General features: G+C 34.0%; 7 protein-coding genes across 22 annotated transcripts; 3 read left to right on the forward strand and 4 right to left on the reverse strand.

Annotated features, from left to right (window-relative positions):
- The first annotated feature begins 55,820 nt into the window (after positions 1 to 55,820).
- Positions 55,821 to 59,772, forward strand: LOC112748167 (uncharacterized). 2 transcript variants are annotated; one of them, XM_025796368.3, is made up of 11 exons: positions 55,821 to 56,231; positions 56,331 to 56,421; positions 56,529 to 56,624; positions 57,006 to 57,494; positions 57,598 to 57,894; positions 57,978 to 58,075; positions 58,182 to 58,266; positions 58,374 to 58,547; positions 58,641 to 58,778; positions 58,884 to 59,008; positions 59,121 to 59,772. In XM_025796368.3, exons 1-11 carry the CDS (start codon positions 56,164 to 56,166, stop codon positions 59,320 to 59,322), a joined length of 1,863 nt encoding a protein of 620 aa, XP_025652153.1. In that variant the 5' UTR covers positions 55,821 to 56,163; the 3' UTR covers positions 59,323 to 59,772. The 2 variants fall into 2 exon arrangements, with proteins under 2 accessions (XP_025652153.1, XP_025652155.1); XM_025796370.3 differs by having other exon boundaries at positions 57,607 to 57,894.
- Positions 59,773 to 60,187: 415 nt separating this feature from the next.
- LOC112748169 (protein FAR1-RELATED SEQUENCE 5) lies at positions 60,188 to 69,484 on the reverse strand. 5 transcript variants are annotated; one of them, XR_011872764.1, is made up of 7 exons: positions 68,902 to 69,364; positions 68,525 to 68,757; positions 68,313 to 68,416; positions 61,921 to 64,128; positions 61,697 to 61,789; positions 60,786 to 60,866; positions 60,188 to 60,686 (listed from the first exon to the last, which is right to left on the reverse strand). XR_011872764.1 is itself a non-coding variant. In XM_072217571.1 (6 exons), exons 3-6 carry the CDS (start codon positions 68,409 to 68,411, stop codon positions 61,730 to 61,732), a joined length of 2,292 nt encoding a protein of 763 aa, XP_072073672.1. In that variant the 5' UTR covers positions 68,412 to 68,416; positions 68,525 to 68,757; positions 68,902 to 69,364; the 3' UTR covers positions 61,468 to 61,729. The 5 variants fall into 5 exon arrangements, 4 of the variants coding, with proteins under 4 accessions (XP_025652158.1, XP_072073672.1, XP_025652159.1 ...); XM_072217571.1 differs by lacking the exons at positions 60,188 to 60,686; positions 60,786 to 60,866 and having other exon boundaries at positions 61,468 to 61,789; positions 61,921 to 62,527; positions 62,603 to 64,128; XM_025796373.3 differs by having other exon boundaries at positions 60,188 to 60,866; positions 68,525 to 69,484.
- LOC140179062 (uncharacterized) lies at positions 65,274 to 67,146 on the forward strand. Its single transcript, XM_072217577.1, has 3 exons — positions 65,274 to 65,522; positions 66,697 to 66,826; positions 66,915 to 67,146. Exons 1-3 carry the CDS (start codon positions 65,355 to 65,357, stop codon positions 67,019 to 67,021), a joined length of 405 nt encoding a protein of 134 aa, XP_072073678.1. The 5' UTR covers positions 65,274 to 65,354; the 3' UTR covers positions 67,022 to 67,146.
- A 767-nt stretch (positions 69,485 to 70,251) lies between the features above and the next one.
- On the reverse strand, positions 70,252 to 72,320 carry LOC112748170 (receptor-like protein 44). Of its 2 annotated transcripts, XR_003174998.3 has the most exons (3): positions 70,958 to 72,320; positions 70,714 to 70,761; positions 70,252 to 70,589 (listed from the first exon to the last, which is right to left on the reverse strand). XR_003174998.3 is itself a non-coding variant. In XM_025796375.3 (2 exons), the coding sequence occupies exon 1, from the start codon at positions 71,817 to 71,819 to the stop codon at positions 71,004 to 71,006; it is 816 nt and encodes a 271-aa protein (XP_025652160.1). In that variant the 5' UTR covers positions 71,820 to 72,320; the 3' UTR covers positions 70,252 to 70,761; positions 70,958 to 71,003. The 2 variants fall into 2 exon arrangements, 1 of the variants encoding a protein (XP_025652160.1); XM_025796375.3 differs by having other exon boundaries at positions 70,252 to 70,761.
- A 27,810-nt stretch (positions 72,321 to 100,130) lies between these two features.
- On the reverse strand, positions 100,131 to 105,784 carry LOC112748179 (uncharacterized). Of its 7 annotated transcripts, none has more exons than XM_072217576.1 (9): positions 105,284 to 105,490; positions 104,650 to 104,844; positions 104,226 to 104,550; positions 102,772 to 102,961; positions 102,513 to 102,628; positions 101,905 to 101,970; positions 101,460 to 101,627; positions 100,584 to 100,913; positions 100,131 to 100,435 (listed from the first exon to the last, which is right to left on the reverse strand). In XM_072217576.1, the coding sequence occupies exons 5-9, from the start codon at positions 102,609 to 102,611 to the stop codon at positions 100,400 to 100,402; spliced, it is 699 nt and encodes a 232-aa protein (XP_072073677.1). In that variant the 5' UTR covers positions 102,612 to 102,628; positions 102,772 to 102,961; positions 104,226 to 104,550; positions 104,650 to 104,844; positions 105,284 to 105,490; the 3' UTR covers positions 100,131 to 100,399. The 7 variants fall into 7 exon arrangements, 6 of the variants coding, with proteins under 6 accessions (XP_072073677.1, XP_072073676.1, XP_025652171.1 ...); XM_072217575.1 differs by having other exon boundaries at positions 102,772 to 102,964; XM_025796386.3 differs by having other exon boundaries at positions 104,650 to 104,847.
- On the forward strand, positions 105,638 to 109,843 carry LOC112748178 (probable ribose-5-phosphate isomerase 2). 4 transcript variants are annotated; one of them, XM_072217572.1, is made up of 5 exons: positions 105,638 to 106,610; positions 107,176 to 107,328; positions 108,662 to 108,981; positions 109,170 to 109,293; positions 109,387 to 109,843. In XM_072217572.1, exons 1-2 carry the CDS (start codon positions 105,638 to 105,640, stop codon positions 107,214 to 107,216), a joined length of 1,014 nt encoding a protein of 337 aa, XP_072073673.1. In that variant the 3' UTR covers positions 107,217 to 107,328; positions 108,662 to 108,981; positions 109,170 to 109,293; positions 109,387 to 109,843. The 4 variants fall into 4 exon arrangements, with proteins under 4 accessions (XP_072073673.1, XP_072073674.1, XP_072073675.1 ...); XM_072217573.1 differs by having other exon boundaries at positions 108,659 to 108,981; positions 109,170 to 109,843; XM_072217574.1 differs by having other exon boundaries at positions 108,662 to 109,014; positions 109,170 to 109,843.
- LOC140179073 (tubby-like F-box protein 3) lies at positions 108,528 to 108,975 on the reverse strand. Its single transcript, XM_072217671.1, has 2 exons — positions 108,739 to 108,975; positions 108,528 to 108,686 (listed from the first exon to the last, which is right to left on the reverse strand). Exons 1-2 carry the CDS (start codon positions 108,973 to 108,975, stop codon positions 108,528 to 108,530), a joined length of 396 nt encoding a protein of 131 aa, XP_072073772.1.
- Positions 109,844 to 144,179: the final 34,336 nt, after the last annotated feature.

Genomic DNA, 144,179 nt, shown 5'->3' on the forward strand with positions numbered 1-144,179 from the left:
TAATTTTTTATTAAAAAATATTTTTTTTAAATAGTATTTTTAAAATTTTTTATTTTTGTTATCAAATTTTTTAACAAATTTTAGATCAGACCAAGTTCAATAATAGAATATGTTTGATACTTGAAGAAAAATTTATAAAAGAATTATAGATCAAATCAATTAATTATACGACAAGTCAATTTAAAGATGAAATTTGATCTAATTTGACCTATTTCTGCTACTATGTAAAAAGTTAAAAAGAGAACTAAAAGAAATAAGGAAAAAAAACTTTAAACAGCTCCGAACAATTACTTCAAAAGACAACGAGGTCTTTGACAAAAAAAAAATTAATTTGGTCTTTGACAATTACTTCAAAAGAACAACAAAGTTTCTATACCAGAAAAAGTTAATTTTTTTTTTAATAGAGACTAATTAGTCCAAAAAAAAATCAGTGATTAGATTAGGTATTTTTTTTAGGTCTCGTTGTTCTTTCGAAATAATTATCAAGAGTCGGGTGGGTATTTACTCCAAAAATAATGGGCAACAAAAAATGAAAGAAGGTTCGTGGCCAAACTCGATGAATAATTGTATTGATTTGGACTAGGCTAAATAATAATAATAATAATAATAATAATAATAATAATAATAATAATAATAATAATAATAATAATAATAATAATAACGTTGGCAATCTGATAAGGTGCATGCTAATTAATGTCCTAATAGAAATAATAATAATAATAATAATAATAATAATAATAATAATAATAATAACAACGTTGGCAATCTGATAAGGTGCATGCTAATTAATGTCCTAATAGAAATGCTTGGTTGATGGTTATTGTTTTCTCCTTGAGTAATACTATTCCTTTCATTTTGTTCGTCGTCTCAATATATTAAACGTTATGATTGTGGGATAGGAAAACATGATGAAAAAATCATAGGGAACGTGATAAAAATCAAATGATCGATTTTCTTCCGCATATTATTAAATATGTTTTTGCGTATGAATTCGATATCATAACAAAGATTCTGAAGTAGGTGGATTCGGGTCAAAAGAATTATATAAAAAATAGTTCCTAATTGTGAGGCCCACAAAATGGAGTTGATAGGCGGTCTTCATTATTTCTTCATGACATCTATCACATGGAAGTTGATTATTAGTTTGTTTAATTTGCTCGTGTAAATTTTATTACAAGGTGAAAAAATTGAAAAAAGTGATACCTCAATTCATCTAATGAGTATAGGCACTAAAGTTATAAACAAGAAGAGAAATTATTAATGAGAGAGGAGAGATAGGGGGTATCCCCTCCCTCCTCATCAAAATAAAGTTTGGTATTTGACGGGTTGGTCCCTTTCGTTCTATTTAGTGATATAATTTTAAATTTTTCTTCCTTTTCATTTAATGGCAGATTGATGGGGCTCTTTTATTATTTTTATTAATAAATTATTAAATATCAAACATTATATATACTTTTAGAATTGTTTTAATAAATTTTATAATTTTTAAATATAAAAAATTATAATTTTTAAATTTACATATATTAAAATTATAATTATCAACCAAGCTTTTTAAAACAAAATAATAAAACTAACATTATAAAAAATAAAATAAATATTATCCAAAATATATGATTAAATATTTTTAAATCTCTAATCAATTAAACATAGAACATAATCCAAATTATAACTTAAAACATTTTCAATTATCATCTTCAATTACCTAAAAAAAAAAAAACGACGAACCCATCAGGGAAAGTCACTCCACCCTGTCCAAATCCGCCAAAATTTGTGGGTTGAGTAATATGAATTAGGCGGACTTTTTAATTATGACGATTTTAAATTTTTAACCTGCCAGTCTTTTTTGTGAATTATAGAATCGATTCTAATCTCTTCTCTCAAAAAATTTTGGCCACCAATTTAAAAACACCGTTGTAGTACATATACTCAAATTTTAGTCAAATTGAACTAATTTGACAATGTCATCAGTGTGAGAGTAAAATTTAAAAAAGGAGTGAACGGTTTTGATTATGAAAGATCTATAAACAATAAAGTAGAGATACCGAATTGTCTGATCTAAAGTGAAAGAAGAAAGACAATGATATAAAAAGGAGAAAGGAAAACAACAAAACTAATGAGGTAGACATAACTGATAATATGCTAATAATTCTGTCTCAGAAAAAAATTATGAAAAATGATAAAGGTAATTTTTTTAAAATATGTAAGATATAGAATTTAGAAATTATAGAAGATGACATGTATACAAATAAAATGATACAAAAATAATTCAATTAGACTTAGTTGATGGTCCAAACTAATGACGGATTTAAAATAAAGTGACACAAGTTATTGTAATTTATAAAATGGACGATGATGAATTAGTATATACTCTCTCATATCTATCAGAACAAGATCAAGAAAGAAAAGAATGGCAAATCGAAGTCGTAAAGGTGACATCAATTAAAGACTTTACTCACATGAAAAGAGGAGAGATCTTTTAAAGTAATTTTTTTTTTTAAGGTGATATTAGATTATTCGTTTGTTGTATTTGTTAAGTGTTATTGCCTAAGTATTGCGACTAGTTAGGGTATTATGAATCTTTTTAGCGTTTGTGCTTTGTTTTGTTTTTCTATTTGAGTTGATGTGAATTTTTGTTTGTTGCCTTGTAAGCACGGAATATTAACCTTTTTTTCTCTTTTTGGGTCGAAAATTTTACTAATAATCGAAAAAAAATCAATCTAAAACATATTTTAATTCATTAATTATCGTTGAAATAAATATGTATTTTTATAAATATTAGTTTCATTTTTCGTGCTTAGAATGCGAATTTAAATTATAATCTTAAATAAATATTATTCAATAAGAATTTAAATTAAATTTTTTAAAAATGATTGATATATATATGGTTTGTAAATAATAATATTTGATATGTAATTTATTAAGAGTTGATTTATTATTTAATTTTTTTGTAAAGTTGTAGTATGAGAAAATAATGAGTTTATTTTTTATTAGTTAAAAAATTATTTATATTTTTTTATTATGTAATTAACTTAGTTAATAATTTTTATTATTGCTTTCTTATCTAAAAAAAATATCAGCTTATATTATTTTTAATATTAATAAGTGAAAAGATATTGGTATTATTATATTTATTATCTTAAATAATATTTAAGCTGTTTATTTCTTATGCAAAATAATATAAAATGTTTTTGTGGCTATTAAAAATATTTTCATTAATAATTATATAATTGTCACTAAAATTTTTTCACAGTAAAATATAAGATAAATTAATATTTAACTATCAGTAAATATATTAGCGACTATTTTATTGTTGTTCAAAATAAAATAAATGATCGTTAAAAATATTTTAGTACATGTACATATTTGTATAAAAAAAAGTGTTATCTCAGTCTATAACTTTTCTTGTTTGATGATTTGCTTAACTCAAATTTAAAATGAATAAATTGGTTAAAAATGCGTTATTTGATATACAACAAAAAAAATTCTATCTGATTTTATTTCTAATTACAATAAGTCGACTGTATTTATATGAAGAAAATATATAGAAGATAATTATACAACATATAATAATTTTTATGACGAAGAGCTGGTAATTAGTAGTAAAGGTAAATGTGGCAATGAAATAAGTAAGAGCGAATTTTTGTTCTATTCGATTTTATTTTTCTTTTTAATGGTCTATATAAAATTTGTTTTGCTCTTATTTGAGAATAATAAAAACTTATATCCTAATAATTTGTCTTTGTAGATATCTGCCTTTATTCTTTTCTATTGATTATTAAAATTTAACAAACAGAGATAACTTTTAAAATTTATATAATTATGATTATATATATAATGTAAATTAAATTAAAAATCTAAAAATAATACAATATCAAACAATATTATTAATAATTTTATTAATTATATATATATATATGCTAGAATAGGTAGAGACGAATAATTTCTATTCGTCTCACCAAAATCTATTTTGTCTTAGATCGAGTAATTACTCATTTTGATTGGATATCGACGAAGTAAATATTTACAAATTTAAATAATATTATCAACACTCCTATTCGATAGTGAAAATATATAAATAAATAATTATTTATAAAAAAAAATAAAGATGGTTATTTTTTTAAAGTATCCTTAATATAAAAATAATATTATAAATTATTAAATAATTTATTTTTATATAAAAATATTTTTATAAAGATAAAAAAATAAACTAAATTTAATTATTCTAAAAAAGATAAATATTAAAAATATATTTTGTTGATGATCTTAATTTAAAAATATAATTTATTTATTTTATTATATTTTAAATAAAAATAATATTTTTATAATATATAAAATTAAGTTCTAAAATTTATTATTTAATAGTTAAAATAAAATATTTTTATACGATAATAATGATAAATTTTTTTTGTTGAAATATCCACTTAAAAAAAATTCTACTGTAACCTATCCGCCCTTGGTTTTTTGTTCCCTGGTTTGTGAAAATTAAATTCCAAAGGTCCTAGTCAGATAGGTCAGGTAAGTATGTAAGGAAATTTCTAATGTTCTTAAATATATTAGTATAGTATGTATTTTATAATATATTTATTGGAAACATTTCAAGTGCACCAGGAAATACCGGTGCACCAATTGTTTTAACCGTTGGTTTTAATTAATATATATTATATATATTTTTTATAATTCAAATCAACGATTAAAATAATTGGTGCACCGATACTCCCGGTGCACTTGAAATGCTTCCATATTTATTAAAAGCTCTTATCCTTGAATTAGGGATTATCAATCACGGATATAATTACAATGACATGGCACACGATAAGTGTGACACATAAATAATTAAATTTAATTTTTTTTAGAAAATATAAAAAATGTAATATTTTAATATTTTTAATTAAATAAAATATTTAAATTATTTTTAATTAAATAACAATATATTATTTATAAACTTATTTTAAAATTATATATTAAAATAAATTTGCACATATTGATATATAACAATATTTAAATGTATTAAATTAAATATAAAAAAATATATGTTAAACAAATCTCAGATAAATATTATGTATAGACACGGTAACGCAAAAAATATCCGATTTATATATTAGAAGTATCAAAATACATTCAAATAGTAATGCTTAATCTTTTTTATGGTTAAAAAATTCTTTAAACAGTATTTATATTTTAATTATTTAAATATATTCTATATATAAATAAAATTTTTTATAATTTTATTAAAAAAATTTATTCATAGGATATTCTTAATAAATAATAAGAACCTTAAAATAATAATAAGAATCTTGTTGACCAATAACCAAGCATTTGCTAAAAAAATTTCGGATAGAAATATTTTAATTTAATTATTTCTCTATAATATAATATTTTTAGGATATTGGTTATAACTAAATAAAAATAAAGAACGGTGTGCAATGTGGAAGTTGACGAGTTTTATTCGCAATGTCAAATTGTCAATATTCTTTTTATATAATAAACTATATTATTTTGATATTAATATTTTTTAACAACGAATACACGTTTTTTTTATTTAAATACACTAATTAACAATAATCTTATATTTTATACAAATAAAAAATATTGATATATAAAATAACATTATCGATTCAAAGAAGCAGACAACCGGCATCGGTAACTGTTAATTTCGGATCGGATATAAGGGCATTTTTTTTTTTTCAAAACAGTTTGTTATCTTCTTTTTTTTTTTTTAACCAAAGTTAAGGAGATTCAAATCTACAACTTCTTAAATGAGTATAAGAATTTTTTTGAAAATAGAAAACCCGAATCCGCAACCTCTAGATGAGTATAGAAGACTATGTCATTTGAGTTATAATTCATTAGTACAATAATTTGTTATTTTAATGTGAAGTTAATAATTAAAAATAATTAAATTATTTAATAATTTTTAATTAATTTCATACAAAAATATTTATATACAAGTCTTTACCATTTTTTGATATATTGATTTAGTATTGGTAAATCAGTCAAATATAAAGTAATTTGGTATTTAATAAATTTATGAAGACATTTGTTACACAATTAATTCGCTGAGGACGTATTGTAGCAAAAAATATTTTTTTATTCATAAAAATATAATTCACAGAGAGCATATTGTGAATCCACATAGAATTTATAATAAAAAAATATTTTTTATTCGTAAAAATATAATCCACAAAAAAGATATTGTCAATTTGTAACTTTCTATTAAACACCATTTTATTAAATTTATGTCCCGTTTTACAATATCAAAATAAAAAATTGCTGATACTATAGCTAGTACTAGTGCTCACTTATTTTCTCTTATTTTCTTTCAATAATATTTATAAAATAATAAAAAGTTATTCTAAATAATATAAAATTAGTTTATTTAATATTTATTAATTATTATTAAAATAATTATATAATTTTAAACATAATAAATATATAATTATAAATATTATTATTATTATGCATTCTAACGCAACACAAATACAAAGGTTGTTAAGTAGTATTAATAGGTAACGATGCTTTAAGTTTTCTAGTTTAAAACGGTAAGGTTTTTTAATAAATTTTTTTTTTGGGAATGCTTTTATTTATCATCGTTATGAGAGTGAAAGACAGCTAATAACATGCATATATAGCTTTCTGGCGTTCCGAGAGGTTTAAGTGGGTCGTTCGAAAGAAACAATTATTTATGAAGTAAACCTAGCTAGCTAGCTAGCAGTAGTTCAATGCAGCAGTGAAAAGTGAAAATTATAAAATATATTTAGTGTTTGTTTTTACGTTATTAAATTAATAATTTTTTTTAATTATTTAATGTATTTGATAAATTTTTAATAATAAAAGTTAAAATATTTAAAAAATAAAAAATATTTTTTTAAGAAGTTATAATTTATATATTTTTTAAAAAATCATTTTTAAAAAAAAATATTTTTTATGTAATAAATAAAAAAATATTTTTATTTTATTTTATTTAAATATTATTGATAAATAAAAATATTTTTTTATATAAGATATTTAAATATAAAATTATTTTTATTTTTATAAAAACTTTTAAAAAAATATTATTTAAAAAAAAATTTCGAGAATACCCAAACAAACTCTTATCATGTGATTATATATATATATATATATATATATATATATATATATATATATATATATAAAGGGACCATGTTCTATTATTTTCTTGGTTTAAATTTTTTTTTATCATTATAAAATAATTTTGTTAGTTTTATAAACTTTTTATTTTAGTAATAAAATTTAAAATATCTCTATTTAGTTATTGAATTGATTTATTAAATGATAACATGAAAAATTAAATACTAATGACAGAGTAAACTAACTGTATAAATTAAAAATATTTTATAGAGATTAAAAATTTATTTAAACTTACATTCCTTTTGAATATTATTACGGGAAAGCTCTTGCCTAATGCCCACTAAAAATGCTCTTTCCTTTGTGCTGCCGCACAACGTATTCGTAATCAAGGTTTGAAATTCGGAACAATTCCCCATGCACCCCGGCCCCACCGTCCTTCTTTTGTATGGGAATTTTCCGGCCGATTAAATGATAATATAAATCATTTAAAATTTTAGTTTCCATATATTGTTAGTATAATATTTGTTTAAAAAATTAATTATTTTATTAGTCTCTGAAATTTTATTAAATTTGTAATTAATTTAAATTCATATATATTTTTAATTGAAGTTTTATATTATTTTTAACTTTGAAATTAAATTATTTTTGTATTAAAAATATTAAAATTAATAAAATATATTTTATAAAAAATATATAATAAGAGATTTAATTAGATTTTTATTTGTGAATATTTTTAATTTATAAAAAAATATTCTGTTAATTTTAATATATATACTTTATATTAATAAAAATTTAATTATAAAATTAAAAATATTATAAGAACTCATTAAAAATTATAAAAAATTAATTACAAATTTAATAAAACCATAAAAATTAATATAATAATTAAACTTTTTAGAAACCATAAAAGACACCAACTTATGTATTATTACGTAAATATAAATATATTTGATCTGACTTTTTCAAAAAGAAAATCATACAAATTAAATACAAGCATCTGGCCGCTTAATTATAATATAAATTCAATATCTTTTATATATAAATACAATTAATTTCATTCTTAGGTCAGAATGAAAAATGAAAAGTTTGCATTATTTATTTTTCTTTTCAATATTATTATCATTGTTATTTTGTTTATAAAGCACCGAAAACGGAGAATATATGGAAATAAGAACAACGTTAAATTAGTTCTAAAACATTTTTTTCAATTCTAAATTTAATAAATAAAAAAAATTTAATTTTAATACACTGATAATTTTGTGTGTATATTTAATTATATATTACTATATCTGTAAAAACAATTACTTCTTAACCTTGATCACTTTTTGTTCTCATTAGGCTTTGTTGGCTTGTTTTGTGTGGTTTGCTCTTGTGTTGTTAAGACTTAGCAGTGGATTGTGTAGGTGGTATTGTTTTGTTCTCTTTTGCTGGTTTTGTAATTTGGTTTCTTGTTTCCCTCATACTCTTAAAGGGGTTTAGGCGAGATTCTGTACTATTAAACAAACAACTTCTTAATATTCATTATATAAATAATTATTTAAAAAAATAAATATAATTAAATAATTATATAAAATATTTTAGACCGAATCAAAATTAAACACTACGTAAAAATCATTGAAAATTTTAAAATTTTTCAACTTTTATTTTTTTGTTTTTAGTAAATACCATAAGAGCAACTCTAATAATAGAATTAATTTTGGATATCATTTTTTACTTTTATAGTAACTAAAAAATGATTTAAAATTGACAATAAACTATAGCTCAAATAGTATTGTCTTCTCTAAATATATTACGTAACTTATTTTCTCAATTATTTACAAAATTTTATTTTTTCTTCCAATTTAAATACATAAAATTCTAATTTTTTATTATAAATTTGTTTAGATATAATATATTTTAAATATGATATATAAATTTAATTTTATAATTTTATATTTTTTGTGTTAGTTAAATTTACAATTTAACTAAAATTATTTAAAATAATTAAAAATAATTTAAGTATAAATTAAAATAAGATTAAACATTAGAATAATAAATTTTATATTAAATTTTAAATTAAATTTTATGATATATAATTCTATAAATATTTATATAATATTTTATAGAACTCAAAATAAAATAAAATTAATGATAGATGTTATGATGAGAGTGTTACAGGTAGTTCTATTATGAGTCAACACAAGTCACACCTTTAGTACAAGTCACACCTTTGGCACAAGTCACACTTTTAGCACTAGTTACACCTTTAGCACAAGTCACACCTTTCCACACCCTTAGGCAATTTTCCAAAAGCTCCCATCACTCTCTATAATTAGACGCATGTTATTGTACTGAATTGATTTTTTCATTCATTCTGCTGAGTAATCAATTAAGTTCATTTTTCTCTGTTCTCTTTCTCAATCTTCAGTCTCCTTTCTTCTTCAATCTTCACCCTCTAAGATCTGGTACCTTTATGGTATCAGAGCTTAGCTTCTGCGAAATCACAAATTCAGAAGAGTTCAAGCTAATTCAAGCTGAGTCACGATAGCTCAAGGATTTGTAGCAACACCGATCTCAATGAAGTTGGATGAGAAAAATTTTCTACAATGAAAAGACCAGGCATTCTCAACAATTGAAGGAAATGATATGCTAACTCATGTTACAGGAAAAGGAATCCCTCAGCAATACCTAGCAACCGAAGACGAGACCGATGTAGCGTTGAATCCGCAGTATCAACAATGGAAAAGACAATATGCTTTGCTCAAGTCATGGCTCTTGGCTTCGATGAGTAAACCGTTTACCACACGGATGGTTGGATGCACTTACACGCATCAAGTTTGGAAGAGGCTTGAAGATCATTTCGCATCTCAGATCAAAGCAAAGGTAATGCAGTTAAAACACAAGCTCAGTACTCTTCAAATTGGAGCATCTGTAACTGAGTATGTCCTTTCAATTAAGAGCACAATTGATGCACTAGTCTCAGTAGGTGAAGCAATAACTGAAAGTGATCATGTAAATGCAATATTGCATGGTTTAACCGAGGAGTATTCTTCGGTCTACACCTCTATGCTAGCAAGATCTCAGTGCATAACAGTTGCCGAATTGGAAGCCCTACTGTTGACTCATGAGAGCATGCTCACAAGGTTCAAGAAACCAGAGACATTTGTGCAAGCTAATATCACTCAATTTGGCAGAGGAGGTTTTAGAGGTGGATTTTGAGGACGAGGAGGACGCACGTTTAGAGGAGGTAGAGGCTACTTCAATGGAGGCAGATCTCTGCAAGATTCCTCAGTTCAAGAATATACAAATGGTGAATTTAGTGGCCAGACTACAGGTGGCAGAGGACAGTCTAATAGAGGTGGCAGGATGAACAATATGAGAAGTTATCAGGCTGAGAAACCACAGTGTCAAGTGTGCAATAAAATAGGTCACACAGCTAGAACTTGCTGGTATAGGTATAGTGATGACTTCTATGACGGTTACTATGAAAATGAAAATGGAGGATATGGTGGATACAGCAAAGCAAGCAATCAGTCCTATGACAATGAAGGGTACAGCAGTGGAAACAATCAAGTCCCTCAGCATGTGTCTCAGCCTCGTGCCAACTTCTGTAATGTCCTGGCAACGCCTGCCACAATTCAGGATCCAAATTGGTATCCTGACTCAGGAGCTACACATCATATGACTCACACTGAGCAGAATCTATTAGAGAAGGAGGAGTATTGTGGTGATGAGCAAGTTATAGTAGGCAATGGGACAGGTTTGCCAATTTCCTTTGTTGGTAATTTGTGCATTAAATCTGATTTGAGCTCTAGATTATTACACCTTAGAAAACTGTTATGTGTGCCTAAAATAACAAAGAATTTGATGAGTGTATATCAATGTTGCTGTGACAATCAAGTCTTCTTTGAATTTCATGATGATAGGTGCTGCATAAAAACCAAAGACACTCAAGAGATTGTTCTTCAAGGCGTTGTTCACAAAGGCCTTTATAAGTTCACAACTGGTCAAAGCAAACCGGAAGCATACACTTCTGCATTAGAAAATAAGGGTGATGTTCTGATTTGGCATGCTAGATTAGGCCACTCAAACCATAGCATTGTATCACAAGTATTAAAGACTTGTCAAATTCCCTCTTCTGTAACCAAACTTAAATGCTCAGCTTGTATTGGAAAATCCCACCATTTACCTTTCTCTTCTTCTCAAACTGTGTATAACCATCCCTTGGAGCTTGTATATTCTGATATTTGGGGGCCAGCACCCATTTCAGATACTAATGGACATTGGTACTTTGTAAACTTTATCGATGCATTCTCAAAGTATACATGGCTTTATCTCATTAAATCTAGAGCTCAATTAAAATCAGTATTTAATCACTTCCAACAAATGGCTGAATTGCAATTAAATACAAAGTTAAAAATATTGCAAAGTAACAATGCTGCTGAGTATAAAAGCTTATCTAAGCTGTTGCAGGCAAAAGGAGTTGTATGCAGATTTTCATGTCCTCATGTTCATCAACAGAATAGAGCTGCTGAAAGGAAGCATCGCCATGTGGTTGAAATGAGCCTTACTTTACTTGCAGGGGCATCCATGCCTACTAGATTTTGGGGAGAAGCCTTTACTACTGCTGCCAAGCTCATAAATATGCTTCCAACACCAGTGTTAGAGGGCATGTCTCCTACTGAAAAATTGTTTGGCAAAACGCCTTCTTATGACCAGCTTCGAGTCTTTGGATGTTTATGTTTCCCTCATCAAAGATCTTACAATAAGCACAAGCTGGATTTCAGGTCCTCACCTTGCACATTCATTGGGTATGGCACATCTCACAAGGGATACAAATGTCTCACTCAGGATGGAAAAGTTATTATCACCCCTCATGTTGTATTCTTTGAAGACAAATTTCCTTTTCAGCAAGCTACACAGCAGGTTCTTAGTAAATCTGTATTAGCTTCTGAAGATGCCTTACCTCCCTCTATTCCAACCATTCCACTCATTCCTAGGCCTTTGTCAAATATAGTTGAACCAAGGCAGTCTCAGTCTCAGCAAGTCAGCTTCAGCCATCCAGTCTCAAGTCAGCAGGTCTCTCCCTGTCAAGCCAGTTTAAACCACAACTCAGCCAATTTCTCATCTTCAACTCTTCCTCAACCATCAACCTCACCCCTCATACCTCAGTTACCAATAGCAGCTTCCTCTATTCTCACTCCTATCCCTATCAATGACATTGAGATACCAATTTTAGAGGATTTTGAACCTCTACCTGCTGCTGTTAATTCTCACTCAATGATCACTAGAAGTAAGGCTGGAATTTTTAAGCCAAAAGTCTTTTCTGCCAGTGTGGAGCCAAGAACTGTGAAGCAAGCTTTGAATTCTCCAGAATGGAAAGCTGCTATGAATCTAGAATATGATGCACTAATCAGGAACAATACGTGGGAATTAGTAAGCCTTCCACCCAACAGAGAAGCCATAGGCAGCAGGTGGGTATTCAGGCTGAAATACAATGCAGATGGCTCTTTACAAAAGCACAAGGCGAGGCTGGTAGCTCAGGGGTATGCTCAGAAATATGGATCTGACTTCACAGAGACCTATAGCCCAGTGGTGAAGCCTACTTCCATTAGATTGTTGCTGTCCATCGCTGTATCCAAATCTTGGGTAATTAGACAGTTAGACGTTAATAATGCCTTCTTGCATGGTGATTTAATGGAGGAAGTTTATATGAGGCAACCTCCAGGGTATGAACAAGGAGATCCTTCCTTAGTATGCAAGCTTACAAAGGCTCTCTATGGGCTGAAGTAAGCCCCAAGAGAGTGGTATCATAAGCTGGCAAGTGGATTAAGGGAGATTGGTTTTGCAGCTACCAAGTCTGATGTCTCAGTTTTTATCAAAACTGTTGATGGACTCCAAACTTATGTGCTTGTGTATGTAGATGATATCATTGTGACTGGTGAATCTTCTGCGCTTGTAACAGATGTGATAGCTAAGCTAAACAAAAAGTTTGCTCTCAAAGATATGGGAGACCTACACTACTTCCTTGGAATTCAAGTAACCAGAACTTGTGATGGTGGTCTAGTGCTCACTCAGCAGAAATATGTTGGGGAAGTATTAAAGAAAGCTGGTATGGTTGGCTGTGCCTCCTGCCACACACCTCTGCCATCCACTGTGAAGATCTCAGCTCTTGGTGGGTCTAGCTTCTATGATCCAAAGCTATACAGATCGATCATTGGCAACCTGCAGTATCTCACAATAACAAGGCCTGAAATCTGCTACAGTGTTAACAAGCTGTCTCAATTTGTTCAAGCTCCTTTGGACTGTCATTGGAGAATGGTTAAACGGGTACTAAGATACTTGAGTGGCACAGCTAGCTACGGCTTACATATAAAACAGGATTCCTCTATGGGCGTAACTGCTTATAGTGACTCAGACTGGGTTGGGGATCCAGATGATAGGAAGTCTACCAGTGGTCATTGTGTCTTTCTTGGCTCAAATTTGATCTCTTGGGCATCAAAGAAGCAGTCGGCAGTAGCTAGATCAAGTACTGAGGCTGAATATCGAAGTATGGCAGATGCAGTAGCAGAGTTAATTTGGGTAAAAACCATGATGAGTGAATTGCTGTATCCATCACCCGAAGCACCAATGTTGTATTGTGACAATCTCAGCGCAGTTTTGCTTGCTGCCAATCCTATCCTCCACTCCAAGTCCAAGCACTTCGAGATTGATCTGCACTTTGTTAGGGATCATGTCAACAATAAAGAGATTCAAGTCAGCCATATTCCAGGGTCAGTGCAGCTAGCTGACATTCTTACAAAGGCAATACCATCAGAGAGCTTTCTCCATTTCCGTGCCAAGCTCATAGTTCATGATCAGCAACTTATTGCTGGAAGTCAGAATTGTTCATCCTCAACAGAGTAGAATGAAGTTTGCTGGAGATGATGATACGTGTATAGCTGTCAACAAAACAGAATAAAGACAAGTAGAGATGATGATAGGTGTTATGATGAGAGTGTTATAGGTAGTTCTATTATGAGTCAACACAAGTCACACCTTTGGTACAAGTCACACCTTTGGCACAAGTCACACTTTTAGCACTAGTCACACCTTTAGCACAAGTCACACCTTTCTACACCCTTAGGCAATTTTTCAAAAGCTCCCATCACTCTCTATAAGTAGACGCATGTTATTGTACTGAATTGATTTTTTCATTCATTCTGCTGAGTAATCAATAAAGTTCATTTTTCTCTGTTCTCTTTCTCAATCTTCAGTCTCCTTTCTTCTTCAATCTTCACCCTCTAAGATCTGGTACCTTCAATTAAAATCAAACATTAAAGATGCTGTATAAAGCTTAATATACATTCATACTCATTTTTAATCAATGACCTACAAACACATTCTTATGCAGTCACTATTGTTCTTAGCTTTGAGTCTTTGACTAGAGAATGCCTATATTTAGATTGAAAAAACTAGCCTCACCGTTTGCTTTGCACATAAATAGTTAGATATATAATTATTTATATATATTTTTTATTAACTTAAATTTTATAAAAAAAAAAGTAATTTTATAAGATAATATTAGAATTTTTATGATAAAAAAATAAAATTTGATCATTATTATTTCTTAAAAAAATATAAAATAAATAAAAAAAATCAACATACAAAATATTTAAATAAATCTAAAAAAAATTATTAAAAATTTTAAAAAATATAATTATTCATGTGTCACTTCTCTTATTAAATGTTTGAGAGAAATTATTTTATGATAAAAAAAAAACGTCTATCCAGGACAATATATCAAGTATCAACGTCCTAGAAATTTTTTTATTTTTGTTAAGTGCTCATTGCTTGGGTTGAGATTGTCATTATCGCTGTCACACTCTTATTCATGTTCCACTATCACTAATAAAAATTGGATATGTATCTATTTAAGTTTTTATTTTATTATTAATTTAGTATTTTTATAATTTTTAATATTTAAATTAATGAGACATGAATGAAAATTAAATATGGAAGTGGAATGATCCCAATTGTTCATTTTATTCATCATGAATTCAGATTGATTAGGGAATATATATAGGTAGCTAGCTAGCTAAGGTTGTTAGTTCTAACCATTAATTATTTTACCAACATCTTAAATCTTGAGATAAATAATTTTATTAAAAGAATAGTATGGTATTAAATTTTTTATGACAAAAAAAGTACACTTCAAATTCAAAATTGTCTTACGTAAAAACTTGTATTATTAGTGATCCGTTAGGGTAAAGCAAAACAAAAAGTAACAAACTCGAAACTGAACCAACGTATGAACTCTCCCTAAATCTCTCCTCAATTTCGAAAATGAGGCATACAACGGGCGAAGGCCCCATCCAGTCCGATATATGCGTATAACCACCCTCAACAAACTCCATTATATACGAATTGTTCACTCAAGTTGTAGGTACGCAATTCACTCTAGTTTTCTCTTGAACTCTCTCACACTCATACTTACTTGAGCATTGGAGTCCCTTTTCAGGTACCCAACACCGCCTTTCCAGAAGAAGACGACGTTCCGCCCTCATTACTCCAAGGAAAGCCAGTCTACGTATCACCAGAACGTGCTATACCTCGGAGTCTACTTCCATACCGGAACATTTGGTGCTCACCGTGGGGCCGAAGATTCTCTAACCCCACTTTTCTTTACTTTGTATATTTTTTATCTCCTCTTTTTTGTAGGACACAAAAAATGGCGGACGAACAAAGCCACGCTCCCTCCGACATCAACCAATCGGAGATGTTAGCAATCAATGAGGCCCTCAGAGCCGAGAACCAAAGGATGGCCGAGCTTCTGTGACAGATGGAGCACGATCACACCAAGGGTGAACACAAAAGCGCCAAACAAAAAGAGGACAATGATGATCATGCTTCAGAAACCAAGCAAACCATCCCCAAAACAACAAAGACAATCGTCAAAAGAACCAACCCCTTCACGAAACAAGTTATGAACTTCAAAATGCCCGAAAACCTCACCCTACCTTCAACCCTAAAACCCTACCAAGGAATAGGAGACCCAAACGTCCATGTCACTAAATTCTACACCATGATGTTCATGAATAAAGAGTCTGATCCCATCCTATGCCGAACATTTCCAACCTTCTTAGACGGGGCCTCACTCATCTGGTTCTCCAACTTACCCGAAGGTTCCATCTCAAATTTTGACGAGTTGGCCGACCAGTTCGTCAATCACTTCGCTGCCTCAAAAATCTATGTCCACAACTCAGATTATCTGAGCACCATTAAACAAGGACCAAATGAAAGCCTAAAGGACTACATGACCAGGTTTGCAGAAGCAACCAATGAGATACCTAACCTGAATCTCGAAGTTCATCTCCACGCCCTGAAAAGTGGACTCCAACCAGGGAAGTTCCAAGAATCCATTGTGATAGCAAAGCCCAAGACCCTGGCCGAGTTCCGAGAAAAAGCAACAACTCAAATCGAAGTAGAGGAGTTTCGAGCACTGCGGAGAGCAGAAAAGTCCACCCCGAACACGGAAGAGGAAAGACGAAGTAGACACACAACCAGTAAGACAGACCAGAGACCGTTCAGACTAACCCCTAAGTTCGACACGTACACTCACTTTAACAAAAAAAGGGAAGACATCGTGAAAGATATATTGCATTCCAAGCTCATCAAACCACCAAACAGAGCCAGTACTTACCAGGACCAGAGACACGTAGACAGATCCAAATATTGTACTTTTCACCAAAAGTACAGCCATACCATAGACGACTGTGGAATAGCAAAGGACGTCCTCGAAAAACTGGCGCGAGAGGGACTGCTAGACAAATATATAGACACCCGCGGGCGAAGAAAAAATGCTGAAGACCTCGGCCACCAGCAAAAAACAATTGACAGTTCCCGAGACAAGGGAAGAAAGGTAGACAATGATAACAATCCACCCCGCAGAATAATAAACTGCATTTCTGGTGGTTTTGCAGGTGGAGGGTGTACGAACTCGGCCAGAAAAAGGTCATACCGAGCTATGATGACTATGACAGAATCAACTATACCTCAGCAAACCAGCAAGGACAAACCAGGAATATCATTCATTTGTGTGTCAAGTTTCTCTCGCAGGATAACAAACTGGTGACAATCCACGGAGACCAAAAGGAACCCAGACAGTGCTATAACGCCAGCCTAAAGAGCGAACAATCGAAGCATCCTGACCAACAGTATGTCCAGGCAGTGTATAACTCGGCCCAACTACCTCCTCTGGCAGACCTAGATCCAAGGACAAACCACCAAGAGCGACCAATGCCACTTGACGACCTCACTAAGGTGCATTTGACGAATAACGAAGACAAATACACATACCTCGGAAATACCCTAAAAGGTGCAGAAAGAGAGCAAATGATGGAACTCTTAAGGCAAAATGTCGATCTGTTTTCCTGGACACCAGCAGATATGCCAGGAATAGATCCAAACATCATCTGCCAAAAACTGGCAATCAACCCGTCAATCCGCCCTATAGCTCAAAAGAAAAGACACCTCGGCACCGACAAAAGACTAGCCTCTTTGGAAGAAACCCAGAAATTGCTAACAGTTGGATTCATTAAGGAACTCCGATACTCCACATGGTTAGCCAACGTAGTGATGGTAAAGAAGAACAACGGTAAGTGGAGGATGTGCGTGGACTATACAGACCTTAACAAGGTCTGCCCAAAGGACGCATACCCCCTCCCATGCATCGACAAACTTGTTGATAACTCCTCTGGTTTCCAATGCCTAAGTTTCATGGACGCCTACTCTGGTTACAACCAAATCCTAATGAATGAGGCCGATCAAGATAAGACTGCCTTTATCACTGACAATGGTAATTTCTGTTATAAGGTTATGCCATTTGGACTTAAAAATGCAGGTGCCACCTACCAACGCCTCATGGACAAAATCTTCTCAGAACAAATCGGACGAAACATAAAAATCTATGTCGATGATATGGTGGCAAAATCAACGCATACAGCAAACCATGCCGAGGACTTAACAGAGATATTCCAACAATTCCGAAGATACAATATGAAGCTCAACCCGGAGAAATGCGCCTTTGGAGTACAAAGCGGAAAATTCCTCGGCTTTATGCTCACATGCCGAGGAATCGAGGCAAACCCCGAAAAATGCCAAGCCATCCTTAATATGCGCAGCCCGAGGACAGTCAATGAGGTGCAACAACTAACCGGCCGACTTGCAACATTGGCAAGATTCATACCTTGTATAGCGCAACGATCGCATCACTTTTTCATAAACTTGAGAAAACAAGAAAAGTTCCATTGGTCCGAAGAATGTGAAGCAGCTTTCTCGGAACTCAAAGCTATACTTACAACTCCTCCGATCCTCCAGACACCAGAAACAGGTAAACCATTACATTTATACTTATTCATCACTAATCATGCTATCAGTTCTGTATTAGTAACAGAGACACAAAAGCAACAATACCCTGTATACTTCGTCAGCAAATCACTTCAAGGCACCGAGATCCACTACCTAAAGTTAGAGAAGTTAGCTCTAGCTCTTGTCATGACGGCCAGACGTCTGCGGCACGATTTCCAAAGTCATACCATCATAGTCAAAACAGAACAGCCTTTAAGATAGGTACTGACGAAACCCGAACTAGCAGGACGGCTAATCAAGTGGTCAATCGAACTGTCAGAATACGACATCCAGTACCAATCCAGAGGTGCCATCAAATCACAGGCACTGGCCAATTTCATTGCAGAACTCATCCCATAAGACCAAGCTCCTAAAGATAACCTATGGACACTATACGTCGATGGAGCCTCAAACAGCAAAGGCTCCGGAGCAGGGATACTACTTGAAAGCGATCAGGGAATACAACTCAAACAATCACTACAATTCGCCTTCCCTGCAAGTAACAACCAGGCAGAGTACGAAGCCCTAATAGCAGGACTACAGCTAGCACACACCATGGGAATAAGACAGATAAACGTCAAATGCGACTCCCTCTTGATGGTACAACAGGTAACGGGTAACTTTAAGGTAAAAGACCCCCTACTTGAAAAGTACAATACAATGGTCAGTAACCTTATAAAAACTTTTCATAAATTTAGTATTTTCCATATATCTTGGGAACAAAACAACAAAGCCGATCTACTTTCAAAATTAGCAACCACAAGGAGTCAAAACAAAACTCCTATATTATCACAACTAACACTGGATGAGCCCAGTGTTACGCTAACAACAGTTGCAAGTGTTTCGCAGGAAGATGACTGGAGAACACCACTCATAAACTATCTAAAAACAGGACGGGTTCCAAACAACACCCAAGATCCAAAGAAATTCAAAAGACGAGCAAGCTTCTACACCATACTTGGAGCCGAGCTATACAAGAGAGGATTTACAAGACCCCTCCTTCGATGCCTAAACACAACCGAAGCAAACCTAGCCATGGATGAGGTCCACGAAGGAGTCTGCGAGACACACATTGGCGGCCGAAGCTTAGCCACCAAAATCCTCCGAGCTGGTTATTATTGGCCGACAATAAAGCAAGATTGCATACACAAAGTCAGCCACTGCGATCAATGTCAACGTCACGCGCCAATCATCCACAACCCAGCCAAGCAGTTACACACATCCGAGGTATGCTGGCCGTTCAACAAATGGGGGCTAGACATTCTCGGACCATTTCCTCCCGCTCCAGGCCAGGTTAAGTTCTTAATCGTTGCTATAGATTACTTTATCAAATGGATAGAGGCTATACCATTGGCAAAAATCACTTCTAAAAAAATGATCTCTTTTGTATGGAAAAACATACTATGCCATTTTGGTATCCCTCAATTCATTATCACTGATAACGGCAGACAATTTATAGATCAACGATTCACAAACTTTTTACAAAATTTCAAAATAATCCAACAATTCTCCTCAGTTAAACATCCACAAACTAACGGCCTAGCAGAGGCCGCCAATAAGATAATTTTGCAGGGCCTTAAGAAAAAATTGGAAGACTCAAAAGGAGAGTGGGCTGAGCTCATCCCTGAAGTAATTTGGAGCTACAACACCACCGAACAATCATCAACAAGAGAAACACCCTTCAGACTGGTGTACGTGAGCAATGCTATGATACCAATTGAAGTATCCCTACAAAGTAACAGAACCACAAGTACAAACGAAAGCAACAACATAGAAAGAAGGAAGGACGAGCTCGACCTCATGGAGGAAGATCACGACAGATCAACGCTCCAGCAACTAGCAACAAAACGAGCTATAGCCCGAAAATACAATAAGAAGATCAAACCGAGGACATTCTCGGAAGGCGACCTCGTACTCAGAAAGGTCGAAGACATACGAAAGCCGTAAGGACATGGAAAACTAAGTGCAAATTGGGAAGGACCATTCAAAGTATACAAAGTCGTCGGCAAGGGGGCTTACAAAATACAAAAGCTCGATGGAGCTATCCTACCAAACACATGGAACATATCATCTTTAAAGTTATATTTTAGCTAATGTATAAGTCGGATACGGTGATGCACTCTTTTTCCTACTACCAGATTTTTTCCTAAGGAGGGTTTTGCTGGAGAGGTTTTAATGAGGCACACCACCCCGCACTTTCCAACAAAATAATACTATGAACTATAAATCTATCTCTATTGCACTACTTCATCAAATTTCCAACAAAATAGAAAAATACCACCTATTGGGTACCCAAGCAGACTTATCAAATATCAAAAAATGAAAGTGAGTATACCAACTCAACACTCTCACAAGCCTATAACTCAACCCATCAATCAGCAAACACAATCTATCCAAACCCAATACAACCAACTAATACAAAATGATAACAAACACTTGTTCAAATATATTAAACGAGCAAATAAACAAACCCCTACTCAGGGAAACAGTCTCAATCGCGTATTCACAAAAAGTACTAACATCGGCCTTCAAAAGGCACCACAAACAAAACATAACTAGTACAAAAAACTAACATACGTAAATCAAAGTTTTTCAAATAACTAGGAATCCGGATTCTCGCCCTGACCCTCAACATCGTCATCATCCTCAACCAATTCACCACCAACGATAACTTTACAAGAATCCATCCTTGACAGATCGCCATCTGGCACCAGGAACTTCGCCTGCTCAACGGTCCTATCAAACCCAGCTGCAAACATTTTGAGGCCATGATTTTCCTTCTCATCTTTAGCTTGTTTCTTTTCAACTCCAAGCACAATAATCCTAGCTTCAAGAGAGGCCTTTTCCTCACCAGATTTCTTCAACGATGCCTCAGCCTCTTTTAGTTTCTCCCCCAGTTGGTTCACCAAATCCAATGCATCACGAAGCTTACCACTCTTTTCCACATTCTCACGCATAAGTTGATCCATTGCAGCTTTGTCAAATACAACCCTGGAGGGCTTCAATTCCTTGGTACAACCAACACACATTAAGCGAGCCCCAATAACCTGAAGAAAAGCGCAAAAGTAAACACCAGCAAAACAATACAACACAAGAAGCAAAGCCATACAATATACCTATAAATACTGGGCCACTCCAACCTCGCCAACTTCGTGAATGAGCTTAACATCAAAAGGGTTCTGAACATGCTCGTCAGCCATCACAGTGAAAGGAAAATGCTTGCTCCACAAGGATGTCAAATCATCATTACCCCTATAACTATGCAATACCTTCTGATTCTCTGTAAACTTCGTCACTTGATCGAGGTTAACCTCACCCTCTATTTCTTCTTCGACCACATTTTTTTTCTTTACCTGCCCTCTCTTCCTCTTAAAGTTAACCTTCTTGGGGGATGGCTGATTGACCTCAGCACCCTTCTCCGCCATAACCTGACTAGTCGAGCCTTGCTTCTCGACGTCCTTAGTCCGAAAAAAAGCACGCAGACTGGACAAAGTCACTTTTGGTGCCTTCTCAACTACAAACATAACAAAAATACATCAACATTTACAAACACAGAACATATACATACAACAATAAAAAACAATTACCTATATATTCATCAAGAGCATCCCTATCACCTTCTAACTCAAGGAGCTCAACGACGGACAGCAAACTCGAAGAAGAAATATGATTAACTAAAAACTCCACAAGCATCTCATTCTTATACTCCATTCCGTCCATACCAGGTATCTGCCTAGGCCTAGGAACCCAGAACAAAGGAAATCTCTCCAAGAAACACTCGTCAACAAACCAAGGATACTCCCCTTCAACAATGCCTACCTTCAAAAACATGGATTTAAATCCCTTATACGAAGACCTATACAAACTAAATATAGCTCGGCCAGGGACACTCGCAAGATTCAACCAACAGCCCCTCCTAACCCCCTTACATTGAAACAACGCAAAGAAAAATTCTAGTGAAGGCTCAACCTCCAAGCAACCCATCAGAATTTAAAATGCCCTAACAAATGCCCATGAGTTAGGATGCAACTGTGATGGCGCACAGTTCAATTGCACCAACACACCACATTCGAACTCAGAGAATGGAAACCTAACACCCAAGTCTACAAATATACAGCTATAAATAAAAAAGAATTCAAACCCCTCCCCACGATGAAAAACACGTTCATCAGTAGCACACAGAAGAAACTTAAGCTTCACATCACTACCCTCCCTAACCCAGCAAGAAGCAGAACCCAACTGTGCAATACTACGATCATCATCAAACACAGAAACATACTCCTTCACAGAATCAGCAACCCAAGCAAAAGGATTCACCGGGTCCCAAACCCACACATCCTCAACAAGTTTAACCTCTGTCTTTACAACCGCCCCAACTTCTACTTTTTTCCCTTTCTCCATTTTTCAACAACAATACACAGAGAAGAAGAAAAGAAAAAAGACGAAGACAAACAAGGGAAGAGCAAACTAACCTTTACTCATCTTTCGCAAACAAAGGAGACAGAAAAACAAAACCCCAAAGGCACCGGGTACACCAACAATCCAAAACCAAACAGCCCACTACCCTCTCAACAAGCGTTATATCTCCCAGAACGAACCCCAGCCGTCCAACGTGCAAATGATAACAATTAATCAACGACATGATCTCCACAATTATTTCATTTCCCAACACGCATTAAATGCAGTTTCTCTTTCCCAAAATTCTCTCTCCAATAGTACTCCCGGCGAAAATTTAAAATAAAACTCATTACACCCCCCAAAATTTCAATGAACAAGTTAAGCTTAGGGGCTCCGAGTTATAACTCGGCACAAAAAACCTAAACTAAAAACCACCGCGAACTTCAGTTCCGAGTTATAACCCACGAGTAGAAGCTTAACCTGTTCATGAATCAAGAAACAGGTCAACCTTGGGGGCTATGATCCGTTAGGGTAAAGCAAAACAAAAAGCAACAAACTCGGAACTGAACCAACGCATGAACTCTCCCCAAATCTCTCCTCAATTCCGAAAATGATGCATACAACGGGCGAAGGCCCCATCCAGTCCGATATATGCGCATAACCACCCTCAACAAACCCCATTATATACGAATTGTTCACTCAAGTTGTAGGTATGCAATTCACTCTAGTTTTCTCCTGAACTCTCTCACACTCATACTTACTTGAGCGTTGGAGTCCATTTTCAGGTACCCAACGCCGCCTTTCCAGAAGAAGACGACGTTCCGCCCTCATTACTCCAAGGAAAGCCAGTCTACGTATCACCAGAACGTGCTATACCTCGGAGTCTACTTCCATACCGGAACAATTAGTGATAACCAATTCTAAACCAAAAGTTTAAACATCATCACCATAAGATAAAAAGATTTTGTGCATTATTGATGAATAGATAACTTATGAAATGGAAAAATTTTGAAAGCGACCTAAACAAATGATGTGATGAAAATAAATCGCTAAAGACAACGGATTTCCGAGTCCTATGCCCCCTCCCCTTTGTAAGTTGAGTTTCCATTAGCGAGGAGTAAACTACCATTTGTACCCACAAAAGTTGAAAATGCTGACATATCTACCCATAAAAAAAAGAAAATTACCATTTGTACCCATAAAAAATGGTTTTTACAAGCAAAATTATCCAAACCCTAAAAAATTAAATAAAATTCCTAAATTACCCTTCTCTCCACCACTACCACTATCATCTTCTCCCCTCCCCCCTCTCCTCTCTCTCTCTCTCTCAATGTTCTCATCTTTTTTTCACCACTGCCACCACCACCACTAACCCATCCTCTCTCTCTCTCTCCTTCCATTTTCTAAGCTCGTAGCCGCCGCCATAATCTGTCAACTCTGCCAACTCCTTCCTCTTTCTCTTTCTCTTGCTTTCCTTCTGTGTTTTGCTTTTCTCTTTCTCTTCTACTTCTTCGAATTCTCAACCCAGAAAAAAGGCTTCACCATCAATAACAACAGAACCATCTTCAGATTCTTTACCCCCACACTCTCTCTCTTACCTGCAAAATCCCTTATCTTCACCACCACACCACCTCCTTCACCCAATCACCTTTCTAACCCTAACCCTCTTCACCCAGCCACCACCCCTCTTTCCCTTTCTAATCTCAAATTCCACCACCACCCCGTTCACCCAGCCACCACCCCCTTTCCCTCCAAAACTCACACACGGAGACATTACACACACACTGCCACCTGAGAAAGAAGAAGAGAAGAGGAGGGGGAGCGAGACCGCACTGGCAATGTGGGAACTCGCTGCCGCTATCGCATCATCGTCGCCATTGTTGAGGGAGCCCAAAGAGGATATGCGAGCCAGAACCAAGGAAGGGGGAGCTGTCACCGCCGTCGCGCTTTGCTGTTGCCGGCTCCGTCTCATCTGTCGCCGCCATTGATTGAGTCCGTCGCTGTCGTTGTCGCTGGTCTGGAAGGAAGAGAGCGCACAAGAGATCGGAGAAGGAGGAGAGGGCGACAGTGCCGGTGGGTGTCACTGCCATCATCGTCGTCGACGTTGTTCAGTGAGGAAGAACCGTTTTTCTCTGCTTTTTCTATTGTTGTTGTTGTTGTTGTTGTTGTTGTTGCTGCATGTGAAGAAGATGATGATGGAGGTATAGTGGTGGTGGTGGTGATAGTAGTGATAAAAGAAATGAGATGGTAGTAGGATTTGATATTAGAAAGGAAAAGGGGGGTGGTGGCTGGATGAAGAGGGTTAGGGTTAGAAAGGTGATTGGGTGAAGGAGGTGGTGTGGTGGTGAAGATAAGGGTAATTTAGGGATTTTAAGTAATTTTTAGGGTTTGAATAATTTTACTTGTAAAAATCATTTTTTATTAGTACAAATGATAATTTCTTTTTTTTTATGGGTAGATATATCAGCGTTTTCAACATTCGTGGGTACAAATAGTAGTTTACTTTAAATAATATAGACATTGTTCAAATTCATGGACATAGCAAATCGGGGGTACCCCATGTCATCCTACGGGAGCAAACAACAACCAAACACGGTCTCTCAATTTGTTAGAACGATCTGATTGAATTTGGGTAGTCAAAATAGAGTAAATTCATAGGGTTAGTCTATTCACATATTTAAATGATTAGATTTTTTTTTAAATTAAGTTGGTTTAAATTTTGGATTAAACGGATTGAGTATAATTAATTCAAAATAATAACGAATTAAATAGATCAGTTTGTAGATTAATCAGATTGTTTGTTTGTTTGTTTTTTTGCATTTTTTAAAAAAATTAACATTTTTTTATTAAAATTTTTATGGAGTTAAATACGATTTTGGTCTTTATAATTTTAGGCCAAAAATTTTATTTGTCCTTAATCTCTTTTTGCATTCAAATTCATGCCTAAAGTTCAATTTGGTTTTAAAATCATCCTTTAGACGAAAATATTCTTCTTTTCTTACCTCCTCATCAATGTTTTCCACCATTATCTCACTCCAATTTAATCAAACACTTGGTGGACAGTAATAATGGCAGCAATAATATAATCATAAAAGACACAGAAAGTCTCTTACTACACCAACCAAACAATAACGTCACTCCTTTCCATTTTCATCTAATTACACATACATCAAACACTCAGAAAACGTAAAAAAAAAAAAAAAGAAAGAGAAAGAAAATAGAGGAATGAGAAAAAGAAGAAAATAGAGCACTACGACGAGACCGAAAAATAGAGTAACACGACCGAAAATGAGAAACACCACGGCAAGGACAAAAACAGTGTGTGACATCCATCAAATGGAGCAATGAGATGCGGTGTAGGACAGTTTTAAGTGTTGCCATCTTTTTTTTTTCTCTTTTTTCTCCTTCTTCTTTTTCCATGCTTCTCTCTCTTTTCTTTTAGTGAAAACTTCTTTTTCTTTTTCTCTGTTCTTTTTTTATTTTTTAATTTTTATTTTTTTTGTTAGAGATAATTTTATCCAAAATTTTAAAATTTAGGTAAAAAAGATAATTTTAAAACTAAATTAAATATTAGGGATAAATTCGAATGAAAAAAAAAGATTAAAAATGAATAAAATTTTGACCTAAACTTTAAGAATCAAAATTGTCCTTAACCATTTTTTTATCATTCTATTTAAAAATTGAACCCATAAACTAATAAAATATTTTTTATTTAAGATCTTTGACGTAATTGTAATTTTTTTTGACAAAATATTTAAAAAAATAATGAATTAACCCATTTAATCTATTGTACTTATTATAAATAATCTAAATTAAAAAATTATAACTCGTAAATAAAACATAATTGAAGAAATCGTATAACTTGCAAATTTAGGCGTGCGATTTGACAACTCTGTAAGTGATGTAATTGATACACGAATATTAATATGGACACAAGATATGATACGACATGAGATATATAGATATATGAATTTTAAATTTTTATAAGTCACAAAGATACGATAAATATATTATATAAAAAATATTTTATATATGTCGGTGAGTATCGTATTTAAAATATATTCGACATATAGACACGCCGCTAATGAATAATAGCTCAAATGGCATAGTCTTTCTATACTCATCTAAGAGATTGCGGATTCGAATCTCCTATCTTTGATAAATAAATAAAAAAAAGACACGCCAACTCAATAAAATATTCTAACTATTTTACAAAAATGCTACAACAAAGTGTTAAACCTTGGACCTTGGCAATGCATTGACATGACTCTCCCACTAGGCTAATTATCTTCTTATTACACAACATGTTTATAATTTTATATATTCAATACCTAGTGTTAAAGAATTATTTGCGTTATATATATTTGTTCATATATATGTAGGTGGAAACTCAGGTGCAGTCGATTTCACGTGAAGTTGATATTTGAGAGTAGTTAAATAATTTGACTGATTTAATTAAATTTTCATCTAACGGCTCTCAGGTATCAATTTCACATGAAGTCGACTTTACCTGAGTTTTTACCATATATATATATATAATTTAATTGTCAGTTTTAAGTTATATCAAATATTAATTTTATTTTTTATTTTATTATTAATATTTTTATTTTATTATAATTTTATATATTTATTTTATTAGAATTTATATTATTATTAAAATATTAATAAATATATGTATTTTAAATTTATATTTTTTATTATTTTATATTTTTTATTTATGTGAGAGCAATTTTATCAATTTAATTAATAATTTATCGATTAAATTAATAAATTAATAAATTAATTTGACGGATTCAATTGTGGGTTCAATTCTAACAAGTAGGATAGCACAACACCGTACTAAACACCATTATTGGTAGAAAAAAAATGCCGAGATATATTCTTCACTTTCTTTCTTATTCTTTAGACACGAAATCACGGAAGTTGTATCCCTTAATAATAATGGCCTAATGGGGAATCGCACCGATTTACACAATGGGCAATTTGCTCAGATTACCCTGTCCCATGAACAATTAATTAACAAATGTTGGCCTATACATGTTAATGAATGAATTTACCTGAGTGATGAATAGTTAAAGGGACGACAGTATCTAAAGAAAGAAGGGCGAATGATATTAGAGGCCACGTGGTTTGTAGAAAGGGAAGGGTTATTAGGGGCTAGGGCATGTGAAAGCGTCCTTTAATTGCCCCCTTCCCATACACCCCCCCATTGGAACATTACATTAGACATTAGGTCATTTAATTTAGAGATCTAGCGAGTCCATGATGACAACTAACATGATGCTCACGTTAGTCCATTCTTTCACTCTCTTACGAGGAGACACTGCCATGGACCACATTTCTTCCATTTATTCAATGTTGTAGGTCCCTCTCTTTGTCCATGCTCCTCTGTCTTTTTTCCCTTCTACTTCTTAGCTAGGTTTTAAAAGTCTACTAACTTGTATATATCTAACCGTTAGTCTAATCAGCACACCAAGGTCAACGAGAATTACTTACACTGCCTTTAATTACTTTAAGAGAAAGTCTCAAACACCAATTATTTTAATTTATATTGACTAACACTATTTGATGTATGAGCATCTATTAAGTTATTAAAAATATTAGTTCAAATAGTAAACCTTAGTTATGTTATTATGGTATGAATTAGTTTCATATCATCTAATATTTAAATGCTCTTCTTTTTCTACTATTATAAATAAGTTTATGTATCCCTTTTGTTACGTAATTTGAGAAATAAACATTTTTTATATTATAAGACCAACTCCAACAGAAAAGATTTCATTTTCTTTTTCTGACAAATTTTGGTTCCACCCGTTGGAGAAGTAGAGAAACGAGTTCTCTCATGTAGATCAAGGTAAAGAAGTCTCTGCTCAGAGGGACTCATGTACAACCAATGGTAACTTGTCATATGGCAAGTTACCTTTTAAATAAATAATTATATGAAATTATAATTAAATAAATAATTAAATAATATTCAATTTAATAATAACTATAATAATTAATTAAGTAATTAATTTATAATTAATTTATTAATAATTATAATAATTAATTAGATTAAATAATTAAATTTTTATTTAATTAATAATTTGTATTAATTATTTATATCATAATTAATATTAAATATTATTTATATTTATATTATTATATTAAATTAGATTTTGCACCATACCATCAATTTCTTTAAAGAAATGCCCAACTTCAAAATAGGCAGCATCATAGACAATTGAAAGAGGACTTGATTGAACACATATGGCAATTTCACAATGCTTGTCGTCAACTATAGAGTTTAATTATGTTTTTCTTTGTATTAAGTAATTTTACAAATTAGTGTAACCCCGAATTATATATTGTGTATTATTGTTATATATGAATTTATTTAATATTAATATCTTTTAATAGTGAATTATTTTTAAATTTAAATATTTAAATTACATTATTGAAAAAATTAATTACATTAATTTCAAGTATTTTAATTAATTAATTAAGTGGGACCACAACAGGGACTAAAATTCTAGTTCCTCCTAATGGAGAAGAGAGAGATGCTTTGAGTTCTTATTTACTGTTTATGACACAAAAGTTGATGTGGAGTTACTTTTTATGACAGATGGGCCATAAACAGGAACTGGGATGAGTTCCCTACTGGAGATGGTCTAAGCTTTGCACTTATCTTCTTTAGATTCTTTTGAGAGTAAAAGGATACATTTTTGGCTTAGCCAATTAAAGTAAACTTTTGGCTATTTTTATCATAGTTGAGTTGTTAACCTCGTCAAGATTGGTGACCCAAATGACGTCCTAGCGTCAGTTTCATATCAGAGCAAGGTCGGTCGGTGCTCGACTTACTCCAGTAAAATGAGTTGTCAGTTCGGATAATATCGTTCTTTTTTCTTCTTTTAGTGTCTTTTCTGTTGGTGATTATCTTAGTTCATTCCCATCATTATCATCATTGGTGCATTCTCATCATCATTGTGCATCATCATCACCATCACAACATCGACACCGAAGCATTAGTCTCATTACATAGTAATAAAAGATGGCTCCAAAGCGTGGAACTACTCAAGAGATTGAAATGGAGGAATTACGCCGTCAAGTTAAGCAGTTGCAAGAGCAACTTGCAAAATATGAAGCTACTCAAAATAATCATGGCAACCAGACTGAAGACAGTTCTTCTAGCGAAGAGGATAATGCAAATCCATTTCATTATTCTTCTTCGTTTGAAAATTTGTCCACAGGAAGAGCACGACACAACAACACGAAAGCTAAAGACTTAGGAATCGAAATTGATATTCCTGAGTTTGAAGGGAGACTACAACCAGATGATTTCATCTATTGGCTTTGCATAGTGGAAAGAGTGTTCGAGTTAAAAGATATTTCGGACGACAAACGCGTAAAGCTTGTAGCAATCAAGTTAAAGAAGCATGCGTCAATATGGTGGAAAAATCTCAGGCGTCAGACATGGGATAAAATGCGCCGTGAACTAAGGAAAAAGTTCCTTCCAGAGTACTACAGGCAAGAAGTCTTCATTAAATATCACAATTTGAAACAAAAATCATTGACTGTGGAGGAATACACTATGGAGTTTGAAGAGCTTCTTATGAAGTGTGACATTCAAGAGACTGAAGAACAAATACTTGCTCGTTATCTTGGAGGACTAAATACAGAAATTTCTGATGTCGTTCAGTTACAACCATTCTGGATGTTGGATGATGTTACAAGACTAGCGTTGAAGGTTGAAAAGGAAATAACACAGAAGAAGAACAATCACTTCTCAAAAGAGAGAGGGTGGTTAAATTTTCAAAGCAAAAATGGACTCCCCAATAATCCTCTAAAGTAAGCCCTTTAAAAAGTTCACCAACCAATAAGGAGCACAACTCTTCTTGCTCCACTAAATCCAACAGAAGATATTTCAAGTGTCAAAGATTTGGACATATTGCTGCTGATTTCCCAAATCAAAGAGTTATTACTCTAATTGAAGAAGAAAACAATGAAGAGCCGAGTGAAGAATTTGAGAAGGAGAATGATATTGAGTATGATGATGAAAATGAGGTACCAGTGGATTATGGTGAAGCTTTGGTGGTTCACCATATTTTGAACACTGTCATGCTAACTGAAAACAAAGGTTGGCTCTGCCATAATATTTTTCACACAAGGTGCACTGCCCAAGAAAAGGTGTGCAAGGTCATCATTGACTCCGGAAGTTGTGAGAATGTTGTTGCAACCTATATGGTAGAGAAACTGAAGATTCCAACTAAGGAACATCCTTACCCTTATAAGTTGTAGTGACTGAGAAAAGAGAATGAGGTCACAGTGACAAGGTGATGTTGCGTTCAATTCTCAATTGGGAGTAAATATAAAGATGAAGTATGGTGTGATGTCATCCCAATGGACGCATGTCACTTGTTGCTAGGACGCCCTTGGCAATATGATCGTCGTGCTGTCCATGACGGATTCAAGAATACATATTCCTTCTTCAAGGATGGAGTGAAGATTGTGTTGACTCCATTAAGACATGATGAGTACGAGAAGCAAGTTGAGTCGTCCTTAATCACAAGGCTAGACCTTAACAAAACTCATCGAAAGTTCAACTTCATGTGTTTTTTATTGATTTGTGTGGAGAACAAGGAGGCCTTGTCTGTGCATGAGGATGTCAAGCCTTTGATTGAAGAATTTTCTGATGTGGTCCCTGAGGAGATCCCTAACGGGTTGCCACCAATGCGAGATATCTAACATGCCATTGATTTTGTCCATGGTTTGGTGATCCCAAACAAGCCAGCATATCGTATGTGTTCTAAGAAGCATGGCGAGTTACAATGCTAAGTAAAACATCTCTTAGACAAAGGCCTAGTTAGAGAAAGTGCTAGTCCTTGCACCGTTCCTACTCTGCTAGTTCCGAAGAAAGATGGTTCGTCGTGTATGTGCAATGATAGTCGTGCTGTAAATAAGATCACCATCAAGTACAGATTCCATATTCCTCGACTTGATGATCTGCTGGATCAATTACTTGGTGCTGTTATCTTCTCTAAGATCGACTTAAGGAGTGGCTATCATCAAATCCGTATGAGGCTTAGTGATGAATGGAAGACAACTTTCAAGACACGAGATAGATTGTACGAATGGATGGTTATGCCATTTGGCCTCTCTAATGCACCAAACACCTTTATGCGCTTGATGAACCAGGTATTTCGATCCTTCATTGGGAAGTTTGTTGTTGTTTACTTTGATGACATCTTAATATATAGTAAGGATCATGATGAACATCTAGTCCATCTATGTCAAGTATTTGCGGTACTTCGAGAGCAAAAATTATATGCTAATCTCAAGAAATGTGACTTCTTGACGAATAGAGTCATATTTCTAGAATATGTTGTGACAAATCAAGGCATTGAGGTGGATCAAAATTGATATAAGGAGCTTCGATTGCATGATATAAGGAGCTTCCATGGATTAGCCTCGTTCTACCGGCGATTCATCAAGAATTTTAGCTCCATTGCTGCTTTACTTACTGAATGTCTTAAGCATTATACTTTTACATGGAGTGCAAAGGCGCAACAGAGTTTCGAGGCATTGAAAGGAAGGATTTGTACGGCTCCTGTATTCGCACTTCCAAACTTTTATTCCATGTTTGAGGTCAATTGTGACGCTTCAAATGTTGGTATCGGCGTTGTACTTTGTCAAGAAGGTCGACCAATTGCTTTCTTCAGTGAAAAGCTTAACAACGTTAAAATGAAGTATTCCACTTATGACAAGGAGTTCTATGCAATCGAGCGAGCATTAAGCCACTGGAGCCATTATCTATTGCCTAAGGATTTTATCTTGTATACTGATCACAAGGCTCTTAAACATATTAACTCCCAACAAAAGTTGAATCAACACTATTCAACTTGGAGTGAGTTTCTACAATCTTTTTCATTTCTCCTTAAGCATAAATCTGGGACTTAAAATAAGGTTGCCGATGCCTTAAGCTGACGACACACTCTCATTTCCACTCTACAAATTAATGGTGTTGGCTTTGAGGTTGTAAAGGAGTTATATGAGGAAGATCAAGGTTTCGGAGAAATCTTGACGTGCTACTTGCTACAACTCTATAGACAATTCTTCATTCAAGAAGGTTATCCTTTTAAGGACAATACGTTGTGTATTTTTTACTGTTCATTATGCCAATCAATCATCTAGGAGACCCATAATGAAAAATTAGCAGGACACTTTGGAAGGGACAAATTGTTGGCTATCATAAAAGAGAAATTCTATTGGCCAAAACTTGAGCAGAATGTCATTCAACACATTTAAAGATGCCACATTTGTCACATTGCTAAAAGTGGAAATCAAAATATTGGTTTATACAAGTCGTCTTCTATTCTGAAGCCCCATGGGAAGATGTTAGCATAGACTTTGTCTTGGGATTACCTAGGACACAGAGGCAAAATGATTCTGTTATGGTGGTTGTTGATAGATTCTCGAAGATGGCTCATTTTGTACCTTATCATAAGACAGATGATGCTTCCTACATATCAGATTTGTACTTTAAAGAGGTTGTGCACTTGCATGGTATCCCTCAAGCAATCACTTCAGATCGAGACGTGAAGTTCATGAGTCACTTCTGGAGGACTTTATGGAGAAAAATGGTAACTCGCCTACAGTTTAGCTCTGCTAGTCATCTGTGAATGGATGGTCAAACAGAAGTGCTCAACAAAAGCCTGGAAAATTTACTACAAAGTTTTGTGGGCAAACACACTCGCCAATGGAATCTTGTGTTGCCACAAGTCGAGTTCTCCTACAACAATTCTATTAGTCAAACAATAAGGAGGTGTCCGTTCGAAGTGGTATATGGTAAGTGACCCATAAGTCCTTTAGACCTTCTGTCGTTACCAACTCCATGAGAGTATAGTGCAAATGCTGATAAACTTGTTGAACAAATCAAGAAGCTTCATGAGGATGTGCGACAGAAAATATTGCATCAGACTGCTCGGTATAAGGCCCAAGCCAACAAACATAGGAGACCAAATATTCTCAATTAGGAGATTTGGTATGGATTCATCTGAGAAAGGAACGATTTTCAAAGTCTCGCGGAAAATTTTCTCCTCGAGCAGATGGACCATTCAGAGTCTTGGAGCGCATTAATGACAATTCTTACAAGATTGAGCTTCCAAGAGACTATGGAGTATCTGCCACCTTTAACATTGTTGATCTATTACCTTTCTATGAAGAAGATGCAAAATCAATAGAAGATAAGACCAAGCCTTTTCCACCCCAGGAAAAATGATGCAGGAACATCTATTAAGTTATTAGAAATATTAGTTGAAGTAGTAAAGATTAGTTGTGTTTTTATAATATGCATATGAATTAGTCCCATATCGCCTAATACTCAAAGGCTCCTCCTCTTCTTACTACTATAAATAAGTCCATGTATTCCTTTTGTCATGCAACTTGAGGAATAAACACTTCTTATATTATAAGCTTTGCACTTATCTCCTCTAGACTCTTTTGAGAGTAAAAGGGTACATCCTTGCTTAGCCAATCAAGGTAGGCTTGTGGCTATTTTCACTATAGTGAGATTGTTAACCTCGCTAAGATTGGAATTCCAAATGACATCCCGTCATCACTATTAGTTAATAATTTAATATTTTTAGTCTATTAACTCAATAATATATTTTTAGTCAATATTTTTAAATACTACCAATTAACTATTAACAAAAAACATTAGATTAGGTTAATTTTATTATATTATTGTGCTTACTTTAATCATATATATATATATATATGTCAAAAAAGGTAAATCTCAAAGTGATTCTTAAATTTGTAATTGAGTCTTAAATTCGTTTTCAAACTTAAAATTATTCCTGAGATATTTTCCGACGACAGATTGATGACGTGGTTGGACAGAAGCAACGTTGGAAGCCACACGAACTTTTAAATGTCGTTGTTTTTTTTTAGTGCCCAAATACAACTAAAGGTTTCAGATCTGGTGCGAAAACTCGTAATACGCATCCTCTCCTCCCCTAACGATGATGGCTCCACCATCAACTCCCTCTGCTATTTCCAACGCATCCTTTGCAATCGCCTCACCCCTTTCGTCGTTCCTGACGTTGTTTCCATCGCTGATTCTATCAAGCGCCACCTCGCCTCCCATGGAAGATCCTCTCTCGCTTTCTCCTTCTCCAACCTCTTCGCCAAGTTCTCCTCCAAGACTGGTCCCAACAGCGTCAACAACAAATGGACCGTCATCTACCTTATCAAGGTCATCTCCAAGGATCGCAAAGACGCAAAATTCTAGTATTGTCCTTCTAGCCTCTTGGCTAATTTGTCCCTCTCGGACAATGCCGATTTCAGCAAGGGTAAGGGTTCTTCTTCTGTTAAGCCTTTAGGGATAATAACAAAAAAAAAATGTTAACGGGATTCTATTAGTTTCAAAAGATCTCGAGAATAGGCGCAAATTTACGTTTAGAGATTTTGTCAATTTGATTCGGAAAAAAAATGAGGTTGTCAAAGAGGTTTTGGTTAGGGATGTGTTGTATGCTTACCAAGGGGTTGATAGAAAGTATGTTAAATTCGATGGTAGTATAAATGGAGGTGGATATGTGTTATCAGATTCGATTAGGGTATCTAGAGCTACTAGGATTATGGTACATAAGTTTTGTGAATTGGGGAGGAAGAAGACTTCGTGAGCATAGTAACACTAATGCATTAAACCCCTCTCAATACTCAAAATGACGTTGTTTCAGTTGTATTTAAGGAACAGAAAGAAAACGACGACATTTAAATTTACAAGTCTAGCGTGGTCTCCATCCAACCACGTCATCAATCTATCATAAAAAAAAATGCCAGGAATGACCGTTCAACCAAAAGTATGTGAATTCAATACTTAATTTAATGGGTGCTTGTTTGTAGATTACTAGTCGAAGAAAATAAATTATTTTATTATTATTTTTATTTTTAACGTATTTAATATGTTAAAAAAATTAAAAACTTTTTAAGTTCTCATCTAGAAGCTAATCCACCACAATGCAAAGAGTACATTACATTTTGAATATCTTAGTTCAAGTGATCATCTTCTACATTTATGAGTTTCCCAATAATGAGTATTTGAATTTATTTTTTTTTTAAATACTAATAAAATAAGTAGCAAAAAACCCGTTAAAAATGGTAATTTGAATAAGGAAGCAAGGAAGCAAGAATTAAAAATTGTTACTCTTAACACAATTGACTTGAATATAAGTACGCACTACGCAGTGTATGGGATTGGGTTACAAATCAATTTCTAGTTAGGAAGAAAAATGCGCTATCTTCTCATATGTTGAATGAAAGCACGAAGTCATCCATCCAGTTATCATTGTTGCTATTCTTTGTTCAAGTTGACAATTTGAAGTTCAAATTAAATGCTGTTTGTATAGGCTCACAATGAAATGAATAATCGATGAACCAATAAATTTTTGCCAAAATAGAAAACTACTTCTAAGTACTAATAAGGAAAACGGTCCCGCAAAGTTTAGGATAAAGGACTTTCAATCCATGCAAAAGAAGCGGGCGTCGTGATATATTGCTATTACTTTTCTTATTATTATCATTATTATTTATTACAAATGACATGTATGCTATGATTATTACTTAAATTATTGGTGATCATCAAATAGCTATTGCAATACAAGTCCTTATAATACCTTATCCTATGATTAATAAGCTAGTATAAAAATAAAGGAGCCACTTAGATAAAGATGTTAAAAATATCTTTTTTTTTTAAAGATGATTTTTAAAAATTAAAATTTAATACATATAATTAATTAAATTGTATTATTTTTATTAAAATTAGATCGGACAAATCAGTTTAGTAAAAAAATTAATAAATTAAATTTTAAATCGTTATAAATTAATATTATTTTATAAAAAATTACTATAATATTCCTATTATATATATATATATATTAATTTTAAAAACTTTAAATTCTAACCCTATAACAACAGAGAAAAAAATAATTAAAATTTAAGATTCTCAAAATTAATATATATAATAAGAGTATTTTAGTTATTTTATATAATAGGGGTATTGTAGTCAATTTTTATAAAAAATAATATTAATTTAGACCGATTCAAAATTTAATTCACTATTTTTCGGTCAAATTAATTTGTTTAACCTAATTTTGACAAAAATAACACAATTTAAGTAATTATATATGTTAAATTTTAATTATTAAAAAATATCTTTAAAAAAAGACGTTTTATACGTCTTTATGGGAGTATCCCCTAAAAATAATTATGCCAAACACGCGGTTTTTTAGCTAGATTAAAAAAAAAATAAAAATACTATTCGTATATTAAAATTAACTATTAAAATTAGCCATCAATATATTTTTAATTTATTTTATTTTTAACGTGTAATTATATATTAATATATATTTTATACTGATAACTAATTTTGATAGTTGATTTTAGTCAATACATAATATAATCGTAAAAAAAAAAATTCCTACTCCATTCTTTTGAAGAAGTTATATGTAATAGGTATATAATCATTATATTCCTGTATAAAAAATTCGTCGAATACATATTCACTAACACACACATAGATATAAGATAGCTAAAATATTAAAACGGAAATGAACTCTTTTTTATTATCATTGATTAGATATCTTTGCATGTCCCATTCTTTTATTGGTAATAAACTAATAATCAACAAATTGATAGTTACTTGAAACTAATAAAATCAAACATGAAAACTAGCCATTTTAGTAGATGATAATAGTAATAACTTGTTATGCATAAAATTAGCAAAGTTGATATTATTAGGAGGAGGAGGAGTAGGAGAAAAAGTCAAGTTGATATATATATATACGAAAGTCAAAACTGAGAACAATATTTATGAAGAGTGAGGACCATGAAGGAAGGTCCTAGACTCCTAGTCCGACATAGTCGCATCAATATAATTGTGAAATTGTCTTATTGGAATGGTGTCAAGACTGAAGTGGGTCATGGCGATTGGCGAGTAACAACTAATACAAAAGGACAAAGTCAGTGTGGCCTTGCAAACCAACTTCTTTCGGATAATTATTTGCATCCCCTGTCCAAATCAAACACGAGAAGTCCCAACTAGGCTTTGCTTCTTGGCCCAAACTGAAAGCGAACCAATTGACACTTCCTAGGCCCACTTTCAACTTGATCATCATCATGATCATCATCATCTAGATTTCATACTCTTATGTCCAAAAAACAAAAAGATTTCATACTGATGGTTTGAATTCGGTCTTGTGTGTATGTAGCAATCTATTAGTCAACGACAAATTTTTAAATAGAATTTTAATCCACAATGGATTAGTTCTTGACCTGTTGGGGTCGAAGAATATCATGACAAAAAACAAAAAATTGCATATTAGATAAGAAACCAAATTAAAAATATTATTTCTTTTAGAAGACAAATAATTTAAGTTCTTAAATATTAATCACGGATCACATCAAACTTTGAAAATTATTTTTTACTTAATTTATTAACCGGTGTACTACAAATTGATTTTGGTTTGTAATTATTCCGGACTCAATTTTCGGATCCTTTATCGGAGCAGTCACCAACCCGGCTACCTGAATCTGGGCCCGATTACGCTCCAATAACAACAAATTGCTAACCAAACATTTAAATTCAAACACTTTTTTTATTTTAACCAATAAGTTAAGATAAGATAACCATCGCAAACAATATAAAAGGAGTCATGAGCTCCCTCAGTTACGTTATACATTTCTAACTCTCACTTATACCTATTAGATCCATTTTGACTTGAGTGTCGGAGTGTCTTTGCAGGTACTACCCTCCGCCGCTCCAGAGGTCTGATCACGCTATCACCAAGATCGACGAGTCCCTGATCCTCCCCTCAACCCGTACCAGCGAAGTCTTGTACATTGGGCCATCTGTAGAGACTTGCCAAGTCTTGGTGGCATGACGGAAGAATTCAAGGAGCGTTCCTTTAGCCATTACCACAAACCAAACCTAATGCCTGAACCACGGAACGACGTCCCCCCACTGACCCACAGGAGGATAACCAACGTCGTGCACCACCAGCCAATCCCTGATAGGTAGCGACCGTGAAAAGACGATCGCCATTTGGATAAGGTCAGAGCAATCGACGACCTCGGAGAAAAAGCGATCCAGATCATTTAAGAGCTCTACCAAAGGGTACAAACCCTGGAGGGCCGAGTCGCTCCCAAAGAACGATATCAGCCGGAATACGCAAATCAAGCGACCTCCAGGAGCCTATCACGGTGAGAGACCAGGAACAAAAGATCACTCGACTGGCGCCACAGAAGATGCCGAAATCGCAGCGTTTCCCAAGATCTCGAGCGCCAGTGCAACGACGATGACAAAAGGCATCAGCGGGATTCCAAACGAAGAAGAGGCGAGAACATGATAATAGGAGCCACCCCATTCACCGAGAGAATTCTGAAGGCCAAGGTATCGAAAGGTTTCGACAAGTCGACTGACATGAAGTATGATGGAACGAAGGACCCATAGGAACACCTCACGACTTTTGAGGCCAGGATGAAATTAGAAGGAACGGCCGATGCAGTTAGATGTAGTATTATAGGGCCTTTCTGGTAACCCGAGCCGGTCCCGTAATCAAGTGGTTTAACACTCTCCACAATGGCTCGATACCAATTTCGATGAAGTCTCCAGAAAGTTCATGGCGCAGTTCACTACCCATATCATAAAGGCGAAGCACTCGATCAAACTGCTCGGAGTCACTCAAAGACAAGATGAACCCACAAGAAAATACCTAGACAGGTTCAACGATGAATGCTTGACGGTCGACGGGATCCTGGACTCCGTGGCCAGTCTCTGCCTAACCAATGAGCTCTGAATGAAGATTTTCGAAAGCACTTCACCACCAAACCAGTCTGGACTATGCATGAAATCCAAAACGTTGCAAGAGAGTATATAAACGACGAAGAGGTAAGCCAAGTCGTGGCAGCCAATAAACGGCAACACGGCAACACGGCGCCTCGAAGTAACCCGCCATCCAAAGAAAACCCCAAGGAGTACTACAAATCCTTCGCCCCCAACCGGCTGCCCAAGGTGGGGAAATTCACGAACTACACCCCCTGCTGGACCCAATTACGGAGATCTATCACAAGATAGCAGAGCGATGTATCCTTCCAAAGGCTCAACAACTAAAAGAATGGACAGGCGATAATAAAAGCCTCTACTACGACCCTTTCATCATATCAGCCAGGGTTGGAACCGGTCTAGTAAAGCAAATGCTCGTGGACACCGGACCCAGCTCCAACATCCTTTTCTGAGGAGCCTTCGACCAACTAGGACTCTGAAACAAAAACCAACAAAGTCACTGCAATGGAGTAACTGGACTCGGAGACGACTTTCTTAAACCGGACGGTTTCATAGTGCTACCAGTTACCATCAGAGCTAGAAGCCAAAAAAAAGATCACACTCTCCAAGTTCGTGGTCCTGAAGGATTCCACGACATACAACATTACCCTAGGGAGAAAAACCATGAACGAACTCCGCCATATTCACCGAGTTCCTTATCATGAAGTTCTAGACTGACAATGGTACCATTGGAATGATGCACGTTTATCAAAAAGTCGTGCTAGAATGTAGCAATGCTAGCCCAACCCTTTGAAAGCGTTCTCGGGATGCGGCAGGGATCTTCCTTGCTGACCTGGATGCTCGTCATGATGATCAACCCAGATCGGAACTAGAGGGAAAAGCTATAGATAGGGCAAACCAAGAATGGATTCACATTCATCAACATGAATCTTCCCTTCAACCTAAAAAGCGAATTCGTGGAACTCCTAAAACAAAAAGGGACCTATTCGCATTCACTCTGGCCAACATGTCGGGAATAGACCCAGATCTAATGTCCCACCGGTTAGCCGTGGACCCCAAATCCAAGCCAGTAGCCCAAAGAAAAAGGAAAATGTCTGCTGATCGAACAACCTAGGTCAGGAAGCAAGTGAAAAGCTTGCTTAAAGTAGACTTCATCCGGGAACTCCTTTACACAACTTGGCTGGCCAACGTCGTGTTGGTAAAAAAGCAAATGGTAAATGGCGAATGTGCGTTGATTACACGAACTTGAACAAACTCCTTTCACCGGCGAGACCGAGCACGCTCACTCTGTCACTTCGGGGGCAACTATTCCAGACTCGATCCCCGGGTCCTTTATCAGAGCAATCACCAAACCAGCCAAGTAACTATAAATCCCTAATCAAATATTCAAATTAAAATACTTATCTTATCTTAGCTAGCAAGATAAGATAAGATAACTACTGCAAACTATATAAGAGAAGAGCTCCCTTAGGTACGTTACACATTTCTAACCCTCACTTATACTTCTTAGATTCATTATGACTTGAGCGTCGAAGTGTCTTTGCAGGTTCCATCTCCCGTCGCTCCAAAAATCTAATCATGTCAGCACCAAGACAGACGAATCCCTGATCCTGCGCTCAACTCGTACCAGCGAAGTCTTGTATAGTAATTATATCCTCAAAACTCCTTCTAAAACAATGAATAGTTTGTAAATATGCACGAAAATTCGGAAAACTAAAAAAGAATCATCTTTCTTTTATGGGTATATCTCATTTTGCCTTTCAAATTCTTAATAAAACAATATATAGTAGCTAAGTATGTATACACAATCATTTTAAGTTCGGCTCACGGATTGACTAGATAATAAGCGAGTGTAATTTTAAAATTTATATTGAATGATTACTAAAAGCTTACAAGTCATTTAAATAACATGAATATAATTTATATACATAGAAAAAAGAGAAAAATCTTATTTAAATCATCGAGGTTTGAGATTAATTATTTTTTTATTTTTAATTTTATTCTTAACATTAAAAACAAAAATAAAACTTAACTCGTAGTTAAAAATTATTCTTTTTTTATCATCTTTATTTTAGATTTATTTAATATATGAATTCAATTTATCAAATTATTATCTAATCAAATTTGAATGGACCCACGAGTCAACTTAATTCCTTTTTGTTTCATGTTCTCTTGTTTATTTAGTTTCTTTTTTTGTGTTCCTTTTCATTCTTTTTCTCCTATTTTTCAATTTCTGTTGTTTTGGTTTTCGCATCTAGATTTCTAATTTTTAATTTTTCTGTTCTAGATCAAAATAACTTTTTTTGTGGTTTATTTTTCTCTTCTGTGGCAGTCTCTTTTGTAGTGATAATGGTTTTTTTAATGGGTGTTATGATATTTGTAGTAGATTTGAAAAAAAATATCTTACAAAAAAAACTTGTTGTTTATGGAAATTTTTACAAATTTAAAAAGTATTTAAATTTATTTGAAGAAGAATAAAATGTATTTTATTATAACACAATACGTCTGTGTAGATTTATAAGTAAAAGAGACTTAAATTTGTCGTTATTTTTATTTATTAAAATACTTTAGAATTGAATATTGCGTCTTTTATTAGATAATGGTTCATCGTAAAATATATTTATCTTCTTTGTTAGATGTAAATCTTATACTTTTCTGCTATTTATAACTATCGTTTGATTTTTTTATAAATGAAAGTTTTATTTCTTCTCTCCAAAAAAAAATAATTTGTTGGTTCGTCCTTCTATAACAAGGATTAATATATTTCTATTAGAATTGGAGAATACTTGTGTATGGTTGTCAACTTACGATCGTACATACTCATATTATTTAGTGAGAAGCCCATTGGGTTTTTTCTTATTAGTTTATTGGGTTCTCTGTTTTTGGTGATGCATGTTCTTGGATACATACTCTTTTGGGCAAAAACCCATTGAGCCCAAGTTTAAGTCATTAGAAAGTCATGTGCAAATGGGCCAAATAAGAGTACAATTGAAAGATTATGATAATAGGAATGAAAATGTAGCCGTTAAAAAAAGTGAATACTTTATTGGTGCCCCTAAAATTGTGACGAGAAAAAATAGTGAGAAGAGCAAAAAAATATCTACAAAACTAAAAATTACATTCCATAGAGGTGATGAGAGTGTAAGCATTTTTTCTGTTTTCTATCTTTATGAGCATTCGCGGATTTATTCCATTTTTTATGTTTTGGTCCTTAAGAAGTTTCATGATGATTTAAACGGCCGATATCTGTCATTTTTTAAGAAAATTTTTAAAGTTGGTCCAATTTTATATTTTCAGGAAGTATTAGCAAAACCTACCATAATAAAAAGTCAGGATTCTATTCATTAACTCTTGATTTAATGGCAAAATATTCATAATTCAAAAGTTACTTGGCAGAATACTTCATATATTATGGACGCTTTTTCCGCTTTCAACCTTGAGAACAAGGTCAATCTTATGAGGAGGATAATGATATGCAAATGGGTCAAATAAAGATATAATTAAAAAATTATGATAATGGGAATAAAGATAATTCTGGTAAAAAAAATGAACAAGTGGCTAATGTCTTTAAAATTGTGACAGCAAAAAAGAATGAAAAATATACCTACAAAACTAAAGAATTATATTTTATAAAGATAACGAGTGTAAGTATTTTTTCTTCTCTTTTATAAGTCTTTATCTCTCATCTTTATTCTCTCTAATTCCTCTCCACTCTTCTCTAAGTGATACTTGCAGACTTGCTAGTTGCTATTATGTGATTTTCGTGGCTTGTCATTAAGTTTCCATCACATCAATTGTTATTGCTGCTGTAAATTGTTGTTCTTTTTTTTCCATTTCAATAGTAGAAAACCACAAAAACATTGCAATACTCCTTAGTCCTTACTTTCAATCCAATTTCGTTCAATAATTTTTTTAAACACTTGCCCTCTATCAGAAAGTTTGACAAAATTTAAGTTTTCGCAGTTATTAAAGTCTAGTTGAGATGACGTATTAGCATGCTTTTTAATATGCTGTATTTGGATTTGAATTTTGATAATGTTAAGTGATGGATAAGAACTCTTAAAAATATCGGGTGTGTGAATTTATAATTTTTTTTGTTTGCACAAGGTTATTTATCAGGTCAGAAGCCCAATAACTAATCCCTCGAATAGTCACCAGAAAAAAAAAATCCCTCGAATACTGCAGAGGTAAAGTGAGCGACCCTCCCCAACAAACAACCCTCAAATACTACAGACATAAAGTGGGCGATCCTCCCCAGCAAGCAAGCTCCATTCCCATCCTCCAGTGAGTATCGAACCCAATAAATTTATAATCTAATACTTAGAATTAAAAATTGTCTAACCTATATAAAAAAAAATATGTTCCCAATTATTCATGGATTTCCACGAAAACCATAAAACTGAGAAAAGCATTCACGGCTTCATGCTCATCTTTTTTTTTTTTTTTTGGACTTGGCATGCTCATCATGGTTCACATGTGTTCTCAAGTAGAAGTTGTTTTCTTTTCGAGCCAAGTCCATTCTGGGTTAGTATATGTGTCAAAAAGGCTTTTGCAGCATCAAGCCACCAACTGTTGACCCAAAACATATTCACAATCATGAAGTTTGTAAAAGAAAAGAAAATAGTATGAAAATTGTTTTTCTTTTTGTATCTTTTTTCTGTCTATGAAAATTGTTTAACAAACCCAACCAAACAACACACAAAAAAAATCTTTGTTTTATTATTATTATTCAGTGAGAATTTATTTTCTTTTCTTCTCATGTATCGTATCAATTTTCTCGTTACATGCTATCTTCTATCATATATTCATATCTTTCTTGTGAAGCCATAAATACACCAACAGACCGAGTCAACGTAAATGATCACGCAAACCTTTATCTTTCAACTTAATTAGTGTTAGAATGTGATCTGCTAAGAGGCTAGATGAATGTGGTGATCACAATAGGTTCAAAGCTCTAAAGATTATTAAAACCAAAAAAGTTAAAAGGGTGGTTAAGACAAAATGATGGTATTGGAAGCAGGAGGAATGATTAAACGAGGATGCACCATTCTTTTGTTAACATAGCAATAATGCTTCAAACATTTGCTATCATAAAGAGTAGCGTGGAACTTCTTTCTTTTTTTTTTCTTTCAACTATCGTGGAAAAATTATCGTAACTAAATGCTAATGTCGTTAACTAACCCAAGAGAAAACCCCACTTCACTTTAATTTTCATTTTGGGATGTCTTATCTCTTAGTACTCCATTTTCTTTCTTTTAAAAAAAAATTCAAGAATGTTTAAGAGCCTCTAGCTAAGTGCATGCTATGTATCATGATTCATATAAATAAGGAGGGTGATTAATCTCAATATAGATGTCATGCATGTTCACGTTTTGGAAAGTAATTGTGGTGGGCTAAGCCAAGTGGCAATAAGTGTGGCACCATCATTATAAGAGGGTCGAAATCAACAGTGAATTAAAAAAAAGAAGCACTTTCCTTGTGAGTTGTGAATTGTGATCGTAGCAAATATTAAGTAGTAGTGTGAAACGCATGAATAATGAGCACAGTGACAATTAAGAAAATTCCATTATCTATGAAAAAGGAAAGAGGGTCAATTCTATAATGTTTTTTAGTTTAGTGTCTAATTTATCTCATTTATATTTTAAAATAAAATTAAATATTTAAAATTTATTAAATATTATCAATTTTTTGTTTTTTTGATAAATTAAACACCATATTAAGGACAACACAGTAATCAACAAAACAAATAATCCAAAGAGGAATGCTATGGCCAGTAATTTTTGTGATTTGTAGCTATCAAATAATTATCAATAATAATTTTAATGGTGTGAGATTGGTGTGAGATTTTATCTAATAACTCATTTTTTTTACTAATTATATGCTGGCCAAAATTTAATAAAATTGTTGGACTATAGACTTTTTCTAATCGAAATCACACACATAGAAGGCCCAAAACACCATGATGTTATCCATGCCAATCATGGAGACCATTTAATGAATGGAATGAAAGCACATTTGACTTTCTCCAAAGGAAGATTTGACCACCTTACTACTTTCGGTAGAATATCGAATATTAAGCATTTAAGATCTCCTTTAAATTAAATTACTAACTATAGAACAAATGCATAATTTAGGTTTAGTTTGGTAAAATTTTTATTTTTTAAAAGTTGTAGCATCATTTTTGATAAATTAAATTAAAAATTATTTTTAATAAATATAAACAACAATAAAAATATTTAATAAAATAACTTTTAAAATTTAAAAATATTATAATAGACAATAATATAAGAATTAAATTTAAATATTAATTAATATATAAAGTTATATTAAATTTTTTAATTTTAATAAACGCAAATCAACTTTTAAATTTTTTTTAGATATTTTCAAAAGTACCCTAACTTTTAAAAATTACAAACATAAACACACAAATTTTTTATTTACCAAACACAAAATAAAATATACTTTAAAAAAATACAAACACCTCTCTACAAAATTTTGCCCAACTAAACCTTAGTTGATTTCAAAATCACGGATTATTTGCTATGAAACAAAATAATGGTCACTTCAGTCTAATCAGTGATGTGTATTATAAATTATTAATTAGGAGTGGTTCTGAATGTTTTATCCCTGGAGTTTCGGAACAGGGACGTATCATGTCTCCTTGACTCCTTCTCTTTCAGAGCTTCACCGCCATTTATGATTTGAATTCATATATATTATGAACTTGTTTAATAAGTTATGTTTTAAAAGCAACCGTGAAATTATTGATCATCACTTTCTAGTCCCTACCAAATGTAGAAAATGCGTGCTATGTTACGTTTATTCTTTTCTAGAAAAATTTAGAATGAATTAGTGTTGATAATAACAACCACCAATAAGACAAAATTTTGTAATTAGAAAATTTTTAATTGCTGTTTAAACCCGATGACCTATTAACCATGTACATTTTAACTCTATGTTTTAGACGGGCGTAAATTAAATGGACACAAGTAATATTTTCTGCATGTGTATTTTAGTAAATAAATAATCGAATAAATACTCTATATTTTATGAGTTTAAATTATGAGTAATTTTCCACATACAAGTGATTTTCAATACAAGTCATACAAGTCAAATATATTCATGCCATTTCACGTTTTTTTTGTGCCTCTTTTTTTTTCTTTTTCTTTCTCCGTGCTTCTTCTTCTTCTTCCTCTTCCTCTTCTTCTTTCTCCGTGTTTCTTTTCTTTCTTTATCAAAATCACCAGAAAAAACGAAGAAACATTATTCAAGGTACTGTTTTACTGTTCTTCTAGATTTTTTTTCTAGATTGTCTATGTCATGTGCCTAATCCTTAACCAGCAAAACATTAAAAGATTTCAAGAAAAAATATACTGTCTCTCCCTATATTGGGTGTATTTCTTAAATCCTTTGGGTGTATTTCTGTAATCCTTTGGGTGTATTTCTTTAGCTGTTTGGGTGTATTTCTGTAATCCTTTGTATGTATTTCTGTAATCGTTTGGGTGTATTTTTGTAATCGTTCGAGTGTATTTCTGAAATTCCATCATCTTCAAAACAATTTCAAATCTTGATTTTAGAAACCATGAAAATAAAAAAAAACAGAAGGAGATCGAAGGCAAAGAGAGAACGCTTTTCTATACAAATCATACAAGTCATTTATATTCACGCCGTTTTCACGTTTTTTTTGTGTTCCTCTTCTTCTTCTTCTTCGTAAAAAAAGAAACGAAGATGAAACACGCAAAGATGGTTCAGTAACGCGCGTGTTAGGGTCAACTTGTAAGACTTGTAAACAAAAATGACTTGTACGTGTAGCACTCCTCTTAAATTATATGTAAATTGTACTCCTAATTTTTTAATGAGCAATTTCCCAAGACCATTTTCTTGAGGAATAAATCTCAACAACCTCAAATGGGTGAAGCAAGTTCACTGATCACTACCCAAAACTTTGTTGAGTTGCAAGATGATTAAACAAGTTATTAAAATATTTGATAATTTGCACATTCAAAAAGTTAACGAGTTGATTTGTAGTTTTGTACCATTTTAAAAGTGTGATTTTCCAAAGCCTCCATTGTTTAAAACGGAACCAGATTTAATCTAGACTTTCTTGTACGTGAGTGAACCATGCATGTCACTTCTAAAATAGAAAATGGCAGATAATATTAATCTTTAAGAATGGATTTGCATGGCTGTTTATTCAATTTTTTTTTTCCTGTTTAATGCACAGATCATTATGTTTATGCTGAAATTCAAAATTAATGGAAGAACAAGAGATGTTCACTATCCAATAACAAGTTTTTCCCTCTAATAATAAAAATATAAAATTCGCAGATGGTAGTAGTCAGGAAATAACAAATGCAAGTTCTGTATTTCAGAAGAGGAAGCATATGATATGGGAAGATTTTCCAATGTATCAGTGTACTTTTTTGATATACTGGTATGACATGATTTCAAACCGTGAAGATATTGAATTAAATATGTTGATGGATGAGATCGTCAAGGTAGCTTATGTGGTGGCGTTAATAAATTGCAGAGCAAGGATAGACAAGAACCTGATCTCCCGTTAACCAAAGAACGATGAGTTGAGTTTCCTGGAGTTTTGCCCTTCGTGAACGGCTCATAGCGCAGTGGCTTTGTGGCTGAATTTGTTCAAAGCCAATGAATTGTTGGATGGGCTTTGTTGCTGTGAGCTTTATTTAGTGGAGTGGGTCTTCTTATTTTGTTTTTGAATAGCCAGTTGGATCGATCTATGGGCTTGTATTGTTACTTTATTAGGATAAATTTGTTTGTCCCATATCCTGATAAAAAATAAAAAGTATTATTGTAGCAGGCCAGAAAATTTTGTTTCGGTGAAAACCTGATGTGGATTTGATTGGTATAACTTGGTTTCTTATAAGCATGTGTTAGTGGTTGTAATAGTAGATCGATATAGTTATGAATAATGGAGGAGTTAGGGAATAAATAAAATACTAAATAAATAAAAAATTAACTATAAATAATAATAAAATTATAAGTAATAAAAATCTACAGTATAAAAGAATACTAAATAAAAGAATAGTAAGAGTAATAAAAAAATTATAGATAATATAATTTAATAAACTATATTTTGATATATTATTCATATATGTTTTTTGTTTTTGATATTTTGTCTGTTAGAATTTGTATTTGTTAATTTAACAAGTAAATATTAATTGTTATTATAAAGTTGGTTAATAAGATTTATTTAAAAAATTTAAATTAACATGATAAGATAAAATAAATTAATTCTTCAAATTCATGTTTTTTTAGTATTTTGTCTTGTAAAAGTAATTTTTAATAGTATAATCTTAATAATATTTAGTTTATTAGTATCTATTTTAATATAAAAATTACCAAATATAAGTCGTATTAACATGATTTTATTTTTAATCAAAATTAAATTTACAAAAAATAATTAAAATATGAGTGACGTATTATTATAACGTAAATTCAATCAAAATATCATACCAAAAAAAAATAATGTAATTCGAAATGAATGAGAGGTTAACGGTGATCTTACTAACTGCATGACCAATTAGGAGTGATAGGTGGTGGACATATTATTTAATGGATCAGTGCAATTAGCATTTTCATTGTTTTTAAAAGATGTTTGAAGGTAAAACATTACTAAAAAATAAAAATACAAAACAAATGTTAAAAAATAAGATACTATTTATTTTATTTTCACTTTTTTTTAATTAAGTTCCAAAAACTTCAATAATTTACCGTTTACATATATGGTGGTGGGATCAAGAGGCACACATGACAGGGTTCCAATACTTTTAAAAAATCTTATGATTAGAATGTATTCGTACAAACCCTTTGTTCTAACATGTAGCGTCAGGAGTAAGGATGAAAAAAATTGAAAACGTCTGGAAGTGTCTTCCACCGTTAGATTGTATAGTTAGATCGTGGCCATTCATGTGTCATGGATGGGATCAAATGAAACTTGTGTTTTAGTATTATTCTATTTGGGCCTCCTAGTCCGGGTTGTGTGTTGATACATCAACGCAGATGTAGCGGCAAATTTTACCATTGATCACTGGCTTCACGCCGAAAGTAATCTCCCTATTGTAGGGGGCAGATAACAAATCTTGTGCAGATTTTATTTTCTGCTGCAGAAATGGCGTGATGTATTCTTCTAGAATAGGATAATGATTACCAATATAAAGAAGATTTAGGTCATGTGGTGTACAAACAAACTATTGTTCAATGTACGGGAAATCGTCATGGGCGGGAATATGAATCCCGCTCTTCCATTGCAGGTGAGATATCAACGGTTTGTTTGATTGGAGGCAGCAATGGAAAGCACGTGTGGAATGAAAGTTTTGAAATGTTTATTTTTTTTATTTCTTTTTTTATTTTAACAAAAACAAATTTTATGTTTAACTTTTCAGTTTTCACAGTATATAATTTTCAAAAAATATTAAAAAAAAAAAGATAGATTTTCAGATATAAAAAATACTAAAAATATGTTTAGTTGATTTGTTTTAAAAATATATTTTAAATGATTTAGAATGACAAAATATATTTTTATTAAGCATATGATTTTTGGTATTTAAATTTTTTTAAATTAATAATTAACTTTTATACACAATTAACATGAAATAAATAACTGTATTATCATGCAAATTTAAAAAATTTGGTATCTCTATATATATATATTTTTGGTTTTTTTATCATGACATTCTATAACAATAAACAAAATAATTGAAAAAATAATAAATTCATTTTGTTGATGATTCTTTAGATTTACTTTCGAATGAATTAATCATTTAATATTATAATTTTTTTATATTAACACATTTTTTTAGAAAAAAATTTATTAACAAAATAATAAATAAACAAATGTTAAAGGTAAGGAAATAAAAGTTTAAAATAAGAATCCAAGTTTGTTGTTGATATTTTTAAATTTTTACCGTATTCTTTTAAATTTAATCACAGATATTTTCATGAATGATTATCGATTTAGAACATAATTTTCATTGCTAAATAATTTCTTTAAATGATATGGTATTACTTTAAACAAATTGCACGTCCATGTTAATTCAGAAAATAAGAAAAGTAGAACTAAATAATAGAAAAGAACCAACACATATTTAAGAATCAATTTAGATAAATGAGTTAATTAAGTTAACACGTGATTTGGTGTTCTAAAATTATACGGAGTTTTAAGGGAGTTTTATTAAGAGAAAAAGAAGAAGTTTGTTTATGTAATTTTAGTGCTCCATAATTAAGAAGAAAGCGGGAAAAAAAAATTATTTGAGCTAAATATCTTTTTTATTTTTTTATTTTTATGAGTTTACCTTACGTTTGAGTTGATGTTAAATGATTATAAGCAGAAAAAATTTTAAAAGAATTAAAAAAATAAAAATATTATTTTAAGCTTAAGCTTAAAAGGCATAATATTTTTTCGGATAAATAACATTAATAAATCAAGTAGGATTTAGTGTTATCGAAAAGTTCCAAATAAAAAAAAAAAAATTTCCGAGCACATCTCCCAGGAACAAATTTCTTACAAAAATTTATGTAAATCGAATTGACCAAATTTGATTTAGTTTCTCTAGTGCTAAATTGAATTAGTATGAATTAAATTAGTAGAAATAAAGGTAAATCGAAATGGATATCTTCGATTTATGAATGCATGAAATTCATTCATAATATATATCCTAATTAAGGATGAGTATGGCTTACGGGTAGATTCATTAATAATATAGTCTATTTTTGAAGTTGAGGTTGGAGACACCAGAAACTTACGTCTGAGTTAATTAACAGAAACATAATGTATAATTCTATATCAATAAATTATAATTTAGACATAAAAAAAAAAATTAATTTTATATATTATTTATCTATCAATTATAAATTGTTGTATTCATGTGCTGTGCTAGAATTATACAAAAAATATGACTATAAAATTCGTAATAATTAAAAATATTAAAAATATTTATCTTTGTCATTGTCTTCTGTCATAAACGAGATAAGTCTCAAAGTGGTCCATGAAGTTGCACTCGAACCTCATAGTAGTCCCTGAACTAAATAGTTACTCATATTCGTCACTGAAGTTGTACTCCGGGACTCAGATTCGTCCTTCCGGCACATTCCGTCCACCTGGCACTACCGGAAAGCTGATCTGGACTCTATCGTGACACGCTGGCCAGGTAACAGCTAACTGACGTGGATTTGTAAACTTTTATGGTGCAATTTGGTTCCTAAATCAAAATTAAAAATTTTAATCCCCAAATTTAATTATTATTCTCTTCTCTATAATAGTAACATCTCTCTTTTCTTTTCTTCTCTTATCTTCTTCATATGGATGTGAAAGAGACTACGAATTACAACTTCAATGAAAGCACGCATGCATATGTTTTGTTAATTAAGAATCACATACTATGTCTTTGTATTTAACATTTTATGCACTCATTTAACTCTAGTTTAATTAAAATGTTTGACAAAATTCAATTTTATATGATTTTACAAAAATATATCTCTTTTATTTACGGAATTAAAAAGTTACACTGTTATTATTAGATACTATATTACATTTCTTTTCGAATCATGTTCCAAAATAATCATGCATCACTCTAATTTAACTGTCATTCACATATTATTAATATAAAGTGTTATATTATGGCATTTCAAATCTTATGACATCTCCATTAAGATGACGTGTTTAAGATTTTATTATAATTAGATAGGTATTTCAAATTAATTAAGGGTAATATTAGAGAAACAAAAAATAGCAAAAATTTATCTAATTTAATATTTATTATTTTGGTCTCTAATTAATAAAAAACTAATTTATCAAAATAAATATAATTAACTAATTTAAGACACGAACTTGACATATTAAAATATTAATCATATCATCTTTTTGTTTGTAAATGTCATGCTAACATTTTAACATTTTATATTAGCATTAGAGATGAGTTTTGATTCACAATTTATGAATTTAGGAATCTATTTAATCATTTTTAGAAGTTAACAAATTTTTATGATCGTTCACAATTTTAGAAACTAAACTTTGCATTATTTCTTTAATTATATATATCACATAAGTTTTTTTATGTTATAATCTCAACATATTTATTACAGAAAAAAAATGGGATAAAAGCGGTTAAACTTGTTCTAATAATGGTTGTTAAGAAGACTCTAGTTGTTGTTATTGTTATAAGATACTTCAACTAAAAATAAACAAAAAGAAAAATCTTGTGAATTTGGGATATGAAGATCTATGCCTGTACAGAAAAGAGGGATTACTGTAGAGAATAGAATGATGATTAAATTTGGGGATTAAAATTTTTAATTTTGATTTAGGGACCAAATTGCACCATAAAAGTTTTATAATCCACGTCAGCAACGTGTCACGGGAGAGTCCAGATCAGCTTTCCGGTGGTGTCAGGTAGACGGAATGTGCCAGAAGGCCGAATCTGAGTTTTGGAGTGTAAATTCAGGGACGAATATGGGTAACTTTTAAGTTCAGGGACTATTATGAGACTCGAGTGCAATTTTAAGGACCACGTTGAGACTTATTTCGTCATAAACAATTTAAGGAGCTTTGTGCGTTGTATTTCTTCTTCCATTCAACCTACAATCAATACATTAAAATAAGATCTGTGTAATAACCGTGACGTATAAACAGAAATATTTTTTACTAATCAGGACAAAAATACACTAAAATGAATTTTTGTTGAACATTCAATATATTAATTTTTGGGCACGTTACCTAAATTATATAAGAAACTGGTAACAATTTTTAGTGTTAAATTTATGTTTAACATTGGATGTGGTATGAAATATCAGTTTTATTTATTTTTTTTTTTTTACATATGATATTATTTTTGTAGAGCTTGGAATGTTTTTTAATAATACAGCAAATTCTAGACCCCAACCAAAAAATGAATGACACATTTTGTATTTATGTAGTAAAATACTAAACACTAACTGTTCAATAATTTTTTTACCAACCATACCTTATACAATAAAATATTTTTACGTTATATTAACTTTTTTTAAGCTACCAATTTATGTGAAATGAATCCTTAATTATCATTTGATTAAGATAATTAAGTTTAAAATATAATTTTATTATTCTACAATAAGTGTACCTCAAATATAAATTAATTGTATTCTATTATAACTAAGAAATAATAAAATTAATTTATACTTTATTATATCAGACAGTTTCTTATATATAATAATATACTGATATGTTTTTTTATTTAAAGTGCAATTATTGTAGTATATCAATTCGGGAATAATGAAATTGTATTTTAAAGTTAATGATCTCATTTAAATGAGGATTGAGTAGTTGTTTCACGTATACGGGTAGTGTAAAAAAAATAACATAAAACAAAATATTTTGTTCTGTAGAATTTGGTAGGTGAAAAAATGATTGTATTGTTAGTGTTTAGTGTTTCATTGCGTATGATATGGTAGGTGAAAAAAAATAAATGTAAAATGTGTCTCATGTATATTGTGTTGGGGTCTAGCACTTTCTGTAGTATAAAAAAATATCAAACTATATAAAAACCAAAACCATGTATGAAAAAAAATAGATGAATGCTACAGTGCCTTTGAGATTGTGCCTAACTTATCAAAAAAGGCAAATAGATAATATTTAATAAGTTTTAAATATTTTACTTTTTTATTTTAAACATTTTATTTTTTACTTTTAAAAGCAAGTTAGACAATTTAGACACCATAATAAAAGGTACCATAAAACTCACCAAAAAAATAAAACTAAAACTGAAATTTCAGACCACATACAATATTAAATATAAATTTAATAATAAAAATGTTTAATTAATCTGTTGGTCCCTATAGTTTCGTAAAATTTTCAATTAGGTCTCTATACATTTTTTCCTTTTAATTGAGTTCTTGCACTAATTTTTTTTTAATTGGGTTCCTACCCTTTTTTTTTTCTCTTTTTATTTAGGTCCCTACAGCAATTCTTTTTTTTTAGTTGGGTCCCTGTATAATTAAGCCAATTACTATTAAGAGTGATTTAAATGAAAAAAGATTTAGTGTAAGGATCTAATTAAAAAGAAAAAAAGTATAAAGATCTAATTGAAAATTTTATGAAACTAAAGGGACCAACAAAATAGTTAAACAAAAAAAATAGAATGATAAAATATAAAAAAAATGTATTATAAATAGTTTTATTTTGATTAAAAAATCGTATGAATATTTTGAGGAGTCTTATTTTGATATAGCAATGAAATCAATATTTTTTTTATTTTTTATTTTGTTATATTAAGATTTAAGAAAATAGATAGTACTTGATAGGATAAAAGATGTTAATTATTTAATTTGGAGCTTATGTCGTAAGAATAGAAAACTCTCCGCTCTCTGTTGGGAAGAATGGTACTCAACCAGTTTGCGATCTGTCCTCCACCGCTACATCCCGTACCAATTTAGACAGAATTGTGAAAACGCTTATTCAGGTTAGAGTAGCAAGAAGTTGTAATTGAGTAATTTTAGTTGCATTTCAATTTATTTAGATAACTTACCCTCAATTTTTTGAAAGAGCCAAAAAAGATTTATGATATAAAGAACAAATTTAATAATTTTACTTATAATTTTTAATAATGACGTAAAACATTTAAAATAAAGCATGTAAATTACAAATCGAATAGGAAGTTAATCATTTTCAAGTAATTTCAGTGAATATCGGTAAATTATTTTAAATTTATGCTGTTAATGTTAGAAATTTAACCCCCAATTGTCTAAAAAATGAGAATATGCATAAGTAAGAGTTAGTTTCACTTATATTTAGAAAACTAAGCATAAATTTAGTACTTAACTAATGGACTAATGTTAAAAAAACAGAATGTGATAACATATTATTTATTAAGAGGAATAAAAGTATGCCTTAATATTCATCTTAAGGCATCTGTTATTATATGAATCTGTTACAATACCATATGAGGTTAAAGTTTTCCATATATTATTGTAAAATAAAGTTTAGATTTACATATAACAATCAAATAAGTTTCTTGCAACTATAACAGAGGCTTAAAAAAATATTAAATAGCTTGATTTTTTATGTAATACCCCGTTGGAAAATATTAGCGCTACTGATTTAGTTTTAACTTTCACAAATAGCCAAGGTTTTCCAAGTAAAGGGCTTGATGGTATCTATTGAATCGATGTATGGCTTGCCTTGACCACGATAAACTCATTTGTGACTTTTGAAACACAACATTCAAACTGGGGAAGGGTGGAAGAATTAACATTTGCCGGGTCTAGTGGGCACGGAGCAACCTAAAGCGGGTGCACATCGGATCAGAGTCATCACCCCCTCTCTGTGGGCCATACTCCGTCGTACACGTCTTGTCTGGAGAAGAAAAAGCTAAGGCGCACAGAGGCAAGTTTGCTTATATAGGGATCCCTCATTGCACCTCCACGTTCATCCAACTCCATATCTTCTCCTCACTCCATATTTCCAAACCTCCGCTGCTGTGTTCCTTACTATGTCGTTAGCCATGGGGGATGAGCAAGTTGTGCCGAATGATTCTCAACTATCGGAAGAAGGAAATGGGTACGTTCTCTAACGAAATAGGGATTCTTATTTTGCACTTCCACTCGTAGTTAGATGCGATTGTTAACTCTGAAGTAACCTTCTCTTTGTTCTCTGTAGGCGGGTTCTCTCGACTCAGTGCCCTACCAACGCACAATCAGCCACTGACGTTGGAATCATCAACGTCAACCCAGAGTTGCCCGTCCCCGTGGTCAGTATCCGAAACCCTTGGAAACCCGTGTTGATTTGTTGTTTTTGTAGAATATGTTGTTTGGATAATGGACCTAAGACCTATTGTGTGTGATTGGTTTAACACAGCAGCCACTTGAGGGAGTTACGAAGACAACTGAGGGTCAACAGGGCCGAGCCGACATTATCTCGGACGTTCTCCGAAGCATCCTAGATGCAGTTGAGGTTCCTGCCTGACACCATTATTTCATTACTTGTTTTAGTAAAGTCGAGGGGGTTTTGGTGAAACAAAAATAAACGGTGATAATGCATGAAGTGTACATGGGGGTGGCACAAAAGTTATAAATGTTAGCATATATTTTGGTCAACACAGGGATCCGACACATGTAGTGTACATGATGTGGGAGTCTGACTTTGTAGGGCCCCTTTTAAGCATAACCAAATTTTTTTTATCAAATGCAACCGATGAAAGTCTTCATCAAGTATGTTTTGTCGTCCGCGAAGATGCTCAATCTCAATTAAATATGTCTTGTTTTGTGGCCTTGTAGCTTTAATAATTGGTGGAACCCATTGTGAAAAGTTTTAGTTTTTTCTTTTTGTATGCAGAGGATCGATGCTAGATCAGTTACTCTGGAAGCAAACTTTGTTGAACTTCAGCGTTTGCTCAAGGTTCGGAACTCAAGCGGTGTGACCCCCTTGATTGTAACTACAGGAACTACCACTGTGACAACATATGCGAGAAACAATCACAGTGTTGGGAGAGGACACCCAGACACGGGAACCACTCCCACCACAAGATGTCAAGGGATTCAGAAGATCCACACCTACACCCACCTGATCAATGCAGCCAATAAAGGGAAGGGTCTTATAGAAAGCAATTCCGGGTACATGTGCGATGTCATAATCCCCAACTCCCCTGGTTACGATGATGACGTTGTCATCGACGAGAACCTATCTACCCCACCTCCAGTTGTTGGCAGGCGGCAGATGGAACTGCAAATTGGGTCTATGATGCATTGGGAAACTGGCACACCTAAGCTGAGCCTTGGCGGGAACACTACACGCCGCTGTCCCGATCAACGGTCAACTGATAAGGTGTACACATATAACTCCCAACATTTCTCCATGTGTTACAGCTGTGTGTCCAACTTTTTGATACAACATCTCTGGCAGTTGATTTAAGCTAATTTGTTCCCAGATCATGCAGGCCTTTAATGACCTCCCTGGTTTTCAGCAACTTGACTGCACAAGTGTCGTGTGTGAGTTATTCTCGGATGCAGCTACACCGATGCCTCTACCCAAGATACCTAAGGTGGAGCAAGCAAGTCCCATCTCAGACCATCCCAAACTGCCGATATCTACGGTTGATGATGCAAACGAGATCCTACCAGAGTTGGCGGGAAAGTCGGTAGCTCCGCCGAGGCAGGGTGGGAGCGGGGTCAGGCGTCCTGGACTGATCTCACGGCTTGACTCACCTATCTATCTCATACCAATGGTAACAAAGGAAAACTGTGGAAACCTTATTAATTCAAGTGTAAGTATGGTCTGCATACTATGCAGTTTTTCTGTTGATTGCAGAGCTATGAGATGGTTTTCGACCCAACTGCGGATATGGATCTCACCTACGACGAGTGCCGCATCGCTGCGTATCTTTACGGCAAGACAGAAGACCTTAAGTGAGTCCTTCCGTCATTTGACATTATTTTGCCTATCCTGATTGCCAGTTTATATAGCCAAACTGGTGTGGAATATCTTAATTAATTTCATTTTTCTTTGTTGCAGTGAGGTAGTCTTCAAATTTTATGAGTTGGAGGTCGCCAGGGGCATGTTCCACTCTTTGATCCCAAAATTTGTTCCCCACTCTGATGTAAGTGACTCCAACTAAACATAAATGACCTGCTGATATACGAACTTCGTCGGTGATGACTTGCATGTTGTTGTTGGTTAATGGGTTCCTCGTATTGGAAATGGCAGATTGTGAACATTGTTGTCCTGTTTGCTTCTCTAAGAGCATCAAGAGAAACTCCCATTCGTTTTTGGTTCCTCCCAAGTCCCTTCGCTGTTGATGTCCTTCAGCTGAGGCCCATCGACATGATAGTCAAAAAATACCTGTGTCGCTGGATGCCTGCCACAACTAAACTGGAGAAGGTATAATTTAAAGATCTTTGGTTTCAAATTCAGATTCCATAATGTTAGGGTGCTAGGCGAATGTGGGGAAACCATATTTTGTGATCATGGCAGGTTATTATTCCCATATGTGAACCCAGTCATTCATGGTATATTATGGTAGTCCACGTCAAACAAGGCAAGGTTTACGCTCTTGATATCACCAAGACTGAAGAAACCATGGAACGTAGAGAGCGCAACATGCGTACAATCGTAAGCTCCTTGGCCTTTCACATAGTTTTCTAACGACTTCATGACTTCCGTGTGGTGTGTAACTACTTTGCCAAGCAACTAACCGTTGTAACATGTTTCATGCAGATGATAACTTTGTCACAAATTTTCAAGCAAGAGCAGAATCTTAGCAGCTTCACAGAGATCTCTCCTGATCCTACAACTTGGGGACCCATTAATTATCCCAAAGGAGTACCCAACCAACCAAACAGGTGCTTTAACGATTTATTTAGTGATAGTCTATGTCATGTGCAACTATTATTGCCAAACCGGTATTTAGTTTGCTAATTCCGGGTTCTAACAAGTCATTTCTGTGAAAACCAGCAACGATTCCGCTGTGTGGTGCCTTTACTGGCTACTGAATGACGGGTTACTTGACCCTAGGAGGCTTGGTGTCATGATGAATGGAAAGGTGAGAATGAAAACTGCAACAACTATCATCTTGTCTGACTGGAACCAGAAGAAGCAGGCTGTGGATCAGGAGGCAGAGAAGCTGTGGGGCACCCTCATGCGCGCTCATGACTAGTTTCCATGGTCATGGACGCATGCAACATGGCCGTCTCATATGTGCATGTGTTGTGAATGGTTATAATTTGTAAAATAGCTTAGTAAGGTTTGATATGTATAAAGCCTATGACTCTAATGGATCTCAATTGGATGGTAAAGTGTGGAAACGAGTGGTCCTTCCACTATGGCAGGAGCACCCATATCAACACATTACCCTTTTGCAATCAAGGTGGAAAAGACCAAATCCTTTTGACTATAGTACTTATGTTTGGTGTCCTTGTTCATTTAGGATGGTATTTACAGTATCAAAGATGGGTGTCATTATGACAACTTTTGTGTAAGGTATGTGTATGAGTTAAGAATGATGCATCAAGCATGATAGTCATCATGACTCTGTTTATGTAAGGTATGTATCTGAGCTAAGCATGATAGTCATTATAACTTTATTTAACCAAAATCTAGATTGATACATCCTGTGTGGCTACATGTTTTCTTTCAGTCCTCTGATCCATGGAGGGGCATGGATATTTCAGCTAAAAGTGCTTAGTATATTTGGACTTTATTGTTTGAGCGCACATTAATGCACCGTGCGACTCACTCAAATAATGCTATATTTGGTGCCCAGATAGAAACAAAGTAAATGTAAGCGAATGCTAAAAAGTTTGAGTTTATTTAGATAATCAAATATTAGAATATCATCTGATCTGATCATGGGAAATTTGGTTTCACAATTATCATCACACATGAAACAATTATTATTTTGTTCGCGAGCAGTACCTTAACTTAGTAATTTAGTATAGATTTTGAGCACTAGTTTATGTACTGTAATGATTAACATGAAATTTCATATAAAGTTTAGAGTGGTAATTCCAACGAAGGCTGTATCAAAAAAATTAAATACATTGCACACGTAGTTGGTTCAGAACTGCATGGTAAAGACTATTTACAATTTCCACGTTGAAAGAATTAAGACCATTTATATACAGCGAATTAAGCAAATATGAAGGTCCCTCTACAACGGCACAGTAGGTCATATATTTTCCTTTCCATGCTTTGTGATGAACCCACATCTCCATAGGAAGTTCTGGCTTCATTGGCCGAAGTGCTTGCAGGGAACAAAACCTAATTCATCCAAGATTCACAAACTTCTAGAGCTTTCTTCCATATAGCCAAGACTACTCACTCAACAGCAAACGATTCCAAATACAATTTTGCATTGTACTGCAAGATCTGGACATCCAAAATTATTATATATTTAGAAAAGACAACAGAAAGAGCGGCAGAATACAGTATAACTATTTTCATTCTCAGGCATATTCCAAAACCAATAAAAGCCTCTTGGGGAAACTGCGGCTCAGTAGATGTCAAAATATTTTGCAAAATCTGCAATGCAAAAAAAAATGTCAGAGGAGAAAATAGGATTACAAGGAACTTTGAAGGTTTGTTTTAACGAATTAAAGCAGAAGTAGCCTCTTCGAAAACCTGCAGTTGACTATTTCCATCAAATAGTGGCTTCCCAGTGATTAGTTGGTACAATATTGCCCCTACACTCCATAAATCAGCCTGCAATTACAATACAATTTTACTTTTTCATTCTTGTTAAAAAAGAAGAAGGAGTAACAAAGATTTGCATGTACAATCCAATATTGGTTCTAACTATCATCACCATGGCATCGTATTTTTTATTTTAAATTATTTCTGGAGCCATGTAAAATGGTGAACCACACAGAGTGTCAGCCGAATCCTGGGGTGTGAGAGATCTAGTATACCAGCAAATTAGTATAAGGAGTAAACAAAGTTATAGTATTCTTGATTCCATCCTGTTGGAATTAAAAACCATTGGAGAACCAAATATAGGAAAACAGTTTGAATGCTTGCCAGGGAGAGAGAGTGACAGGGAGAGAAAGAAAACAGGAAAGCGGGGTGGGGGGTGTTCCACAAGTTAAGAAGGTGCAGCATCAAGGATCAAACAATGTCATGGTAGCATATCATAAATGATATTCATATTTAAATGTCAAACAGTGTTGTTTATGGATAGTTTCCCCACTGGAGATGGCTGAGTGTCATGTAAATCTGCCATCAATCATGTATGAAGAAGCAAGACACAGCATCCTTTTTCAGAAAAATATTATTAGGTCATTCTAGCATAACAACACGCAAGTGATAAGTATAAAATGTAAAGAGTAAAGGTAAATAAATGCCAACTTCACGGATCTGAAATGTTTGTCACCGAATTCACAGATACTTAACTATATGCACTAGTAATATGCAACTGAGCAACACCCATATATAAAGGTTTTCAACAACAAGTGCTATATAACAAAGTTACTACAACTAGTCAACGGTAAATGGAGCCGCAAGAAGCGACAACATTCCCCCTAATATACTAGTACCACTAAAATGAACATATGCCACTCCGGAGCATATCAAAGGTCGCCAAGTGACACAGCCTCCGGGTTGTTGGAAGGAACATCTTCCTGCACCACCTGCATGAGAAACATGTAGTCACATTTTAACCAAAGACGTGCACCAATTATTCATGGAATTAAATGTAATATGCTACATCAAAGAACGGGCCCATGCAGCAGAAAAGAAACGAGAACCTGATCATCTTTACCTGGATACCTCGAACTCTCTTATTCACGCCCACACACGGCTGGCCACCCTCCTGACCTGCACGATTTGGACAACGGGTCCTTCGATGACCGAGTCGGCCACAGTTGCTGCACTTGCGCCGTTTTTTCCCGGTCGATGCGGATGCCTGGCTGAGTCGACCTGTACCCTTTGTTCTCACGCTGATGGGGTCCTTCACTCGTTGTTCCTCCGCCGTTACTCCAACGTCTTCCGCGGGCCTAAGGCCATTCTTAATTTCCAAGCAGATTGTGTCAGTTAGTACCTTATGTGAGTAGTACTTGAAGTCCTCATCGCTCATGCATGCAACCCGGCCTAGTCGTGTGCATAGCTGAGCAAAAGCTCCCAGCCGGGACCTATACGTTGTTGTTTGCTCCTGTGTTTCATTTCCAGTGCAATTTAAGCCATAGTGCAACTTTGCTGTCTTCGACCATCTGCGGAGCACAAGCGTATTGGGAATGATAGTATAATCCAAGCGCACCAACACAGCTAGTATGTGGACACAGGGCAGTCCGAATGATTCCATTCTCAGGCAGGTGCAGCTGAATTTGTTACCCACATGTTGCCTCGAAACCTCCCACTTCTTTTCCGGCCTGCGATATTTTTGAACAACATATACTTCACCCTCAGCATTTTCATTGCATCCACATATGTGAATTCGAACGCACCTTTTAAGAGCTTCACGAAATCTCCAAAACATCTCCCGTGTGTACTTTATCCACCCATCCTTCTCAAGCTCAACAAACTCAGTTTGCAAGACTGGAGTTCCATACCATGAACGAAATTCAAGCTCGTCTTCATTGTCTCGCAAGAAATCAATGCATCTTTGGAAGTTTGTGACAAATTCAAGGACCCCGTATCTACTCTCCACAAACCTGCCTAACTTGGCATGTAGAGACTCACAACGGGACGTTGTCCGTATGCCGGCAAAAAATCGGCCTCTGATGTATGCAGTCGCCCATGCAGTTTTTTTGCGGTACAAATCCTTCACCCATTCGACTTCACGAACCCCACACTCATCCAGCATCGCCTCCCATTGTGCCTCGAACTCGTCAACCTCCATGTCCGCAAGCATGCAGTGTCTAAATAGCTGGGTGAATCGTGAGTCACATATATTGGAGGTCGCATTACGAAGCAAATGCCAAGCACATAGCCTGTGATGGGTTTCGGGAAATACATGACGTATAGCATTTCGCATCGAGGTATCTCCATCTGTGATGACTGCCTTAGGGGCCTTTCCTTCCATGCATTCCAAAAACTGCTGCAGAACCCAGATGTAGGACTCTTGCGTTTCACACGAGACCATTGCACATCCGAAGACACATGTTTGGTTGTGGTGGTTAACTCCCGAGAACACAACAACAGGCAAATTGTACTTGTTTCGGCCGTAAGTAGCATCGAAGGCTAGAACATCTCCGAATATTGAATAGTCGAAATGACTGCGCCCGTCACTCCAAAATAGGTCACAAAGATTGTTTTCAGACCCAACCTTGTACCTCCAAAATATTCTGTTGTCTACACGGGAAACACCTTCCAAGTATCGAATTGCAGCGCTTACATCTCCATTTTGCATTTCTCTTTGTCGCCTCACCTCATTATACATGTCTTGCTTTGTGAATGTCACAAGGTTAAAGCCCCCAAGCTGTGCCGCGAAGGACTCATATATTTTAGGAATGCTGATACCAACCTCCCTCAAGCTAGTCATTTGTGCAATCTCTACTTCAGATAGCCGCCTGTGCGACCTCAAGTAATCGACGAACTTGCCAGATGCGAGTTCATGATTATGCTCATCCACAAACCGAGACACGTACCATTTGCCACTCCCATCTTTTCTCTTTATCCTCATCTCGGCAAGGCAACCACAACGAGTCACAATCTTGTGCTCCCGTTTTCGATTAGCCATCTCTAGCCATTTCTTCTCCCGATACCCTTGCCTATTGCACACAAATGTGTATCGCACAATATCCCCTGCACTATTTGTTACCTTCCTCCCTTGCCTCATAGAAAACCCCTTTAATCGGCTATAGTTATTATAAAAGGATTTGGCTTCATCTGGACTGTTAAATTCCATTCGAAGAACATCATCTGGCCCCACTCCTTCATCCGAATCGAACCCTTCGTTACGCCCGTCATCCTTACTTTCATAGTCACCAAAGTATTCCTCCGCTTCAATTCCCATGTCATATAATGCTTCCTGTATAATTAATGAAATCCATTATTCATCATCGGGGACACGGGTGGTCAAAAAAACCAGTTTAACAAAACTGAACATAAACTGCTCTAATAAACCAGAATTTTTAAACAAAATCAGTAAACTGAAACTATACTTTTTGAATAAAAACGAGTTTGCTAAAACCAATTTTTTATGGTTCAATTAGGTTTAAACCCAACAAAACTGGTATCTAATTTCACTAAAGTAATGTCAATACTAAGCACTTTTTCGACTGTTGGTAGCGTAAAATGACTATGACGTGATGTACAGGTGCCATAGTCTGTGCTTTAATTTCATTTCTCATGTCTTAATAGTTTCTGATTGGTGTTAAAAGATTAGTTTGCCAATAAGACAGCCTCAAGAATTAATAATTATCCTATGGCATTAAAAAAATTGGTCCTATTTTATAAGCTCACTCAAAGTGAGGATTAACTTATTAATTACATACTACTTTGAAGGCTAAAATAATCATAAGTTTAATTAAAAAGTCATTTTTTTTCAGCTATTATCAACTAATCTTTTTTAAATAAATTTTGTATCTTAAATTCTGTTCTGAATTTCATATTTTAAGATTGAAATTCTAATTATAAATCCTCCGCTAAAAGTCAAGGAGCTATAACTCAAATGACATAATCTCTTCGTATCCACCTAAAGGTCTCGGATTCGAGTCTAACTCCTATTTTTGAAAAAAAAAAAATCCTCCACTAAAAAGTTTTAAAATTAAAAAAATAATTTCATAATTAAAAATTTTTTAATGTTAATTAATAAATAGTTTTTCCTTTACTTATTCTCATTTTTCCACAAACAATGCTGCCTCATTACAAGGAGCATAGTTTAGTTTGGCAATGAATGGTGCCATTTGAAGAAGTAGGTAGATATCGATCTTGCCTAATCTTAAAGAAGAGTAAAAATATTACAAACTCTTCTTGCTATAATTGAAGCAAGAAAACTTGTCTTACTTCACTCCAAAGCCAGCTTCTTGGCATTGACCATCTACTAGAGAATATGATCATGGGAATATTAGTGGAAATCTAGCTTGTGAAAACTGAAGATTAAACAAAATACAACAAGAAAAGACTCTGAATTCTGGTGGGTTAGAAATAGATTAGATTAGAGAATATGATTGAGCAACAAGTGCGAATGTGACTAATTTTGTTGGCAACAGGAATGTTCTGAAGGCCACCATCGATGTACCTGAAGCTGATGAAATGAACTTTTACTGCACCCATCTTGATCATCTTGATGAGAATTGGAGGATGAAGCAGATTAATGTAATAATCCAGTCTAATAATGATGAGCCTCACATCTTAGCTGGAGGACTTAACTCACTTGATGAATCAGATTACTCACAAGAAAGATGGACTGATATTGTTAAGGTATATTCTTATCCATAAGCTTTCAAGTTTTAACCATAGTCAAATGTAAATATGAGAAATTAAAATGGGGTTAATGTCCAAAGTGGCTTCCTAATAAGTCACACGATAGTCAAATTAGTCATTAAAACATTCCATAAAACAATTTAGTTTACATCCAAAGGGATTATCATTGATTTACGTAATTGGAAGTAACTGAAATGATTTACAGTGAAACGTAGAAACCGATCACTGATTCAATCCGAGTAACTCCAGACAGGGACGGATCCAGAAAGTTTAGTATGGAGGGGCAGAATTTTAGATAAATTTTTTTCATTTCATAAAAATAATTAACATATACTTATTAGAGTTAGTTTTTTAAAAAATTTATCAACAAAATATATATAATTATAAATTTTTTTCATAATTTTATTTTTAATATAATAGTTACATAAAAAAATATAACAATATCAATAGTACATTATAAAATTATAAAGTACCAATAATTTATAGCGTGTTTAGTTAAAAATGATTACATATCTTATTAATTAAAATTAATTCTTATAAAAATTTGAAAATAAATAATAAATTATTAATTATTTAGAAGACACAATACCTTTATAGAATACAAGATATAAGATATTTTTATAAAAATTTTTCTTTCAACAACGTAAATTTAGAAGAAAAATAAGTAATTTTTTATAAGAAAAAAATATCTAAAGTACATAATGTGATTAGCAACATATAACTACGTAAGTTATTATTAATATAATAATATAAAATTTAAATATGTTAATATAAAATAAACAAATGATTTTTTCTAAATAAATACAAGATTATTATATAAAAACTAATTTAAAAGTTACAAAAGCTTGAGGGTATGATATTAAATTAGTTAAGTGAAAAATATTAGTGAATTAAACAATTAAGACATAAATCTATCATATAATAAAAAATAATATATATAAAAATACTAAATTATATAACATTTTTTATTTTTTTAAATACATATCTCATATATAAATATAGTTTCTAAAAATTTTGGGGGGGCCGAGGCCACTACTCGCCCCCCTCTAGGTCCGTCCCTGACTCCAGAGGATATACCTCAACAGAAAACTAAGAGTAATGACACAAACTTAAGTCAAGTTAGTCCTACGTATGATTTGATATTATTTTTTCCCTTTGTTTTGTTTTTCAGTACTCTGAAGAGATTGGAAAACCAATACCAAAGGTTGAAGTGATGAAATATCTAAAGAGTAAGCACTACACGGATGCTAAGGACTATTCACGGGAATGTGAATCTGTTGTGATGATTGCCAAAGGACAAAGTAAAACAAGAATACCTTAAGCTTTTAATTATGTGACATACATTTCATCAATTTTGAAAACTCCTTAATCCTCAAAATTATAATGCAGGTGTGCAAGGGACATGTAAGTATGGAACAAGGATAGATTACATATTATCATCATCAGATTCAACATATAAGTTCGTAGCAGGGTCCTATCTTGTGCTTTCTTGCTAAGGGACTTCAGATCATCACATAGTCAAAGTTGATGTGGTTAAAGAAAATAATAGCATTCTAAACAGTAGTCCTCGTCAAGAAGAAAATAATAATGTAACAAAGAAGCAGCAGAGAATGAAAACACAGCCAAGTCCATCAACTTGTATATGGAACAAAAACACATACGGGAGAGATATAGATTGAGTTTCTTATTTTTCTTTTTCTTCTCTTTAATTTGCTTACATTAATCATTGCTGAATTTAACTATAGTTTCGAAGATGGGGCAGTTCAGTTAGTTTTAATTTGTTCATGCTTCCTAATCCTCTAATCATATGTGTTCTGTATAAATCTGTGTTTCCTAAAAGACAAAAGATTTACAAGATTATTGAGAGGCAAAATGTCATGTCTTACACATTTTTCTTTTGTTATTTCTTTTTGGAGTTGTATAGCTTTTGGTTTTTGATTTATGAACTCAAACAACCATTATTTATTTATTTCTCTCTTTTGATAATAAGGGCCCCATTGCTTTCATCACATAATACAAATGGGGAATAGTAGAAGGCTAATATTTTTAGTGTAAAAGGAAAAAAAGAAAGTTGATTAGTGTTAATTCAAATATAAGGTAAAAACAAAAAAAAATTTTATTACCAGAATAAAAATATCTAAAGAATCTTTTGATAGAACATAGGTTATAATCAAAGAAGTCACAAAAATTGGTACTTGCATTACCATGGGACATGGGTTGCTGCTGTTTTAGTTTTACTCAAAGAAGTCAACGCCTTAGTAATTGGTGCTATTGATTTAGAGAAACTTGACATTAACTCCAATATTAATGAATCAAAGTCGAAGACTATGGACCATGATCAAGGTACATATAAAGATATATATACATAGAACAGAGAGAACAAGGACTCAAACAAGATGGCAGAAGAGGAATCCATCATAGAGAAGGTGGAAGAGTATACCAAGAACGCAATGTTAAACCTGCCAATAACAACTAATTCGATTCATTAAGAACACCGCTCCCAATCCTGATTTACTATACACATCAAATTTTCAACAAATGCATCTCACACGGCTGCTGCATCATCAGAACTAATATTACCATCTAAATTGACAACTATAACAACACATTATGTTAAAAGGCATATTTTTACTAATTTTCCCTCCCGCGAACACTCCCATAAATCTGACTACAAAGTTGTTGACCCATTTTTTTCCTTCAAGGCTAACATTTAAACCACAGCATATATCACCAACCATGTTACATTCAGAGATTAAATCATACTTTCAAACACTAATAGGAACGTACCTGCTCTTGTAAACCTACACCGCTGCGTTGAACCCAATCATCCCTGCTCCTCACATTCCACTGGCACGTTCCCTCTACAACACCGCTGCAGGACCCCATCCTCTCTGAATAAATTGAAATCATTACAACAATTAGCACAATTGGGTATACTTAATGTGTCATTCACTTTTTCTCTTATTTCTCTACTTTACAGATTTTAAAGTGGAACTCACCTATTGCTCTAAATGCAACGCAATTTGTCGTACTGAGTATTTATCCCACCAACTTCTCCTGCCCAGCACTGCAACCGCCACGCCAGGAACCGTTCAATACCTGACTACATCCACTCAATGAACACATTCAAAGGACACAAACACAGAAATGGAAGACCCCAAGAGCCACCACGTCGGGAAACCCCCTCCCTCCTCTTTGTAAGCTCATCTACTATTGCTCCAACAATCATATCCTTTGGAAAACACAGTTTTCTTTTTATTAAGGCATTTGCCAGGGTCGCCTAAGACCGAGCCGACCCGGAGTCACACCCAAAAGATAAATACAATTTAAAAAGAAAACACTAACAGCAACTACACTCCCTCTTAGTGGAACTTACCTCCCCAATCCTGATGCACATAAGCCTACGTCACTCCTTGAATGAATCCAAGGCCCTACCAGATAAGAATCTTGCTGCTTCAATAGCGGAGGGAGACGGCGACGCAAGGAGTGAGCCACCGGAGAGAAGGTCGCCGGGGAGAGGAGTCGGCTGCTGGAATATCTTCAAATCGGCTCTTCTCCTTGGGAAGATGCCGGAACTCAGCATAGCATTATGCATCTCAACATTGCGTTCCTTTAACAAATATTCCAGCGACATCAAAATTACACCTTCTTCTTCCTCACACTTTCCTAACCTTCCAATCCTCCATAATTGTGGAAAATATCATCTACCCATTACAATACAAATCTGATTACTTTTTTTTTTTAATTACAAATCTTCTTTTTTTTTTTTGGGTATGAGAAACTAAGAGAGAGATGAGAGTTCTTGGAGAGAGATCGAAAAATCTAACTCTATTAATTACAAATCTGATTAGTTATATAACTTTTTTATTTCACATGTTTTTTCTTTTTCAAACCCATCATACAATTTGGGCTAAAAATTATCAACCATTAATTCAAAGAAGTAAGTTAGTCCAAAAAAAAAAGGGCATACGATAAAAGCCCATTAGCCAAGAGTCACCACCGGCTTATTTTAATTCGGCTATCTCATAATAAGCTTTCTTTGAGGATTATTTTTAGCCGTCCATTGAGTGTCATTTCATGGTGTTTTTTGTCTTTACACAATATTGTACGTAACAACTTTTTAATTGGCTACCTAATAGTACTTGTCACACCAATGTATCAGTAAAGTGATTGTAACACCTGAAAATTTTCCTATGATATGTTCCACACATAACACATAGGAACAGATACTCGAGCAGAGAGCCTAGGCCCACTTCCCTTACGAAAGAAGGGTAAAACAGTCAATACATAAAGAACCACACAGTCTCTCATTACGAGAACCACAGGATTTACCGATTCACGTTAACCCCCTTCCTTATCACTACTTTATGGATGTAAATCTGAATTTGCTAACTCATTGCCCGACATCATAATTCATTAAAATACAAGGTTGAGAGGTGATTTGGCTCACAAGATTCATGAATGAAGAGCAAAATTACCCGTAATTATCTTAATAAGCTACCTACATAGAGTCATAGATGAAGTTTTAATGTGAAATTATCTCATAATGTGCTGTTACGATCAATTCAAAAACAAAAATATATAGGCACGTGAAACTATGTTGACGTTGGGCTAATAAGTTATTATGTGGAAAACGAGTCTGAATCCACCAGCTCAACTTAGCAAAGCACTGCATCTCCAGCAATGTGAAAGAAAAAAAGAAAAAGAAAAAGAAAAAAATCGGCACTTTGAAGTTTGAATACAAATATTTAGTATAGAAAATCAGAAATTAGAGAATAGAAAATTGCAGTCTAGGTGTTTGTGTTATAGCATTCTGGCAGAGAGACAAGTTCGCAGTTAAACGGCGCTTCCTGTAGCCGTACCACTACCCTACCCTACCACCCCTGCCATAGTGCCATGTGCCAACCAAAACCAACGCACTATAATCATCATCATCATCCTTTTACTTAATGTTACAATTTACAAAGATAACGAAAATCAAGGAACTCAAAAATTAAAGCTGAGCTGCGTTGCTGGCTGCTGCACCCTGCAACTGTGTTTGATGCTGTTTCCATTTATGCACCTCTAATTATAATAATTAAGAAACAGAGTATAACAACAATTGAAGGAAGAACCGATCAAAATCGGAGTTGGGGGAAAAATGAACTAGTTAAAACTTAAAAATAGTCATGAGGAAAGAAAGATTTACCTATATGTATATGCCCCCCATGGCCCGTGATCGGTAAAAGACAACAATCTGAAACGACCCATAGGTACCAAGAAAGAGAAAATTAAGGGGTAGGCCACACCTCACCACTAAATTAGAGATTAAAAAAAAAAAGCCTACAGGGAAATCCTTTTTCCTTTCTTTTTTTTTTTTTTGGTTGGGTTGGGTTGAGGCGAAGAATAGCATCCATGATTGGAGGACAAGAATGAAGTTCAATCAAAGATACCTTGGATTTGGAACATTATGGAATTGAATTAGTATATACTGAAGAATCAATAATCAGGCATGAGCTGACTGATTTTGCCTTCATCGAGAGCCATCTTGTGCTCCGTGACTTTCAACCATATGCAAACCCCAGTGAAGCTGAGGACGAGGCTGGCAAGGCCACTCCCGAGCCCGATCCCAACAATGGCCAAAACAGACAGACCCCTGGTCTTGATGGGCGGAAGAGGGTAGCCGTAGAGATCCTTGTTCCCCAAGAAGGAGGTAGCGTTGAAGCGGGGCAGAGTGCCGGTCCGGTTGGACAAAGAAGGCGGTATGGGACCGGAAAGCCTGTTATTAGAGACATCGAAGGTGGAGAGCCTGACGAGGAGGCCCAATTGCTGGGGAATGGGACCAGTGAGGAGGTTATCATGGAGGTCAATGACGTTGAGGTAGGCGCACATTGTGAGCTGTGGCGGGATCTGGCCCTGGAGTTGGTTAGAAGAGAGGTTGAGGACGGCGAGGTTGACGAGGGACTGGATGTCGGGAGGGATGGGTCCGGTGAGGGCGTTGGAGGAGAGGTCGAGTGATTGGAGGTAGGTGCAGTTGGAGAGGAAGGGAGAGATGGTTCCTCTGAGAGAGAGGTTGTTGAGGGAGAGCCTCAAGATGCGGCCGTTGTTGCAGGTTGCCCCTTGCAGGTTGGATAGTGAGTCGTTGCAGGGTTTTTCCAGATTCTTTTCTATCCAATTCTGTAGGGACCTGTTTGGATCCTCTAACGACTTCGCTAGGTGCCTCAGGCACGCCTCGTCGTTTGGATCTGACTCGCAGCTTCTCATCATCACTGCTAGTGCCACCAACACCACCGCCGCCCCGAATGCTACATCCATCTACCCCTCCGCCACTTCCAGTCAACGGGGGCAAATTTCTTTTTAATTAAGGTGTATTTGTGAGAGTAGTAAAGCACTTGGCCAAATTTGGTTAGGGAGAGGAGAGGGAGAGGAAGAAGGGTCGCGCATGCGGAACATGAAAGTAAGTAATGAGTTGAGCGGAAGTGAAAACGAGCTGGCTGGGTGTGGGGACTCGGGACTCTCCATTTGGACTCGCCTGCAAATGTGACAGCGACATTACACCCAAGGATATTCTTGTCTTTTTACTCCCTCACGTTCAATTTCAAATTACCTTTACTTTTCATTTATTAATTCTATAGTATACTAATCACCAAGATTCATTGCTTCGGGTGTGGTTGACTTGAGAGTCGACCCGTGCATTATCTGTGTGACCGTATAATTCGCAGGATTCCTATGATTAGGCCTGCTCTGATCATCAATCAATGGCAAAAAACACCAATAATAACAATCTGCATCTGCCACTTTCCGCGCTTTCACTCCCAAATCAATCACTTCTTTACAGCCCAACAGCCAAAACGAGAGAAAAAAAAAAAGGCCAAGGAAGCTCGTTCAAAACGTAGCCTAAGAATGACTATTATTCTCTCAACAAAAGTAACTAGTGCCACGCATCATAAACAAACATTACATATACACCAAATTCACGTACATACCATTCATTTATAATTAAAAGAATATAAACAATGGCCGTTGGATATTTATTTGAAATCCGCGTAGCATCTTGATGTACTGAACAAGAATAATGATAGTCGTAGAGAGAGATGGCACATGCTCATGGTCATGGTCATGGATGCCTCAAGGACACAACTCCTACACCACCATCTATCAAAATCACAACACAACAGCTCCTCTGATTTTCAAGTTTGATATGAAAAGTTTAATAGTTATTTAAAAATTATTAGTTTATATTTTTAGAATACTAAATTTAGTTTAATATATTTTGATTTTGTTTATTCAGTTATTATATTAAATTTTATGTTTATGAAATTAAGATTTTTTTTTTATTTTAACTTGATAAAAAATTATAAATATTTTTTAAATTATTGTAATCACAATTGAGTGATTAGAGGTATACAAAAAATCTCTTTTTAAGTTTGATGATGAGATTATATACTATTGTTACGATGGGTAACCGGAGATTAGAGGACTGGACTCGTTGGGTTGGCCCAATCGTCTGATGGAGGAAGCCTTTGACCAGGTTTACGTCTAGGAGCCTCCGTCCGACTTGTGCGCGTGAAAGAATGGGGGTGGTACCTGCAAAGACACTCCTATGCCTAAGTCAGCAAGGGTCTAAGCAAGTTTTTTTTAGAGTATTGGAACTTAGAGATACTTGAGGGGTGTCAGTGTATTTATAGTGGTGAACCAATAACCACCGTTGAAGTAGTTCCACCTTTTAAGGAGGATAACCGTCCTTTTATCTTAGGAAAGTTGAGATATGGCTCCTGCAAGTGGGTTGAGAGATTTTGGGAGGTTGTTACTTATTTGAATAAGTGTTATCTGCTAGCTAATCTTTACTTCCGACTTCCTTAGAGCAAGTCGTGGTTTGAACCGACTTCTTGAGAGAAGGTCGGTGTCGCATGAGGGACAATCTTTGGATTGGGCCTTTTGTTTGGACCTGGGCCTTAACGTTGGGTCAGGGTATGAACAGTGCCCGTACTCGAGTACAATCTCTTTTCTTTAAGAGTTGGGTTCGGGTATTTTAACTCGGGCTTGTAGCCGACGTGAAATGGGAACCGACGTGATTTTTGGAGCCGACGTGATTTAAAATCCTCGACAATCGCATCAAATCAAATGTCGCGTTCGTTAGGGTTTTTTGCATTTACACGTGGGGTAGCAGTTACATTGGTAACGGTGCATTTCTTTAATGATCGCATCAATTTTACCACTATGCCCCTAGCGTGTTTATATATACTTTCCCTCTCTTTCTTTGTTTCGTTTCTGAAAACTTTTTCACTTACACTCTTCGTTCGAAAGAAAGCTTCTTCCTTCTTCGAGCGCTTGCTGTCGCGCCTGATCCTTTCTGAAATTAAAGGTCAGTTCTTTTCCTTCTCCTCTTTTATAAAATGCTCTTATTTGCATGTTTTGTTTTAGGGGAGTGTTTACGATGCGTCTGACTGTAGGCCTAGTGACTCTGTTTATTGTAGTACTTACTTTAGGCCCTTTAGAGACCCTGTTTTTGATCCTTTCCCTTTTTCTTTGTAAGTTTCGTCACCTTTTTACTAGAAAAAGATGTCTTTCCTAGAGTCTCTTTCACAGTGGGCAGATGTTACAGTCCTTAGGGAAGAGCCTTTAGTGGACACAGATTATATTACCGACCTCCGTACTCATCATAGAATATGTGGCTCTGATGAGGATGAGGCGAAGTATGAGTTGATTGCCCCGAGTCCTGAAGACCGGGTTTGCTTTGGGAAGGCTACTGAAACTGACCCTCCTTTCTTTTTTATGTACGATTGTCTGTTTACCTGTTTGGGGGTTCTTCTGTCATTTTCTGATTTTGAAATATCTGTGTTGTCTCATTGTCGCATTGCTCCCACCCAGCTTCACCCCAACTCTTGAGGTTTCATGAAAATTTACCAACTCGTTAGCCGTGGATTAGATTTTTTGACTTCTTTGAAGATTTTCTTCTTTCTTTTTCATATGACTAAGCCCTTCAGTGGGCAAAATAACAAACAAGAGTTGGTATCTTTCCAGGCCATTCAAGGTCTGAGAGTTTTTACCCTTTTTGATGAATCTTTCCATGACTTCAAAATCTTCTTTTTCAAAGTTCAAACTGTAGAGGGTCACCATCCCTTTTTCTTGGATCAAAATTCTTCTCCCCGTTTTTCCTTTTACTGGTCAGAGGCCTCTCCTGTAGAGAAATATGGCCTGGATGACTTAGACGAGGTGGAGGAGGCTGTTGTGGGGTTCTTCCGAGAAGTTTGGGGAAGAACCCCTTATCTTGATACAAAAAGATTTCTTCAGTGGTCTTCGACTTTTGTACAGACTCAATTAGGTAGCTTTACTGTTACTTTTCTATTATTTTCCGACTTGATTTAGCTACTTCCGACTTTGATCTCTTCTCGAGCTGTTATTTCCGACTTGTAGGTTGATTCTTTTATCATTTCTTTTTACAGAAATGGTGAAGAAGAGTTCCGGTTCCTCCTACCAGAAGGTCCAAGATGCTAAAAAGAGATCTCGAGCCCGAGTGGACACTGCCAGGGTTGCTGGCACTTTGCCTCCTCCTCCTCCTCCTCCTCCTCCTCCTCCACCTCCTCACAGTCTGGGGATCTCTTCTCGCCCTATATTGGTATCTTCTGCCTCTTCTCTTTCTCCCCCCGTCCAACCCCCTCCTGAACCCGAGAAGAAGAAGCGCAAGACTTCAGAGTCAGGCTCTTCTTTTTCTAGGAAAGCTAATTTTGATGGCCCCAAGTTCGTTAGGAACCACATCTATCCTCATACCCGAATTAATATGGATGATGGTTGCGTTCGAAACCATCTTAATATCTTAGTTCACGGGAGTGTTCGGGCGGCTGGGGTATGCACGAAGCTCCTCGATATTTTGGAAAAAAACTTCCCTTAGTTCTTTGGGCTCAACCCAGAAGGTTGAGGAATTGGAGGGGAGGATTTTTCTTTATCAGGAGGAAGAGAAGAAGCTTAAAGATGATGTCGCCGAGCTGAAGGAGGAAAGGGGTCGTCTCCAGGAGAGGGAGAAGAGGTTGATGGGCCAATATACCATGGCGGAGGGCCTTATAGAGAAGGCGGAGCAGAATTATGTTAGGCTTTTCGGGGAGAACCTAGACTTAAAGAAAGAGCTGGCAGGATGTCGGGAGGCTTTCTAGGAGTTGAAGGACTCGGTGGCTGAGTGTTCAGAGGAGGCGTGGAGCATCTTCAAGGAACAGGTCGGGGTTATTGTCCCTGACCTGGATCTTTCTTCTATTGACCCTGACAAGATTGTAGTTGATGGGGCCATTGTTTCTCCTCCCCGACCTGAAACTGACTCCGACTTAAAGACGAGGGGACAGAGGATAGTGGATTCCCCTCCTCGTCAAGGTGGAGACCTGCTGAGTTCACCTGGGGTTCCTTCTCAGGGTCCTGAACAATCTGCTCCTTCCTCCCCAGGTGCTGTTCCGACTTCTCTCCCTGTGGATCTTTCTTCTGGTGGTGGTAACCTTCCTTCTGGTGATACTGATCTTCCCGCTAACTAAAATTTGGCTATTTGGGGCCCGGCTTCTGGGCCCCTTGTTTTTAAACAATTTTATATTTTGTTTTGTTGTGGTGGTTGGTACTTGACATTTTCTGGCCTTTTATGGCCGTTAACAAAAAAAATGCCTTTAATTTTTTGTCCATTTTTTTGGATAAGGGGTTTAAATTATATCCAGTGTGTGCATGCTTTTGTTCTTGCTTTTAGGTTTTTTCGGAAAAAACCCTTTTTGATCTTTTTGCTGGAAGCATCTTATCTCTGGGCAGGTTGTGTTTTTTCCTAAGTTATCTTTGATTTTGAAAAGACTTGAGACAGCTTGCCCTTTTGATGGATTTCTTTTATCTCTTCTTGTATTCCTTGTGAACTCAAATTTTATTTTTTGAGTTGCGAGTAACTTAGGCTATTTTCGCGATACATTTCGTTTTTCTCGGTTTTACGACGTGTTAGTCGTTATCCTTCCGAGTTACATGATCAGCTTTTATAACCACTTTATACCGACTTGTACCTCGTCGTTTTATCCTGACGATTACTTAGGTCGGTCATGGGAATTTGATGTTTTATCGAATTTAAGTCGGCGCATTTCGTAGAAAGAACGGTAATAACGTAAAAGGAATTTATAAAGAGATGTGGAAAAAAAGATATTTATTTGTTCATTAAGATACTGTTTTGCTATTAAGGGGTTTGACAAATTATTGTTGCTCCTTAGCCCCCATTTTGATGCCTTGTTAAAAACCCCCCCTTCAGGAAAACCCTTTCTTTGGGGAAAAAACCATGAAGTCGGGAAAAGAGTACATTAGGAAATGGAGTTCGCTTTCAACTATAGTACCTTTTCATATTACAAGCATGCCACGATCTGGGTAGCTCGGTGTCGTTTAAGTCGGTCACCTTATAGTAGCCTTTTCCTAAGACCTCACTAATTTTATATGGTGCTTTCCAATTAGCAGCAAGCTTTCTGTCCCCATATTTGTTGACTTTAATGTCATTTCTAATCAAAACCAAATCGTCTGGGGTGAAACTTCTTCGAATGACTTTCCTGTTATATCTGTTCGTCATTCTTTATTTCAATGATGCTTCTCTTATCTGGGCTTGTTCTCGGATTTCAGAGAGTAGCTCAAGTTCTTTTTTGTGCCCCTGTATATTTCCAACTTCGTCGTAGAAGCTCACCTTTGGACTTTGCTCGTTGATTTCAACTGGTATCATGGCTTCTATGCTGTAAGCAAGTCGGAAAAGTGTTTCCCCTGTGGTAGACTGAGGCGTAGTCCGATAAGCCCATAGTACTTGAGGGAGTTCTTCAGCCTGGCTTTTTTTGCATCTTGCAACCTTTTCTTCAACCCTACCAGTATAACTTTGTTGGCTGCCTCGACTTGTCCATTTGCTTGTGGGTGTTCTACCAAGGTGAATTGATGCTTGATATTCATACTGGCTACCAGGTTTCTAAAGGTAGAGTCGGTGAACTGAGTGCCATTATCAGTGGTGATGGAGTGGGGTACTCCATACCTTGTGATAATGTTCTTGTAGAGGAATTTTCGACTTCTCTAGGCGGTGATGGTGGCCAATGGTTCTGCTTCGATCCACTTTGTGAAGTAATCCACTCCCACTATTAAGTATTTTACTTGTCCAGGCACTTGGGGAAAGGGTCCCAATAGGTCCAATAATCCCCATTTAGCAAAAGGCCATGGAGAAGTTATACTTATGTGTTCCTCGGGGGGAGCAACATGGAAGTTTGCATGCATTTGACATGATTGACACTTCTTCACGAACTCGGTGGCATCTTTCTGCAAAGTCGGCCAGTAGAACCCGGCTCGAATGACTTTCCTAACCAGGGACCTTGCTCCGAGATGATTTCTGCAGATACCATTGTGGACCTCTTCTAAGACTTCTGGCGTCCTTGAGATCGGGACACACTTCAATAAAGGTGTTGATATCCCCCTTTTGTAGAGGATATTTTTCACCAAAGTATAGTTTTGTGCTTCCCTTCGGATTTTTTTGGCTTCTTTTTCTTCTTTGGGTAGTGTTCCGGGGGTTACCTGAAACTGTAGGTCGATCTCGGACAAGATCTTCTGTGCTGGTCGGAGATGACGTGTCCGACTGGTGGGTGGCGGCCGGAGCTGTCGTGTCCGACTTGAGGGACTAGCTGCACTACTGATCCTTCGTCACCAGAGGGTGGGGGTACCTGCAAGGGACTCCGATGCTTAAGTTAGCAAGGGTATTAGCAGGTTTTTATGTAGAATCAAAGTATGTGTTATACCTGGGTGCTCCAGTGTATTTATAATGGTGTAGAATGACCTTTTTAGATAAGATAAGTTAGTTATCTTATCTTTATCTTATCCTTTGGGTGAGGTTAGCTTATCTTCAAGGGAACCGCCCTTATCCCTATAGGCTTAGGCCGCCTTATGGTCTGGGTCGTGTTCCTTGAGTTAGGCCCCTTTTGGGTTTTTTCTGTCGATTTGGCCGAGCTCTTTGAGAAGAGGTCGGATGATCTGACCTGAAGAGGTCGGTCGCTTTGTTGCTAATCATCCCGGGTCGGATAGCTCGACCCAGGGTATGAACAAGTTGGATGTCGAATTTTAGGTATTCGATTAAAGGGTTCATCCATCCGAGGTCTAATCCAGATACTTCAAGGACGTCTTGCTTGGCCTCTATTTTTGCCACAGAGGGTTCTTGGAGAGTTTCTTGGATCAGGCTTCTATTGTTCCCCCCTGATTTGGTACTTGCTAGCTTGGAGAGGGCGTCTGCTCTGCTGTTGAGATTCTGAGTTATATGCTTGACCTCGGTTTCTGCAAAGCGCCTAAGATACGCCAAGGTTTTGTCCAGGTACCTCTTCATATTGGGGTCTTTAGCTTGATACTCTCCATTTATTTGGGAGGTCACCACTTGGGAGTCGCTGAACACGACTACCTTGATTGCACCAACTTCTTCTGCCAGCTTTAATCCTGCAATCAAGGCTTCATACTCTGCCTGATTGTTAGAAGCTGGGAAGTCGAACTTGAGGGAGACTTCTATTTGCGTTCCCCCTTGGCTGACTAGTATTCTGCCAGCACCGCTTCCAACTTTGTTTGAGGATCCATCTACATATAGCTCCCATGTAGTGGATGTTTCCTCTTGGTCTCCTGCATATTCTGCCACGAAGTCGGTGAGGCATTGGATTTTTATTGCCGTCCGAGTTTCGTACCTTAAGTCGAACTCGAATACCTCTATAGCTCATTGAACCATTCTACCCGCAATATCCGTCTTCTAGAGGATTTGCTTCATGGGCTGGTTCGTTTGAACTCTTATTGTGTGAGCTTGAAAATAAGGCCGTAACCTCTGAGAGGCTACTATTAAGGCATACGCAAACTTCTCAAGTTTTTTGATGCTACAGCTTTGTCTGCTACGGACAAATACAGGACGAGTTCCTCTCCAACTTTAGGTCGAGTCAGAATGGGAGATTGGCTGAAAAACTTTTTGAATTTCTGGAATGCTTCTTCCCACTCACGAGTCCATTCGAACTGGCATCATTTTCTTAGTAGAGAGAAGAGTGGTAGGGATCTTAATGTTGATCCCGCCAAGAACCTGGAGAGGGCGGGAAGTCGGCCGTTCAGCTACTGGACCTCCTTTAAGCAAGTCGGGCTTTTCATTTCCAGGACTGCTTTGCACTTGTCGGGATTAGCTTCAATTCTCCTTTGTGTAAGAATGAACCCCAGAAACTTTCCTGCCTCCACTGCAAAGGTGCATTTTGCAGGATTTAGTCTTATTCAATGCATCCTTATGGTGCTGAAAACTTGCGAAAGGTCAGCGAGGAGGTCGGCCTCATCCTTGGTTTTTACTAGCATATCATCTACGTAGACTTCCATCAATCCCCCAAGTTGAGGCGCGAACACCTTGTTCATCAGCCTTTGATATGTGGCTCCAGCATTTTTCAGTCCAAAGGACATGACCACTTGCTCTTCTACAACTTGAGCTCGCTCTGGCCTGAGCTTTCGTCTTCTTTGCTGAACAGGTCGCGATTCGGGGTATACTGATAGCTTATGCGACATGAGTTCGGGATCTATCCCAGGCATGTCAGACGCTTTCCAGGTGAAGAGGTCGGAATTTTCTTGTAGGAGCTTTATAAGCTTCTTCTTCAACTCTTCTTCCAGCCTGGATCCTATATTGGTATTTTTTCCTTCCTCTTCTCCGACCTGTACCTCCTCAGTTTTTCCCTCGGGTTGTGGTCACAACTCTTCCTTATCTCTGACCCCTCCGAGCTCAATTGCATGCACCTCCTTGCCTTTTCCTCTCAGGTTCAGGCTTTCATTGTAGCATTTTCTTGCCAATTTCTGATCTCCCCTAATGGTTGTCATTCCCTCCGATGTTGGGAAGTTCATGCAAAGGTGGGGAGTGGATACCACCGCTCCGAACCTATTTAGAGTGGTTCTACCTATTAGGGCATTGTAGGATGACCCCACATCGACGACTATAAAGTCGATGCTCAGAGTTTTGGATTTTGCCACTTTTTCAAAAGTTGTGTGAAGGGGTATGAATTCCAATGGTTTTATTGGTGCATCCCCTAGCCCATATAGGGTGTCAGGGTAAGCTCTTAATTTCTTTTCATCTAACCCCAACTTATCAAATGCTGGTTTGAAAATGATGTCGGCTGAGCTTCCCTGATCTACCAGGGTTCTATGAAGATGGGCGTTGGCAAGGATCATAGTTACTACTACTGGATCATCATGTCCAGGAATGATTCCTTACCCATCTTCTTTGGTGAATGAGATGGTTGGGAGGTCGGGGGTCTCACCCCTGACCTGGTAGACTTTCTTCAAGTGCCTCTTGCGAGATGACTTTGTGAGGCCACCTCCACCGAATCCCCCGAGATCATATGTATATGTCTTTCCGAGGGTCTGTGGTGGTAGATCTCTTCGGTCCTCGTCGTCTCGCTTCCTTTTCCCATGATGGTCCGACCTTTCCATGAGATATCTATCAAGCCGACCTTCTCTGACTAGCTTTTCTATCACATTTTTAAGATCGTAACAATCATTTGTTGAGTGACCATATATCTTATGGTACTCACAGTAGTCGCCACGACTTTCCCCTTTTTTGTTTTTGATGGGTCTGGGGGGAGGTATCCTTTCAGTATGACAAATTTTCCTATAAATATCAACTAGTGAAACTCGTAGAGGAGTATAGGAGTGGTATCTCCTAGGCTTTTCAGGGCCGACTTCCTCTTTTTTCTAGGGCTCTCTTTCCTTCTTTTTTGATAAGTGAGGATGCCCAGGTCGCCAACTCGGCTCTCGAAGTCTGGCGTTTTTCTCCATATTGATGTACTTCTCAGCTCTCTCTTGTACATCACTTAAGGAGGTCGGATGCCTTTTTGAAATGGACTGGGAGAAGGGACCTTCTCGGAGTCCATTTACTAGGCCCATAATCACTGCCTCTGTGGACAAGTCTTGAATCTCTAGGCACGCTTTATTGAACCTTTCCATGTAGTCCCTTAAAGGCTCTCCAACCTCCTGTTTTACTCTCATGAGGCTAGGTGCGTGCTTTGCTTTTTCCTTCTGGATGGAGAATCGCATCAGGAACTTTCACGAGAGGTCGTCAAAGCTAGTGACCGACCTTGGGGGAAGACTGTCGAACCACTTCATCGCTGCTTTCGTCAAGGTGGTCGGAAAAGCCTTGCAGCGAGTAGCATCAGAAGCATCGGCCAGGTACATCCGACTTTTAAAGCTGCTTAAATAATGCTTTGGATCAGTGATTCCATCATAGAGGTCCATATCAGGGCTTTTGAAGTTCCTTGGAACTTTTGCCCTCATTATGTCCTCGCTGAATGGGTCTTCTCCTCCCAAGGAAGAGTCTTCTCGGTCGCTGCGAGAACTTCGACTTTTAAGGGCCGATTCCAGCCTTAAGAGCTTTTCCTCTAGCTCTTTTCGTCGCTCGATCTTGTTTCTCAGGTTTCTCTCCGCCTCTCGCTGTCGGTCAGTTCTTGTTCCAACTGCTCCAAGCGCCCTTAATGGCCGTGGAACAATCCCATGAAATCGGCTGCATGGGGTTGTCCCTCTTTTCCTGATTCACGCCCTTCAGAAGAGTTTTCCTTTGGGTCTTTCAACCCAGAGTTGCCTTCTCTATGCTGGTTGGTCACCCCTTGATGGGTGACTGTATCCGCGTCGTTGATCCCAAGGTCCTGATTTTCTTGCTCAGAGTCAGACGCTGTGTGGCCATCTTCGGGTGAATTGTTCGCCATTACTGGTTGATCTCTCGAGTCCCCGGCAACGACGCCAATGTTACGATGGGTAACCGGAGATTAGGTGGACTGGACTCGTTGGGTTGGCCCAATCGTCTGATGGAGGAAGCCTTGGATCAGGTTTGCGTCTAGGAACCTCTATCCGACTTGTGCGCGTGAAAGAATGGGGGTGGTACCTGCAAAGACACTCCTATGCCTAAGTCAGCAAGGGTCTAAGCAAGTTTTTTTAGAGTATTGGAACTTAGAGATACCTGAGGGGTGTCAGTGTATTTATAGTGGTGAACCAATAACCACCGTTGAAGTAGTTCCACCTTTTAAGGAGGATAACCATCCCTTTATCTTAGGGAAGTTGAGATATAACTCCTGGAAGTGGGTTGAGAGATTTTGGGGGACAGTTACTTATTTGAATAAGTGTTATCTGCCAACTAATCTTTACTTCTGACTTCCTTAGAGCAAGTCGTGGTTTGAATCGACTTCTTAAGAGAAGGTCGGTGTCGCATGAAGGCCAATCTTTAGATTGGACCTTTTATTTGGACCTGAGCCTTAGCGTTAGGTCAGGATATGAACAACTATAAACAAGTAAGATTAAATAAATCCTCTCTTGTTACATCTAAAAATTAGATAAAAAGATAAGTGAGCCTCTTTAATTAATTAAATTTTTAAATTATGATATAGATAAATTAAATTGAAAAGTCTCTTTTTTTATTTCATCAAAAAATTAAATAAAAAATTAAATAATTCTCTTTATATTTAATTACAATATATTTTTTTATTTTTTATTTTTAATTTTAATTCATTTTTTTATTTTAATTCTTATCTTCGTGTTAATCATTATTTTTTTTAGAATAAATTCTCCTATTTTTTTTCAATTAAAAGAATAAAATATAATTTATAATTTTTTAATACTTTTATTTTTTTATTCTACTTATAAAATATATAATAAAAAATCATATTTTATTCTTTCAGCTGAAACAAAAAAAAAAAATTGAAATGATTCCTTCCGTCTTTTTTTTTTTCTCCTACGAGGACATTTCATGTTCAAATAATGCCTCTCACATACAGTCTCACTCTTATCATTATCTGCTTCAAACTGATATATGTCATATCTAAAATATTTGTTGTAAAAGAATATATAGAAAATTATATATAAATTCACTCCAAAAAAATCATCAACGATGTTGCCTAACTCATTAGTCAATCCGTACAACCCCCCAAGATCGTATTTTTAAAATTTTCAGCGTCCCTTTGAAAATCAATTGGAAAGTGGCTATTGGCAAGATCAAATAAGAAGCGTGTGCACTGCACGTCGAAGAATGGGAACGATAGATTTTTGTTTGTGTTGCAGTTTGCAGCCTCCATGAGAGATTGCGGACCGGGAATTGGTCCCTCCTTTGTAGAAATATGATAAAAATTAGAATAAACACTTGGTCTGTAGTAAACTTTATATTGGAATAATTACTTTTGTAAGATAGATGAGTCTGTTTTTAATAAAATTTTCAATATATATGCGGTGGATAAATATAATTTTAAAATTTTTTATTATAAAAGAATTAAAAATAAATTAATTTTATAGATGAAATAATTTATCTAAAAAATTTTAAAATATTAAAAATTTATTAAAGACTAAAGTATTTGAACTAAAATTTTACTTTACTCTAAAAACTATACATGATTAAAAAAAGGTAAAAACTAAGGGTGAAATAAATGTGTGACTTTCCGTAGAATGAAGGTGAATATCCTTTTTGCAACTCTTGCTTATTCTCTATGGTCAACTAGTTCAACATTAATTTATTTTTTTTGGCGCGAAATTCGCGGCATGAATAACACCCTAGCAGTTATGTTTTTTATGAATTATTTGAACCAGTGCATTGATTTACAAGTTCCAAAAGACGTGCATCGTAAATAAATTGTTACTTACGGCACCTGATTTCCAGCATCTGAAGAAGGAGGAGGTGTTTAGGGAATAGGGACCAAGTAACTAAATTGCTTCATTTTTAACTTTTTGTTTGGATTGAGTTGGGCTTTAGTAACGAGAACAGTGGTCCCATCCCTTTTGGGCCCTTATGTATGTGCCCCAACAAGACATAGTGTTGGAGCCACGGATGACTTGTGGAAGCAGAACCGAGATGTTGTGTTTCACTCACGTCACGTGTGGTTGAGAAATACCGATTGAATACGGGCCTTATGATCAAAAGATTAGTATCTGAGGCCCTGTAATCTCATGGACCTAATATGGGTCCCACAATAATCTTATTCTTGTCATTTGAGTTTGATGGATCACATCTTGGTTTTGGTTTATGCGATAATGCGAGACAATTAGATATTTTCAACTTTGTCCGTCATATACTCATAGTGCGGGATGTGACCTCTGCTTAACTAACAAGAAACAGCATATCAATCAAATTTTAATTCTTTGTTTTTGTTTGGTAGGTAAGCTGACTGTAAACATCATTTTCCTTTCATTTTTAAAAAAAGATATATACTCATATACACGTGTATATGTCAGAATTTTCTTTTTTATATGAAAAAATAAGTGGTGTATTTATTTAATATTCACATTTGGGATGATTTCCATAAAGATGTGTATGGTCGACATGAACCAAAGATTTATAGGTCGTGTTTGTTTATAGAGACAGGACACTGAAAACAGAGATACAGACATAAAATTGTGTTTAATAAAAGAGACATAGATGGAGACAATGTGTCCAGAAACACTGAATTAATGTATTTTATGTCCATCCTGACAGGAAGGACACGGAAATACTAACAACGGACACAACTTATTTTTTATTTTTTCTTTCATTATTCTTGTTAATTTTTCATAATTATATTTTTTATTATTATATTTTTCATCTCAAATTTTTTGAATGAAAAAATGAGAATAAATTGAATTTTCATAATTTGTTCTAGTTTATCACCAAACAGAATACAAGAACACAAAATTTTGGATCTCTATCCATCAATGTCTTGTCTTGTCTCGTTCTCCGTGTCTTGTCCTGTTCTCAAAAACAAACGCAGCCATAATGTTGAAATGCTCTAATGCATGAATTAAAATTCCAGAATATCTGATGAAGTATCTTGATACTGTCTATCTCTTTAATTTCATTATATAGGAGTCATATTTCTATTTGGACAAACGAATCAAGCATCTTACGAACCATATTATCATGCACAACATTGGCAAAGTTTGGTAGGTTTCTTTTTCGATTTTTACTTTGTCAACCAAGCCTTACGGTAACTGATGGTGTAGTTGAAGCTGGACTGGACTTCCATAATTATAAATTTCACCTTCAGGGATGGGTCGGTTTCAACCAATGGCCTTATAGCATTCGCAACTGTGTTTGAGTCTAATTTGGAATGATCATCTAAAATTGTTCCCATGGTGTACGTGTGCCTCCCGTTGTATCTCCTTATCTCCAAATAATCTTTCTTTCGAATCAAGCTAGCTCGGATAAGGAAGTCGCATCCATGGCCATACGCCTTGCATTTCGCATAGAATATCTATGGTTCGAACTCATACACAGTGTCATCAACTCCTCTAAACGTCTAGAGATCATGTAACTCCTAATTGTCGCGACCATTGACTGTATAGAATTATATTCCATCTTGATCCTAAACTCATCGTCCTTAGAAATAGCAACACTTACAGAAAAAATAAATGATCACTCATCAATCTATCAAAAATATAAATTAAGAAAATATATTACTCACTCCTCACGTACCTATGTTTGCATATTTAGGAAAATTTCGGTACATGCATGGCGTCAAGATCCAAGCTACGCATAAAAGGCGAAACATCGAAGGGTTGACTGACTGCGCATGGAACCTTCCACGACTGCCTCACTTGGCCTGTCACCATCCTCATCCTTGTCACCGGCTTCGTAGTTAGCTTTGAAGTCTTCTTTGCTATCATTATTCTTTCCTTCGTATACCTCAGCTCTATCATCTTTCATATCTGAGTCATGTTGAATCTCGTCGCCAGCTATATATTCAAACTCAACATACAACTTAACCTGTGGCGGTTGCATTTAAGTTTTCTGATGAATATAAAACATGTGCTACATACTTGCTTCGTTAATGATGGACATAATATTAAATTGTATTAGGCAGCCAAATACTATAGCAGAATTTCTGTACAGAATATTGCTCACCTTCTTTAAGATTAGAGATGGCAATTTTTTCCTGCGGGGCGGGTATCCGCGGAAATTTACTCGCCGATGAGCAGATATGGGGGGCGTTTTTTTCCGTGGGTGGCGGGTACGAGTGCCCGTCTAATAAATGGGGCGGGGGCAGGGGAAGAGGTATTCGCCCCGTGGGTACCTGTATAATACCTGCAAATATAAAATTACATGTATACCCTTATATATTAAGTTAAAAACCCTAATCTTCTATCCTATATCTCAGCCTCACTTCCTCACTCAGGAGATTCACTATCTCCTTCACCCAGCTACCTCACCTAGTCACCTCCTTCTTCCTCTGCCTCCAGCTGCTGCTTCTCATCTCCAACAACAGTGTCGTCGCTGTCTTCCTCCCGCCTCGTCACCTCGCCAACCACTCCAAGGTTCTTTGCGTCTCTTCCGCTCACAAGCCTTATCGTTGGTCACTGCCACCCTCACTTATTCACAGCGCAAATCACCGCCCTCTCACTCACTGTCGCCCCTTCATCATCGTTGTGTTCTGCACCGCGTTCGTTCAACAGTGTCGCCACCTTCTGCTCCATGCTTGTTCATATTAAACGTCGCCTCCTAATCGGTCTTCCTCGTTGTTGTCGCCTTCAGGAGAATCATCACCGCCACCAGCAGCGTCGTCACTGCCTCCAACAACCTCTTTGCCGCTCATCGTCGCTGCCTCCTACATCCTCGTCGTGGCCGTTGCATTAATAAGTCCCTTTCTCTCATTAGTTTCTTTTTTGTTTTTTTTTTCAACATTTGGGGTTTAGAGTTTGTTCAATGTTTGAAATTGTTTAAAATTTTTAATCTCCTGGGTTTGCATTTTTATTTGTGCAATTGTTATTGAATTTTTATTTGAAAATTTAGGATTTGTTCGATTATTAATTTTCTGTGATTGAAATTGTTTAAAATTGTTAATTTTTTGAATTTGAATCTTTGTTTGTACAATTATTGTTAATTTTTTTGAATTTGGATCTCTGTTTGTACAATTGTTGTTGAATTTGAATCTTTGTTTATACAATTTGTAAAATCCGCGGATATCCGTGGATATCCAGGTCCCCTGTGGATATGAAGTCCCCGTTACCCGTGGTGGGGACGGAGCAGGGACGGGAGGCGGAGGGCATGTCCCCGCTTCCATGGGACCCGTTACCAGGGACGGATCCAGAAATCGAAGAGTGAAGGGGCCGAAAATTAAAATCTTGTATAATCAAATATAATACTATATATATTTAATAATAGATATAATTATAATTAATTTGTTATTAAAAAAATTAATAAATACTTGTCAAATAAAAAAATTATCTCAATTTTTATAATTTTTTATAATTTTTTTATAGTTTTACATCTAATAAAATATAAAATTATATATTTTTAAATATTTTGTTAATTAATTTACTTTATTAAGTATGTATGTGACAGTAAGTTATATTTTTATATTTTATATCATTAAAAAATATAACATAAAATAATATAAGTTAATTGTACTAACAATTTTGTTATGTGAATTTAAAATATATTAAAGTATTTCTATATAATAATAGGGATAAAAATTAATTAAAAAATAATAAAAAATAAACAACTAAATAAAATTAGAAAAAAAATATTATTATAAATAATATTAAAGTATTTTTTATATGATTATAAATGTTAAAATTAATCTTAAAAAAATATAAAAAAAACTCTAAATTAAATAAAAAATATAAATAATATAAATATATGTAGAGAAATTTAAATTCTAATACATAAAAAATAATAACTCTCTTTACTATCACTACACTATTAAATTTTTACTCTATATAATACATCTATTATAATAGTATATAAGCTTTTAAAATTTGTTGGGGGGCCAAGACCACTACTTGCCCCATTTGAGTCTGTCCCTGTCCGTTACCATCCCTATTTAAGATATCACTCTCTATGCTTTGACAGGACCGTACTGTAACTTTGCAAATGTCATAATGCATGAAATCACAGACGAAAATAGATTCTCATACACAAAACTCACACCTTCATGTATGTGCATTTCATATAATCTCACTGTTATAATACACAAGTATATTTGCAATATCCTTCATTGCACCACCAACACTAAAACAAATCTTTTCAAAATGAAGTAAAATAATAACGAACTTTGTATTTATAGGCAGAATTTTCGAATAACTCAGGAATCCTTCACACATGCAGGTCATGAATTGAAATGATATCCAATCAGCACGTACGTGTCATATGTCAACCACGCAAGCTGCGTGTTGAAGTATGCCACCTGCATGTTGTAGTATGTATCCTGTGTGCTGGCTTAACACGCTACCTGCTACCTGCATGTTAGGTCTGCTCCTCTTGTAGCGTTCACTCATCTACAATTACACATAATTAGTCCATTTTCAACGCAAAAAAAAAAAAAAAAATCCAACTTTTTCATACGTTAAAAAATGAGTCTATGGATACCAACACTTTTTTTTTCTTCATAAAAAATAACAGACTAAAAGTAGATATAAAATTAAAGAAATATATAAATAAAGTGCAATAGTCGAAATTGGAGGATTATATAAAAAAACACAATAAATCCTTTTACTATGCAATAAACAAAAGAAATTAAATGAATAGTTTTATTTTTTTACTTGATGTTAAATATAATTTTTTTTATCATATATTTTTAAGTAAGATTAAGACAAATATGTGAAAAATAATTTATATCGTAAAAAATTATATTTAACAACATTAATTTAAAAAAAAAGATTTTCACATGATGAAATTACCAAGACATTGGATAATATGTTTAGCTCATCATCATAAATCAATTTTAATTTGCATGTTAAAAGTAAGTTTAGTTTTTTTGTTAGTCTTCATAATTTTATTAAATTTGTAGTTAATTCTTTATATTTTATTTTAATTGAATTTTTATATTATTTTTAATTTTGTAATTATTGCTTTGTTAGTATAAAAAATGTTAAGAGTTAACAAAATATTTTTCTATAAATTGAAAGTACTCACAATTAAGAATTTAATTAGATCTTTGATCGTATATTTCTTTAGAGAAATATTCCATTAATTTTAATGCTTTTGACACATACAAAAGGACCTAATTACAAAATTAAAAGTAGTATAAAGATTCAAGTAAAAAAAAGAAATAAAGAGATCTAATTACAAATTTAGTAAAACTATAAAAACTAACAGAATAATTAAACCTAAAAAAATACTTTTTTGTATGTTCATATAATTTAGAAGAATGCCAAAAAGTCATAAGAATTTATTATTTTTTACCATCAATTTTAGTCATCAACCCAATTCCTTTAATTTAGTAATTCAATAAATATTTTAACTCACACTTTTAAATATGATGATTAATCAATGATAAAAAATAATAATTCTAACGACCCTCTAACATTTCTTTATATTTTATTATTGTACCAATAATATTCTAATAGCATATTCCTTGTCACAGACGATCAACTTTATTTTATTTATTCCAAAGGAGAAAGAGAGAGTTAATCATCTTCCTCCAATATAATACTGAATGTTTTAGGAAAAAAATGTGAGAATTTTGTCTCTCTATTTAGATGCTAACTTTCACATGGTTTCCTCCATGAGTGTTTCTCATAATTAAGAAGACTAAAAAGCAACATTTCACTTACGCATTCAGCAACAGACACCCAAACATTTTCCGTGTAGCACCATAATTCTATAGACATAAAGGGCATGCATAAGGAGGTTAATTAGGGTTTTGTAGTTGGAGGACAAAGTCACGTTCTGATGTACATATTTGAGAATGAAAAATTATGCATCTAATTGATTCCTGAATAGGACATTGGCAGCAAAATTTTGGACAAAATCTTTTTGGGTGATTTTACCTGAATTAGAGATGTTGATTTGTTGATAAAGTATAGACACACAATATATATAATCCCATTGATTAAAGCCATGCAGCACGGGAGAATGTCCATAGTGCGTAATATAGTTGCTAAAATCATGCCTACCAAAATAGTTTTCCTGTCATATATTCTTGTTCTATTGAACCCTAGTGTATCGCATATTTTGGAAGAATGTTATACACTATTTCTATATATATTTTTGTCTATATTTTCTATTTCTAGTATTAAAAGCGATTGAGAGAAAGTGATAAAACATAAAAAGATTTATCTTTTATACTATAAAAAAATATATATAAAAAGGTCGAAAAAAATTATACAAGTATAATTTTTTTTATTTTAATTGGCGTGCATTTTTTTATATTTTTTTTATACAATATTTTCTAATTGAGAAAGTCTAGGGGACTAGCAACTTTTGTATTTTGTGGCCAGCACTTAACCATCAAAAGAAAAATGAGTGATCTCCCACCATTGGATGTAATCTCACACTATTAAAAATACTATTGATGGCCAATTGAGGTTACAAAATACAAAAATTGCTAGCCCCTAACACTTCTCTTTATAATTATACAAAAGATAAAATTTTTATCCCTTCTAATTTTTTGATCAATTAAAATATCAATATATATAATTTCTTTTACAGATTTTACATATGTGGTTGAGAATTTAGATTTTGGTAGCTACATAGTCATGTTAATAGTCAAATTAGTCATTGAAAGATAAGACATTATTTAAATTTATCCCTGAAATTTTTTTCAATCAAATTAGTCTTTCAAAAATTACGAATTAATCATAAACGTTAATTGATAACATATATAATACCTAATACATCTAATTAGATATTGACCAAATATATATTTATGAAAATTTATTAATTTAGTTATTTTTCTCAATTACAAAAATCCTATTTCCAATATAACCTAGTGACTAAATTGATAGATTTTCATAAACATATTTAGTTAACGTCTAATTGAACATGTTATGTGTCATGTATGCCATCAATTAATATTTAACATCATTAATCGTTCACGAAAATTGTGAATGGAGTAACTGAAGGACATATATAATTAATTCGTAATCTTTAAAATATTAATTTGATTGAAAAAAATCTTTCAAAGACAAATTTAAAAAATACCTTATCTTTTAAAGACTAATTTAACTATTAACCTCTTTTTTTTTTGGGTGTAGTAAACGAGACCTAAACCTAGGAAAAAGATTACACACTAATTATACGAGGCAGTGATGCCCCTTGTTCATCATCTACTAGTAACTGGACTACTTTTTTAGGAGGAGTGTCCCAAAAATGGAGACATAATTCTAAATTTACACTTTTTCGTGCTAGACAATCGACACATCGGTTGCCTTCTCTAAAAATATTCACAAAATAGATATTTAAATTTTTGTCTTTCCATCTGTTGATGTCTCTAATTAAGCCATTTGGATGGTTATTGAGGTTTCTTTTGTTATTGAGCACTTCTATCACTGCTTTGGAGTCACATTCCATAATAATATTCTTCATTTCCATTGTCGTAGCTATTTCAAGTCCCTGTTTGATTCCCCAAATCTCAGCGTTGAAGGCTGAGCATCTTTTAATATGATAAGAAAAACCAACAACCCACTTGCCAGCCTCATTTCTTATGAGCCCTCCACACCTGCTTGTTTGATACTTCTCTTCATAGCACCATCTGTATTAAGAGTCACCCAACCTTGTAGTGGATAATTCTATTTAATATTTATCACTTCCTTTTCTCTTGAAATACTGTCTCTTCTGGCTACACTCAAAAGCCTCCCTTATGCCTCATATCATTGACACTTTTTAAAACTTCCATACGTGAGTTCGGTGGTCTTCTATAGCCCGCTTAGTTAACCTCTACCTAGCCATATTCTCATGCCGTTCATATTGGGCTGTTTAGTTAAGATTTTGGAAGATATACTTTTTCATAAACAACGAGAGATGCCCAATTGTCCACATTGCCCAAGAAAACAAAAAGAACGCAGCTTATGCAGGGTAACTTATCCAACTCAATAAGTTTATCTATTTATCAATACCAAAAAAGAAAAAAATTTATCTATTTATCAATTTATAATCTACAAAAATTGATATCAATTCATTATACAATAAATTTAACCATTTTATTTTTATTAATAATATCATATAAATATTTCTAAACACATAACAATATATGAGAATCAATCAATTATATTTAAAAAAAAGAATAAAAATAAAAAATTCTTACCTACTACTATTATTATTATTATTATTATTCAATTAAAACATAAATTATAAATTAAATTCAATAAATGTATACATTAAAAATATCATAATAATTATAAGTAAATTTTTGTTATAAATATTTAAATTTTATACTATTTGACCTACTTATAGATATTATATAATACTCTTACTACTATATATTTGATCTATTTATAAAGTATATTGCATACGACTCTTACTATTATTACTTCATCTCTTATCTCTAGTAAAAATTACTGAAAATTTTTTCAAATAAGTTTAAATTTGGCACAATATCTTGTTACTAACTACATTCAAATATTTCATCATTATAAAATTAATTCATAATTTTATATTACATTTTTTGTGTTTTTATTCTAATTCTTTTTTTCTCTGACTTTGTCCTTCAATTATTTGCAAATAACAAATAAATGTGTAAATTTTGATAACTCTAATATAATATATATATTTTTAAATAAACAAATTCAAATTTCTGAAACAATAAACTATACGATATTACTAGATGTACAAATATTTTTAGCAACTTAATTTAATAAAGTTGGCTTAAACAGAATAAAAATTATTCACACAAATTTCAGTTGAAGAATAAGAAAAAAACAAAAGAGGAGATACACAAGAAGAAGAAAGAGAACTTAATTAATTGAAAAAAATAATTTGTTCACTTATTATTTCTCTCAACTATAATTCAATTTGTATTGCATTTTAATTGAATAATTATATAGAATTATATATAAATTATAAAATAAATATTTTGTAAAATATTTTTAATATAAAAAATTTTAAATTTAACATTAGTCTATATATTATTTAAAATAATCTCTAAATAATATTAAAATATATACTATATAATATAATTAATTTATCTTTCTGCCTATGACCCGAATCTCATTCTAGTTATATATATAAAAAATATTAGGGATAATACTTTTGTTTAATATTAGTCGATATTTAGTTAATATTTTAATTTTATATTATTAAAATTTAAAATTTAATATTTAACATTTAAAATATTTGTCAAATATTAGCTAAAAATATTTTTATTGTCTAGTATTGATATGTATATAATAATCTATGAATATGATGATGATGTTAATATGAATCGCAAATCCCTCATATTAATGATTTTTTATTATCACGTTGGATTCACTATTTTATCCCTCGCTTCACAGATATTTTTTTTTTATTATATATATATTCTGTTCACGCTGATATATCTAGTTGTCTGTCTTTTTTATTGAAATAAATACAAAAAAATTATTATTTCTTTAGATACACATGGATCAAAACTTTTTTTTTTTAAATGTACAACACTAAATCATGAAAAGCACCCAAATTAAAAATAGTTGGCGTCCACGGAATGGTGGCAGGAATCCATCTTATGTATGGCACCCACAAAATGAGCTTCTTAGTATGGCGAACGTGAATTCGGCCATCCCAGCCGTGGTACCCATGAAATGGAGGCAGAGGGGAAAGTCAAGGGCCAGATGCGAATTAGACCCAATTCATTGGTACCAAACACGAAATACACTAACTAAGTTGTAATAACATAAAAGTATTAGTCCTCCACCACCATTTTCACTTAATGATAACATATTGACTTTCTACCATCATTTTAAAACAATGTTCTATCTGAACCACTTATTGTATATATTCTTTTCATTTTTTTATTATCATTTTATCACTATTTTTATTATTAAATTTGTATGTAACATTGTGTGTGATATACTGATATGAAATCTCAATTTTAATTTTATTTTTTTCACATGTGATTTTATTTTTATGTAGTTTACTATTGTTTTTATAGTTAGTTATAGTAAGTTCTTGACCCCAGTAGGAGGAGAGAGTTCTAATAGGAGTAAAAAAAACAGCAACAAAATATACATTAACACACATTTCATATTTGTTTTTTATTTTCACCTACCATATCATACATAATAAAACAGCAAACACTAACTACACAATAATTTCTTTGACATTGTCATCAAGATTACTGTGAATTAAAATTTTATTACTATTGAAAAGTATTTGTTATCATCGTTATTTTAATATCTATTTTTTTGTCTAAAAAAATTGTATTTTTTGAGTTATTTATCCAAACGCTACAACTTTAAAATAAGTAATTCTATAACTAAAAATCCAAACACAAAATAACTTATTTATAAGCTGTTATTAATAAAAGTCCTTATACTTTAAGCTCTTTTTTCAAAAGAGTTTAATTATTTAAGCTCTTAGTTGTTAATTATTAGAACTTTCTACATTCTAGATCCCAGCCACGCACTTAATTAATTAAATTATGTAATTTTTGATCCACGGGATATGCTATAGTTTAATTAAGTTAGTTAAACCACCATTTTAATAATTTGAAACGTTGGTTTGTTAAAGATTGATCGTTTCTTTGTGGTAGGATTTTTGGCTCCTTAAGAATTAATTTTGTTTGATGAGTACATCTAAAATGGGGAATCATTTTTTAACAAACTATTTTTTTCTATCTAAAGTACCGGTTTTAATTAAATTAAAACGAGAAAACCATTTCGTGTGTGCTAGAATTGAAATGGTCCAATTTGTGTGTGTTGTCATTGACATGTCCAATTGGTGGATGCCATCTATAAAATGACCCATTTCGCGTCTGTCAAGGTTGGGTTGGTAGTCAATGCTTCCTCTACCATACATGCCACCATTTCGTGAGCGCCAGCGTTAAGATGGAAGCTATTTCCAATTCGTGGGTGCTTTCCATAATTTGGTGCTGCGCATCTTAAAAAAGGTTTCGATTCACATGTATTTAAGAAAATAAAAATTTTTCTATATTTATTTCAATAAAAAAAGCCGCATGCTGCTACCCTTTCATATGTAATATACAGACATACAATTCTCTGATGATATAAAAAATGGTGCCTAGCGGTGGCCAATTGTTGACCCACCACTCAAATGTGTAACGCCTAGCGGTGGCCAATTGTTATGAAGGAAAGGTTGCTTAATTAGTATTGAGAATAATAAAAGTACGATAACTCATGGAATGTTACTGTAAAGGCAAAATGAAAAATTGGGCACCAAAAATTGGGCCTTATAGTGTGGGCTATGTACTAGGCTAACAAAAACATAGAACACATAACATTAATACAAAAAAAATTGGTAAAAATTAGAGAGAAAAAGTCTTGGGTTGTTTTGCTTTTTTTTTTTTTTTCTCCTCTTTAGACGAAGACTAAATTTACAATACATGACTTAAAAAAAAAAACCCTAATTTACAAAGTAGAGGAAAAAAAAAAAAAAAAGGAAAACACCTTCTATGACACCTTTTTTCTGTCTGAAACTCTTTTCTTTTTTAATGGTTTTCTTTTTTTTTTTTTGACAAAACTCTATTATTTCTATTAGAATTCATGAACACTAACATATCTTATAAATTATAGAGGTTTAATTTAAATGTTGTAACATTAATTCAAAACTATATAAAAATTTTAGATTTTAAAATTGTAAATTTTAATTATGTAATACATTTTTGAATAATTATAAAAAACGTCTTTAAAATTTTAATATTGAATATTTGAATCTCCTAAGTTTTAAAATATACAAAACAATTCATAATGTTTACTTTTTTTTGTTAGACAATATAATAGTCTTCCTTTAATTTGATTCTTGTAATCAAAATGACTGTTTTAAAATTTTTAAATATTTTCAAGAACTGTTTTGAGATTTTTAAATTCTTAGGGATAGTTTTATACTTTACTCTTTGAATCAAATTGGAGAGAGACTAAATTGTCTAAGAAAAATAAACGTTGGAGACTGTTTTATCTATTTTAAAATCTAAAAACTAAAGTCTCTGATTTTAAAAATCTCAATGATTGATTTGAATAATTACTCTACATTTTTGTTTATATAAAAAGAGTTTTTTTAATTATTCATGTTAATTAAATTTAATTATTTTTATTTTTAAAACCAAATTATTTTTATAAAAGGATTTTTATTTTTTTATTTATTTATTCTTATATGGGTTTAAAATTCTAGTGTTTGTAGATTTTTAGTGTTTATAAATACCAACAAAAATCTATTTTAATTTTTAAATATAATTTGAGGGTCAGTCACCCATTTAAATTGGTTTGATTTACCCAAAAGGTTGCATCTCACATTAAATCAAATTATATATGTATGTGCAGCCCTAATAAATCGTTCTTGTTTGAAATAACTTATTGTGCATCTATATTAAGTCATATCGATTTATATAAAGACATTTCTCAAATAAAAGTTATAATAAGACAAAGAAATAATATTGAAACCAAACCAATTAAAATGGGTGATTTATCCTAATTTTAAACTATTGTTACAATATTTAAATTAAAAGTGCATAATTTAAATATAATTTAGTGTTTATAGATATTAATAGCACAAATTATTTTTTATATTATTTTCGTTATGGTAATGTACATGTTAGTGAACCAAACGAGTGATAAACCAATAGGTGGTGGGCCAAAACTTTTTACTACAAGCGAGAATCTGATACTAGCAGTTTGATAAATGCGAGAAATTTGGGAGAAGCCATGCATTACAGAGACTACACGAAACTCTGCATTCTTGCAAAAAAAAAATCTTGTGAATTACAAAAACATGGAATTCTTACTGTTGAATTATATTTGTCTCGATATTAAAAAATATTTATTGAATTTGCATCAAACTATGTTTTTATCCATATCTTTTAACTTTTAGAATTAAACTTTAACTTGTAGCTAAAAGTATAGGATAAAAATATATATGACATATACGTAATAAAGAATAAAAAAAGATTATAGTTGGCATTACTTAATTAATTAAATTATTTAGTGGAAGTTTATAAGGATGAATTTTTTTCTTAACTTAATATTTACCAGTAAATTAAAAAATTTTGGTTGAAATTAAATTTTTTATTAAATAATTAAATAATTATTAAGTAATGTATAAAATATAAAATGAGCATCTGACAAATTTGGTGTAGTGTTTTTTTTTTCTAAAATATCATTTATCGTACATAATTTATCACAAAAATGTTTGATTTTATTATTGATTAAAAGATAATAAGTTAATTATATTGATTAATGTCATTTATTATTATTATAGTTATTATTATTATTATAGATTTAATATATACATAAACAATGTAAGAAACACATCATTACTTATCAATATATTAATATTGATTAAATTTTTCTTTCTTCAGCACCTTATGCCAGTCCACTTCTCTCTCTCCACATGTCTCCTTGTCATTGGCTCCATTCTCATGCACGGAATCATTTCCAGATTTTGCATGCAAATTAGTGTCATTATCCTTGCCTAAATTATTGGCCGGATCAACAGTTTTCGTTCCACCTGAATTTTGAATTTTTGGATCTGACTTGTCGTTGCCCTGCGACTCCCCCTGAACAGATTCAACACTCTTCTCTTCATGGGAACCCTTCTTAAGCATTGAGATTTATTATGACCATATCTAGTACAAAATTCACAAAGCAGAGTTAAAATCATACTAAAATTATAACTGAATTTAGGTTTTCTGTTGGGCTGAATTTGTGGGCCGCGAAACTTTATTGTTGTTATGGGCTAAGGTGAAAGAGTGGTTTAATAGGCCCCTGCAAGCTGGTGGATAGAAGATGTCAATAATCCACGGCTTGGATAAGTTCTGATGAAATGGTTGAGGAAGACGCATGTGACGTGGTGATGCAGAAACATAGAAGGAGATGCTGTGCTTGAGGGAGAAAGAGCAAGCGCGTAGAGCGCGATAAGATTGATCTTCAGAGGGCGCATATAACGCGATAAGAGAGAGGGCGCATATAGCGCAATAAAAGAGCGCGATAAGATTGATTTTACATATAGCGCGATAAGAGAGGGCGCGTATAGCACAATAAAAGAGAGGGGGCGTGATAAGAGAGGAAGGAGATGTTGTGCTTGAGGGAGAAAGAGCAAGCAGTGATCTCTTCAGAGGGCGCCTAGAGCACAATAAGACTGATCTTCAGATGGCGCATAGAGCGCGATAAGATTTATCTTCAAAGAGCACATCGAGCGCAATAAGAGTGATCTTCAGAGAGCGCGTAGAGCACGATAAAAGAGTGCGATAAGAGAGAGAGGGGATGCTGAAACATAGTGCAAACGGGACTGTTTGAAACAGAATGCAGACAGAACTGCCGGAAGGAGGCACAGACAAAACTGCAGGAAGGAGGCGCATACAGAACTGCAGAAGGAAGCGCAGACGGAACTGCAGGAAGAAAGCGTAGATGGAACTGTCGGAAAGAAGTGCAGACGGAACTGCCAGTAAGAGATCTATATTTATTTTCGAAAATTGTGGTTATAGTGAATGATCTATATCATGAATGGTAGTTGTTTCTTGTTAGAACAGGGGTACCAAGACTAAGATAAGATTTTCACTTGAATGGATGTAATAGAGATTGGTTGGATTCTGAGCTAAATTGAAAGATTGATTATTCATTGTGGGAGGAGGTTGAAAAAGAAGCATGATGATTTCTCACCGGAAAGATGATAACATATGTATCCTCTTCAATGAGGATACCATGACTCTGATACTATAATAAAATTGTGAAAGAATGAGAAAAGAAAAGATGAAAAATGTTGTACTTTGTATTTCTTGATTGATTGAATTGTAAATTATGAAAGTAAAACTAAATATTATAGAACATTGGCCTATAGAAGATAAAAGCAAATAAAGATAAGATAAGAACAAATAAAGATAAGATGAGATAAAACAATAAAAGCTAAAATTGCAACTGAATTGATGTATTCTGTTGGGCTGAATTTGTGGGTCGCGAGACTTCTTTATTGTTGTCTTGGGCTAAGGTAAAAGAGACACCATCAACTATGACATTCTTGATCACGAGCAACTCTAAATTTATTTGAACACAAGTACGGACATATCTCTCATTCTTTGCCAGTTTGGTGGCCAAATCGACTTTACAGCTGCAATACGTAGCATTGCCTGCTCCTGATAATACCATATTGGGAGACCGAAGACCCGAATCCAAACTAACGTAGAACCGAAAGATTGTTCACCAGGTCGGAAATCAACATCCCATGGTTTCACCGCTACGTAGTGACCCTCAATCAACCCAATACCGACCAAACATGACATTCTCACAATCCTCAGCAACATCGAATTTTACCAGGAAGTACCCAAATTCCACGTCTAACAAAGTGAAACTTTTTTTTATGTCATACTACCCTCACAACTAGATTTTTGGTTACCGACGAAATTACCGACAGATTTTGTCCCTCTGTAAAAGTCCCGTCAGAAAATTACAGACGGATTTTTACCAGTTACCGACGGATTTTCCCTCTGTAAATTTTTCATCCATTTCCCTGAGACGACGAACTTTCCGACGGGTTTTTCCTCTGTAATTACAGACGGATTTTCCGATGAATTTTTCGTCTGTAATTACAGACGGATTTTTAGACGAATTTTCCGTCTGTAATTACAGACAAATTTTCAGACGAATTTTCCGTCTATAATTACAGACAGATTTTTCAACAGATTTTCCGTCTGTAATTTGAACTTTGGAAAATCATCTCACACTCTGATTACAGACAAAAAATCCGTTTGTAAATCCGTCAGTAAGGTAAAATAGATTTTTTTTAATTTTTCTAATTACAAAATAAACTTGTTTTCATACAAAATAAATATAAATTTAATACAAATTTTTATCTAATTTGTATTCGAATATTTATAATATTTCAAAAAATAAACAAATTCATCATATTATCAAACTAAAAGAAAAGTACTATAAACAAACAACTCAATATAATTCAAAACATAAACAAAATGTATTGATCATCAACTATAATTCCTAGTATATCATCAACTCTATATTCTTTCTTTTTCTGCCACTCACACAGACCCAGTCATCCATTTTCGACACTTCTATGCCTTCTAAGAATAGTGAATATTTTTGTAAAAGTTCTGGACCTGCATAAGGAACAAAGGAGATGAATTTAGGAGGAGAATGTGATTCAAAGCAATTCCACCAACAAGAATATGCATTTGGCAGCAAAGAGATAGCTGCATTCCGAATAAAGAAAATCGATAATGAGAATTAATTGAACATTTAAACTACCTGTTCACTTAAGATTCCAAAGAGACCAATAATTGCTCCAGGCTTTGCAGAAAAGATAATTTGATCAGCAAGATTTAACAGAGGATTTAAAAGTATGTTTGCGATGACCACATCATATTTATCCTTGTGAGTGACTCTGTCTATCTCGAAAGCATTTTCTCCCTCGACAACTCTAGATGGCCAATCATCCCTGCAGGATGAAGAAGTTTGGCTTGCAATCAAGTGCAGTTGTAGCTTGTCTGGTCTGATGTTATTCAGAGTAGCATTTTCAGATGCTGATGCAATTGCTTGTGAATCTATATGGACTCCAACGGCAAAGGCAGCACCAAACTGCAAAAGTCTATTATTGGTGAATATGAAACTGCAGAAGGTCTAGAATTGCTTTCCTGAACTCTCATTTGATTAATTTCTCAACTGATTCTATTACATCAATAATATGCTCTTTCATACTAACTTAATAATTAAACCCTAAACCCTATATAAGGCCCAATAAGTACAGAACATATCATATCAAAATGTCTCTGAAAATTCATATCTGACATATGTTCTGTCAATTAACTCCTGAAAGTTTTCACTAATTTGATAACCCAAGTATTTTCTAATCGATGCTATGAAAAAAAAAAAATCCTTACATCGAAGCTACCACAAAAAATTAACCAAAAAAAGACAGTTAAAATATGTGAATATGATAGAGACGGTTATAATATTTAGCTTTCCACACAGAGATGTTCAAGGAAATAAAGTAAGAATGAAAATGAACTCTACTGTACAGCAAAGGCATTCTAGCTAACTGAAACCGGAGTAGGTATCCCAGTTCCAAATAGCTTTTTCATTTTACTTTAAGTTCTTAACATATGCAGATCATCAATAAAATACCTTTAGAGCTGCAATTGCTAGAATTCCAGTGCCAGTGCCATAGTCCAAGATGTATTCTCCTCCTTTTATACGGTCATGTAGGAGTAATAGACATAATTTGGTAGTCGGATGGTCTCCAATTCCAAAGGCTAGTCCAGGATTAAGAATTATATTCATTGCTTGAATATCCTGTGTAAGATTCAAGATTGCTCATTAGAATATACTAGTCTCACAAAGAATATTCAATTTAGGATGAACAAATAGTTCTCAGACAAAAAGGATGTGGGGAAAACAAGAAGAAAAATGGTCAAAGTTAAAAATGGTATTCAAACAAGATGCAAAAAATTCAATACTTAAATAGATTTGCAATGTATAATTACCAACTATAGGAAGTTTAGCAACACATTATCTGTAATGAAAAGGGAAGATAAACTCTGACAAAAAAATAAGTGTGAGATATGCGTACAGGTGGAGTAATCCACTTGGGCACCACCCATAGGCCTTCAGTAACTTCAACTGGATGAAATGATTCCTGAAAGCATTGAAAAATTTGTAAGTTTATTTCCAGTAACATTCTCGCACTGACAGTTTTCCATAATATGAATAAGTGATCATTCCCCAAATAAGAATGCTAAGTAAAGAACGCAGTAAATTTAATAGCTATTAAACAGAAACCAAACAATTAGCAGTTAGTATTTAACAGCTAGAACACAGGACTAACTCAATTTCATAAAGAGCATCATTGCCTCATTGACTCGATTTCTAGTTCATAAAAGATGAACCTGTCTGATTTTCACTCATGCCCTTCCAAAATTGATTTGAACAGAAACACTAGAAGATACACCCAAAAATTTCAGCTACTCTGCCTTCGAGTGAAAGGCATACCAAGACATTTTTCTCATGAAAAACTTTGCCAAATATCATAGAACAGAGACTAGATGGCTGAAAAAATGTGAATATAGCATAATAATGCAGAACTTCAATAGCAAGGAAGTTGCGTAGATATTGGATCAATCTTCTAAAGCAACACAAGAACAACTTCATGATATTGATCTAGAAAAGAAGCAAACTGACCTGAGCTCCTTTCATCCAGTCATCCTCCTCAATAATTTTAACTTCATATCTTGGTATCTCTTTCAAACCAATAGAATCAGCAGCATGTGAAATGCTCATAATTACACGCTAAACACCTGCTTAACATTAAATAAAGAAACACCAAAACAATAGTAATTACTTCAGTTGCTTCTTCCTGAAATTCTAATCAATAACAAATCTGATAGTTTGATGGAATTGATGGTTCAAGGCCAAAAGAAAAAAGAAAGAACGAACTTACAGTCAATTTAATATGCTAAATTTGTAGTGGGTGAAAGTTGTCAAAAGTAGAAAGACTTAAGCTTATGCATAGCTCTAGAAACCGTAGCATTAGTTTCATTGCCATTGATGCTGAGACAGTTTTCTTCATCCACTCCCTGCTCTCATTTCAAGGTGCCAACAAGAATCCCAGTGTTGTGAGCATCCTGACCCTGCTGTAAATTAAAATATTAGTCCGATCATTTAATTACCAACCAAACAGATTAAATTTTAGAGATATTATTTACTTAATTGGAGATAGATGTGAGTAATTTCTGTCATTAGTTACCACAATGTGTTAGTTTCTTGATAGTTAGTATCCTTTACATAGTGTGTATTTCTAATGTAAATCTAAATCTCACCGTTAGTAAAATTCAATTCTAGCTTTCTGTCAATTTTTCCCTCGTTTATCTGTTACCGTGGTCCATGGATAACAGTAAATGAATAGCATAATATTTTTTAAGTTGAAAATCAAAATCAGCTTATATACTAATACTTAAATTCGTGAGGAAAAATCAACAATTTCTTTAACCCATGTTGCAACACACCACTGATTTGAACCTTCCACCTAAACCTTTATAATGTGCCATTTTTATTTGGTTCCATTCTAATCTGTAACTAACAGAACAGGTCAACTGATGCAAACAACTCTGACATGACAGATTAGTTCAATTACAAGAAAGAACAATAAGTCATCTGATTCAATCAACAGAGTAGCAAACACCTAAATTTTAACTAGAGAAACTATTCCAATTTTTTAAATACTTTCTCACCTCTCCCTGGAATTAAGTTCATCACCTAAACATAATCTCAGGATAAAATAGAAAATTCATAGCACCAAAATAACAGCCAACAAATAACAGCAGCTAATTGTTTCACAGCATCTGTGAAACCAAGCAAAATGCAAGGAAAATTCTAAATTACATATCACAAATCAAGCACGATGAATTCAGAATAAATGATAAATAGTGGACAATGATTTTATCATACATTTTCAGGAAATCCAAAAAAACAGATGCACCAACATTAATCAGTTACCAATTCCTAATTATCACAGCACAAACCCCAAACCAAATAAACCACACCAAATAATTTAACCAGCGATTCCTAGATTTCTATCAAAGATACTAACAATAGTTTTCAATGGGGAGCACCTCTGTATAATAAATCTTCCAAGATAAACAACAATCAAAAAAATTTCGGAGTTTTTAAATCAAGTGGATTCGCAATCAAAGGAACCCAAAGAAAGATCAACAAACTTAGAACTCAACACGAATTCAGGTACAGGGCGGGACCACCAACGCGAATTCCATGGACACCCACAACCCAAAGCAAGAGATATTAAAAAAATAATAAAAAGTAACCACGCAAGCAACAACCAAAAGATAGAATGATCCCGATGCTTTGCTTCCTGTTTCTCACTCATGTAAAAAATACCTGAAGAAGCGATGAGAAGAGGAAACCATCAAGTGAAGGCATAAACAAATCGGTGTTAGGTTTAAAGGGAAGAAAAAGTCGCTGAAGAAGGATTAGGGTTTGCCCTCGTAAAAGAGGGGAAGAGAACGCTAAGCATGCTCATTCCAAGTACGAATTCCAAGGATTAGGGCTTGTCCTCGTAAAAGAAGTTGCCCCCATAGAGGATTTCCAGATGCTTCAGCATGCTGCTTGAGAACGCTAAGCATGTTTTGGTCATAACACTTGAGAGATGATGGTGAGATGGATAACGTAGCTCGCCATCTGGTCCTAAACCCATCGATATGCCCTGCAATATTTAAAGATATTGATTACAACCTTATCAACCATACATACTAATCTTAAATTGGATATTTGATCACATAGTTGTCGGATCCAAAAGTCTTACAGTAATTGTAGAGCCCATGAAGGGAGAGAACGAAGACTTGAAGCTCTCGCAGAAACTCTGATACACTTGAATTGGAGTCTTCCCATCAACTGCCAGCGACAGGCACTCTTTGTAATGCTGTCCTGACCGATCCTTGAAGTAAATATTGGGTTGAGACTCGCCAATCCGGGTAACCCAATTGGGCAAGGGATAGCTCTACTAATTAGCATAAAATCCAGATGAAGAGAGAATATCTTATCCACATTTAGCCCATACAAAACACTCTAGTCTTTGATTCTCATGGTTTTTTCAGTTTTCATTAATAAAAAAATCTAGGTTAATGTAAGAAAACCATACCCATACAAATAAAATAACATAAAATCCTAATTTGTGTTGACTTGTTAAGTTATTATTCATCTAGCTGAGTGGCTGATGTTGTTGAATAACTCAACACAAATATTTACATACTCTGAATTTAATTCAAAGCTAACAATATATAGAAAAATCAGGTCAAAACAAAAACAACACAGAACTATTTAATTAATTAAAAGCTTCTTCCTTGGTTAAACCCAAATAAAAATCCCATTTTTCCACACAAGATTCTCACCAACCAAAAACAGAACCCAGCATGCAAATCAAAACAGAAAAAACTTACCGATTTGGATCTTCTACCAGCACCAGAATGCTTCTCCGCTTGAATAGGTTCAGACTGAAGAGCTCTCAGAGTGAATCTAATCCCAGCTTTCTTCCACCTAATATTTTTCCCGAAACAAACCCTATCATTCGAAACCCTAAAACCATCCTTCAAATTAATAAAACCCAGCTCCCTATTTCCCAATTCGGGCATTCCCAATTTATCTTGGGAGCTCCCAAACACCGAAATCTCCATGATCAACAGCAAAAAACCCTAGTAATAATCACACCGAACGAAATATACCGTAATAAAAATGAATCAGAAAAACCCACTCGAAATTTCCGAGATAATTAACACAGGAAATGAAGTATCTGAATGAAAGAAGAGATTTTGAAAATGGATAAAGAAGAATTGGGGGTAACATCATATATAAAGGTGTGGAACTCTCGCACGCGCTTTTTCTTTGAAACCGGTAAACGTGAGACAAAAGCTTGCGTAAGACACACTTTCACTTGCATCCCCTTCCTCTGTTTTCCCCCACACATTCACATTCATTCATTTTCCCCCAAACCCAATTCAATGGCAATCCCCTGCCCCCATTTCATTGCCTCCGAGAAAGCAGCCATGGAAGCTGGCCTTCTTCTCCCCTCTTCCTCTCTCTCCCAGCTCATTCTCACCCAAGACGATTTGAAGAAAATCGCCGCCTACAAAGCCGTCGAGTACGTCGAATCCGGTATGGTTCTCGGCCTCGGAACCGGCTCCACTGCCAAACACGCCGTCGACCGAATCGGCAAGCTTCTCCGTCAGGGCAAGCTCAAGGACATCGTCGGAATCCCCACTTCCAAGAAGACGCACGAGCAAGCCCTCTCTCTCGGGATCCCCTTATCGGATCTGGACTCTCACCCCGTCGTTGATCTCGCCATTGACGGTGCCGACGAGGTTGATCCTTACCTTAACCTCGTCAAGGGCCGCGGTGGCTCCCTCTTGAGGGAGAAGATGGTTGAAGGTGCTTGCAAGAAGTTCGTTGTAATCGTCGATGAGTCCAAGCTCGTTAACTATATTGGTGGTAGCGGTTTGGCTATGCCCGTTGAAGTTATTCAATTTTGTTGGAAGTTCACTGCTTCCAGGCTTCAGAATCTCTTTCAGGAATTTGGTTGCGTTGCAAAGCTCAGAACTTTGGGCGAAAAGGCTGAGCCTTATGTCACTGATAATGGCAACTATATCATTGATTTGTATTTCAAGCAGAGTATTGGGGATTTGAAGGCTGCCAGCGATTCCATTCTGCAAATCGCCGGTGTTGTGGAGCATGGAATGTTCATTGACATGGCTACCACTGTTATTGTTGCAGGTGAACTTGGCCTAACTGTCAAGAATAAGTAGTAGCTTAATTCAAACACCATTAAATGACATGAACAATAATGTAGGCAAAATTGGAATAATCAGGGAGGTAGTTTAATTCGTCAAGGTTGATGCTTTGACATTTGGGGTGCCCTTTGGGGGCTTCTAACATACGATATCTGGTATAGTTCCATGACAATTATGTGTCTTGTAAAATAGTCAAGGTGAATGGCAAATGACCTTGCTAGTCAATATATTATTATTTGGCTTAAAAACATTTTATATGGTAGAAGTAATACTTTATCTTCACTAATGTGGTTACTTTCTCTCTCTCATTCATAATGTGTTTGATTTTGATGTGATCTTCACTCTAATACAAAATCTTCTTTTTTCACCTCAACATTTTGTTGGATGTATTTTTGGGGATTCAAATAACATTTCTCTACTGGGAAGGTGAGGAGGGAGCAATACTTTTACAAAGAAGGGAGAAGCACTTGTGATAGCCATGACATGACAATGTTATCCAATGAATTAGACTTAAATTTAAGGTCCATAACAATCTCAATCTATTACAGGGAAGCTTATAGAAGAAGAGAAGGTTGCAGATGAACACTGACTCAGAGAGTCAGAGTGAGAAGCACCAAGAGAAATTTTTCTGGCCTGTCTCTGTAGGTAGCAAATAGGAGTGTCAAATGGACAAAATGGCCAACCCAATATGGGTTAATCAGGTTAGACCCATTAAAGATTTCATTTTTACAAACCTATTTTTGAGCAAAAATCCGCCTATTTAAAGTAGTTAAAACAGGTCATCCCGATGGACTCGACTCATTTTGAAAACCAAAGTTTGTCTGTCTCCCCATGTCTGTCTTATTTGCATGTTAACTGCTTTTATTGATGTTTTGATAAGCATAATGTAATGGTTATAATCTGAACATGTTGAATAGTTGCCTTTCACAACAAAGTTCATAATATATTATTAAGTAGCCAACTACATAATGAAAAGAGCTGAATTCTTTAATGCTCTTGATAACTCATTGCTATTTCTCAGCCAAGAGTTTCTAAGGCATAACATCAAAGTAGAGGAAACAACTTTTTGAAATTGTGCTCTTGCACACTTAATATGTTCATATGAGAGGATGAAGTCAGGGCTATCCAAAGTTGCAGCAGTTACTCCTACTTACATAATAATCTCAACAGATACCACCATTGTATTGCATAAACAACCAAATGGAGGGCAAATTGTAAGGAAATAAAGAGTTAAAAAAAAAGAATTAAATTTATTTACATGGAGAACTGGATTCAACATTGGAACATTACAATTTCATCTGATGTTGTGACCTTCCCCAGAAGCTTGTGATCCCAGGAACCAAGTGAAACTCATCCATTCAAACTCAGTTTCAACACCAACCAACAATCACCTTTACCAAACGGTTTTCTAGAGATAGATTCCCACCAAGTGGGATTCAAATCTAGCTTCTCCAGCACCATAGCAATATCAATATGGCTGAGAGCTGGAAAGAACAAGAAGCAAGCACATCAATTAGCAAACTGAAAAAACCTAGACATCAAAGAAAGCAGTACCCAGAAAAAAATTTCATGCAACGATGTTCTCCTATACAGTAATTGGTGGACATGGCTAAAACCATAAATCCTAAATTATTATATTTAAGTTAACAGAAAAAAGTAAGACAATGCTCAATTGTTTTTGTTCATTAGATAAATTTGGTCACCATTATTAATACCAGAAATAGGATAATACACAACAAACCTCCCAGCCGGGAATTTCATAATATTGGCAATAAGATAGTAGTAAAACTATTAAAACTCCTTTAGCTTCTCTGTCTTTCTATTTGTTTATGTATCATCTCAGCCATATTTGAGTTTTTACATATTGGGGTTTGCTTTCAAATGTGTACCTGTTCAAATGTCATTCACATGCAATCTTGGTATCAAAGCTGCTGAGGCAGATTGCAAATGCCTGAAATGCTGAGATAGGATATCGATAACCCATTGTAAACAGATCCTTCCCAACTTTGATCTTATCATGTTCTGGTCCAGCAGGTCCATTTTCTGTGGAAGCCACCAGCTGAAAGTTTTTAACGGAAGCAATTGTCACCCGCCCATGAAAGTTCAAGCACCAACACTGCAGCTGCTCGTGCCACCTGGGCGCCTTGATCCTTTTGATCAGCCAGGGGTCCAGAAAGAGAGTTGTCAACACGATTTGACCTCGATCGAAAAAAAGGGAATGTGGGGAACATATCTGCATTGCTGAGGGAAAACTCGGTCTGTGTAGGGGCCACCCCTCCCGGTTCAATTGCAGAAGCAGGAAGGGAATCCATGATGCAGTTCATTCTCCTAGGCCCCCTGCTTGCCATATTGAGGTAGATACACAATGAGCATTACGTGGTCAGCATGTAAGCAAATAGATTTTCAGCAAAATCTTCCACTACTTGGATAAAATGTTTTAGTTTAAGAATTGAGTTAATCCAAAGAAGAACCTATTATAGTTGCATAGTACATAATGCTTTCAATTCATATGATATGTGAGCCACTGGATAATTGCCTGTAGGAACCTTGGGTGCAACTTGTTTTAAATTCACCAGCCTGGTGGAGCGACTTTTTGTAATCTTTGCTCGGGCATGGGGAGGCTGTCCATCATAGATTGTGAACTTATTAAAGGGGAAGAAAAAGGTGTAAGTATTCACACTAATAAGGAAGAAAATAATGAATTCTCATGTTTCATGATTAGAAAAATCACCTCCCTTTGACATGTCGTCTGCATGCAGAGAGATGATATAATCTGTGCAGGTGGGACGTCTGCATTTGCGTGCAGGCAAAAGGAACTTCCCATCTTCAGATAGTGCTGAATTGGAGAGAAAAAGAGTTAGAATCTTTAGATATTAAAAAGGAAAACAAAAACATAAAATAGAAAAGGTTTTTCAAGTTTTTCGACGAAAGAAACCGAAAGTTTTATCATATACTCACTATTAGATATGTTAAATAATGTATTAGGACCTGATATTTATTTATTTCTGTTTTATGCTTATGTGTATGATTCAGTTAATAGGGTCAAAGTTATTAGTGGCCTCAGAGGCAAGTTAATCTTTTTTGTTCAGATAGTTTCTATTTTTAAGGAAGTGGAGTCCTATTCTTAAGGTAGTGGAGTGAGTGGTTAGATTTTTTTTGTTATTGTATTTAACAGTTTATTGAATAGTGTCAAAGTGAAGTTTTTTGCTTCTTCAATTCTCTAGTGTTCAACTCTTTCTCTCTTTTTCTCTGAACATACAACAGTTCGAGTGTGAGTTCTGCAAATTCATTGCAGGACAGTGAGTGAGAGTGTGTGAGGATTGAGTGAAACAACAACAAATTGGTATCAGAGCCTTAAGTATCTTAAGGGCTGTGGTGATGGAAGCTTCATCAACAACTATTGGGCTAGCAGGCATTGCTCCTCCAATCCTTGATGGGAGCAATTATCATGTCTGGCAAGTGAGGATGAAAGCATTCCTTGAAGGAGCTGATCTGTGGGAGGCAGTGGAGGATGACTACGTGGTGCCTCCATTGGTTGCCAATCCAACTGCAAATCAACAAAAGCTCTACAAAGAACGTGTGACTAGAAAAGCCAAAGCAAGATCTAGTCTCTATGCTGCTGTTACTCCTATTATTTTTAATAGGATTATGAGTCTAGAATCTGCAAAAGATATTTGGAATTTTTTGAAGAAAGAATATGAGGGCAATAAGAAGATTAAAGGAATGAAAGCAATGAACCTTAAAAGGGAGCTAGAAAGAGTGCAGATGAAGGAAAATGAATCAGTTCAAGAATTTGCTGATAAACTCCTAGACTTAACCAATAAATTGGCACTGTTGGGTACTGATCTTGGAGAGAAAAGACTTGTCGAGAAGCTCCTGTGTTCTGTACCTGAAAGATTTGAAGCTACTATAGCATCTCTTGAGAACACAAGAGAAATCTCAGAGATGCCATTTGCTGAAGCAGTTAGTGCTCTTCAAGCACAAGAACAAAGGAGGGTACTGAGGAGAGGAGATGACCCAGTTGAAGGTGCAATGCAGGCTAGGGTGAAGCATGGAAGTGGTGAGAAGAAGAAGCAAGGCAAGCAGTTTGGTGCTCAACAGACCAGTTTTAGTTCAAGTGATGCACAAGTGAGGAAAGGGAGTGATGAAGCCTGCAAACACTGTGGAAAGAAAGGTCATCCTTTCTTTAGGTGTTGGAGAAGACCAAATGTAGTCTGCAGGAAGTGTGGGAAGATGGGGCACATAGAGAGAATCTGCAAAGAAAAGAGCTCTCAACAAGGAGAGGCTCAAGCAGCTGCAGGTGAAGTGGAGCAATTGTTTGCTGCTTCAGGCTTTGTGTCTCAAGTCTCATGTGATGGGTGGCTGGTGGACAGTGGCTGTTCCAATCACATGTCAGGAAATGAGGCAATTTTCACTAATATTGACAGATCAGTCAATACTAGAGTGAGAATTGGGAATGGTGATCATCTAGAGGTTGAAGGAAGAGGCAATGTGTTACTTGAAGGCCCTGGAGGAGTGAAGCTGATGTCTGATGTCTACTATGTTCCCAAGATAGATCAGAATCTTCTGAGTGTGGGACAGTTAGTTGAGAAGGGCATGAAGATTGTGTTTGATAAGAATGAATGTGCTATTGCAGATGAGGAGGGCAAACTCTTGTTTAGGATCCCTATGCAGAACAAAACATTTGCATTCGATCCTGCAAGCAAAGAGAGCAAAGCTATGGCATGTGTGCAGGGTCAGGAGGAGTTGTGGCATAGAAGGTTGGGCCACTTTCACTATAAGGGATTGCAGTTTATGCAGAGGCATGGTTTAGTTGAAGACTTGCCTCAGTTGGGAAGTGAAGTGTCTGATTGTAAAGGATGTCTGCAAGGGAAGCTAGTAAGGAAGCCATTCCAGAAAACAAGATGGAGGGCCAAGGAGAAGCTTCAACTGGTTCACTCAGATGTTTGTGGGCCTATGCCTGAGGAGTCACTGAACAAAAGCAAGTACTTTGTGACCTTCATTGATGACTGCACAAGATTTTGCTGGGTCTACTTTCTCAAACAAAAGTCAGAAGTTGATGAAGTATTTCTGAGGTTCAAACAAGAGGTGGAGAATGAAGCAAATTGTAAAATAAAGACAGTGAGGAGTGATAATGGTGGTGAGTATACCTCAAAAAGGTTCAAAGCCATCTGTGAGGACTCTGGCATAAAGCAGCAGTTTACAGTTCCTTACACTCCCCAACAAAATGGGGTGAGTGAAAGGAAAAATAGAAGCATTGTGGAGATGGGAAGATGTATGCTACAAGGCAAACAACTACCCAAGAGCTTCTAGGCAGAAGCAGTAAATACTGCTATCTTCTTGTTGAATAGGTTACCAACCAAAGCTCTCAACAAGCAGACATCATTCGAGGCATGGCATGGGTACAAACCAAAGGTTAGTGGACTAAGAACATTTGGTTGTCTATGCTATTACTTGACTCCTTCAGTCAGTAGAGACAAGCTTGATCATAGAGGTGAGGCTGGTATCTTTGTAGGGTATAGTTCTCAGTCTAAAGCCTATAGAGTGTATTGTCCTGATGCACAAAAGATTACTGTGAGTAGAGATGTGATTTTTTGTGAAGATAAAAATTGGGAGAGAGCAGTATTTGAAAAGAAAATGACTGACAATATTGTAGTTGAAGCTAATGTGCAGAATGAGGATGAGTTAAATGAGGAAGCAGATCTACAGAATGAGTGTGAGCTGATTGAAGATGAATTGATTGATAGTTTGCCTATGCGAGGTACAAGACCACTGGCAGAGGTCTATGCCAGATGTAATGTGGCTCTCCTAGAACCAGGAACAGTTGAGGAAGCAAAAGGAAGTGTGGAGTGGGCCTCAGCTATGAAAGAAGAACTGAGCATGATCAACAAGAACAACACATGGCAACTTGTGTCTAAGCCTGATCACAAGAAGACTATAGGTGTCAAATGGGTTTTTAAGACAAAATTGAACCCAAATGGCACTGTGAACAAGTATAAAGCCAGGTTGGTTGTGAAGGGATATGCTCAAGTGAGTGGGGTGGACTACTCTGAAACTTTTGCTCCGGTTGCTCGCATGGATACCATCAGATTGCTACTAGCTGTTGCTGCACAGAAAAGGTGGACCATCTATCAGCTGGATGTGAAATCAGCTTTCCTAAATGGTGACCTATTTGAGGACATCTATGTAGACCAACCAGAAGGATTTGTTGTTAAAGGCCATGAAGATAAAGTGTATAAGCTGAGAAAAGCCTTGTATGGGCTGAAACAAGCTCCCAGGGCTTGGTATAGCAAAATTGATTGTTATCTGCATCAGCTTGGGTTCCAGAAGAGTCTAAGTGAAGTCACTCTGTACTACAAACAGAGTGAGAGAGGCCTTGTGGTGGTGTCTATCTATGTCGATGATCTGCTTGTTACAGGAGAGAAGGAGAGTGAGATAGTGAAGCTGAAGGTAGGACTGATGAAGCAGTTTGAGATGACAGATTTGGGGAGAATGTCTTACTTTCTTGGCATGGAGATTCAGCAAAAAGAAGGTGAGATATTCATCTGTCAGAGAAAGTACATCAGAGAGGTCCTAAAGAGGTTTGAAATGGGAGAATGCAAGACAGTCACTACTCCTGTTAATCAGAAAGAGAAGTTAAGCAAGAGTAATGTGCAGGATTCTGAGCATGAGAATGAGTACAGAAGTCTAGTAGGCTGTCTAATGTATTTAACAGCTACTAGGCCTGACATTCAGTATGCAGTGAGTATTCTATCGAGGTTCCTTCATTGTGCAGCTAAGGAACATCTTACTGCAGCAAAAAGGGTGTTGAGATATCTAAAGGGGACTCAAAGTTATGGTGTGAAATTCAAAGCAGTTCCTGAGATGAAGCTGGTTGGTTTTGTAGATAGTGACTGGGGTGGTTCGGTGGAAGACATGAAAAGCACAACGGGTTTCTGTTTTTCACTTGGATCAGGTTGTTTTTCCTGGAGCTCAAAGAAGCAGGAAGTTGTAGCACAGTCTACAGCCGAAGTTGAATTTGTGGCTGCAACTGCAGCTGCAAAGCATGCAGTATGGCTCAAAAAGTTACTCTGTGATTTGGGGCTGCAAGAGAAAAGATCAACTGTGTTGTATGTGGACAATCAAGCTGCAATTGCAATTGCTCAGAATCCAGTCTTTCATGGCAAGACTAAACATTTCAAGCTGAGATTCTATTATCTGCGTGAAGCACAACAGGAGGAAGAGGTGGAGCTGAAGTATTGCAAGACAGATAATCAGATAGCTGATGTCTTCACCAAGCCTCTTGCTGTTAGTCGATTTAGTCAATTGATTCATGAAGTTGGAATGTGTCCAGGTCTCTAATCCAAGGAGGAGAAATGTTAAATAATGTATTAGGACCTGATATTTATTTATTTCTGTTTTATGCTTATGTGTATGATTCAGTTAATCGGGTCAAAGTCATTAGTGGCCTCAGAGGCAAGTTAATCTTTTTTGTTCAGATAGTTTCTATTTTTAAGGAAGTGGAGTCCTATTCTTAAGGTAGTGGAGTGAGTGGTTAGATTTTTTTTTGTTATTGTATTTAACAGTTTATTGAATAGTGTCAAAGTGAAGTTTTTTGCTTCTTCAGTTCTCTAGTGTTCAACTCTTTCTCTCTTTTTCTCTGAACATACAACAGTTCGAGTGTGAGTTCTGCAAATTCATTGCAGGACAGTGAATGAGAGTGTGTAAGGATTGAGTGAAACAACAACAAGATAAACTAAGATACAAATAGTATGTTTGGGTGGACCGGTTGCGCCTTATAAAGCACCGTAGGAGATGCTCCCTTGGACCAGGCTGCAAAAGTTATTGGCCAATCAGAACGAATTATCGGTTCAAATTCTATCATGTGTGCATATATATGATTATTTTATTTTAGCACTTTTTATTTTTGTTATAATTTCAATTAACAAACCTTTGAGTTCTCACCAACTCGATCATTAGCATTGTTCATCTCTTAGGTTTTCGAAAAACAGGAAGGTGCGTTTAAGAAAATTGAAATATTAAAATTATTTTTAAAGTAATAATTTATTTATCATGTAATTAATAATTATTCTAAAATATGTTAATAAATTCAATACTAAAAACCGAATTCAAACCGTATACAAAAATTCTAAGAAACTGATTTGATGATTAAATACTCTCTTAGATTTTAAAAAGAAAATATTATAAAATTGACTATATATAAGTCTAAGAGCATTATATAAGAAGAAACCATAATATATAAGACATTAAGCATCATGATGAGAATATTTTATAAAAAGAGCAACCCATATAAAAAAAGCTTGTAATATTGTAACCTCGTAATATATGCACTATTCCAAATATGTGCACTCATATATGATCTCTGTTTTAATTCCTTTTGCGACCCATGTTAACTTGAGTGTCAGAGTCCTTGCAATAGGAGAATGGTGGCAATATCGTGTCTCCAATCTACTCTCTACAATTTTGTTCAAGTAACTTTTAAACTCGAGAGAAAAAAACACTTCTGAATAATGACGACGTCTGTAGAGACACGTTGCTTATCACATTCTCCTCATTCTAAGTTCTACCCAAGATGAGTTTAGCACAACACATATTCACAAGATGAACAATATAAAAAAATGAGTAGAAAATACATGGTCACAAAAGACAAGTATTAAAACACATAATACAAAAGTTTCCACAAAAAAGATGAAAATATTTACAAATTTCAATTTGTGATTACATCACTATACGCTTCAAAGACTTATAATTGCTAGACCAATTAAATGGTCGATAATTTGGAGGCTTAATAACAACTTAAAAATTGTGAAGCAAGAAATCAAGAAAAAGGTTTTTGCAAATTTACCACAAAGAACACAACTTGACACCCAAAAATCAAAATTTACAAAGTTGGAAGACGAAAACTCATTCTCTATTAATGAAAAAAATACTAAAAATCCTTATTAAGCTCTTTGAAGGTAAACCACATTCATACTTAGACACGTAAAAGTATGGCTTATTTTAGTCAAATTTTATAAAATATTTTAGAGCATATTATTATTTACAAAATAATAATATGAAAATTTGTGGTAGAAATAAAGGAATAATCTTTGAATAATTATTTATTAAAAAAAAATCATGAGTCAATTAATCTAAATAAGAAAAATCCATCGTTCAATTGTCCAAACAATTACTTTAGATCGGAAAAAGTTTCATTTAGATAGATTGCACTTAAACGAAAAGAATTTATTATGCAATTGTTTTAAGAGAAATAATTTCTTTATTTTTAAACTCAATATTTTTACGATTGAGTTACTTTTTCAAGCATAGTAAATTTAATAATTATTGATTATGACAATTTGAATTTATTTTGATGTCTTCGTCAAAATCTCAAAAACTCAAACGCTCAAGCTTACAAGTTACGAGTTGGGGTATCCACAACGAAAAGTCCATAAAACTGAAAAATCAAAAAATAAAAAAAAATCTGACATTCAAGGAATAGAAACATTGACTCTTAATCCTAGAATCACAATATACAAACTTTGATTTAAAAAAATCTAACTTCCAAACTCATAAAGCAAGGTGGCAACCTAGGATTGATAGAAATTATGGTCAGAGATCGAATTTTATAAAAAAAGTAAGCAAAATAAAAAGCTTTACCTTAAAGGATGAGACACTTGGGCTGAGATCTGAAACTCAGAAATTTTTTTCGAAAGAAAGACATACCGAGTTTGAAGGTCTGTTCTAGAATATTTTTATAAGCCCAATACTAACAACTGAGTCCAAGAGTATAAGAAGTTCTAAAAAACCGATTTGATGATTAAGTGTGTGTTTGGATTACAGTTTGCAAACGGGAGTTTGTATAGAATTGATTTTGCAAACTTGATTTTGATTAAAAGTAAGTTTGTGTTAACGTGATTTATGTTTGACAATCTTTATATCAAAATGGATTATAGTAAAGTAAATGTTGTTTGGATTATACTACTCAAAATCACTTTTAGATAAAAAATTACTAAAAGAGACATCAATTAAAATAATTTTTTATATTATTCTAGTATTTTACTTTAGATATTTGAATAAATCTTATTAATTTATTTTATAATAAAGTTAATATTTACTTACTAAATTAAAGTTGAAAAAATATATTTTAATACATAAAAACACTAATAAATATTAAATTAAAAGATAAAACACTAATGAAATACATAAAAAATAATATCTTATACAAAATTAGTACATAAGAACACTATTATTTCTACTGCATGTGATTAATAATTTGATCCCTAATCGAATCTCGAACATGGTCCATTTCTGCAGAAGAGCTAATGGTTAGAGTTTGATCTGAGCTTTCACCAACATAACTATTATCTTCTCCATCAAGAATGTTTGCATGTTCATATTGATTAAATTCAGTATCTATTTCAGAATGTCTTCTAATAAAATTATGAATAGCTATTGTTGCACATACTATCTGCACTTGAGTTTCAATTTTGAACTTGGGCATGTGTCGCAAGATAGCAAATCTATTTTTCCACACTCCAAAAGTCCTTTCTATTGTGCATCTTAAGCTTGAGTGATAATAATTAAATACTTCATTATGATTTGTAAATCCAGAAGAACGCCTAAAATCTGTAAGATAATAGCGCTCACATTTATATGGACCAATATATCCTTTCGGTGTTGGATAACCGGCATCTACCAAATAATATTTACCTAATGAAGAAAAAAAAAATAGTTACATGATAACCAAGTAAATATAGTTTATTTGTAAGAAAATGATAAAAATTAACCTGGAGGAAGATGCGGAAAATTCATGGTAGGAGTTGTAATAGCGTTATCAAATACACGAGCATCATGTGCAGTGCCTTCCCATCCAGGTAAAGCAAAAATAAAGCACATGTCCCAATCACACACAACCATTATATTTTGTGTTGGATATCCTTTTCTTCCAATAAATTTGGGTTGATCACTTGGGCTAACCACACATGGGATATGAGTACCATCAATTGCTCCTATAGCATTTTTAAAAAATGGCCAATATCGTTGGTCATTTTTTATTTTGCTATGAACATTCTGAAACTTAGGATCCGATGGCTTAATATATTTAATAGATAATCTCAAGCAAGCAACCAATACCTCATGAAAATGTCTACTTACTGTCTCTCCAGAATGTTAAAACCTTTCTTGTATCATCCTATTACCCACTCTATGACCAACTGTATTTAAGAACATTGCAACCATTTCCTGAACTCCTATTTGTCTTGTACATTTTAATCATTGTTCAACTAGTTCATCACAAAATTGAAAAAAAAAACATGTTTTTCCATCCGAAACATTTCATAACAACGAATGCCATAGGGGTGCACATGGGTCGGGTGAAGCCGAGTTTGATGTGACCCAGACCCGACCCGAAATATACACTGGGTCTATTTATTAGACCCGAACCCGACCCTAGACCCGATGAAACCAATACACTTTCGGGCCACAATTATACCGGGTAAAAACTGGGTGAAAACCGGGCCGTTAACATTACATTACATTGATACCTTCTTGTAAGCTAGCATGTAAAAATATCCAAATTTTCAAGACTCCAACCATTATTTAACATAGTAAAATTCACTTAGAAAAATATAACAAAAACTAACCATTCTTTAAAATTAAAGCATAACCACAATCAATACTAAAGCAAAACCACAATCAATACTAATATTGTCTAATAATACCAAATATTTAAATCAATACAAATAACACAATATTATGCATTAGTCTAAAGTCTTATGCATTCTAAACATAAAACATTAACTTATAGTCTTATAATGACTAATAACACAAAATATTAAGGTTTACAATACTTAAATTCCACATAAGAATAGTCATGATCCATCACTAATAACACAAAATATTAATTATGTATGATGACCGGACCACCGGGCCGACTTTGGGTGCCCCGAGCTATGGCCCGGACCCGACCCGAAATAATGACCGGGTCTATTTTTGAGACCCTTACCCGGCTCTAAACCCAATGAAATCACACCAAATTAGCTCCTAAAGTGTTCGGGACCAGGCCGGGTCTTTGGGCCGGGCCGGCTCTGTGCACCCCTAGAATGCCATGGCCACATAAAATTTCTTGCACCCATAAATAACCTGTTTGTTTATTAGTTCTGTATAGTTTTTTGCACAAATAATTGACTGCATATTGACCAATTAATGCAGAAATATTTTCAATTTCATCTGTTTCTTCTTCTATAATGAAAAGTAATTTTGATTCTTCATGTTGTTCCTTTTCATACTATTCAAACAAATACTCCATGTTCATTCCAAATTAATTAACAAAAATTAAGTCCTACATAAGAATATAAATAAATTCTTATCAATACCAAACTAATAAATAAATTATATATAATAAGAACAATAATTAAGTACCACAAACATTATATAAAATGATAAATAACTAAATAAGCAACACACAAATTTTTCTATTGTCTTATCCTAGCATAACAAAAAATTCATGGACAAATTAAAATGGAGTACAATAATAACTTAACTAGTTTTGCATGAAAATAAAAAAAATATTAATTTTGCATGAATGGTAGTGGATTATATGCTACATGTTTGGGCCAATCCAACAATCTTTGCTTATATCCTTTTAAGGATACAAACATTTCTCTAGCCGGTTTAAACATCATTAGTTGACAACAACGACTATGAAAATCGGGATCACTAGTGATCATTTCCATCTTTTAAATCTCAGCCATTACTTTTCCAATAGATGCACCGGGTACTAGAAATGTGGACACAATAGTTGAGCGTGATTCAGATGCAGAGGCAATTCTACTTATTGCATCTGCAATTTGCTTTGAGGCAGAAACTTTAAAATTTTTCTTCTGTTTTGTTGTTTCACAAACCACATCTCTCTTTCTTTTTTCCGTATTCTTTTGACTATTATTTTCTTGAGAAGAGCTAAGATTTATGTGTTGAAATTCAGAATTAACTCCCACACTAGCGCTTATACCTTCTTCACTATCTCCGGAACCTTCCTCTATATCAACATGACCTTCCCCAAAGTATGGTCGATATCCATCACCATATTCTTTTATGCCACTAGGTAACATTGCCATCGACCATAACATCTTTAAAAGGGAGCCCTTTATTTCTGAATTTTTCATATAAGGAATTTTCCTGCATGTGTACAACTAATCAACACAAGACTTATTACCAAAATTAAAGTTGAAATTTTTGTTTTAATAATAAGTTACTATGTACCAATTGTTTTCTCTCCCACCATTCATTTGGTGCATCAACAGTATGTTTAGTATAATCCCATCCTAAATCCGTTTCTTTGCCAAAAAGCTTGTACCATGCTGACCATTCATTCTTAAGATTGTCCCACTTATTTTTTAATTGAATCTTATCATATTGTTTTCCAGTTTTTTCATTAAATTGAGACAAAGCATCCTTCCAACCTTTTTTTATAAGAGTGGTTCCATTACTGTTTAGCAACTTGAACTAAACATGCTTAGATAAATTGTTTAATAGTCTCCATGTTCCATGCTGCTTTTGTCTTTAGAGATTCATTGTTACTCATTGTTCTATTAGAAAAAAAAAAAAATATATATATATATATAAGAATATTTAGTCAAATATGTTAACTTTTTTTAAAATTTCAAGTAATAACGTGAGAATGTTAATTTAATATTATTTTTATACCGTACTCTCAATAATTTTATTTTTATAAGACTTTTTTTGGCATCCAACATTCATAATTTTATTAATATTTATGAATAATTTTTTATTTAATTTATTTTTTTAATGGGATCAATTAATCTATATTATAAAAAAAGTTACAATAAAATATAATATATGAGAATTATAATTATAAATTTTACATAGTTGAATAAAAAATAAAAAATTTCAACCGAAACAAAAATAAAGTATAATAAAATATAAAATGAGAACTCACATAAATAAAAAATAATAAAAATTTTATAAAACCAACAATATATATCATATGAATAAAAAAAATATAATAAAAGATAAAAAAATTTATATGAACTATATCAAATAAAAAAATAAAATAAACTTCGTATAAGATATAAACACAGTGCATAAAATAGAAAAAAAAATAGAATTCATATGAACAAGAAACAATAAGAATACCATAAAAAAATAATAACATACCAGAGGGATTAGAACACTAAAAAAAATATAAAAAAAGTCAATGTGAGAAATAAAATCTTATCCAAAGCAGAGAACAATGAAGAAAGAAGAAGAAAATGAATGTTAACTATTACTCCCCTTTACAGTAAATTGAAGAGTCTTATTTATACATGAATTCTAGAAGCTACTAACTCTAGTTTCAAAAGTAACTAATGTGGTTAATTATTTTTCCTTTATATATGCTATTATCCCCCCACAAACTCATGGTGGTTTGAATGCCAACCTGAGTTTGCTTTTAAACTTGTCAAAGCTGGCTAATGACAGAGGCTTTGTTAACACATCTGCCACTTGTTCAGTTGATGGAATATGTGTGACAGCAATAGAGCCTGTGATCACCTTGTCCCGAACAAAGTAGAGATCTAACTCAAAATGTTTTGTCCGATTATGTAAGATTGGATTATATGCAAGCAGCTGATGCGTATCTTGTTGGAATCTTCTGTTGGTCCAGATGATCTTGAAGTTCTTGACCTGAAATTGTAAGAATAGCTGAATGGCGCCAGGTGAGAAAATTATCATCGTTGAGTTTTTCTGGTAAAGGAACAGAAAGGGGCTTTAGAATTGACGCAGAGGGTGATGCTTGAGTAGCAGCAGCAGTAGATGATGGATTATTGTTGATAATTTCCGGCTCCATGGATCTTGGGCACTATCTGATACCATGTGAGAAATAAAATCTTATCCAAAGCAGAGAACAATGAAGAAAGAAGAAGAAAATGAATGTTAACTATTACTCCCCTTTACAGTAAATTGAAGAGTCTTATTTATACATGAATTCTAGAAGCTACTAACTCTAGTTTCAAAAGTAACTAATGTGGTTAATTATTTTTCCTTTATATATGCTATTAGTCAATGATAAAAATAAGTAAAAAATAAAAAAGAACAAAGTCAAATAAAAATAAAAAAGACACTTTACATATTAAACATAAAGAACAGTAAATAATGAAAAAAATTCATATGAACTAAAAAATAATAAGAAATAAAAATATAAAAGGGAGTACTATACATTTTATAATATTAAACAAAAAAATATTTTATAATTTATTTTAGTGTCGTTAGTACTCTTTAATTTAGTATCATTTATATAAATAAAAAATAATAAAAGTATCATAAAAATTAATAAAAATAAAAATTTATATCAACAATAGTTGTCATATAAATAAAAAAATATAATAAAAATATAACAATAGAAAATTAAAAAAATAACATCAGAATACTAAAAAAATGATATGAAAAATATTTATCATATAAATAAAAAATACAATAAAAAATATAAAAATCAAAATATGAAAAAAAGAATTAAAAATAATAAAAAAATTAAAATCTTTACCTTAGCAGTGATAAAAATAAATCTGGAAAAAAAATCTATAAGAAAGAACATACAGAGAAGAACATACAAAGAACTAATGGTGAAATGATGTGGTTATGTGCATCCTTTTTATAGAAGAAATTAAGGGTACAATTGGTAGATATGGAATAAATTTCTTACCTAATTCCTCCAACAGTAATTAATTTTTCCAACGTGAAGGCAGAAGCTTGAATTTGTAGCTTCACGTGAACGTACGTTCAGAGGTGAGAGCACTTCTGGGTTAGGGGTTCCAAAAAGTTGCCAAACATGATAATGGAACATTCAAGACGCTCAAACGGGCTTTTCTATTTTCCAACGTGATCCCCAAACACACCCTAAGTAATCTCTTGGATTCCAAAAAATATGTTACAAAGAGGATACTAACTCCTCATAACTCATTCTAATAATGTCTAATAACTCAATTTCATGAGGTTAATTGTTACATTGTAACCATCATTCTACTCTTAAAGGAGAATATTACAACATTGGCTATATATAAGCCTAAGAGTATCTTATGAGGAAAGACCGTAATAAAATATTAAGCATCTTATGATGAGAGTATTTCATGAAAAAAAACAACCTACATAAAAAAAGTTTGTAACATTGTAATCTCATAATATATACACTATCCTAAATACGTGCACTTAGGTATGATCTCTATCTTACTTCCTCTTGTATCCCATACTAACTTGAGTGTCGACGTCTTTGTAGGTACACCTCCTATTATTGAGGATGACAAATTCAGGACATTAAAAATTCGGAATAAGAGAATAGTGGTAATATCATGTCTCTAACCTACTGTCTATAATTTTATTTTAGGTAACTCTTAAATTCGAAAAAAAAAATTTAAACAATAATTATATCAAAATTGACCATCTATATTTGAATAATTTAGTTAAAAAAGCAATTTTGAAATAGTTTTGCTAGTTGGACTTTATGCAGAGAAAAAAAAGTTGTCTACTTAATCAGAGAAAAAAAAGTTGTCTACTCACTGAATTCTTTGTACTTAATCGGGCAGATGACCAACAATCTAGGCATCTTTTGTATAGAAAAATCGCAAAATATTACACTTGGCACATCAATGAAAAAGAATGGCATTGGCGCAAGTCACAAAAGAGAGCTATCAGTCGGATTTATACTGTTTCACTAACAGAAAAAGAAAAATTTTATTTGCGTATTCTGTTGTCAAATTTAAGAGGACCAACTGGTTGGGATGACTTGCTAACCATGAATGATGTCCAATATTCGTCCCTTAAGCAATCCGCTCAGCATCGAAGACTGTTAGAGAGTGACAGCAGCATAAGGGCGTGTTTGGTTGAGGCATCTATTTTAAGAATGCCATGTGCTTTAAGAAGGTTGTTTGCAACTATCTTATTATTTTGTGAGCCAACAAATGTAAGAAGGTTGTGGGACGAGTTTTTTCATATACGGTGGATGATTATCCATCAACAAATATGCCATGGGTTGACAAATCGCCTGCTCAAGGATTTAAATGACATCTTCCTTCAACATGGAAAACATATTGCACAATACGATATACCAGCTCTAACTTCGGACAACGACAATTTCAATTTGATGCCTAGAATTATCCAAAAAGAGTTGTCCATCAAAGTACCTCAAGAAGACCTGTGCTCTATAAAAAGATTGAATCATGACTAGTATGTAGCTTTCAAGTGCATTATGAATACAGTTGATCAGAGAGAAAGTGGAGTACTTTTCGTTGATGGGTCAGGGAGAGCAGGCAAAATATTTCTTTACAGAGCTATAATTACAGACTTAAGAAGTAAAGCACATATTGTCTTGGTAACTGCGTCATCAGAAATAGCTGTAATTTTATTGTCCGGGGAGTCGAACAGCTCATTCTAGATTTAAAATTTCAATTAATTTAGAGCCATCATCCATATGCAACATAAGTAAATAATGTGATCTCGCAAAACTGATTAGGCAAACAACAGTGATAATTTGGGATGAAGCACCAATGACTAATAAAGAGACAATAGAATCATTATACCGTGTTTGCGAGACATAATAGAAAATAATAATCCATTTGGAGGAAATGTGATGGTGATGGGAAGGGATATATACTTCATTTATGGTGTGCTTTTATAATTTATCATTTAAAAGATTTTTTATAGTAATTTTAATTTCAACAAAATATGATATAAATAGAGTCACGTTTAATATTAAAATAAAAAATACTTATCTAATAAATTTGAAGAATGAATGATATATTAACAAAAAAATAAAATTAATTTCTTAAAAGATAATAAAAAAGCGGCTGAAGTACCTGTTGAGTCGCTAGTATATATGTGGTAGTTTCTCTAAACATTGGAAGGAATTAATGGAAAGGCTGATATAAAATAAGTGCTTACTGCGATGGTAATTCCTTCATTTTGTGATCCAAAAACTCTTTTTTTTTTGGGGCCTTGAATTGGATGTGTAAATCTTTGGCCACTTTTTACATTTTGTGATCCAAAAATTCTTTTGTTTTTCTTCAGGGTCTTGAATTGGATGTGTAAACAACGTGGATGTTGTGCTAACATCTGTATTTTCTTTAATTTTTCTAGCAAAAAAAAAAAATCTGTTTCCTCTAATCACCGTTTCAAATTTTTACCCTCACCGTTAGTTCTTTTACCGTGTTTAATACAAAGTAACTAAAAATCAAACTCTCTTTAAAAACGTCAGATGTCTACAATCAATTGGATGGCTCTTTATAGCCACCATAGACATGGAAAACAATGGCTACAGAAGGCACCATGTATTATATGTTATCATGGTGCTTTTCCACCAAACAATATATATTTTGCTAGAACAAACACCATCAAATCCGCTCGAATAGCACAAATTATTTTTAATTAATAAACCCTTGAACCAATGTATTATATGCAAACATTTTTTTTTACCACATATATTTTTCAATCCACAAGGTGGGCATCATGTTATGTAATCCATTTTTGTTTTTATGTTTTTTTCGTCTGGTCTGTAAAAGTAAATTCATTATTAAAAACAAAATAAGTGTAATAAGTAATAACCCATGTCATGTACCTGATAAGTTTGAAATTATAATTTTAAGTTATTTTATTAAAATTAATTTAAATTATAATATTTTGATTAATAAAAAAGTAATATATTATGAATTTAAAATATTTTTTTAATTTGGTATTAACTATATCAATTCTAATGTAGTTATTAATCGTTTTATTAATTTATGTTTTTAATAAGTTAGACATATATACTCACCAACAAATATTTATACGTTGTTTTACTGTGAAGTAAAAACATATAAAAATTAGCTCAAAATGAATAACAATAAATTAGTAGAGAATTCGAATGCACAATTTTTTTTAATAAACAGTAAATAATTTAAAATCACTAAAAAACAACTCAACATTCTCCTTTGATGTCTGAAAAACATGTACTTGAAATAATATTATGATAATTTTAATATTCTCAATATGTAAATATAGAATAAAAATGTATTACCAATTAGCACCTAGAATTTTTTAATTGATAGTAATAAATTTTAATAAATTTGACTAAGAGATTTAGAAATTATCTTTTCATTATAAGCTCTCAAAAACTTCTCTATATACCACATTCATCGTACAATTATCTTCCAAGTGTCCGTGATCTTCCAACAGCACTCGCAGATCATCTTTACTCTTGATAATGCAACATACAATTGACCACTTATTTGGTTTACGGTTGTTTGTGAGCTTGGTTATAACAGGTATCAATTATTAGATTGATAGTTGAAGTAGACTCAAAAGCTCCTCTATAAATAATTACTAAGGGACCCGAAATGAAAAAGCACCCAGATAGCTTAGTTAAGTGCATAGCACAGCATAGCAGAACATATAAAATTATTTTTTGCAATATCTATTTAGTTTATTTTTTATTTGAGTAAAAGACAAATAGGTCCCTAACCTTTTAAAACGAGAACATTTTTGTCCCTCAAGATTGGAAAATACATTTCGATCCCTCACCATGTAAATTCCGTGACAATTATGTCCTTCCGTGGAATTGGTGCTCGAAACGGTAACGGAGATTGCTGAGGTGGAGGGGGTGGAGAATGATGTGTCTGTTACGGTTGCTGAAATGGACGGGGAACAAATTGTTGGAGGACAAATTGGTCCTTAATGGCCAAAACGATGCCGTATGCATCCCCCACTTTCATGCCCACCATCCCATACCTCTTCTTCTTCTTCTTCTTCTTCTTCCATGGCAGTTTCATCGCGCCCTTTCTTCCTCTCTCGTCTCACAGATCTCTCACTCCACAACCCTCTCCACCCTCCAAAACCTCCACTCCCTTCTCCTCCCATATTCCGACTGGCTCTGAGAATTCCTCGGTGGATCAGTACTAGAAGTAGCATATATCCAAAAATCTTAGTACAGCAGCTTTTAAAGGGTAAAAAAGAGGCCATTTTCATTACAAAATCAATAAAAAATCAAACTCATCCAAATCATCTTATAATAATCAGAGTGAAATGAACTATAGGCAGCTGAACAACTAAGTCGAGCATGATGAATTCAACTTGAACAGTTCAAAAAATAAAAAATAAAAAACCAAAATTTGCCTCTTTTTGTTGCAAAATTAACCTAAAGCCAAACACGCATGGATCCAAATTACAAATTAATCAAGGAAATCATAGAAAGGAAACAATTGGAGTTAGAAATTGGCGTACCCAGTGATGATTGAAGAGACAAGAAGACGGTGAAGTGGTTGCTTGGAAACGGTTACAGTAACAGAGAATTGGTCGAAAGAGAGTAACCCTAGCATGGTGGAAATGGTTTGCTTCATGGAGTCTCTGGCGGAGTCAGAAACACCTTTGGAGATGACAGAGTTATCAAGATGCTCGATTCAGCGGAGCATGTTGGTGATGACGGTGAAGCCTTGGTCGAAGGTGGACTTGCGAGTGGAAATGAGGTCGTCGGAGGAGAAGAAGCCGTCAACGCCACCGGAGACGAGGCAGCGGGTGGTTAGAAGGCGGCGGTAGAGGAATATGGGAGGAGAAGGGAGGGGAGGTTTTGGAGGGTGGAGAGGGTTGTGGAGTGAGAGATATGTGAGACGAGAGAAGAAGAAGAGGTCTGGGATGATGGGCATGAAAGTGGGGATGCATACGGCGTCGTTTTGGCCATTAAGGACCAATTTGTCCTCCAACAATTTGTTCCCCATCCACTTCAGCAACCGTAACTGACACATCATTCTCCACCCCTCCACCTCAGCAATCTCCGTTACCGTTTCGAGCACCAATTCCACGGAAGGACATAATTGTCACGGAATTTACATGGTGAGGGATCAAAATGTATTTTCCAATCTTGAAGGACGAAAATGTCCGCATTTTAAAAGGTTAGGGACCTATTTGTCTTTTATTCTTTTTATTTTTATTGTAGGTTATAGTTATTTTTAAAATATTTATTTAATATATAATGTGTTAATACTAAGAGTATTTTCTAAAAAAGATATATTTGTAAAAATAGATATAATATAATTACAAATATAACATAAATAAATTAAATAAGTAAAAGGTTAAACTAATATGCATACCAATGCCTTTGTTAAAATTTTTAAATTGGAGAATAATTATATATTTGGTTGCTTGGTAATCACGTAGATGATTGAGTAACTGGGTTGCAAATTGATCTCACAGTGTGCACCTTATTTTTTTCTCATTTCTAAATGAAAGCGAAAATTAAGAGATATAAGTATTAATATATAATGAAAAAGATAAAATAATTTGCATAAAAAAAGATAATTGTTACAAAAAAAAATCTCATTGTGAAATATTAAATTTTGGGTAAAGTATTAAATTGGTCTCTTACGTTTGGGGTGAATTCTATTTTAGTCTCCAACGTTTAAAGTGTCCTATTTACGTCCAAAATAGTTTTGATTAGCATCAATTAAGTCTTGTCGTTAAATGGGAGTGAAATTGTTAACGTCGTGTCCGACGTGGCAAACTGAAGGGGCAGAGGTTAATAGACGTGTAATGGTTCCTGCGTTGGGACAGAACGCATACGTACTCTACCACTGACTATTTTTCTTCTTCTTGTGAAGCACGAAACGATAAAAAAAACCCACGAACCCTACTGATCGTCACTCAAGGGTTGCGATTCACAGCTAGAGAGGTGACATTGTTCTTCAGTAATATTTAAGTTCCACAAAAGCAATTAATTTGAAACCTTTCCCTTCCGAAAGAAGATCGTGCCAGGTATTCCTTTATCAAATCTCCTCAACCCATTTGGTTGTCATCTTAATGCATGTTGATATGTAATGATGTTGTATGTGTGATTGTATTGTTTTATAGTTCTATATTTGTTTCTTGTTTTGTTTTGGAAGTTTTTATTTTTCCCTAGTGATTGCATTTATGCCTTTCTGTTGTTTTTTTTATCAATGTGAGGATTTTATGAAGTATATTATGTTTGTCTGACAGATTTTGGGACAATGAGTTATTTTAGTGTCAAGATACACCATGGAGGGAAGTTTGGGTTTGATGGTGAACTTTTACACTACGTGGGGGTGATACTTCGATAGTGGACTACTGTGATGAAGATAGGTGGAGTAGATTCGAGGCAACTGAGATAGTGGTCGAATAGGGATATGTGGCAGAGAACATCGCTGCAATGTGGTATAAGTCTCCAAAAGATGAAACAGAGGTAGGACTGAGGATGCTTCACACAGACAAGGATGCAATGGACATGGCCAGAATTGGAATGAGGGACAACATGGTAGAGCTTTTTGTTGTTCACAAAGATGGTGCTACTGCTAGGAAAGGTTGTACAATTGAGGAAGTTCAAGAGATAAATGGTGGTGAGGCTACTGCACCCATTGAAGGGACTGTTGGGCCTGGTCCAATTGTGCTGCATAAGGCCCAATCATCTGAACAGGCCAAGGTAGGTAAGAAGCCCAAGGTGGTGACAGAAGCCCAAACTGATATGTTGGAGGAGGATTCTATGTCTGCAGAGATGTCAAATTTTTAAGGTGATGATGAATCTGAGGATGATGACTACCAGCCAGAGAATGATGATGCCACTAATGATGCAGGGAGTGATGAACAGTGGAGTGAAAATAGCTCTGAAGATAGTGCAATGGAAGTGGCTTTTGATGACAGTAATGACGATTGAAATGGTGATGGGGGTTTGTATGATGTTGATATCACAACTATGAAGGATTCCCAAAAGATGAAACAGAATGTTCCAACTGAGAGAGTGCAAGGAGAATTCAATGCCAGTGTTAACAAGGAAAAGGAGAAAGTGGTGGCTGCTGGACTAAGAGATGAAGATTATGGGTATGAGAGTGAGGAGTTATGGGATGTCCCTGTAAGTGATGATGAAGGGGATCCCTCGTTGAGGAAGTACCCGTTGCACAAGAGTTTGAAGAATATGAAGGAGTATAAATGGGAAGTTAGGACAATGTATGTAGATAGGAATGCTTTTAAGGAATGTGTAACTAGCTATGTTGTGCACAGTGACAGAAGAATATGGTTCTCAAAGTGTGATAGCCATAGGTGTAAGGCTATTTTCCAAGAAGGATGCAAGTGGTTTGCATACTGCCATAAGATGAAGAGAGAGGATACATGGCGGTTGACCAGCTATTATAAAAAACACACATGCAGCAAGGCAACCAAGATTGGTATCATGAGTTCTCAGTGGCTGAGTAAGGATTTTATAAAGAAGATTTGTGAGAACCCAAAAATCAAGTTGAGAACCTTGATGAGGAAGGCTCAAAGCAAGTGGAATGTTGACCTCACAAAGACCACAGCTGCCAGAGTGAAGCAGCAAGCATTGGAGGAGATTAATGGTACCTATGGAGAGCAATATAGGAGGATACAAGACTATGCTGCCGAGTTACTGAGGTCGAATCCTGGAACCACTGTTCGGATACAAGTGGAGAGACCTCCTGAGTTTCAATTAGAGACACCAATCCCTAGTAAGGACATGATACCACAGTTTGAGAGGATCTATATCTGCTTGGATGCTTGCAAAATGATCTTCACAGTATGCAGACCCATGATCGGCCTTGAAGTACATGGCCAAAACACCACCTAGGGCCTGGAAAGCATTGGGATGAATTTATAGTAGATTTTAATGTTTACTTTATGTTTTGTAATGAAAGTGGTAATGACCAAAGGTTGATGTCCCTTTAATACTTTAGACAGCCTACTTTAAGACTTCTAGTTTCATGGTTATCTTTTGTGTTGTTATCTTTTAATGATTATCTTTAAGACTTGTTTGGATATTATAATGGTTAAGAGAAGCTACTTTAAGACTTCTCCATTATCAATGGTTAAAATGAATTTTCAGTAGTATAGTTATGTGAATTGGCAACTTAAGCCTTCTATTTATTGGTTGATTAAACTGATTTAAAATGTTACAATGCTCAATAATGTATGTCAAAATTCAGGAACTCATATTTTTTCATTTCACTAAATACTTGATAATGTTTACAGCACATACCTTTACACATAACTGTTACCACTATTATCACCTTACACATAACTGTTATCACCCTAAATGTATGTCAATTTTTTCATTTCACTCAACATTTGACATTCATATCAAACTAGGAACAATAGGAGCAAAACGAATAAAGATAATTGTTAACCCCCTAAACCTCAATTAATTCGATCATATAGTAGCATCTCGGCCGTTATCCATCCAAGAACTCCAACAGCAAGTACGAATGCAAATTTTCTTTCAGCTTTCTGCAGGTTTTCCTTTAACACACTTGCTTTCTTCTTTAGTCTTTGAATTTATGGGTCTTGCTCTTCAGCCTCTGCCCAAGCAAAATAATCACATTCTTCTCTGATTTGTTCTAAAAAAACCAAAAAGAGGACACCAAACAGTTCATACCCACCACACACTAGCACCCAACACGGGGCGAAGGAGGACGAGTTTGAAGAGGCACGGCATCCACAGTCCCATGATCCCGATTCAAGATTCGACAGTCAGGTTCTGACTCGGGATGACTGGCCTCAACCGAAGGAACTGAAGAAGTCGGCACCACAGAGGCTTTGGTAGCAAGCACGGAGGGAGGTTCAACATCATCGTCATCAGGGTCGTCAGGGACAATCTTGCCATCCTTTACAACATTGTCCAGACTAAAGAGAGTAAGGTCGGCCTCAGGTGCAATAACTCGAACCTGCTCCTTCAGGTTCTCATAAGCAGCATTTACACTGCCCACAAGGTGACCCTAGAGCTCGGCATAATCAACCTGGGCTGACTCCAACTCCTCCCTAAGACGCATCACTTCCCTATAGGACGTGACGTAGCTATCCTTGTGCCTTAATGCTATGTCTTCAGCCAACCTCACAGAAGCCGCCAAAGCAATAGAACTAGCTTTCTCGCCCTCCAACTCCTTCTCCAGTTTGGACACCTTCACTTCGAGCTCCTCCTTCAAACTCTTTATCTGGTCGAACTCCCGCTTAGCCTCCTCCATAAAGGCTTTAGTAGCATGCAGAGGAAGGTCTTGGGCAGTTCGGTATAGGGCAGCACCCATATGCGCCATCTTGATGCTACTCCGAGTTATAAAATCTAAATGGCGAAGGAGAGAAACATCATCCATAGAGTGGGCACCATAAGGACCAATCTGCTGGTCGACAAAGCCAATAGGATCAAAATCAGGCGCATCCAGATTAAAGGGTTCAACAGTCCGAGGTCTTTTGGAAGGAAGAATAGCCGGAGGAGAAGATGCAGCAGCAGCAGAAGACTGCGGAGGATCCATCAAACGGACTCGAGGAGTAGGAATCATTCTCCTCGGACCAGGAGAGCTCGGCACAGATGGTTTCGACGTCGTCTGAGAAGATCCTTCCCCATCCGTCTTGGTCGAGATGTTCTGAGCTGTAGTAGCCTTTCTCGCCTTCTTGAAAGCTTTCATTGCATCGTTATTCTTGGCCATCTCTGCAAAATGTAAACCAGCAGTTTTACAGACTAGGAAAGAAGAAAAAAGCAGAGTAAAAACAAGAAGCAATATATATCAAGTAATACCCAACGCAGTTCGGACGAGAGAGGGATCCCCCAAAGAATTTTTAGTATCCAGATGAGGAGGTTCCCCCAAAGGTTCTCCAAAACTGTTACAAAGGCCTGCTCAATCTCGTCGAGCATTTCTCACGTGTAGCGGGATACTACTACATTCTGCTGCCAATGCAGAGGGAAAGATGGCTCATCATTCGCTTCCAGGAAAAAGGGACGAGCTCCTTCAACAGCTCGAACCTTGAAAAAATAGTTCTTGAAGTCCCTAAAGGACTCGTCATACATGGTAAAAACCTTATGTCCTTGTACAGATCTAAAAGAAATCCACGAGGCTTTCTTTTTTGCAGAAATCCCGGGCTTAGTTAAAACAAACAAATAAAGGAAAAGAGTTTGAGAAGGGGTAACATCCAATTCTCGGCAAAGAAGCTGAAAAATCTTAATAAAGCCCCAGGAGTTCGGATGAAGCTGGGATGGGGCTACATTACACGACCACAACAAATCGGTCTCAAAGGAAGTGAAGGGAAAAGTGATGTCCAACTGGCTGAAAAAATAGTCGTAAGCATAAAAGAAAGGGCGCTCCCCCTGGGTCATGGTAGGGAAGCAAACCCTCTCCTCGGAGTCAGGTGCTACCAATTCATAATTTCTCTCTTGATCTCTACTCTTACAAAGGCGGTGATGTTTCCTAAGCTCCACACAGAATTCAGCATTGACCACAGAAACACACATCAAAATAAGGGTGTCCAACCAATCGGACATTCCCTCAGGGACTTTAGAGGACGTCTCTACAATATTTTTGCGAGAAGACATGGCCAACTAGTCCTACAAACAAGAAAAGAAGATTGGATTACTAAAAAACATCTCGGACGAAATCAAAACAACTCGGCCAACATAATCCAGCGCAGTACAAACAACAAAAGGAAACCCCAGAACCCACACCAAAAAGATCCAGGGGCATCCTTTGGAGGCAGTTAGCAGGACAGGGACTCAGGAAACCTACAAGCCTACATCTCGATACGTCCCAACAAGAAAATAATAAACCCTTTTTTCTTTTTCTTTCAACTAAAGCGACACTTTGAGAAGAAAGCTACGAGCCACAGATCATCAAAATAAACTACCTCCCAGATTCACTATCCCAGTTTTGATCAACGAACGAAGCTACTAAACAACAAAATATCATCAAAGACGTAACCTTTTCTTCAGAGAAATAAAATCCCCCTCCGAACAAACAAAGTAAATCAAAACAAAGCATCGATCATCTCTTACAAAGGTTCAGCAGCAAGGAAAGCTATCAACAGGGCAAAAATCAAGGGGCAATCTTTGTAGAAGTAAACAAATACAGTTTTCAAAGTATCAAAAAACAACTAGAAGCAACAGCAGAACATGCAAAGCCCTAGAAAGCCTCAACAGAAATACCAGGAGTATGCATAAAGATGAAAAAAAAACCAGAAAAAATACATCACAGTAACAAGCAAACACAAGACTACAAAAGGATCAAGCTTTCCCAACGTACATTCAGTCAGAATCAAAGCCTTATCAGAAAAAAGGATGAGAACAATGAAAAGAAGAACCAACCTGAACAAAGGAAGAAGTTTCGTAGAAGATCGAAGACGGAGGGACAGAATCGCCTTTCGAGCAAAAAGAGACACCAAAAAATCACTAAATGACGTCGCAGGGAAGAAATGTGAAAACCGCAAACTTCAGGAAACAGAAAGGGAGAAAGAAAAGGGAAGTTACAAGTAAAAACGAAGAAGAGAAACCGTTTCTGTGTGTAAAGTTCAAAATAAAAAGCCAAGGAAAACGGGGCAATTAAAACCAATTAATGAAGGTATTAAACCCTTGCACGTTCCCAAGAACAGAGCGCTAATATAAAAGCGCGCGCTTTCAGAAGAAAACGTTCCACATTCAAAAAAGGAAGATTCTACAAAGAAAGAAGTCGACAAATGCTCGAGTTCGGCTTCACCAGAGAAGGATCGAAGTCTTAAGAACTAGGACTCGACCTCAAAAAGAAAGACCGAGCTCGAGCAGGGGCACTGTTCACACCCTGGGTCGAGCTATCCGACCCGGGATGTTCAGTAACAAAGCGACCGACCTCTTCAGATCAGGCTATCCAACCTCTGCTTAAAGAGCTCGGCTAAATCGACAGGAAAGACCAGTAAAGGACCCAAATAGAGGAACACGACCCAAATCCAAAGGCAGTCCAAGCCTATAGAGATAAAGGTGGTTCCCTTGAAGATAAGCTGACCTCACCCAAAGATAAGATAAGATAAGATAACTAACTTATCTTATCTAAAAAGGTCACTCCACATCATTATAAATACACTGGAGCACCCAGGTATAACTCATACTCTGATTCTACTAAAAACCTACTTAATACCCATGCTAACTTAAACATCGGAGTCTCTTGCAGGTACCCCCCACCCTCCGGTGACGAAGGATCAGCAGTACAGCCAGTCCCACAAGTCGGACACGACAGCTCCGGCCGCCATCCACCAGTCGGACACGTCATCTCCGACCAGTACAGAAGATCTCGTCCGAGATCGACCTACAGTTTCAGGTAACCCTCGGAACACAAATCATGAAAATCAACCATAATGTACTGGCCACTTCTCCCTATTTTTTAACATAATATAAGTTCTTCTTTTTCAATCAAGAGAAATGTGAGTAGAAAATAAAGCATATCAATTAAAATTAAACTTATTAAATGATTGAAAGTAAATAATATTTGGCAATTATTTTAGCATTTAATTAAAATTTATTCCTTTGTGATGAGATTGACCAATGACTTTTTAATTATTTTATCGTATATTGCCTAATAAATTTTAATAAATAATATCTAAAATAAGTAAATCAAATTACAATGATTGAAAAGATATATTTAACAAATTAAATGTGAGAAATAGAAATAAAAAAAATGATAAAGAATAATAATTATAGGTAAAAATAGTATTTTCATTTTGGAGGAAAAAAAACACATGAAAAATTGTTTAATAACCCGTGCCATGCACGTGATAGTAAATTGTTCAATAATTCGTACCATGCATGTGATAAGGTTGAAATTATATTTTTAAATTATTTTATTAAAATTAATTTGAATTGTAATAATTTTATTAATAAAAAATAACATGTTATGCGTTTGTTTTTTCTTAATCTGGTATTAAGTGTATCAATTCTAATGTAGTTATTAATCGTTTTTGTTAATCCACTTTCTTTTTCTAAATATATGATTGAAATAATAATTATAAAAATTAATAATTAAACAAATCATTATATTATAATTATTTACATTTTATCCCCAAAATTAAAAACGTACTATTTCTTTTTGATTTAATGGTTTTCTTATTTATGCTATTCGTATATATTAATCGTTTAGTCAATGCTTTTTTTCGTAGGATATATTTATTTATTTTATTTAAATAATTTTAAATCTTTCCTTATTTATGAATACATATATATTAATTATACATAAAAATATTTAAATCATATATATTAATTATTTTTTTGTTATGATTATTTTTTATTCTACAATCATGCAACAATTTTTTATTTTTTATATCCATGTATATTCTCCAATTTTCATTCATACACATGATTAACAATTTTTTTTAAATAGTGATATTTTAATTTTTTTTTCACGTATCTTCATATGTTAGTAAGAAATAAAATCACGTATTGTGATTCTTTTTCTTTTACCACGCCTTAATCTTAATTAATCAATCTTGTGTCCACACAATATAATTAAACTTTTAATTACTCTAATCTATTGACGAATTACACTTCTCTTAATAATTGCATTACTAATCTGAAATACAAAAAAAAGGTGATACATATATAGCCAAGAAAGAAAATAAACTTAAAAATAGGGAAAAATTATATTAAAAAATTTAAAAATAACATATCCAAAAATAATAGCCGTAATATATAAATTGAGGCAACAATTTAAATTTTTTTAAAATTAATTTAATCAAATACCAATATTAGAAATAAATTACTTAAATAATATTTAATATATTCTAATCCTTAGATATATATAGATTAGAGTCATTTTTGTAACGACAACCAATTGAAACAACATCATAAGTTCGAACATTTAGAATTTGTGCAAATTCAGACTATCCTCTTGTTAAATAAGCTTCATCATCCGCTATTCATGTAATGCGGCGAGGTATAGAATTGCCACACCGAGAAACTAAACTGACCTTTATTCCCCTCAATGGCATCGCATTGATGCAAAAGAAAGCCGGTAATTTCTGAAAAAAATCACAATATGTTATAAAATTATTTTAATTACGAAAAACTTAAAATAAGAAAATTTGAATATATTACCAATTGTTGAAATTATATCTCTGAGTTTGACACGGATTTACCAAAACTGAACTTAAATTGAGAAAATTCGATCTCATTATGTGCTCCACTTCGAAGATTTCTGAGCAGACGTAGAAAGCATGGAGGGGATGGAACTTGAACTTAGCCTACAAAGCTCCGTGGAAACAATTCCTCAATAAAAAATCGAGCTCCTCCCAAGAAAACTAACTTTACCCACATTCCATTAGGTTGGTCATAATATGTGAGTAGATCCCATATTCCATTATCACTTTTGTAACGAATTTCGATTTTTGTATCAAAAAAATTTGTTACAAAATATTATTTTGAATTGTAACAGTTCAATTTTTTGTTACAAAATTTTTTTGTAACGGGACATACTGCAACGGCCTATTTTTTTGTTACAAATTCTTTTTGTTTCAAAATTTCGGTTTTTTGTAACAATTTTTTTGTTACAAATATTACTTTTTCTTGTAGTGTCCTTCGTTGGACACTTACATCCATGTAATTAGAACCCGAATCAGTGAATACAACTTGAGATGGTATTTGATGGATGTGGTGCATTATAAACGATTGCGGCAAAAGACAATCGCACTGGAACATTAGACGAAAAGAATAAGTTGAAGTAAAAACAATCATTAAATTATCAAAAGAATAATATAATAGAATGAGTATATAAAAAATACTATAAAAAATTATAAATTGTACCTTAAAAGGACCTGAAGAATACATTCTTATTCTATGAAGTAGTCAAGAAAGAATAATAAATTAAAAAAATAAGTTGACTCTTAGATCTAGGCTCATGAATCACAAAAAAACGCTATATATAGACTTTATTAGAATAAAAATAATTATATAAATTAGTTATTATTAAGTTAATTTTTTATTATTTACGTTATATATCATATATTTGTCGTAATTGAATAAGCCATTATCATATCATATATATTTGTATCATGATTAGAAGCATAGATTTTTATTTTAATTTTTTAAGGTAGATATCAATATCAACTTGTCAGAAATTATGATTAATTTAAAATTATCTTAAATGATTGAAAATTAAAATTATTAATAATTAACATAATTATGTATTAAATGCTGATTTGATGTATAATTAAAAAAATTATTGACAATTAATATAATTATATATTAAATACTAATTTGATGTATAATGATTGACAATTAACATAATTATATAAAAAATAAAACATAGCAACTAAAATTAAATTTGTTAACTAATTGTAGTTAGATAGACAATGTTTGACAATTATTTTAGCATTTAATTATTGATATCTATTATTGATATCTATTATTATTATTATTATTATTATTATTATTATTATTATTATTATTATTAATTTAATAATACATTAAATATTGATTTTATATAATTATAATAAAGATATTTTCTTAAATTAGTATAATTATGCATTATTCATTAAATGCTATTGTAATATAATTATAATAAAGATATTTTTTGAAATAAATTTAGAAGAGTGAATAATGCTCATATTTTGGAGGAAAAATAATTCATGAGGAATTGACACCTCACTTTTATTAGTTAATAATGTATTAAATATTAATTTTATATAATTATAATAAAGATATTTTTCTAAATTAGTATAATAATGCATTATTCATTAAATGCTAATTGTAATATAATTATAATAAAGATATTTTTCTAAAATAAATTTAGAAGAGAGAATAGTTCTTTCATTTTGGAGGAAAAATGAATTCATGAAAAATTGACACCTCACTATCAACAGGCACAATACGCTTTTCTATTGTTTGTAAGAGATTAATTTTTATAATTTTATTTTTAAAATTATAAATTTAATAAAATAATTTAAATATTAAGAATAAAAAAATTAAAAAAAATTATAAGTTATTTAATTTTTAGAATGTATAAAATTTATAAATTTAATTTAAATAAGATATTAAAAAAATTTATTATGTGTGACAAAATCAAAATAAAGATTTAGAAATGTTATTTATAAATTAATTATTTATAAACTTTATTAAGTTTAATTATTTATTTTAATAGTATTTAATTTGAAGTCGAGATAAAAATTTATATTCAAAACACTCTTTATCTTCATGCATAATTTTAATTGATAAAAAATATTTTTTTTTAATTTTATATTTAATTTTTAAATTATCTTTAATTTTATTATTTTTTAAAAATTATTAATTTATATTTTTATTATATCCTCTCACTATATCAAACACTATTCTTTCTCTTATTATATTATTCTCTATACACATACCTGTCATTGTCTCATCGCCATTATTATATTACCTTGTTCTTGTCTCTCGTTTTTTTTTTCTTCCACCTGATCGTAATTAATTATTACCTTCTCTATCATTTTAATTTATAACCATCTATTCTGTTAACTTTTATAAGTTGTTGAAGTCTTGCTAAAAGAAGTAAGACATAAAGTATTTAAGATTTTTATCCAAATTATCTAAACTTGATATTAGTAATCCTAGAAAATAATATCAAAATATATTATTTTTAACTAAAATAATAAAAAATGTACATAATCACTACAAAAATGATCACTTTTAGCTGTCATTTATTTTGTTTTTAACGGCAACAAAAATAGGCGCTAATACATTTACCGACAATTAGACATTAGCCGTCTTATGCTTTGTTGCTAAAAGATTTTAGTGGATTATAACATTTGCCGGTAAAGACCGTTTTAATGGCCGCAAAAAGTATATAACTTTTAGCAGCCATTTTTTTAGCAATTTATATGGCCACTAAAAGTAATTATAAGATTGCAATGTTATTCACTTTTAGTTGTCATTACTATTGTTGTGAAAATTCATTTCACCGGCAATTTATATAGCCACTAAAAAAATTCTTAAATTATAATGTTATTCACGTTTAGCTGCCATCATTATTGTCGCTAAAATCTTAAAGGCTTTTTTTTAATTATACTCAGTTTATTAAAAAAATAAGCTTATACCTCAACTCCTCAAGCACCGATCCAATACAAAAGATACATGTACAATTATACATGCAAAATGTTTGGTTTGATCATGCATTTATGTGAGAATATTATATTTCTACGTAACTTTATTATTATAAATCTTATTAATAAAAAATAAATATTTCGTTTGAAATGTGTTTATTCTTTTTAAGTAATACTTATCTGCTACGGCCTTGCGCTATTAAATTACTCATTTAATAAGAGATAAGTACGATTTTGATCCCTAAAGTTTAGCGCCAGAATCGATTTCGTCCCTCTTCTAATTTTGGATTTAAAATTGTCCTTAATGTTTTTTTTCGTATTAAAATCGTCCTTTTTAATAAAATTTTTAATTTAATTCCTAAACTACCGCTATTTTAATAAAAAAATAAAATTTTAAAATAAAATAAATATAAAATTAAAAAAAAAAGAAAGAAAGGGATTAGAGAAGCGGGGTGGGTGGGGATTGGGGAGAGAAAGAAAGAAAGGGGGGAGGGGGGCCGAGAAAGGGGATGGGGAGGGTGGAGGAGGGGAGAGAAGGGGGACGCCATGCCGCCGCACCGCCGTCCGCCGCTTCTTCTTCCCGCCACCGCACCGCCGCCCGCCGCTTCTTCTTCCCGCCGCTGCACCGCCGTCCGTTTCTTCTTCTTCTTCTTCTTCTTCTTCTTCTTCTTCTTCTTACCGCCGACCCACCGCCGCCCGCCGCTTCTTCTTCTTCTTCTTCTGTGAATTCTGTGAATTTTTGGATTTCTTCTTCTTTTGTTGTGGAATATTATTGTTGTTGATTTGTTGATTTGTTGCTTTCTGTTTCTGCTTGTGTTAAATTTGTGCTTGAATTTTTTGATTTTCTGTTTCTGCTTCTCTGTATGGAGGTGGAGGTGGAGATGGGGGGTGGGGGTGGGGGAAGGGAAGACAGGGACGGGGAGGGGACGGGTGGGGACGCGGGGTGGGGGAAGGGGGAGATGGGGAGGGGGAGGGAACGGGTGGGGACGCTGGGTGGGGTGGGGGTGGGGGGAAGGGGAGGGGAGGGGAAAGGGAAAAGGGGGGAGGGGGACGGCGGCGGCGGCGTTGGTAGTGGTGTTGGTGGTGGTGGAGTGGCAGTGGGTGTTGATGATGATGATGATGGTGATGATGATGTTGATAATGGTGGTGGAGTGGCAGTTGGTGGTGGTGGTGGTGGAGGAGGTAATTATATTGGTAGTGGTGAGGGTATTTTTGTCAAAAAAAAATTAAAAGGACGATTTTAATATGAAAAAAAACGTTAAGGACGATTTTAAATCCAAAATTAGAAGAGGGACGAAATCGATTCTGGCGCTAAACTTTAGGGACCAAAATCGTACTTATCCCAAAATTTAATTACTCATTTAAAATTTAAGCAGGCTTGATTGTGTTTTGAGAATGAGAATGTAATATGAGAATCTTTGAGAAGTATCTTATGGAAGTAGCAGAGTTATAGGGTGTTAGGGCTAAGAAAACATGATCCTGAAATATATCATATTTATAGGTGAGCAGTCAGTACAGAAAATGCAATATCCTAAAATGCATGCCACTTTCGGCAAAGTACATCTCAATATAGAAAATGAAATACTATTGTTGTTTTTTCTATATCTAATCAAATGTGTGTGGCAAACAGAAACAAACTCAAATATGTTTGTGTATTATGCTATGTCATCCGAACATTAAAAAAAAAACATTAGTAGCCACACAAACTATACTTGTTAAAATACTTTGTTGATATGAATTTCTAAATTTCTTTATCAAACTTTTACTTGCTTGCTTGATTTTCCTGAAGATGAATAACAACCTATTAATATAAGATATAAAAATATTTATCATTTAGTGCTGGATTCAAACAAACAATAATAGATAAAGCTATAATCTTTCAAAAAAATAACTATTAGCATTAAGATTCAAACCTAATTTCAAGTGCTGGATGGTGCTAATTCATGGCCACTATTAGCATCAAGAACCTAATAAATGCAACGATGTCAAATAAAAAAAACAATTCATAAAAAAAATTTCAAATTTCAAAAATTACATGCATAAAAGAATTTTCAATGAAGGTAAAAATCTGAATTGTGAATTGTGACTGTTCAACTTTGGCATAAACTATAGGTACAATTTCTGATTTTTCTTTTTAATTAAGTTGGAAATTTTTTTTCATTTCTTTCTTCTTTTTTTTTACTCTTCAATCTGCAGATAATTAAATTAAACAAGTTAAGACATGATTAAATAAAAAAATGGGTTCAAGACTCAACAAAAACACTTCAACTTTATAGAAAGGAAAAATAATTAAATAATGACAAAGAAATCAGCATTTTACAAACAAGTATGTAAAATATTCTCAAAACAATGGAGAAATGAGAATAGCTTACCAAAAGTTAACAGTGTACAACTTGAGATCAACAATATTTACAAAAATCTGGAGAAAAATTAATTAGTATGTTATTAAAGTTGAAATATAAAAGTAAACAATTTATCATAAATTTTACTAAAAGGTATACTTTAAATATAAATATATAACTTCAGGGGTCAACCTGAGGGCCGGATTTTTTCAATAATAAAATAAAAAATATATTATTTCTCCAAACATAATTTTTGGACTTTAATTTCTAAAATACGATTTTTTTTTTGGCATTTAAGCAAGTTCGTCGGATTCCCGGCGAACTCTATAACGATTGGCAAGTTCGCCTAACCCCCGACAAACTCTATAAATTTTATAGAGTTCACCTAACTCCCAGCAAACTCCACTCAAGTTTTTTTGAAACGCGCACTTTTATGTCTAAAAAATAGTATATAGATTTACAAATAGTATATAAGAGTACACAAAAATACACGGACAACAACCATGGCTTCTTCAAGGATTTTTTTAATTATAAATTAAAAAAAAATAAGTCATATTTAACAATGACAACCATTGTTATCGTCTCTAAAAATACATAAGTACATCGGAATAAGTCATATTTAACAAAGAATTTTTTAATTATAAATTAAAAAAATAACTATTTCTCAAAAATAATAAGGATTGTTATTCTTGTGTACTTTTGTGTATTCTTATGTACTCTGAAAACGATGATAATGGTTACCATTATTAATTTTCCAATTTGATATATTTAAAGTAGTAGTGGATTGTTTTTGGGAAATAGTTATTTTTTTAATTTATAATTAAAAAATCCTTGTTAAATATTGCTTATTCCGGTGTGCCTATGTATTTTAGAGACGATAACAATGGTTATCATTATTAAATATGGCTTATTTTTTTAATTTATATTTAAAAAATCATTAAAAAAACCATGCTTATTGTCTGTGTATTTTTGTGTACTCCTATGTATTGTTTGTAGATCTATATACTATTTTCTAAACATAAAAGTGCATGTTTTAAAAAAACTTGAATGGAATTCGCCGTGGTCCGGCGAACTTGTTTAAATACAAAAGAATTAAAGTCCAAAGATCATATTTAAAGAAATAATAATTTTTTTATTTTATTATTAAAAAAAAACCGTCAACCTGAACTCAACCCGAAAATTACACTCGTTGAAAATTGCAAATCCGAACTTAACAAAAATAAGTTTTGGGCCAGGCAAGTTGGATCTGGACACTAAAGAGGCATTGCACATTATATTCAATTCTATTGTGAGAAGAAATATAATATAATCATACAAACTTAAATTTAAAAACAAATAAACATCAAATTGTTCTAACCTCAGATTTACAGTTATCAATTTTCACAGACAGTTTTCACATATAAATTTTAAACTTAAATCTGGTTTTGGAGTTGACCTAGCTTGAATTTCTGGTAACCAAACCAAATTAGAATGACATACTACAGGTTACAGCATTTCTAAAAAGATAAGCAACAATAAAAATTACCTGTTCCTATAAAGCCTCTCTCTCAGATGAAATACAAAGCTAACTTTAGATGATTCTATAGCTGTTAGTTGCTCAATACAGTTCCTAAGTATGGCATTATGTCCCTCGAGTTCATCCACTACTTAGCAATGTCAATTGGGTAAGCCACTCATTGCTTAATCCAAATCTAAGAAAATATTTCAAATTATGATGTTGATGGTTTGATGAACCAGAAGGGATTAAGAGAGGGAGAAAAATAAGTTATTCTCATTGTTGAAGAGAATGAAAAATCTCCTTGAAAAATATTTGTTGAGTTATTACGCCTTATATACTATGTATTTTTTATATACTCTTACTAAAAAAATTACAATAATAAACCTAAATCTATTATTGATTAAAAAAAATAATCTAGGTAACACAAACATTAAAATGCTGCACTCATGTATTTCTCACTATCAATTCTATTTATCTTACAGAAAAATCAATTATATTTTTATTTATAATTATTTAAGTATCATAACTTGACATTTTGCCAAAGAATAATAAAGTGACATAATTCATACTAAAAGAAAGCTGAAGAGTCAAAGGCAAAGGGTTCCCGGTAAGGCATTTATCGATTTATTGTCTTTGAGGCAAGATGCATCAATACCTCACTGAAGAAGATTGTGGACATTCTCTTTATAAATTGATTATCCGTGCAAAGCACTCGTAGTAAAAATTAAATGTTATATTTTAAAAAATAAAAATAACTCCCTTTACCTACTAGTTCCAAAGAATACCAAAAATAGACAGTTTGCTAATTTTTTAACAATCTAACTGTTGACCTCTTTTAACATCACACATAGCATGTTAGATAGTTGGGTTTTTAGTCTTTCAAAGTTATTAAAATTGAACTGAATAA

The sequence above is a fragment of the Arachis hypogaea genome, chromosome 15, assembly GCF_003086295.3.
Source record: "Arachis hypogaea cultivar Tifrunner chromosome 15, arahy.Tifrunner.gnm2.J5K5, whole genome shotgun sequence".
NCBI classification, from domain to species: Eukaryota; Viridiplantae; Streptophyta; class Magnoliopsida; order Fabales; family Fabaceae; genus Arachis; species Arachis hypogaea.

Excerpts from the sequence above, each read along its gene's own strand:
- LOC112748167 (XM_025796368.3), top strand. The coding sequence starts at position 56,164 with ATGTCGTTAGCCATGGGGGATGAGCAAGTTGTGCCGAATGATTCTCAA. Across the intron at positions 56,422-56,528 it reads CAGAGTTGCCCGTCCCCGTG|CAGCCACTTGAGGGAGTTAC; the intron begins GTCAGTATCCGA and ends GGTTTAACACAG. Across the intron at positions 59,009-59,120 it reads GTACCCAACCAACCAAACAG|CAACGATTCCGCTGTGTGGT; the intron begins GTGCTTTAACGA and ends TGTGAAAACCAG.
- LOC140179062 (XM_072217577.1), top strand. The coding sequence starts at position 65,355 with ATGAACTTTTACTGCACCCATCTTGATCATCTTGATGAGAATTGGAGG. Across the intron at positions 65,523-66,696 it reads GATGGACTGATATTGTTAAG|TACTCTGAAGAGATTGGAAA; the intron begins GTATATTCTTAT and ends TTTGTTTTTCAG. Across the intron at positions 66,827-66,914 it reads GATGATTGCCAAAGGACAAA|GTGTGCAAGGGACATGTAAG; the intron begins GTAAAACAAGAA and ends ATTATAATGCAG.
- LOC112748169 (XM_025796373.3), bottom strand. The coding sequence starts at position 68,411 with ATGGGGTCCTGCAGCGGTGTTGTAGAGGGAACGTGCCAGTGGAATGTG. Across the intron at positions 64,129-68,312 it reads GTGTAGGTTTACAAGAGCAG|GAAGCATTATATGACATGGG; the intron begins GTACGTTCCTAT and ends TTAATTATACAG. Across the intron at positions 61,790-61,920 it reads AGAGAGTTCGAGGTATCCAG|GTGGTGCAGGAAGATGTTCC; the intron begins GTAAAGATGATC and ends TTTCTCATGCAG.
- LOC112748170 (XM_025796375.3), bottom strand. The coding sequence starts at position 71,819 with ATGGATGTAGCATTCGGGGCGGCGGTGGTGTTGGTGGCACTAGCAGTG.
- LOC112748179 (XM_025796390.3), bottom strand. The coding sequence starts at position 102,611 with ATGAGCATTTCACATGCTGCTGATTCTATTGGTTTGAAAGAGATACCA. Across the intron at positions 101,971-102,512 it reads ACTGGATGAAAGGAGCTCAG|GAATCATTTCATCCAGTTGA; the intron begins GTCAGTTTGCTT and ends CAATGCTTTCAG. Across the intron at positions 100,914-101,459 it reads TAGCAATTGCAGCTCTAAAG|TTTGGTGCTGCCTTTGCCGT; the intron begins GTATTTTATTGA and ends AGACTTTTGCAG.
- LOC112748178 (XM_072217573.1), top strand. The coding sequence starts at position 105,638 with ATGAAAGAAGAGATTTTGAAAATGGATAAAGAAGAATTGGGGGTAACA. Across the intron at positions 106,611-107,175 it reads TACCACTGTTATTGTTGCAG|GGAAGCTTATAGAAGAAGAG; the intron begins GTGAACTTGGCC and ends AATCTATTACAG.
- LOC140179073 (XM_072217671.1), bottom strand. The coding sequence starts at position 108,975 with ATGGCAAGCAGGGGGCCTAGGAGAATGAACTGCATCATGGATTCCCTT. Across the intron at positions 108,687-108,738 it reads CACGAGCAGCTGCAGTGTTG|CTGGTGGCTTCCACAGAAAA; the intron begins GTGCTTGAACTT and ends AAAAACTTTCAG.